The 123,905-nt window shown below is 52.0% G+C and overlaps 1 protein-coding gene across 1 annotated transcript; it reads left to right on the top strand.

The window, feature by feature from the left end:
- Nucleotides 1–3,525: 3,525 nt before the first annotated feature.
- DYNC1H1 (dynein cytoplasmic 1 heavy chain 1) lies at nucleotides 3,526–118,267 on the top strand. Its single transcript, XM_075330754.1, has 77 exons — nucleotides 3,526–3,839; nucleotides 4,941–5,028; nucleotides 5,120–5,293; nucleotides 5,447–5,702; nucleotides 5,807–5,993; nucleotides 6,085–6,356; nucleotides 6,676–6,903; nucleotides 7,834–8,910; nucleotides 9,029–9,208; nucleotides 9,897–10,046; nucleotides 10,128–10,274; nucleotides 10,363–10,503; nucleotides 10,804–11,091; nucleotides 11,188–11,307; nucleotides 11,398–11,637; nucleotides 45,124–45,279; nucleotides 45,390–45,503; nucleotides 45,577–45,687; nucleotides 45,768–45,977; nucleotides 46,146–46,292; nucleotides 46,448–46,614; nucleotides 46,925–47,098; nucleotides 47,303–47,468; nucleotides 47,565–47,753; nucleotides 48,201–48,398; nucleotides 48,480–48,762; nucleotides 48,845–48,945; nucleotides 49,027–49,186; nucleotides 49,275–49,515; nucleotides 98,262–98,445; nucleotides 98,535–98,747; nucleotides 98,824–99,062; nucleotides 99,164–99,320; nucleotides 99,470–99,694; nucleotides 99,995–100,225; nucleotides 100,309–100,449; nucleotides 100,535–100,768; nucleotides 100,870–101,076; nucleotides 101,170–101,291; nucleotides 101,400–101,565; nucleotides 101,645–101,808; nucleotides 101,900–102,029; nucleotides 102,123–102,256; nucleotides 102,753–102,867; nucleotides 103,273–103,434; nucleotides 103,518–103,732; nucleotides 103,822–104,026; nucleotides 104,393–104,566; nucleotides 104,710–104,829; nucleotides 104,938–105,058; nucleotides 106,311–106,506; nucleotides 109,137–109,254; nucleotides 109,361–109,576; nucleotides 109,653–109,865; nucleotides 109,943–110,070; nucleotides 110,139–110,292; nucleotides 110,378–110,524; nucleotides 110,969–111,119; nucleotides 111,202–111,455; nucleotides 111,540–111,674; nucleotides 112,347–112,441; nucleotides 112,610–112,784; nucleotides 112,869–112,944; nucleotides 113,486–113,646; nucleotides 113,738–113,849; nucleotides 113,940–114,000; nucleotides 114,265–114,388; nucleotides 114,478–114,591; nucleotides 114,672–114,842; nucleotides 115,229–115,446; nucleotides 115,650–115,753; nucleotides 116,449–116,660; nucleotides 116,734–116,887; nucleotides 117,080–117,222; nucleotides 117,302–117,470; nucleotides 117,645–117,772; nucleotides 117,878–118,267. Exons 1-77 carry the CDS (start codon nucleotides 3,587–3,589, stop codon nucleotides 118,004–118,006), a joined length of 13,935 nt encoding a protein of 4,644 aa, XP_075186869.1. The 5' UTR covers nucleotides 3,526–3,586; the 3' UTR covers nucleotides 118,007–118,267.
- The last annotated feature ends 5,638 nt before the right edge of the window (nucleotides 118,268–123,905 follow it).

Below are 123,905 nucleotides of genomic sequence, written 5' to 3'. Positions count from 1 at the left end.
GAACACTAAACTCTGTACATAATTTGCAAAAAAAAAGGGATGACAAAGCAACTACCAGCCCAGCTATAGACATTGCAAATTCCCTGTCGCAAATGCCAGAACATTACACATTTCTGAAAAGCTACCTGGAAAAAAAAAATTCAGAAAAATGAGCACGCTGCAGAAAAGCACCAGAATTTATTATTTTATGCATCTTTTTTTTCTGCTATCTTACTATAATTTGTAAAATTGGAACAATATTCTGTCACTGTGACAAATACAATGTAACAATGGACGGTGAGCCGTGATGCACACTCCAGGAATATGAGCATGCATCGGCAGAAGGAATATTGTGCAGAGGGCTCCACCTAGTGTTAGTACATGGTAATGACATTCTCATCAGGGGTCTGCATCACAATGATAAACCCAATGCCAATCTGCTGATGGAGTTGGGTAAAGTGGATTTTGTACTAATCTATGAGCGAGCAGCATGTGAATGCGTCTGACATAGACATAACGAAGAAGAGGGGCCGCAATGACCAGAGTCTGTACGGCCATGAGTGTGGAGCTGGAGCAAAGTGGCTGAATTAGGCGAGAGGCTAGGTGCTTACATGAGGCTGCACATAGGCGGATCAGTGAGTGTGGGGCTGGGTGGTTTAGTAAGGCTACTTTCACATATCAGGTTTTTTTTTTCCATCAGGCACAATCCGGAAAAAACGGATCCGGCGCTGGATCAGTTTTATCCCCATTGATTTGTATTCGCGCCGGATTGTGCTGCATGGTATTGCGTTGCATACAGCTTTTGCCGGATCTGGCGTAATTGGCTAATGCGACGGCCGGGTGGAACGTCTCTTGTAACAGTTTTTGACTCGGACGGCGTGATTTACAATGGAAGCCTATGGACGCTGGATCCGGCATAATGCGGCAAAAAACGGATGCGGCCACCGGAACCGTTTTTTTTAAACTGAGCATGCTCCAATTTATTATAAAAAAAAACAGATCCGGCAAAAAAAACGGATGCTCCGGATCTGTTTTTTGACGGATCCGGTAAAAAAAACGGATGCTCCGGATCTGTTTTTTGACAGATCCGGTAAAAAAAACGGATGCTCCGGATCTGTTTTTTGACGGATCCGGCAAAAAAAACGGATGCGCTGGATCTGTTTTTTGACGGATCCGGTAAAAAAAACGGATGCTCCGGATCTGTTTTTTGACGGATCCGGCAAAAAAAAACGGATGCTCCGGATCTGTTTTTTGACGGATCCGGTAAAAAAAAAAAGGATTTGGCGCATCCGTTTTTGCATATTCTGCGCCGGATTGTGCCTGATGCCAAAAAACCGATGTGTGAAAGTAGCATAAGCGGGAGGTTGGGGATAGGACCATCAGTGGTTGTGGGGACTGGTGGGTCAGGTCACTGAATGTGAGGTGGGGATGGATGTGTAGATCAGGTATGTAGTTGATGGATCAGTGGATATGAAGGTAGGTATGGATGGATCAGAGAGGATGAGACTGGGGATAGGACCATCAGTGCGTGTGGGAACTGGTGGGGTGGGTCACTGAATGTGAGGCTGGGGATGGATGGATGGGTATGGGTGGATCAGTGAGAATGAGGCTGGAGAGATCAGTATGTGGATGGGTGGATCAGTGAGGGTGAGGCTGGGGGTGGATGCATCAGTATCTAGATACATTGATTAATATAGATGGATCACTAAGGACGAATGAATCAATATGTGCAGGGCAGTCCGAGATGGTTGACCTCCACCTGGTGTTTTGTCACCGCACATCAGGTGGGGTTCAATGATCTTTGACTCTGCCCCCCTCCTAGTAATTGCACCTAGGCTTCCATTAGAGGACTTGTAACTGAGGGATGGACACCATCAGCTTTGCTCCGCGTGACATCAGTGTGACACGTACTGGAGAAAACCACATGTCTGTGAGATAAAATGAATTTCTACACTCACCCTCTGCAGCGCTGCGGTCTCTGCTGTCACTTGCTTCTGATCCCCGCTCATTATGCTCATCACATATTCATTGCACCGAGGACCGGAAGCAGCAGCGTGGGAGATAACAGCACCACGGACAGCAACGCCAGGGACAGGTGAGCAGAAATTTCCTGTTCTCTGTGTGTTATCATGGATAGCACACGGAGAACATTCGTGTACCGAAATCACGGCACACGGAGGGCCATACGCACCTTTTACACGTCCGTACAAAACGTACGTGGTTTTCACGGATGTGTGAAAGAGGCCTAAGGAAGGTGAAACATGAAGTGTTATGTTTTTTAGAATGTCAATGTATATAGTTATGTGAACAGATGGGTGGATCTGTGAGGATGGATGGATCAGTATGTGGATGGATGGGTCTGTGAGGATGGATGGATCAGTATGTGGATGGGTGGGTCTGTGAGGATGGATGGATCAGTATGTGGATGGGTGGGTCTGTGAGGATGGATGGATCAGTATGTGGATGGGTGGATCTGTGAGGATGGATGGATCAGTATGTGGATGGGTGGGTCTGTGAGGATGGATGGATCAGTATGTGGATGGGTGGATCAGTTAATATGGAGCAGTATGTGGATGGGTCAATCAGTGAGGATGGATCATTAGGTGGACCAGTTAATATCGAACAGTATGTGGATGGTTGGATCAGTGAGGATGGATCAGTATGTGAATTGGTGGATCAGTGAGGATGGATCAGTATGTGAATGGATGGATCAGTTAATATGGAGCAGTATGTGAATGGGCCAATCAGTGAGGATGGATCAGTAGGTGGATGGGTGGATCAGTGAGGATGGATATCTGGATGGGTGGATCAGTGAGGATGGATGAGTATCTGGATGGATAGATTAGATATAATGGATGGATCATTTTGTAGATGGATGGATCAGTGAGGATGGGTGGAACACAAAGGATGAGGTTGGATATGGATGGGTGGAGCAATGAGAATGAATGGATCAGTATGTAGATGGATGGACCAGTGAGTATGGATGAAAGTTTCTTGTTAGATCAGTATGTGGATGGGTGGATTGAATTGATGGATCTGTGAGGGAGGCTAGATCAGTATTTGGATGGATCAGTGAAGATAGATCAGTATATGGATGGATTAATGAATGAGGATAGATCAGTATATGGATGGCTCAGTGAGGATAGATCAGTATATGGATGGATCAGTGAAGATTGATCAGTATATGGATGGATGGCTCAGTGAGGATAGATCAGTATATAGATGGGTGGATCAGTGAGGATTGATCAGTATATGGATGGGTGGATCAGTGAGGATTGATCAGTATATGGATGGATCAGTGAGGATTGATCAGTATATGGATGGGTGGATCAGTGAGAGCATCTTCTTCAGACACAAAAAGCGCTATGTAATGCTGCGGTACCCGCCCTGTCTCCTGTCTGTCCGCCGCTGCCGCGCTGCTTCCTGGGAATGTTAGTTCTATTAATTACCAGACCGTGAGCAGTAACTCACAATTGGACTTCAGTTCCCATAACCCCCCGCGTGTCTCCCCGCCCTCAGGAGGCGGCACTTCTCCCTGTTGTGTGGCAGAAAGCAGCCTCACCCTGTCATTCGGTTCCTGGCCTTGGCGCAGAGCGGAGCTGCAGACATGACGGACACGAGCGGCGGAGATGACGGTACCGGTAACCTGGAGGTATCGGCGGCGGTGCAGAACGTGGCTGACACCTCGGTGCTGCAGAAACACATCCGGAAGCTGGTGCCGCTGCTGCTGGAAGATGGCGGTGACGCCCCGGCCGCACTGGAGGCTGCGCTGGAGGAGAAGAGCGCCCTGGAGCAGATGAGGAAATTCCTGTCAGACCCGCAGGTTCACACAGTCCTGGTGGAGAGAACGACGCTGAAAGGTGAGGCCGCTGTCACCGGGAGTGGAGGCTCTGCACGGCGCCCCCTGCCGGATCGCTGGCCGCACTGCGCCCGCCCGACCCGGCGCCCCCTGCCGGATCGCTGGCCGCACTGCGCCCGCCCGACCCGGCGCCCCCTGCCGGATCGCTGGCCGCACTGCGCCCGCCCGACCCGGCGCCCCCTGCCGGATCGCTGGCCGCACTGCGCCCGCCCGACCCGGCGCCCCCTGCCGGATCGCTGGCCGCACTGCGCCCGCCCGACCCGGCGCCCCCTGCCGGATCGCTGGCCGCACTGCGCCCGCCCGACCCGGCGCCCCCTGCCGGATCGCTGGCCGCACTGCGCCCGCCCGACCCGGCGCCCCCTGCCGGATCGCTGGCCGCACTGCGCCCGCCCGACCCGGCGCCCCCTGCCGGATCGCTGGCCGCACTGCGCCCGCCCGACCCGGCGCCCCCTGCCGGATCGCTGGCCGCACTGCGCCCGCCCGACCCGGCGCCCCCTGCCGGATCGCTGGCCGCACTGCGCCCGCCCGACCCGGCGCCCCCTGCCGGATCGCTGGCCGCACTGCGCCCGCCCGACCCGGCGCCCCCTGCCGGATCGCTGGCCGCACTGCGCCCGCCCGACCCGGCGCCCCCTGCCGGATCGCTGGCCGCACTGCGCCCGCCCGACCCGGCGCCCCCTGCCGGATCGCTGGCCGCACTGCGCCCGCCCGACCCGGCGCCCCCTGCCGGATCGCTGGCCGCACTGCGCCCGCCCGACCCGGCGCCCCCTGCCGGATCGCTGGCCGCACTGCGCCGGCCCGACCCGGCGCCCCCTGCCGGATCGCTGGCCGCACTGCGCCGGCCCGACCCGGCGCCCCCTGCCGGATCGCTGGCCGCACTGCGCCGGCCCGACCCGGCGCCCCCTGCCGGATCGCTGGCCGCACTGCGCCGGCCCGACCCGGCGCCCCCTGCCGGATCGCTGGCCGCACTGCGCCGGCGCCCCCTGCCGGATGACTGCCTGGCCTATCACGTTCTGATTGTCAAGACTGGGGAGGTGGCGCTCATATCCTTGTCTCGGGGTGTCATCCTCACCGGTTTTTTTTTTTTTTTTTTCCTTTGTTACAGAGGACGTCGGTGACGAAGGAGAAGAGGAGCGAGAATTCACCTCCTACAAACTGAACATCGACATTCACTATGGACTGAAGTCCAACAGGTACGTGATGGGGTGCACAGCGCAGTCTGCTCGACCAGAGCACGGAGTCGCCGGATCGTGCGCACACCTCACAATATCTGTTCTCCTCCAGCCTGGCCTTCATTAAGAGGACGCCGGTCATCGACGCTGACAAACCCATCTCTAACCAGCTGCGGGTTCTGACGCTCAGCGAGGATTCCCCCTATGAAACGCTGCACTCCTTCATCAGCAACGCAGTCGCCCCCTTCTTCAAGTCCTACATTCGTGAATCTGGAAAAGCGGACAGGTGAGAGGTGGTGGAGTGCAGGCGTCACTGCGCGGTGATGCAGCACGTGGCTGCCGTATATCTGGCGGTATTTTGACGTAATTTTTATGGGTGAAGATTGGCGCCCAATTACTGGGCAGTCATAATGATCTAATTTGTGATCTTTGTCTTCAGAGATGGCGACAAGATGGCTCCTTCTGTGGAGAAAAAGATTGCGGAGCTGGAGATGGGACTTCTACATTTGCAGCAGAACATCGAGATCCCCGAGATCAGTCTGATGATCCACCCCAACATCACCAACGTGGCCAAGCAGTGCTACGAGAGGGGCGAGAAGCCGAAGGTCACAGACTTTGGAGATAAAGTGGAGGACCCTACGTTCCTCAACCAGCTGCAGTCCGGTGTCAACCGCTGGATACGGGAGATACAAAAGGTATATAGTAACCTGCAGAATAGTGAGTGCAGCTCTGGAGTATAATGCAGCAGCAGTGACTCCTGGTTTGTGGCTTTGTTCTAATTTACCTTTTTGTTTATCAGGTGACCAAACTTGATCGTGATCCGGCTTCTGGGACAGCTTTGCAAGAAATCAGTTTCTGGCTGAACCTGGAGAGGGCGCTGTATCGTATTCAGGAGAAACGCGAGAGCCCGGAGGTTCTCCTGACACTGGACATCCTGAAGCATGGAAAGCGTTTTCATGCCACCGTCAGCTTTGACACAGACACAGGTAGCGCTCGCTCTGCTCATCTGTGGTCCCAGAAGGAAGGACAATTCTCTTTTTAAATCCACAACCCTTTTTATTCCTCGTCTCTCCTCAGGCCTGAAGCAAGCCCTGGAAACAGTGAACGACTACAACCCTCTCATGAAGGACTTCCCTTTGAACGATCTGCTTTCCGCTACTGAGCTGGACAAAATCCGTCAGGCTTTGGTCGCCATTTTCACCCACCTCCGAAAAATCAGAAACACTAAATACCCGATTCAGAGGGCGCTGAGGCTGGTGGAGGCCATATCCAGGGACCTTGGCTCTCAGCTCCTGAAAGTCCTGGGGACAAGGAAGCTGATGCACGTGGCCTATGAAGAGTTTGAGAAGGTACAACGCCTTTTAAGTGTTGGGCGTATAGAGTAAAGAGAGCTTCTCTATAGTTCTCTGGTTTCAGCCATTAAGTTTCCTTTAATAGGCTATCCAATGGAAAGTCTGCAAAATGACGAAATGAGGCCAAAAAATACATGGTTTCTCTTTCTAAACCTGGCGTCCTTTATCCTCGGACTGCTTTTGATAACCACGTTTAATAGGTCTAAGGTGCAATACCAGGCGCGGCCTAGAGACAAGAGGCTGATTTAGTGCAGCCATGCTTTTTGTGACTTTAGGAGCACCTTCAAATTTTACACTTTACCTTTTCTCCCATTAGGTCATGGTCGCCTGTTTTGAGGTCTTTCAAACCTGGGATGACGAGTACGAGAAACTTCAGGTTCTTTTGCGAGACATTGTGAAGAGGAAACGCGAGGAGAACCTAAAAATGGTTTGGAGGATTAATCCGGCTCACAGGAAGCTGCAGGCGCGGTTGGACCAAATGCGGAAGTTCAGGCGCCAACACGAACAGCTGAGGGCCGTCATCGTCCGGGTGCTGAGACCACAGGTATGACCTTACCTGCGGTATAGAGGAGCAAAGCCGTAAGGGTCAGACCTCTGGGACCCCCAGCGATACTGAGAATGGAGATCTAAAATAACTGCTGCCCAATGAATGCGCACGCATATGCGACCACTGCTCTATTCCGATTGGGCACTTTAGAATCTGTTCTTGGGCTATGTGACCACGGGAGATTAAACCTGCGGCTTTATCTGCGTCAAATCTGCCGATTTTTATTTATTTTATTTTCTCCTGGATTTTGCAGATAAATCCACAGGTTTCAGCATGTACAGACACTCCCAGTGTTATCACATAAGGAGTGTCTGTGTCCATGCTGCGGATACGTGCGGCTCCGGAATATGCTGCGGATTTCCCGCAGCCGCACGTAATTGCATGTCATTTCTTTCTGCGGAATTACCTGTGGAAATCCCGGCTCTCCACTATGGAGATAGGGCCGGTACTTCCGCAGGTAAGCCGCAGGTTTACCGCAGATATTTCACTGTACTACCGCAGCTAAAAATAGCTGCGGATTCCGGCAATCAGCTGCAGGAAACCTGCGGCCGTACCTGCGTAAATAGCCGCAAGTACAAACTCCCATGGGCACATAGCCTTAAGGTTCCCGACAGCAAGTTACCACCAATCCTGGGGATATGTAGTAATTGGGGTCCTGAGTGAATGCGGTGCTGGGTGCATGCTCCACTAGAGCTCCGTTCACTTGTAGTCGATTGCTGGAATAGCTGTCAGTCAGTCCTATAGTGGTGGCTTCACTGATTGTTGTGATTGTACAATGTCGCACCGCTCGGGGTCAATGAGTGATAAATGTAATTAGTGGGACCCACCCTTTAGCAATATGGGTCAAGTTTGGCCCAGTCTGCATCTCCTGGGCTTCTAATGTTCCAATGTCTTCTGGTTTTTTTTTTTTTTTTTTTTATGCACTAGGTGACCGCTGTTGCTCAGCAGAACCAGGGAGAGATCCCAGAGCCTCAGGACATGAAGGTGGCAGAGGTCCTCTTTGATGCCGCAGATGCCAATGCAATTGAGGAAGTTAATCTCGCTTACGAAAATGTGAAGGAGGTGGATGGTTTGGATGTTTCGAAGGAAGGTACGGAAGCGTGGGAGGCTGCGCTGAAGAGATACGATGAAAGAATAGACAGGGTGGAGACCAGGATCACCGCCCGTCTACGGGATCAGCTCGGCACAGCAAAGAACGCCAACGAGATGTTCAGGATCTTCTCCAGATTCAACGCTCTGTTTGTTCGACCACACATCAGAGGAGCCATTCGAGAGTATCAGACTCAGCTCATCCAGCGGGTAAAAGACGACATCGAGTCCCTTCATGACAAATTCAAGGTCCAATACCCTCAAAGCCAAGCCTGCAAGATGAGTCATGTCCGGGACCTCCCTCCGGTGTCCGGCTCCGTTATCTGGGCCAAACAGATTGACCGGCAGCTGACCGCCTACATGAAGCGTGTTGAAGACGTCCTCGGCAAAGGGTGGGAAAACCATGTGGAAGGACAGAAGCTGAAGCAGGACGGAGACAGCTTCCGTATGAAGCTCAATACCCAAGAAATCTTTGATGACTGGGCAAGGAAAGTTCAGCAGCGCAATCTTGGGGTGGCAGGACGCATCCTCGCCATCGAAAGCACCCGTGCCAGGGGAAGAACTGGTAACATGCTCAAGCTGAAAGTCAACTTCCTGCCGGAAATCATAACCCTGTCCAAAGAGGTCCGCAATCTGAAGTGGCTCAGCTTCCGTGTCCCATTGGCTATAGTCAACAAGGCTCATCAGGCCAACCAGCTGTATCCGTTCGCCATCTCCCTCATTGAAAGCGTCCGAACATATGAGCGAACGTGTGAGAAGGTGGAAGAACGCAACAGTATCAGCTTGCTGGTTGCAGGTCTTAAGAAGGAAGTCCAAGCTCTGATCGCTGAGGGAATTGCTCTGGTGTGGGAGTCCTACAAGCTCGATCCCTATGTGCAACGTTTGGCAGAGACTGTCTTCAACTTCCAAGAAAAGGTAGGCCCTGGGCTGAGGGCGCAGCGTGTCATGTTCTCCCCACTCCTGGGCCAAATGCGGCGTACCATGTGCACCCTCAACTTTCTATGTTTTTAATTCGTGTAAATTCTCATCTCAGGTGGACGACCTCCTCATAATCGAAGAGAAAATCGACTTGGAAGTCCGATCTCTGGAGACCTGCATGTATGAGCACAAAACCTTCTCCGAGATCCTAAACAGAGTCCAGAAGGCTGTAGATGACCTGAATCTTCACTCTTATTCCAACCTTCCCATCTGGGTCAACAAGCTTGATATGGAGGTAACTGTTATGGATGAATTCTCCCCCACCCCCCACCCCCTTTCAACCTCTTAATTGTGACGTTTCATCAGAGGCTTTCTTCCAATGGTACTTTGGACTCTTCTTATGTAGAGGGCTTCTTAGGTGGGTCCTGCTGCAATCCACCTCCGCCCTGTCATCCTTACCTCATCCTCATCTAGGCATGTGATGCCTAGAAATGTATAGGACTAGAAGGCGACACGATATTTGGCAGCGAGTGCAGTATTCCCTGTAGCTCCTGGGTCTTCAGAGTTGCAGTAAAGGCTTCTCCTCCAGGAAGCCGCTCTTTATAATGGGGCAGTTCATGACTTGCCTATGGGTGGCACTACAGGGTTTTTTGTTCTCTCCCCCTATAGTACAAAGAATTTGCATAGTTCTGTCCCATGACTCATTTCCTTGTAAGAGTCTGTACAAGGAGGACCAGTAACTTACAGGGTGTTTTTATATCTGGAGATTCCCCCTTAAAGGGATTGTACAGCATAGGGAAAACATGGCTGCTTTCTTCCAAATACTGCAGCCTACAAATAATGGGTATCAGACAGCCTGTGGTCTGATGTGGTGCAGTATTTGGTCAGAAGCAGCCGTGTCTTTCTAGTTTGGATAATGAGCTTCTATATTGAAATTTTGGCCTTCAGCTTTCTTATTTAATGCTTCTTTCTTAATCTTGTAGATCGAGAGGATCTTGGGAGTCCGTCTACAAGCGGGTTTGAAGACGTGGACCCTTGTCCTCATGGGTCAGGCTGATGATAAAGCAGAAGTTGACATGGACACTGATGCCCCCCAGGTCAGCCACAAACCAGGCGGTGAACCCAAAATCAAGGTATGTGACATCCGAGCTTCCTCTAATCTTAGGCCCTTTCTTGATTTCCCACGTGAAGCTCCTTTTACCTTCTCCTTGCAGAATGTGGTCCACGAGCTGCGCATCACCAACCAGGTCATCTACCTGAATCCTCCCATTGAACACTGCAGATATAAACTTTTCCAGGAGTTGGTCTCCTGGGAAACTGTGATCCTGTCCCTGCCCCGAATCCAGAGTCAAAGATACCAGGTATGTTCACCTCTTTTAGCTCCCCCCCCCCCCCCTACCCGTTATGCTTTAATTAGACCTGACGAGTTGCCTCTTTGCGCTGTTATAGGTGGGCGTCCACTACGAGCTGTCAGAAGAGGAGAAGTATTATCGTAACGCGTTGACCCGGATGCCGGACGGATCTGCTGGTTTAGATGAAGCATGTGCCGCGGTTATGGAAATTGTCACTGAGGTGGAACAGTACGTCAAGGTGAGGGAAGGCCATGGGTTATATTGGGTGTCTGCAGCACTCAGTGACATTGCATTAATATGGGACTTTGTCTCATGCCAGATTAGCAGCGAAGCAGCCTGATTGTCTGGTACTTGAGATTGTCTGAAGATGTCAGAAACTGCTCCAGTACTAGACATCCATGTGCACGGTGGTCCTCATATATTTAGGAGCGTTTAACACTTTCTAGTATTCCAGGTTCTTAAAGATTGCAAATTATTAGTGCACTTTTTTATAAATTTAATTCAATAACGATTCTTTCTCCATCGCTCGCTGTTGCAGGTGTGGCTGCAGTACCAGTGTCTGTGGGACATGCAGGCGGAGAACATCTACAGTCGTCTGGAAGAAGATCTGACCAAATGGCAGGCGCTGCTGGTTCAGATCCGAAAGGCCCGAGGGACGTTTGACAACGCAGAGACCAGGAAGGAGTTTGGTCCAGTCATCATTGACTACGGGAAAGTGCAATCCAAAGTGAACCTGAAATACGATTCTTGGCACAAGGAGGTGCTCAGCAAATTCGGGCAGATGCTTGGTCAGAACATGACTGAATTTCACTCTCAGATTTCCAAGGTATAATGTCTGACTGCTCGGGGGTCTCGCTGATGTCTTTCCCATGTAAAGTGGACTAGAGTCGTCATTTCCTTCTAACATCACTTTCTTCCTCAGTCTCGCCAAGAGCTGGAGCAACATTCGGTGGACACGGCGAGCACCTCCGACGCCGTCACCTTCATCACTTATGTACAGTCTCTGAAGCGGAAGATCAAGCAGTTTGAGAAACAAGTTGATGTAAGTTTCCTCCACTTTGCGTCACCCTCCTTTTTTTATTTTTACCGTTCTTTCGTTGCTCAAAGGAACCTGTGCCTTTCCCTCCTTCAGCTCTACAGGAATGGACAGCGCTTGCTGGAGAAACAGCGCTTCCAGTTCCCCTCTTCCTGGCTCTACATTGACAACATCGAGGGCGAATGGGGCGCATTTAACGACATCATGAGGCGCAAAGATTCTGCCATACAGCAGCAAGTGGCAAATCTGCAGATGAAGATTGTCCAGGAGGACCGAGCTGTGGAGAGCCGCAGTATCGACCTGCTGACTGACTGGGAGAAGACAAAGCCTGTGGCGGTAAGATCATGGTCTATGGTGTCTGCCCTAGTTATACATTTGGGCTATGTGCGCACGTACTTGCTGAAACGTCTGCAGCGATTTGGCAGCACATGTGCGCTGCAAATCGCTGCAGAAACACTGCTTAATGGATGCAGATTGTTTGCCCCATAGATGCCGATTTCATGCACTTGGGATGATGCCTCTCCCATAGACAGTGGGAGCAGCATCCAAAGCCCATGAAAGGTGACATGCTGCATTTTTAAACACAGAGATTGTCATATTTTCTTTGTCGCTCCATTGGGAGACCCAGACAATTGGGGTGTATAGCTTCTGCCTCCGGAGGCCACACAAAGTATTACACTTTAAAAAGTGTAACCCCTCCCCTCTGCTATACACCCTCCCGTGCATCACGGGCTCATCAGTTTTTATGCTTTGTGTGAAGGAGGCACACATGCACGCATAGCTCCACAATTTAGTCAGCAGCAGCTGCTGACTATATCGGATGGAAGAAAAGAGGGCCCATAACAGGGCCCCCGGCATGCTCCCTTCTCACCCCACTCTGGTCGGCGGTGCTGTTAAGGTTGAGGTACCCATTGCGGGTACGACGGCCGGAGCCTCATGCTGTTTTCCTTCCCCATCCCTTAAGGGCTCTGGGTGAAGTGGGATCCTAATCGGTCTCCAGGCACTGGGACCGTGCTCCCTCCGCAGCCCCCTGGGGAATCTGCTGGACAGGAGCCGGGTATCGTCAGGGACAAGGCCCTGCTACTGTGAGGTACTCTGTGTCCCCTTGGGGACCGCGCATGGAGCGCTTGTGTCATACACGCTGCAGCACTGCTGGGTGTGTTAGTGCGCCGGGGACTACCGCACTGACCGCGCTTATTTGCCGGCCGCGCTTATAACTTTAGTCCCCGGCTTTTGCGGCCTAGTACCGCATATTCCCGCCCCCGGGCCTGCCAGTCAGGGGAAGGGCGGAACGCTGCACAGGACGTCAGCGCTGAGGGCTGGAGCATACTTTGTATCCTCCTCCCCCCTCACTGAGCACCGTGGGGCACCAGATTCCCGCACTTTCTAGGGCACGCCCACGGCCCCCTCCTCCTCACAGAACGCCGGCAGCCATTCCTGTCAGCACTTCTGAAGCTGGAGAGGAGAGACAACACGGCTCTGGGAGGCCCAGGCAGGGAATCTGGTGATCACACAACCGCTTTGGGCGGTCGGTAAGCAGCACCTGTTTCTAGGTGCTGGCCCCACTGAGTGCCGAAGTGTGTGTGTGTGTGTGTGTGTGTGTGTGTGTGTGTATATGTGTGTATATATATATATATATAATATACACTGGACGGTCGCACTGTTGATTTTTGGCTATATACCCTCCTGAATTGTACTCAGAGGAGACAACAGCATTTCTTCAGCGCTCTATTGGGAGACCCAGACAATTGGGTGTATAGCTACTGCCTCCGGAGGTCACACAAAGTATTACACTAAAAAGTGTAAGGCCCCTCCCCTTCTGGCTATACACCCCCCGTGGGATCACGGGCTTACTCAGTTTTAGCTTTGTGTGCGAAGGAGGTCATACATCCACGCATAGCTCCACATTGTATAGTCAGCAGTAGCTGCTGACTATCTCGGATGGAAGAAAAGAGGACACATATAGTGTCCCCAGCATGCTCCCTTCTCACCAGATGGTGTTGCAAGGTTGAGGTACCTATTGCTGGTACAGAGGCCGGAGCCCCACATGCTGTTTTCCTTCCACATCCCCTTGGAGGGCCCTGTGGAAGTGGGATCTGTCGGCCTCCAAGCCCTGAGGCCGGGCTCCATCCACAGACCCAGAAGAACCTGATGGATGTGGAGCACGAGTACTATCAGGGACAAGGCCCTGCATCGGTCAGGTACTCGGTGTCTCCGGCAAGCACAGCACGCTCCGGGCTTGCTGGGCGTTATAGTGCGCCGGGGACATTAGTGATGGGCTTATGTTGCTGCAGCCATGGCTGAGCGACGGGTCATGTTTAGGAACTTGCGCCGACCGCTCATACGGCGGCGGCGCTGATGTGACTTGTAGTGCGCCGGGGACTTGGCGCCGACCGCGCTTTTACGGCGGGGGCGCCTGTAACTTTAGTCCCCGGCTTCTGAGGCCTGGCACCGCTTCGTTCCCGCCCCCAGCCCTGCCAGTCAGAGGAGGGGCGGGACGCTGTACAGATCTCAGCGCAGGGAGCTGGAGTCTGCTTTGCATTCTCCAGCCCCCTCTCACTGAACACAGTGAGATGCCGGGTTCCCGCTCTTGGCTGGGGCTCGCCCACGGCCCGCCCCTCTGCACAGGACGTGGAAGAGAAGCCGGCAGCCATTATGGTTTCCACTCTGGGAGAACGGAACCAGGCACAGGTTTTTGAGCGACCTCATACTCGCGCTGGGCGGGCGATAGGCAGTACTGGTCCCACTAATACTGAAGTGGGCTTTTGAACTGTGTGCGGATATGCGATGCAGCACTGTACTGTCGCTATTCTGGGCATACTCTCCTAGATGGCTAGACAAGTGTTCAATGATTAGTCTGCAGTGTTTGTTGGCAGATTTGGCAACAGCAAAGTGCCAAGGCACAAGCTTTCATTGCCACTTCGTTTGCAGGTGCTGCAATTGGGTTTATTGTCATGCTATACATGCACTATATGTCGTTTTTCTTGGCTAATGCACCTAGTTAAACAGACAATAGCAGCAGTAAGGCAAGGCTGCCAAGGCACAGGCTCTCAATGCTGCTTGATTTGCTTGTACTGCAGTGTTTTTCTGTCATGCTTGTCTGCTATACATTTCCTGTATGTCGCTATCCTTGCCTCATGCTCCTAGTTAACTAGACAACAGCAGCAGTAGAGCAGTGGTGCCAAGGCACCAGCTTGCAAGGCTGCTGCATTTGCATGTGCTGGCAGTGTTTACTGTCATGTTTGTATGCGATACATTCACTGTATGTCGCTATCCTTGTCTCATACTCCTAGATATATAGACAATAGCAGCAGAAGGCCTAATGTGCTAAGCCACAAGTTTCAATGCTGCGTGTACTACATGTGCTGAAGTGTTTACTTGTACTTCAGGCTTGTATGCTATACATTCACTGTATGTCGCTATCCTTGTCTCATACTCCTAGATATATAGACAATAGCAGCAGAAGAGCTAATGTGCCAAGCCACAAGTTTTCAATGCTGCGGGTACCACAGGTGCTGAAGTGTTTACTTGTACTTCGTGCTTGAATGCTATACATTCACTGTATGTCGCTATCCTTGTCTCAAGCTCCTGGATAAATAGACAACAGCAGCAGAAGAGCTAATGTGCCAAGCCACAAGTTTTCAATGCTGCGTGTACTACATGAGCTGAAGTGTTTATTTGTACTTCATGCTTGTATGATTATTTACTGTACGGTCGCTATCCTAGGCTATGCACTTAGATAGCTAGACAACAACAGCAGAAAAAGAAAAGGCCAATGAGGACTTTATATGTTGCTTGTACTGCATGTAATACGAGTCTAGGACCCCAGTGCGGGCAATTGCTTGACCGGGGTTTTCGGCTATATGTGGTTAAAAGAACCACCTGTGCTTCCTGTCCAGAGACAGGGACGAAATTGCAGTTTCTTTCCGCTGTTATATTGGCTGTGACTATGGCTGACATCTTACAGTCTGGCAGCCCACGCAGACCTTGGGCAATATAGTTGCAATGCCCCTGGCCACCATGATTTGAGGAGCAGCTCAAGGCTCCAGGGTGGTTTTCACGCGTCCCAGGGGGCAGGCTCCGACACGGACGTCAGTTCAAGAGGGCCTAAGCAGGCTCGCTGGGAATAGCCCTCGACTCCATCAGTGAAAGAGTCAGCTTCACAGCAGGGGAGATCTCTTTTCTAATATCGCAAGCAATTGCGTACTCGTCTGGCCCTCTGATCCTAGAGATGCAGTCCAGAAACGCAACGCTTTTCACGATAAGCGTTCTCCGACCGTATTAATGAGACACTCTCCTCCCTGATTGGACAAGCGCTAGCCCAGGTCCAAATGTGGATCTCCCGATCTCCAGGCTTGCAGCTGGATCTATAGTTGTAGTGGTGGATGGGGCTTCACGTCAAAATGCCATTGACAGATAGATAGGTTCTGGCCGCAATCTGTCTATGAAGCTATCGGCAGGTCGGTTGCTCCGGCAGTCGCAGCCGTGAAGGCACTCCAAGCTATTTCAGATAGTGTTGCGCAGAGGGACGCTGTCACCGGTACATCTCGGTCTCAGCAGCGTCTGTAATCTCGCAATCGCCGCATGGCGAACCATGCTGTTAAGGCTGTCCGAGACTCTACGAGCCGGACGGCGGTGGCATCGGCCATCTCCGTATTTTTTACGCAGAGCCTAGTGGTTAACAGATTGGATCAGATGCTTCTTCCAACAAAGTGCTTAACCAGGTTGCCTTTATCTAGTGATAGTCTGTTGGTAAGGGTTGAATGAATTCATTCAACTGTCCAAAACGACTCAAAAGGCCCAGAAGGGCATAGATTCCTAGCAGGCTCAAGTACGCCCGGGGAAGGCAGCCGGAGGAATCGCTACCAAAGCGTTTTTTTCTCATAATTTTCAGCCTTCTCACTCCGCAACCGCGGGGAGCAGACTCCCCCGCTTTAGCGACATTTACCTACCACAGGTCAAAGGCCGGTGAGAGAGAGTCAGTTTGTCTCAAACTACCTCTCCGACCGAGCCGAGGCTCTTCTGCAGGCAGGACGAGTGGTAATCCCTGTTCCTCTTCAGGAACCAGTTACGCCTTTTGCTTCGACCTGGTCGTGGTGCCAAGATAGGACGGCTCCTTCCGTCCCGTTCTGGAATTTAAACTGCTTAACAAGCACGTGACAACCAGGCGGTTCCGGAGGGAATCACTCCGCTCCGTCATTGCCTCACTGTCTCAAAGAGTTTTTCCTAACATCCATAGACATTAGGATGCTTATCTCCACGTGCCGATTGCTCCAAGGCACCGGCGTTGGCTACGGGCATAGTTCGTTTTGTAGCCCTACCCTTCGGCTGGCGACAGCCCCACGGGTTTTTCACCAAGTTCATGGCAGCAGTGGGAGCAGTCCCGCGCTCTTACGGTCACTCTGTGATCCCTTTCTTGGACAATCTACTTGTCAAGGCACTCTCTTTTAGAAGCATGCCAACACAACCTGAACATGGCGCTGGACCCTTCCCAGAGTTTCGGGGAGGTCTTTGACTTCTTCTAAGTTGAACCCAATCGCTGGCATATCTTGGCATAGAGTTTTCACACTCTCTCAGTGATAGTGAATTCCGCTGGACAAACAGCGTTCACTACAGACGAGGGTGCAGTCTCTCCTTCAAGGAGGCGCCTCATCCAGAGGCGAGCCTTTTCACGCAGTTTCATCTGCGTCCGCATCATTAGAAGATTCTTCGCTAAGGGGAAGGAAGTCGATGTTCCTACACAGTAACGTCCCCCTTTCACAGACGGTCAAAGACCGTCTTCAGAGGAGTCCACTCTTCAACTCAGTGGTCTAGAGCTCTGGGCAGTGTATCTTGCACTGCAAGCTTTCCTGCAGTGGCTGGAATGCAATCAGAACCGAATTCAGTCGGACTATCCACAGCGGTGGCGTACACATTCCGGACGTACAACACTAGGAAGCAAGTCTTCCTCAGTCGCGAGGACGTGGACGCAGGGGAATGGGACCTGCTCCCGTTTGGCTTCAAGAAATCGGTAGCCGCGGGATGAGGACGGACGTCGACATCATGGCGTCTCGGCAACTACAAGGTCTCGATTTTCATGGCGGGAGCTCTGGCGACAGGCGCCTTGGCTCAAGATTGGTCGCAGTTCCAGCTTCCGATTGCTGCCGCACTATTCTCGTCGCCCCAGACTGGCCGAGGAGGTTGTGGTACCGAGATCTGTGGCATCTCACCGTCAGTCGACTGTGAGCATTACGTCAGGGTCACAATGAGACGGGCTCGCCAGCCGCGGTTTGCCAAGATATTCCACAACTCGTGGAAGATATTCTTATCTTGGTGTTTTGCTCAGGGAGTGTATCCCTGGCCATCGGCTTTGCCTACTTTGCCTGCCCTCCTGCACTCTGGTCGGGAAAACGGTTGGTCGCTCGGCTCCCTTTAAGGGCAAGTCTCGGCACTATCCGTGTTGTTTCAGAAGCGTCTAGCACGTCTTCCTAAGGTGCGCACGTTGCTACAGGGAGTGTCATATTGTGCCCCCGTACGAGCGGCCGTTAGATCCATGGGATCTGAACGAGGTACTCGTTGCTCTCCAGAAGCCGCCTTTCGAGCCTCTGATGGGAGTTTCCCCTTTCTCGCCTGTCACAGAAAGTGGCTTTTCTAGGGCGATCACGTTTCTTCGGCGAGTGTATGAGCTGGCAGCTCTGTCATATCAGGCTCCCTTCCTGGTGTTTCACCAGGACTAGGTAGTGTTGCGCTCCATTCAGGAGTTTCTCCCTAAGGTAGTATCCGCGTTTCAGCTTAATCAGGATATATCATTACCTTCATTTTGTCCTCATCCGACTCACCGGTTTGAAACGGGTTTACATTTGTTAGATCTGGTCAGAGGACTCAGGATCTACTTTTCCCGCACGGCGCCTATGCGCCGATCTGATGCACTGTTTGTCCTTGTCGCTGGTACGCGCAAGGGATTGCAGGCTTCTAAAGCCAACATGGCTCGATGGCTCAAAGAACCAATTCTTGAAGCCTACCGTTCTGCTGAGCTTCCGGTTCCATCAGGGCTGAAGGCCCATTCAACCAGAGCCGTGGGTGTGTCCTGGGCATTACGCCACCAGGCTACGGCTCAACAGGTGTGCCAGGCAGCTACCTGGTCGAGTCTGCACATTTTCACCAAACATTATCAGGTGCATACCTATGCTTCGGCGGATGCCGGCCTAGGTAGAAGAGTACTGCAGGCGGCAGGGGCCTCCCCGTAGGGGAGCGCTGTCTTGCAGCCCTATCAAGAGGTATTTATTTACCCACCCAGGGACAGCTTTTGAACGTCCCAATTGTCTGGGTCTCCCAATAGAGCGCTGAAGAAGAAGGGAATTTTGTACTTACCGTAAATTCCTTTTCTTCTAGCTCTTATTGGGAGACCCAGCACCCGCCCTGTTGTCCTTCGGGATTCTTGGTTTGTTGCGGGTACACATGTTATTCATGTTGAACGGTTTGCAGTTCTCCGATGTTATTCGGAGTGAATTTGTTTAAACCAGTTATTGGCTTTCCTCCTTCTTGCTTTGGCACTAAAACTGAGTAAGCCCGTGATCCCACGGGGGGTGTATAGCCAGAAGGGGAGGGGCCTTACACTTTTTAGTGTAATACTTTGTGTGACCTCCGGAGGCAGTAGCTATACACCCAATTGTCTGGGTCTCCCAATAAGAGCTAGAAGAAAAGGAATTTACGGTAAGTACAAAATTCCCTTCGTCGTCCGCAAAAAGCAAGGGTGCCAAAGAACAGGCTTACTTTGCAACCTGTACCTCATGTGCGGCTATACTACCGGCAGGTTCCACCGATCCTCATTGTGTGCAATGCTCGGCCCCTGTGGCACTTACTCAGCCGGAGCCTCTGCTACTGGTGGCCCAAGTGGAACCACCTGCTACCACTGTCCAGGTGACAGGGATGGAGTTTGCAGTATTTGCTGACAAACTGTCTGAGAGTATGGATAAATGGTCTGCTAAGATACTAGAAGCCTTGCAGTCCAGGCCGGTAACACAGGCCCCGGGCACTGTTGAATCATTGACCCCAGGCCCCCCTCGGTTGGAGCAGCAAAGTGCTCCTGGGGTGACCCATAGGTCCCAGGGTGAGGTCTCTGACACGGACCGCAGTCCCAGACCGCCTAAGCGGGCTCGCTGGGAGCTTCCCTCGACTTCATCACACTGTTCAGGGTCTCAGCAGGAGGACTCTCTGGATGATGAAGCGGAGGTAGCAGATCAGGATTCTGATCCTGAGGCCGCTCTTAACCTAGATACACCTGAAGGAGACGCCATAGTGAATGACCTTATAGCGTCCATCAATCAGGTGTTGGATCTTTCTCCCCCAGCTCCTCCAATTGAGGAGTCAGCTTCTCAGCAGGAGAAATTCCGTTTCAGATTTCCCAAGCGTACGATGAGTACGTTTCTGGATCACTCAGACTTCAGAGAGGCAGTCCAGAAACACCGAGCTTGTCCAGATAAGCGCTTTTCTAAGCGCCTTAAGGACACGCGTTATCCCTTTCCCCCTGACGTTGTCAAGGGTTGGGCTCAGTGTCCCAAGGTGGATCCTCCAGTCTCCAGACTGGCGGCTAGATCCATAGTTGCAGTTGAAGATGGGGCTTCACTCAAAGATGCCACTGACAGGCAGATGGAGCTCTGGTTGAAATCCATCTATGAAGCTATCGGCGCGTCCTTTGCTCCGGCATTCGCAGCCGTATGGGCACTCCAAGCTATCTCAGCGGGTCACTCGCAGATTAATGCAGTCACACGTGCCTCTGCTCCGCAGGTGGTGTCCTTAACATCTCAGGCGTCGGCGTTTGCGTCCTACGCCATTAATGCTGTCCTGGACTCTGCGAGCCGTACGGCGGTAGCTTCTGCCAATTCGGTGGCAGTCCGCAGGGCCATGTGGCTACGTGAATGGAAGGCAGACTCTGCTTCCAAAAAGTTCTTAACCGGTTTGCCATTTTCTGGCGACCGCTTGTTTGGGGAGCGATTGGATGAAATCATTAAACAATCCAAGGGAAAGGACTCATCCTTACCCCAGTCCAAACCAAACAGACCCCAACAACGGAAGGTACAATCGAGGTTTCGGTCCTTTCGACCCGCGGGCAGGTCTCAATTCTCCTCGTCCAACAGGCCACAGAAGGGTCAGAGGGACTCCGATTCATGGCGGTCTAAGTCACGTCCTAAAAAGACCGCCGGAGGAACCGCTCCCAAAGCGGCCTCCTCATGACTTTCGGCCTCTTCACACCGCATCCTCGGTCGGTGGCAGGCTCTCCCGCTTTTGCGACGCCTGGCTGCCACAGGTACAAGACCGTTGGGTGAGAGACATTCTGTCTCACGGTTACAGGATAGAGTTCAGCTCTCGTCCTCCGACTCGATTCTTCAGAACATCTCCGCCCCCCGAGCGAGCCGATGCTCTTCTTCAGGCGGTGTGCACTCTGAAGGCAGAAGGAGTGGTGATCCCTGTTCCTCTTCAGCAACAGGGTCACGGTTTTTACTCCAACTTGTTCGTGGTGCCAAAAAAGGACGGATCTTTCCGTCCTGTTCTGGACCTAAAACTGCTCAACAAACACGTAAAAACCAGGCGGTTCCGGATGGAATCTCTCCGCTCCGTCATCGCCTCAATGTCCCAAGGAGATTTCCTAGCATCAATCGACATCAAAGATGCTTATCTCCACGTACCGATTGCACCAGAGCATCAGCGCTTCCTGCGTTTCGCCATAGGGGACGAACACCTTCAGTTCGTGGCACTGCCGTTCGGCCTGGCGACAGCCCCACGGGTCTTCACCAAGGTCATGGCAACAGTAGTAGCAGTCCTACACTCTCAGGGACACTCGGTGATCCCTTACTTAGACGATCTGCTTGTCAAGGCACCCTCTCAAGTGGCATGCCAACACAGCCTGAACATTGCTCTGGAGACTCTCCAGAGATTCGGGTGGATCATCAATTTCCCAAAGTCAAATCTGACACCGGCCCAATCACTGACATATCTTGGCATGGAGTTTCATACTCTCTCAGCGATAGTGAAGCTTCCGCTGGACAAACAGCGTTCACTACAGACAGGGGTGCAATCTCTCCTTCAAGGCCAGTCACACCCCTTGAAGCGCCTCATGCACTTCCTAGGGAAGATGGTAGCAGCAATGGAGGCAGTTCCTTTTGCGCAGTTTCATCTGCGTCCACTTCAATGGGACATTCTCCGCAAATGGGACAGGAAGTCGGCGTCCCTCGACAGGAACGTCTCCCTTTCTCAGGCAGCCAAGGCCTCCCTTCGGTGGTGGCTTCTTCCCACTTCATTGTCGAAGGGGAAATCCTTCCTACCCCCATCCTGGGCGGTGGTCACGACGGACGCGAGCCTGTCAGGGTGGGGAGCGGTCTTTCTCCACCACAGGGCTCAGGGTACCTGGACTCAGCCAGAGTCCTCCCTTCAGATCAATGTTCTGGAGATAAGGGCAGTGTATCTTGCCCTAAAGGCGTTCCAGCCGTGGCTGGAAGGCAAGCAGATCCGAATTCAGTCGGACAACTCCACCGCGGTGGCATACATCAACCACCAAGGCGGAACACGCAGTCGGCAAGCCTTCCAGGAAGTCCGGCGGATTCTGCTGTGGGTGGAAGCCACAGCCTCCACCATATCCGCAGTTCACATCCCGGGCGTAGAAAACTGGGAAGCAGACTTTCTTCAGCGCTCTATTGGGAGACCCAGACGATTGGGGTATAGCTACTGCCCTCCGGAGGCCACACAAAGCACTACACTAAAAAGTGCAAGGCCCCTCCCCTTCTGGCTATACCCCCCCGTGGTATCACGGGTTCTCCAGTTTTCAAGCTTTGTGCGAAGGAGGTCAGACATCCACGCATAGCTCCACAGATTTTAGTCAGCAGCAGCTGCTGACTATTTCGGATGGAAGAAAAGAGGGCCCATATAGGGCCCCCAGCATGCTCCCTTCTCACCCGTGGATGGTGTTGTAAGGTTGAGGTACCTATTGCGGGTACAGGGGCTGGAGCCCCACGTGCTGTTTTCCTTCCACATCCCCTTGTAGGGCTCTGTGGAAGTGGGATCCTGCCGGCCTCTAAGCTCTGACGCCGGGCTCCATCCACAGACCCAGTTGAACCTGATGGATATGGAGCAGGAGTACAATCAGGGACATGGCCCTGCATCATACAGGTACTCTGTGTCCCCGGCAGGCACAGACACACTCCGGGCTGGCTGGGTGTTGTAGTGCGCCGGGGACCGTAACGATTGAGTTGGTGTTCCTGCAGTTTACTGGGGGACCTTTGTGTTGTGGGAACGCAGCGCCGACCCCCACTGGACCGGCGGCGCTGCTGTGACTTGTAGTGCGCCGGGGACACGCCGACCGCGCTTTTACGGCGGCGGCGTTTATAAATCCAGTCCCCGGCTTTTGCGGCCTAGCTCCGCTTCGTTCCCGCCCCCATCCTGTCAATCAGGGTAGGGGAGAGACGCTGTTTCGCAGCAGCGACGAGGGCTGGAGCCTGATTTACATGCTCCAGCCCTCTCACTAGGCACAGAGGGAAGCAGGCTTCCCGCTCTTAGCCAGGAACGCCCAGGGCCCGCCCCCCCTCCTCTCCCAGGACGCCGGCAGCCATTACATGCAGTCTGGCTAGAGGAAGGACGCAAGGCTCTGGGAGACCTGGACTAGGGGGCTTTTGGCGACCACACACCCGCTCTTAAGCGGGCGGTAAGCGGCATTTCAGCTGGCCCCTCTAGTGCCTCAGTGTGCATTGGTGTACTGTGTCACCAGATATATATATTTATTTATTTCTTGCACTGTGAGGTCGCTTCCTGGCTGGATACCCCAGATCGCTCTGAGGAGGCAGCAACATGTCATCCACAAAACGCAAGGCTGCCAAGGCTAGGGCTGTGTACACTGCGTGTGCTGCATGTGGGGCTGCTCTACCAGCAGGTTCCAAAGACCCCCATTGTGTGCAATGCTCAGATCCGGTGCTGCTTCGCCAGCCGGAGTCCGGAGGGGTAGTGACCCAGGCTGAGACGCCTGTAAGTCCTGCCCCGGTGTCAGGGACAGACTTTGCAGTTTTTGCTGATGGAATGTCTGTGACTATGGCAAAAATCCTTGAAACTTTGCAATCCATGACTGGGGCTCAGTCTATGGACACGGCGAGGTCTCTGTCCGCTAATCCCCCTCAGTTGGAATTAATCCAGACTGCAAGGGGGTCCCCGGCTTCCCAGGCTGAGTATTATGACTCAGATGATAGCCCCAGCCACCCTAAGCGAGCTCGCTGGGAAAGACCCTCAACGTCATCACACTGCTCAGGGTCTCAGCGCAATCAGTCGCCCTGTGATGCGTCTGAAGAGAGTGATCAGGAGTCTTATCCTGGAACCCCTCTCAATCTGGATACCCCGGATGGGGACGCCATGGTAAACGAGCTTATCTCAGCCATCAATAGACTGTTGGATATTTCTCCCCCAGCTCCTTCTGCAGAGGAGGCAGCTGCAGAGCAGGAGAAGTTTCGTTTCCTCTATCCCAAGCGTAAATTGAGTGCTTTCTTGGATCACTCTGACTTCAGAGAGTCAATCCAGAAACACGACGCTCATCCAGAAAGGCGTTTCTCTAAACGTTCTAAGGATACACGTTTTCCTTTCCCCCCTGATGTGGTCAAGCGCTGGACCCAGTGTCCAAAAGTAGACCCCCCGATTTCCAAACTTGCAGCTAGATCCATAGTTGCAGTGGAGGATGGCGCTTCACTTAAGGATGCCAATGACAGACAGATGGACCTTTGGTTAAAATCTGTCTATGAAGCTATCGGCGCGTCGTTTGCTCCAGCATTCGCAGCCGTATGGGCACTCCAAGCTATTTCAGCTGGTTTAGCAAAAGTGGATGCTGTCATACATCCAGCGGTGCCGCAAGTGGCGTCCCTTACCTCGCAGATGTCTGCGTTTGCGTCTTACGCTATCAATGCGGTCCTAGAATCTACCAGCCGCACCTCAATGGCGTCCGCCAATTCGGTAGTTTTGCGCAGAGCCTTGTGGTTAAAGGACTGGAAAGCAGATGCTGGTTCCAAAAAATGTTTAACCAGCTTGCCTTTATCTAGAGAGAGACTGTTTGGCGAGCCATTGGCTGACATCATTAAACAGTCCAAGGGTAAAGACTCTTCCTTACCCCAGCCCAGATCAAGCAAACCTCAGCAGAAAAAATGGCAGCAGAGGTTTCAGTCCTTTCGAGGTTCGGGCAAGACACAATTCTCCTCGTCCAAAGGGACTCAGAGGACGCAAAGAGTCTCAGATTCCTGGCGGGCTCACGCACGCCCCAAGAAAGCAAATGGAGGAACCGCTTCCAAAGCAGCTACCTCATGACTTCCAGCCCCCCCCCTCCGCATCTCCGGTCGGGGGCAGGCTCTCCCGCTTTTCCGACATTTGGATGTCACAGGTCAAAGACCGGTGGGTGACAGACATTTTGTCTCGCGGGTACAGAATCGAGTTCAGTTCTCGTCCTCCAGCTCGGTTCTTCAGAACCTCCCCACATCCAGACCGAGCAGATGCCCTGCTGCAGGCGGTGGACTCCCTAAGAGCGGAAGGAGTAGTGGTTCCTGTACCGCCTCAGGAACAAGGGCGAGGGTTTTACTCCAATCTCTTTGTGGTTCCAAAAAAGGACGGCTCGTTCCGTCCTGTTCTGGATCTAAAGCTGCTCAACAAACATGTGCACGCCAGACGGTTCCGGATGGAAACCCTCCGCTCTGTCGTTGCCTCAATGTCTCAAGGAGACTTCCTTGCCTCAATAGACATCAAAGATGCTTATCTCCACGTGCCAATTGCTACAGAACATCGTTTTCTACGTTTTGTGATAGGAAACGACCATCTTCAGTTCGTAGCTCTGCCATTCGGTCTGGCGACAGCCCCCCGGGTCTTCACCAAGGTCATGGCGGCGGTGGTAGCAGTCTTGCACTCTCAGGGACACTCGGTGATCCCTTACCTAGACGATCTACTTGTCAAGGCACCCTCTCAAGAGGCATGCCAACTCAGTCTACATGCTACGCTGGAGACTCTACAGACGTTCGGATGGATCATCAACTTTCCAAAGTCGAATCTGTCACCGTCACAGTCGCTAACGTATCTTGGCATGGAGTTTCATACTCGAGCAGCGAGAGTGAAGCTTCCGCTGAACAAGCAGCGGTCCCTACAGACAGGGGTGCAATCCCTCCTTCAAGGCCAGTCGCACCCCTTACGGCGCCTCATGCACTTCCTCGGGAAGATGGTGGCAGCCATGGAAGCAGTTCCCTTTGCGCAGTTTCATCTGCGCCCACTTCAATGGGACATTCTCCGCCAATGGGACGGGAAGTCAACGTCCCTGGACAGGAAAGTCTCTCTTTCCCAGACGGCCAAGGACTCTCTACAATGGTGGCTCCTTCCCACCTCATTGTCTCAGGGAAGATCCTTCCTGCCCCCATCCTGGGCAGTGGTCACGACAGATGCGAGTCTGTCAGGGTGGGGAGCAGTGTTTCTCCACCACAGGGCCCAGGGGACGTGGACTCCGCAGGAGTCCACCCTTCAGATCAATGTTCTGGAAATCAGGGCAGTGTATCTTGCCCTACTGGCCTTCCAACAGTGGCTGGAAGGAAAGCAGATCCGAATCCAGTCGGACAACTCCACAGCGGTGGCATACATCAACCACCAAGGAGGGACGCGCAGTCGGCAAGCATTCCAAGAAGTCCGGCGCATTCTAATGTGGGTGGAGGACACAGCATCCACCATATCCGCGGTTCACATCCCAGGCGTAGAAAATTGGGAAGCAGACTTCCTCAGTCGCCAGGGCATGGACGCAGGGGAGTGGTCCCTTCACCCGGACGTGTTTCAGGAAATCTGTCGCCGATGGGGAGTGCCGGACGTCGACCTAATGGCGTCCCGGCACAACAACAAGGTCCCGGCATTCATGGCGAGGTCGCGCGATCAAAGAGCTCTGGCGGCAGACGCATTAGTTCAAGATTGGTCGCAGTTCCGGCTCCCATACGTCTTCCCACCTCTGGCACTCTTGCCCAGAGTGTTACGCAAGATCAGATCCGATTGCAGCCGCGTCATACTCGTCGCCCCAGACTGGCCGAGGAGATCGTGGTATCCGGATCTGTGGCATCTCACGGTCGGTCGACCGTGGTCACTGCCAGACCGACCAGACTTACTGTCCCAAGGGCCGTTTTTCCATCAGAATTCTGCGGCCCTGAACCTGACTGTGTGGCCATTGAGTCCTGGATCCTAGCGTCTTCAGGGTTATCTCAAGAGGTCATCGCCACTATGAGACAGGCTAGGAAACCAACGTCCGCCAAGATCTACCACAGGACGTGGAGGATATTCTTATCCTGGTGCTCTGATCAGGGTTTTACTCCCTGGCCATTTGCCTTGCCCACTTTTCTTTCCTTCCTTCAATCCGGATTGGAAAACGGTTTTTCTTCAGCGCTCTATTGGGAGACCCAGACGATTGGGGTATAGCTACTGCCCTCCGGAGGCCACACAAAGCACTACACTAAAAAGTGCAAGGCCCCTCCCCTTCTGGCTATACCCCCCCGTGATATCACGGGTTCTCCAGTTTTAGCTTTGTGTGCGAAGGAGGTCAGACTTCCATGCATAGCTCCACAGATTTTAGTCAGCAGCAGCTGCTGACTATGTCGGATGGAAGAAAAGAGGGCCCATGTAGGGCCCCCAGCATGCTCCCTTCTCACCCGTGGATGGTGTTGTAAGGTTGAGGTACTTATTGCTAGTACAGAGGCCGGAGCCCACATGCTGCTTTCCTTCCCCATCCCCATGAGGGGCTCTGGGTGAAGTGGGATCTTACCGGTCTCCAGGCACAGAGACCGAGCTCCATCCACAGACCCAAAAGAACCTGCTGGATATGGAGCTGAGTATCGTCAGGGACAGGCCCTGCTACATCAAGGTACTCTGTGTTCCCATGCACATCGCGCCCACACACACACCAGCATTGCTGGGAGTGTTAGTGCGCCGGGGACAACAGCGCGGAGCGCTGGTGCTATTATTCACTGCAGCTTTGCTGAGTGAATTTATGTATTGAAAACGGCCGCGCTGGCCGCTGCTGGTTGTTTTTTACATTGTGGCGCGGCTGGGACTTGTGGTGCGCCGGGGGACTTCGGCGTCGGCCGTGCACATGGGACGGCCGCGCTTATTACTAGAGTCCCCGGCTTTGCGGCCTAGTTTTCGTTTCGTTCCCGCCCCAGCCCTGCCAGTCAGAGGAGGGGCGGGACGCTGTACAGTAGCTCAGCGCAGGGAGCTGGAGTCTGCTTTGCATTCTCCAGCCCCCTCTCACTGAACACAGTGAGACGCCGGGTTCCCGCTCTTGGCTGGGGCTCGCCCACGGCCCGCCCCTCTGCACAGGACGGGGAAGAGAAGCCGGCAGCCATTATGGTTTCCACTCTGGGAGAACGGAACCAGTCACAGGTTTTTGGGCGACCTCGCACCCGCTCTTGTGCGGGCGGTAAGCAACTGACACCACTAATGCTGAAGTGGGTTTTTGGGCTGTGTGCTGATATGCTATGCACTGTACTGTACTGTCGCTATTCTGGGCAACAGCAGCAAATAAGCAATGCTGCTGAGGCACAAGCTTTCAATGCTTCTTCGTTTGCATGTGCTGCAGTGTTTACTGTCAGATTGGGCAACAGCAGCAGTAGAGCAATTTGTGCTAAGGCACAAGCTTTCAATGCTGCTTCGCTTGCATGTGCTGCACGGTTTATTGTTATGATATACATTCACTGTATGTCGCTATTCTTGGCTAATGCGCCCAGATAAACAGACAAAAGCAGCAGTAGAGCAATGGTGCTACGGCACAAGTTTTCAATGCTGCTTGACTTGCATTGGCTGCAGTGTTTACTGTCATGCTTGTATGCTATACATTCAAATAGCGGTTGTCCTAGGACAATAGTAAGCGCTTAACCCAATGATTACTTATAGTTCTGCAGCTGGTTACACAGGCAAACACCCCAAAAGTTGCCCAGATTGAATTTATAGGAAATACATTAGAGGTTTTACCATACTGGAAAAATCTCACGAACCAGCGCTGAAATATAAGACAACAATAATAATAATAAGATTATTATTTTAATGCAAAAACCTAATACATACTGATAACAAAAAATAAAAAATGATAAATGATGATAATAATCCCTCAGTGCAATATAGGACTACACTATCGTGAGGCCCCGGCCGGTGGCTGTCACGATATATAGCAAAAAATGTCCTATAAGGACTTGATCTGATAAAATACTCAAGATTAAATTACCACATATATAATTTATAAAAGGATTATAAGAGCTGAGAAACCGGTAGATGGATAGCCGGTAGGTGGAAAGCAATCCTAATATGTCAAGATGCCTGCATCAAGGCAAGGACAATGTTCTGTGTTTAGTTGAATTCCCACACGCTGCACACTGCACTCACGATCCCTGATTTAGAGCTGAGTAAACCACGCTTCTAGTATGGAATATAGCGGTAAATGTGCCAGCGCACTGGGGGCCCGTTACAGCTCCCCAGTGCGTGTTACCTGACGCTGATACCGATCAGGAGGGTGCCGTGGTATGTGGTCTTTGCGTGGGACAAAGTCTTCCTCCTAGCTGATGATAGCAGCTGATGCCGGGTCCCGAGACACAATGCCAGATGGAAGGCTGCTAGGTTTACACAGAGTTAAACTGTCCAGGACTGAAGACTTGGCTGGAAGCTTGTTTTGGGCGTTCGCCCGCCGAGAAGGTAGATCTCGTGGTGGATAGAAAGAAGAGACAGTTACGTCCGCTTCATAGTCAAGAACTGAGCAAGATCCGACGCGCGTTTCGGGGGCGTTACCGGTCCCCTTCCTCAAGGATAGCCCAGTTACTCCTTTAGGAGCTACTTATAGTTACAAGGTTAACTGCTAAAGCGCAGAAACCAAGGCAGGAATAAAAATAAATATATATGTAAATAAAACAACATACAGAATTCATATATATGTAAATAAAACAGCATACAAAATTCATATAAAATTCATATAAAAAACACAGTTAAAAACTTGCAACATATATTAGTGCAGAGATTTTTTAGGGAATTGACTTCAAGAGAATCTCTCAGTAAGATATACTTATATAAAGTGTACTCATATAAAATGTAATATATAAAATATATAAAATATATATAAAATTTTTTTGGTGGCTCAGTGTGCTCCCTATATATAACAGAGAAGCTTTTTCTATTGATGTTCCTCACTTTATGTAATTAAATCATGGCTAATGTTTCTCATATTTCTATTGTGTCTCATGTTTATATATACGCACATACATAAAAAATTTATCAGGGCTCATAGGAACTGTAGTCAAATGAAGGACTTTGAATTGGAAGCTACTTTACTAACTAACAAATTTGTGGAAAAGGGGTATGAGGGGAAATTTTTAGAGGATATATACCAACAAACTAAATTAATTGAGAGAAAAACCCTTCTCCAGAATAAACCTATGGTCTGTATGCCTCACGAAGAAACAAATGAATTAAATGTACCGATCATACTACAATATACAGCACAAACAAAGTCCTTAAAAAATATTGTAAGAAAGTATTGGAACCTCCTTAAGGAAGATAAAATTATTGGGGACCTGTTGCCCCCCTTTCCGAAGTTCGTCTACAGAAAGGCTAATAACCTGGGTAATTTGGTGGCTCCTACTGTACAAAAGAAAAAGAAAAAAACCCCCAATTTAGAAGGTATTTGTAACTTGAAAGGTTACTATCCTTGTAAGAAATGTATTATATGCAAGAATATTCAAAATATCACACGAAAATTTTTTCTGAAGGGACAAGAAGAAATCCCCATCAGAGATTTGATTACTTGCCATACCAAAGGTGTTATTTATTGTATCCAATGCCCCTGCCAGAAAAGATATGTAGGCAGAACAATTAGACCCCTATGTAGAAGAGTGGGGGAACATATTAGAAATATAAAAAATAAATGTACCAAACACCCATTATCAAAACACTATCTGCTGAAACATGGGGGTTCTTTTAAGGGTTCCCAAGTTTGGGGCATACAAAGGGTACTGAGAGATTGGAGGGGGGGGGATTTTATCAGAAAAATGTCGAGGGCTGAGAGCCACTGGATTTTTGAGTTAAATACTTTGAGACCTAGTGGACTCAACAATGATATTGAACTCTTCGCCTTCGACTAAGTTTTTGATTCTATGGATGGAAAAAAGTTATACATCTAATAAAAACTAAAAAACAAAAGGTAAACAGTAAAAAATGGAAAACAGAACATTTTTTAAAAAAAAATATATAAAAAAACATAAAAATAAATTAATAACCACAAATTAAAATTAGTTGGAGGATAGTGGGGAGGTAGTTCATCCCTAGAAGAGTCTAAAGTGCTATTTCAGGTTTTTTATGTATGTGCGTATATATAAACATGAGACACAATAGAAATATGAGAAACATTAGCCATGATTTAATTACATAAAGTGAGGAACATCAATAGAAAAAGCTTCTCTGTTATATATAGGGAGCACACTGAGCCACCAAAAAAATTTTATATATATTTTATATATTTTATATATTACATTTTATATGAGTACACTTTATATAAGTATATCTTACTGAGAGATTCTCTTGAAGTCAATTCCCTAAAAAATCTCTGCACTAATATATGTTGCAAGTTTTTAACTGTTTTTTATATGAATTTTATATGAATTTTGTATGCTGTTTTATTTACATATATATGAATTCTGTATGTTGTTTTATTTACATATATATTTATTTTTATTCCTGCCTTGGTTTCTGCGCTTTAGCAGTTAACCTTGTAACTATAAGTAGCTCCTAAAGGAGTAACTGGGCTATCCTTGAGGAAGGGGACCGGTAACGCCCCCGAAACGCGCGTCGGATCTTGCTCAGTTCTTGACTATGAAGCGGACGTAACTGTCTCTTCTTTCTATCCACCACGAGATCTACCTTCTCGGCGGGCGAACGCCCAAAACAAGCTTCCAGCCAAGTCTTCAGTCCTGGACAGTTTAACTCTGTGTAAACCTAGCAGCCTTCCATCTGGCATTGTGTCTCGGGACCCGGCATCAGCTGCTATCATCAGCTAGGAGGAAGACTTTGTCCCACGCAAAGACCACATACCACGGCACCCTCCTGATCGGTATCAGCGTCAGGTAACACGCACTGGGGAGCTGTAACGGGCCCCCAGTGCGCTGGCACATTTACCGCTATATTCCATACTAGAAGCGTGGTTTACTCAGCTCTAAATCAGGGATCGTGAGTGCAGTGTGCAGCGTGCGGGAATTCAACTAAACACAGAACATTGTCCTTGCCTTGATGCAGGCATCTTGACATATTAGGATTGCTTTCCACCTACCGGCTATCCATCTACCGGTTTCTCAGCTCTTATAATCCTTTTATAAATTATATATGTGGTAATTTAATCTTGAGTATTTTATCAGATCAAGTCCTTATAGGACATTTTTTGCTATATATCGTGACAGCCACCGGCCGGGGCCTCACGATAGTGTAGTCCTATATTGCACTGAGGGATTATTATCATCATTTATCATTTTTTATTTTTTGTTATCAGTATGTATTAGGTTTTTGCATTAAAATAATAATCTTATTATTATTATTGTTGTCTTATATTTCAGCGCTGGTTCGTGAGATTTTTCCAGTATGGTAAAACCTCTAATGTATTTCCTATGCTATACATTCACTGTATGTCGCTATCCTTGGCTAATGTTCCTGGATAAATAGACAACAGCAGCAGAAAGGCTAGGGTGCTAACGCGCAAGCTTTCAATGCTGCTTGGATTGCATGGGCTGCAGTGTTTACTGTCATGCTGTATGCTATACATTCACTGTATGTCGCTATCCTTGTCTCATGCTCCTAGATAAATAGACAACAGCAGCAGAAGAGCAAATGTGCCAAGCCACAAGTTTTCAATGCTGCGTGTACTACATGTGCTGAAGTGTTTATTTGTACTTCATGCTTGTATGACTATTCACTGTACGGTCGCTATCCTCGGCTAGGCTCTTAGATAGCTAGACAACAACAGCAGAAAAAGACAAGTTGCCAATGCACGGGCTTTCTATGCTGCTTGTACTGCATGTCATACGGTTTCAGGACCCCCAGTGCGTGCAATTGCTCAACCGGGGTCTCTGCTATATGTGGCCAAAGGAACCACCTGTGATCTCTGTCCAGAGACAGGGACGAAGTTGCAGTTTTCTTTTTCGCTCCTAATTGGGAGACCCAGACAGTGGGTGTATAGCTACTGCCTCTGGAGGCCGCACAAAGAACTACACTTAAAAGTGTAAGGCCCCTCCCCTTCTGGCTATACACCCTCCCGTAGGAGTACGGATTCCTCAGTTTTAGCTTTGTGCGCAGGAGGTCAGACACGCACGCATAGCTCCATTGTTTTTAGTCAGCAGCAGCTGCTGACTATGTCGGATGGAAGAAAAGAGGGCCCATACAGGGCTCCCAGCATGCTCCCTTCTCACCCCACTGTATGTCGGAGGTGTTTGTAAGGTTGAGGTACCCATTGCGGGTACGGCGGCAGGAGCCCACATGCTGATTCCTTCCCCATCCCTTTTTACAGGGCTCTGGGTGAAGTGGGATTTACTGGTCTCCAGGCACTGAGACTGTGCTCCATCTACAGCCCCTGGAGAAGATGCTGGATGGAGCGGAGTACATCAGGGACATGGCCCTGCTTCCTCAAGGTACTCTGTGTCCCCGTGCATTTGGCGCTCACACCGCAGCATGCTGGGTGTTGTAGTGCGCCGGGGGACATCAGCGCTACGGCGCTTGTGCCATGGCCTCATTCAGCTTCGCTGAAGCAGGCACACTTATGGGAATCGGTCGCGCCGGCCGCTGGGACTGCGGCGCGGCTGGCACTTGTGGTGCGCCGGGGACTTCAGCGCGGCCCGCGCTTTTACGGCGGCCGCGCTGATAACTCGAGTCCCCGGCTTTTGCGGCCTGCTTCCGTTCGTTCCCGCCCCCAGACCTGCCAGTCAGGAGAGGGGCGGGACGCTGGCCAGTGCATCAGCGCCGAGGGCTGGAGTCGTTTTTACATACTCCAGCCCTCACAATCGGCACAGAGGGGACACTGTTTCCCGCACTTCTGTTTGGGAACTCCCACGGACCGCCCCTCTCCACAGACGCCGGCAGCCATTCCTGCTGACACGCTGAGCTGCAGAGGGGAGCCGGGGAGACCCAGACAAGGAATTCTGCGCCTCTTACCCGCTATTCAGCGGGCGGTAAGCAGCCCTCAGGGCTCACCCCCTCTTGTGCCAGTAGTATTCTTAGTATTTTGTTTCTACAAATACTTGGTATTACATAGCGCTGGTCGCCCTTTGGCTATAGACTCTCTCACATTGCAGAGAGCCAGCAGCATGTCGTCCGTAAAACGCAAGGGTGCCAAGGCACAGACATTATATGCTTCCTGCACCGCATGTGGGACTTTTCTACCAGCAGGCTCCACGGACCCCCATTGTGTGCAGTGCTCGGCCCCTGCGGCGCTTGCACAGTCGGGACCTCTGCTGGACGTGACCCAGGGTGTACCACCTGTGAATGCTGTCCAGGTGACAGGAACTGAGTTTGCAGCTTTTGCTGACAGAATGTCTCTCACTATGTCACAAATTCTTGACACATTGCGAGCTAGGCCTGTACTTCAGGCCACGGACACTGTGCAATCATTGCCCCCTGGTCCCCCTCAGCTCCAAGCTCCGGGACGGGCATATACACCTCAGGGTGAAGACTCTGACTCGGACGATGGCCCCGGGCAGCCTAAGCGAGCTCGCTATGACGGGCCTTCACATTCATCTCAATGGTCAGGATCCCAGCGAGATGAATCTATGGGTGATGAGGCGGACGTAACTGATCAGGATTCTGATCCTGGGACCGCTCTCAATCTAGATACACCAGATGGTGACGCCATAGTTAATGATCTTATATTTAACATCAATAAGATGTTAAATTTTTCCCCACCAGCTCCTCTTGTAGAGGAGTCAGCTTCGCAGCACGAGAGAATCCATTTCAGATACCCTAAGCGTACATTAAGCACTTTTCTGGACCACGCTGACTTTAGAGACGCAATCCAGAAACCCCACGCTTATCCTGAAAGGCGTTTTCCTAAACGGCTTAAAGATGCACGCTACCCTTTTCCCCCTGAGGTGGTCAAGGGTTGGACCCAGTGTCCAAAAGTGGATCCTCCAATTTCCAGGCTTGCAGCTAGATCCTTGGTTGCAGTTGAAGATGGAGCGGCACTTAAAGATGCCACTGACAGGCAGATGGAGCTCTGGCTGAAATCCATCTATGAAGCGATTGGAGCGTCATTAGCGCCTTCTTTTGCGGCCGTATGGGCACTCCAAGCTATCTCAGCCGGGCTTGCGCGAGTCGACTCAGTCACACGTGCATTTGCCCCGCAGGTAGCACCATTGACCTCGCAAATGGCGGCATTCGCGTCGTACGCGATTAATGCTGTTCTTGACGCTACAAGCCGCACGGCAGTGGCGTCAGCCAACTCCGTTGTTTTGCGTAGGGCCCTGTGGTTGAGACATTGGAAAGCAGATTCTCATTCCAAGAAGTGCTTAACCAATTTGCCTTTTTCTCGTGACCGATTGTTTGGAGAGCGTTTGAATGAAATCATCAAACACTCCAAGGGTAAGGACTCATCCTTACCGCAACACAGACAAAACAAACCCCAACAGAGGAAGGGTCAGTCTGGTTATCGGTCCTTTCGAGGACCGGGCAGGTCCCAATTCGCCTCGTCAAAAAAGACTCAAAAAGACCAGAGACGCTCAGATTCTTGGAGGTCTCAGTCACGCCCAAAAAGGACAGCCAGAGGAACCGTTGCCAAGACGGCGTCCTCCTGACTTGCGGTCTCCGATTCCCACACCCGCGGTCGGTGGGAGGCTTTCCCACTTTGGCGACATTTGGCTGTCACGCGTCAAAGACCGTTGGGTGAGGGATATTCTGTCTCACGGGTACAGGATAGAGTTCAGTTCTCGTCCGCCAACTCGTTTCTTCAGAACTTCTCCACCACCAGACCGAGCCGATGCTCTGTTGCAGGCGGTGGCCGCTCTAAAGGCGGAAGGAGTGGTGACCTCCGTCCCTCTTCAGGAACAAGGTCACGGTTTTTACGCCAATCTGTTTGTGGTCCCAAAAAAGGACGGATCGTATCGACCCGTCCTGGATCTAAAGTTGCTCAACAGACACGTAAAAGTCAGGAGGTTCCGGATGGAATCCCTACGCTCCGTCATAGCCTCAATGTCTCAAGGAGATTTTCTAGCATCAATAGACATCAAAGATGCGTATCTCCACGTGCCGATTGCACCAGAGCATCAGCGTTTCCTACGCTTCGTCATACACGACGAACACCTACAGTTCGTAGCGTTACCTTTCGGTCTGGCAACAGCCCCCCGGGTCTTCACCAAAGTCATGGCAGCAGTAGTAGCTGTTCTGCACTCGCAGGGTCACTCGGTCATCCCGTATCTAGACGACCTGCTTATAAAGGCACCCTCTCAAGAGGCATGCCAACACAGTCTGAAGGTGGCACTAGACACTCTCCAGAGTTTCGGGTGGATTATCAACTTTCCAAAGTCTCATCTAACCCCGACCCAATCTCTGACTTATCTTGGCATGGAGTTTCATACTCTCTCAGCGATAGTGAGGCTTCCACTGGACAAGCAGTGCTCGCTACGGACTGGAGTGCAATCTCTCCTTCAGAGCCAGTCGCACTCACTGAGGCGCCTCATGCATTTCCTAGGAAAGATGGTAGCAGCAATGGAGGCAGTCCCGTTCGCGCAGTTTCATCTGCGCCCTCTACAATGGGACATTCTACGCCAATGGGATGGGAAATCGACGTCCCTCGACAGGACTGTCTCCCTCTCTCAAACTGCCAAGGACTCTCTGCGTTGGTGGCTTCTCCCCACCTCATTGTCACAGGGAAAGTCGTTCCTTCCCCCGTCCTGGGCAGTGGTCACGACGGATGCGAGCCTATCAGGGTGGGGAGCGGTGTTTCTCCACCACAGGGCTCAGGGGACGTGGACTCAGGAAGAGTCCACCCTGCAGATCAATGTTCTGGAAATCAGAGCAATCTATCTTGCCCTGCGAGCCTTCCAACAATGGCTGGAAGGCAAGCAGATTCGGATTCAGTCGGACAATTCCACGGCGGTGGCGTACATCAACCACCAAGGGGGAACACGCAGTCGCCAAGCTTTTCAAGAAGTCCAGCGGATTTTGACGTGGGTGGAAAGCAGAGCGTCCACCATATCCGCAGTTCACATCCCAGGCGTGGAAAACTGGGAAGCAGACTTTCTCAGTCGCCAGGGCATGGACGCAGGAGAATGGTCCCTTCACCCGGACGTGTTTCAACAGATCTGTTGCCGCTGGGGGACGCCGGACGTCGATCTGATGGCGTCACGGCACAACAACAAGGTCCCAGTTTTCATGGCACGGTCTCACGATCACCGAGCGCTGGCGGCAGACGCCTTGGTTCAGGATTGGTCGCAATTCCGACTCCCCTATGTGTTCCCACCTCTAGCATTGTTACCCAGAGTTCTCCGGAAAATCAAGTCCGACTGCCATCGAGCCATACTCGTCGCTCCAGATTGGCCAAGAAGGTCGTGGTACCCGGATCTGTGGCATCTCACGGTAGGCCAACCGTGGACACTACCAAACCGTCCAGATTTGCTGTCTCAAGGGCCGTTTTTCCATCTGAATTCTGCGGCCCTGAACCTGACTGTGTGGCCATTGAGTCCTGGATCCTAGCGGCCTCAGGTTTATCTCATGAAGTTGTTGCCACAATGAGACAGGCTAGAAAACCATCCTCAGCTAAGATCTATCACAGGACGTGGAAGATATTCTTAGCGTGGTGCTTGGCTCAAGGGTTTTCTCCCTGGCCATTTGCATTGCCAATTTTTCTTTCCTTCCTGCAGTCTGGGTTGGAAAAAGGTTTGTCGCTTAGCTCGCTTAAGGGTCAAGTCTCCGCGCTATCCATATTCTTTCAGAAGCGCTTGGCACGGCTTTCTAAAGTACGCACTTTTCTCCAAGGAGTTTGTCATATCGTTCCTCCTTACAAACGGCCATTGGAACCCTGGGATCTGAACAAGGTTCTCATTGCTCTCCAGAAGCCGCCTTTCGAGCCGTTGAAAGAGGTTTCCCTTTCTCGGCTTTCACAAAAAGTAGTTTTTCTTGTGGCGGTCACGTCTCTTCGAAGAGTGTCCGAGCTAGCGGCGTTATCTTGCAAATCTCCCTTCCTGGTGTTTCACCAAGACAAGGTAGTACTGCGTCCAATTCCGGAGTTTTCTCCCAAGGTGGTTTCTTCCTTTCATCTCAATCAGGATATCACTTTGCCATCTTTGTGTCCGCATCCAGTTCACCAATTTGAAAAGGGTTTACATTTGTTGGACCTGGTGAGAGCACTCAGGATTTACATTTCTCGCACGGCGCCTCTACGCCGTTCTGATGCGCTCTTTGTCCTAGTCGCTGGTCAGCATAAGGGATCGCAAGCTTCCAAATCCACCCTTGCGCGGTGGATCAAGGAACCAATTCTTCACACATACCGTTCTGCTGGGCTTCCGATTCCATCTGGACTGAAGGCCCATTCTACCAGAGCCGTGGGTGCGTCCTGGGCATTGCGGCATCAGGCTACGGCTCAGCAAGTGTGCCAGGCGGCTACCTGGTCGAGTCTGCACACGTTTACCAAACACTATCAAGTGCATACCTACGCTTCGGCAGATGCCAGCCTAGGTAGACAGGTCCTTCAGGCGGCGGTGGCCCACCTGTAGGAAGAGGCTGTCTGACAGCCCGTTCATGTGGTATCTTTTTACCCACCCAGGGACTGCTTTTGGACGTCCCACTGTCTGGGTCTCCCAATTAGGAGCGAAAAAGAAGGGAATTTTGTTTACTTACCGTAAATTCCTTTTCTTCTAGCTCCAATTGGGAGACCCAGCACCCGCCCTATTTGTTCTTAGGGTTTCGTTTTTCGGGTGCACATGTTGTTCATGTTGTTTCTTAAGTTCTCCGATCTTGTTATCGGATTGAATTTGTTTTTCTTCAGCGCTCTATTGGGAGACCCAGACGATTGGGGTATAGCTACTGCCCTCTGGAGGCCACACAAAGCACTACATTAAAAGTGCAAGGCCCCTCCCCCTCTGGCTATACCCCCCCGTGGTATCACGGGTACTCCAGTTTTAGCTTTGTGTGCGAAGGAGGTCAGACATTCCATGCATAGCTCCACAGATTTTAGTCAGCAGTGCTGACTATTTCGGATGGAAGAAAAGAGGACACATATAGTGTCCCCAGCATGCTCCCTTCTCACCCCTGGATGGTGTTGTAAGGTTGAGGTACCTATTGCTGGTACAGGGCTGGAGCCTGACATGCTGTTTTCCTTCCACATCCCCTTGGGGGCTCTGTGGAAGTGGGATCCTGCCGGCCTCAAAGCTCTGACGCCGGGCTCCATCCACAGACCCATTAGAACCTGATGGATGCCGAGCAGGAGTACCATCAGGGACAGGGCCCTGCATCATACAGGTACTCTGTGTCCCCGGCAGGCACAGACGCACTCCGGGCTGGCTGGGCGTTGTAGTGCGCCGGGGACCGTACACTGAGCTGGTGTTCCTACAGTTATCTGGGGGACTTTGTGTTCTGGGAACGCAGCGCCGACCCCCTCTGGACCGGGCGGCGCTGCTGTGACTTGTGGTGCGCCGGGGATCCGCCGTCCGCGCTTTTACGGCGGCGGCGGTTATAAATTGAGTCCCCGGCTTTTGGGCCTAGGACGCCGGCAGCTCCGATCGTTCCCGCCCCCACCCTGTCAATCAGGGTAGGGGAGAGACGCTGTTTCACGGCAGCGAGGAGGGCTGGAGCCTGATTTACATGCTCCAGCCCTCACACTAGGCACAGAGGGAAGCAGGCTTCCCGCTCTTGGTCAGGAACGCCCAGGGCCCGCCCCCCTTCTTCTCTCAGGACGCCGGCAGCCATTACATGCATGTCTGGCTGGAGGAAGGACGCAAGGCTCTGGGAGACCTAGACTGAGGGGCTGTTATTGGCTTTCCTCCTCCTTGCTTTGGTACTAAAACTGAGGAATCCGTACTCCTACGGGAGGGTGTATAGCCAGAAGGGGAGGGGCCTTACACTTTTAAGTGTAGTTCTTTGTGCGGCCTCCAGAGGCAGTAGCTATACACCCACTGTCTGGGTCTCCCAATTGGAGCTAGAAGAAAAGGAATTTACGGTAAGTAAACAAAATTCCCTTCTTTTCCGCTGATATATTGTCTGTGACTATGACTGACATCTTACAGACTTTGCACCCCAAGCAGACCGTGGGCAATATGGTTGCAATGACCCTGGCCGCCCTGATCTGGAGCATCTCAAGGCGCCAGAGTGATTCCAGGCATCCCAGAGAGCAGGCATCCGACACGGTCGACAGTCCCAGATGGCCTAAGCGGGCTCGCTGGCATTAGCCCTCGACTACATCACTGGGCAAGGTCCCAGCTGGAGTACTCTCTGTACGATGAGGCAGACGTAGCTGTTCAGGACTCTGTTCCTGAGACCGCTCTCAATCCGGATACACCGGATGGTGACGCTATAGTGAATAATCTTATTGCGTCCATCAACGAAAGGTTGGGTATTTCTCCCTCAACTCCTCCAGTGGAGGGGTCAGCTTCACAGCAAGAGAAATCTCTATATATTGAGTACTTGTTTAGCACTCTAACTCCAGAGACGCAGTCCAGAAACGACACGCTTATCACGATAAGCGTTTCTCCGACCGTATTAATGAGACACGTGTCGCTCCCCCTGACGTGGTCAGGCGCTAGACCCAGTATCCAAATGTGGATCCCCCAATCTCCATGCTTGCAGCTAGATCTATAGTTGTAGTGGTGGATAGGACTTCACTTCAAAATGCCATTGACAGGCAGATTGGCCTCTGGTTGCAATCTGTCTATGAAGCTATCGGCAGGTCGGCTGCTCCGGCAGTCGCAGCCGTGAAGGCACTCCAAGCTATTTCAGCTAGTATTGCGCAGAGGGTCGCTGTCACAGGTACTCTCGGTCCCAGCAGCGTCTTTAACTCGCAATGTCGGCATGGCGAATCATGCTGTTATTGCTGTCCGAGACTCTACGAGCCGGACGTCAGTGGCATCCGCCAACTCCGTGTTTTTACGCAGAGGCTAGTAGTTGAGAGATTGGAACAGAGGCTGCTTCCAACGAAGTGCTTAACCAGGTTGCCTTTATCTAGTGATAATCTGTTGGTAAGGGTTGAATGAAATCATTCAACTATCAAAGACGACTCAAAAAGCCCAGAAGGGCATAGATTCCTAGCGGGCTCAATTCACGCCCGGGGAAGGCAGCCGGAGGATCCGCTACCAAAGCGTTTTTCCTCATAATTTTCAGCCCTCTCACTCCGCAACCGCGGGGGGGCAGACTCCCCCGCTTTAGCGGCATTTACCTACCGCAGGTTGAGGGCCTGTGAGTGAGAGTCAGTTTGTTTTCAAACTACCGCACCGACCGAGCCGAGGCTCTTCTGCAGGCGGAAAGAGCGGTAATCCCTGTTCCTCTTCAGGAACCAGATACGCATTTTGCCCCGACCTGGTCGTGGTGCCAAAATAGGACGGCTCCTTCCGTCCCGTTCTGGACTTTATACTGCTTAACGAGCACGTGAAAACCAGGCGGTTCCGGATGGCATCACTCCGCTCCGTCATTGCCTCTCTGTCTCAAGGAGTTTTCCTAGCTTCAATAGACATCAGGATGCTTATCTACACGTGCCGATTGCTCCGAGGCACCGGCGTTGTCTACGATTCGTTATTAAAGACGAGAATATTTCGTTTCGTAGCCATACCCTTTGGCTGGCAACAGCCCCACGGGTGTTCACCAAGTTCGTGGCAGCAGAGGGAGCAGTCCCGCGCTCTCACGGTCACTCTGTGATCCTTTACTTGGGCAATCTACTGGTCAAGGCACTCTCCTTTACAAGCATGCCAACACAACCTGAACATGGCGCTGGACCCTTCCCAGAGTTTCGGGTGGGTCTTCAACTTTTCAAGGTTGAACCCAATCGCTGGCATCTCCTGGAGAGTTTTCACACTCTCTCAGCGATAGTGAAGCTTCCGCTGGACAAACAGCGTTCACTACAGACGAGGGGACAGTCTCTCCTTCAAGGAGGCGCCTCATCCAGAGGCGAGTTTTAGCTTTTCCAGACGGTCAAAGACCATCTTCAGAGGAGTCCACTCTTCAACTCAGTGGTCTGGAGCTCTGGGCAGTGTATCTTGCACTGCAAGCCTTCCTGCAGTGGCTGGAATGCAAATAGATCCGAATTCAGTCGGACTATCCACAGCGGTGGCATACACCAACCACCAAGGCGGACTACGCAGTCGACAAGACTCCCAAGAGGTCCGGCGGATTCTGCTATGGGTAGAAGACAGAGCATACACCATATCAGCTGTTCACATCCCGGGCGTACGACACTAGGAAGCAGACTTCCTCAGTCGCCAGGGCGTGGACGCAGGGGAATGGGCTCTGCACCCGTTTGTTTGCAAGAATTCTGTAGACGCAGGATGAAGACGGACGTCGACGTCATGGCTTCTCGGCAACAACAAGGTCCCGATTTTCATGACGCGGTCTTACGATCAAAGAGCTCTGGCGACAGGCGCCTTGGCTCAGGATTGGTCACAGTTCCAGCTACCGATTGCTGCCACACCATCCTCGTCGCCCCAGACTGGCCGGGGAGGTCGTGGTACCGTGATCTGTGGCATCTCACCGTCGGTCGACCGTGAGCACGACGTCATTGCCACCATGAGACGGGCTAGCCAGCCGCGGTCTGCCAAGATCTACCACAACTCGTGGAAGATATTCTTATCTTAGTGTTCTGCTCAGGGAGGGTCTCCCTGGCCATCGGCATTGCCTACTTTGCCTTCCCTCCTGCAATCTGGTTGGGAAAGAGGTTGGTCGCTCGGCTCCCTTTAAGGGCAAGTCTCGGCACTATCCGTGTTCTTTTCGGAAGCGTCTAGCACGTCTTCCTAAGGTGCGCACGTTACTACAGGGGGTTTGTCATATTGTGCCCCCGTACAAGCGGCCGTTAGATCCATGGGATCTGAACAGGGTACTAGTTGCTCTCCAGAAGCCGCATTTCGAGCCTCTGAGGGAAGTTTCCCTTTCGCGCCTGTCACAGAAAGTGGCCTTTCTGGTTGCGATCACGTCGCTTCGGCGAGTGTCTAAGCTGGCGGCTCTGTCATTCAAGGCTCCCTTCCTAGTGTTCCACCAGGACAAGGTAGTGCTGCGCCCTATTCAGGAGTTTCTTCCTAAGGTTGTATCCGCGTTTCTTCTTAATCGGGATATACCCTTTCCTTCCTTTTGTTCTCATCCGGTTCTCCGGTATGAAAAGGATTTACAGTTGTTAGTTCTGGTGAGAGCACTCAGAATCTACATTTCCCGCACGGCGCCCATGCGCCGCTCTGATGCATTTTTTTGTCCTTGTCGCTGGTACGCGCAAGGGGTTGCGGGTTTCTAAAGCCACCATGGCTCGATGGATCAAAGAACCAATTCTTGAAGACTACCGTTCTGCGGGGCTTCCGGTTCCTTCAGGGCTGAAGGTCCATTCTACCAGAGCCGTAGGTGCGTTTTGGGCATTACGACACCAGGCTACGGCTCAACAGGTGTGCCAGGCAGCTACCTGGTCGAGCCTGCACATTTTTCACCAAACATTATCAGGTGCATACCTATGCTTCGGCGGACGCCAGCCTAGGTAGAAGAGCCCTGCAGGTGGCAGTGGCTTCCCCATAGGGGAGGGCTGTCTTGCAGCTCTAACATGAGGTATTTCTTTACCCACCCAGGGACAGCTTTTGGACGTCCCAATCGTCTGGGTCTCCCAATAGAGCGCTGAAGAAGGGAATTTTGTTACTTACCGTAAATTCCTTTTCTTCTAGCTCTTATTGGGAGACCCAGCACCCGCCCTGTTGTCCTTCGGGATTTTTTTGTTGTTTGCGGGTACACATGTTGTTCATGTTGAACGGTTTTTCAGTTCTCCGATGTTACTCGGAGTTAATTTGTTTAAACCAGTTATTGGCTTTCCTCCTTCTTGCTTTGGCACTAAAACTGGAGAACCCGTGATATCACGGGGGGGTATAGCCAGAAGGGGAGGGGCCTTGCACTTTTTAGTGTAGTGCTTTGTGTGGCCTCCGGAGGGCAGTAGCTATACCCCAATCGTCTGGGTCTCCCAATAAGAGCTAGAAGAAAAGGAATTTACGGTAAGTAACAAAATTCCCTTCGTCGCTCGGCTCCCTTAAGGGACAAGTCTCAGCGCTCTGTGTTTTTTCAGAAGCGCCTAGCCAGACTTCCACAGGTACGCACGTTCCTGCAGGGGGTTTGTCACATAGTCCCTCCTTACAAGCGTCCGTTAGAACCCTGGGATCTGAACAGGGTGCTGATGGTTCTTCAGAAACCACCTTTCGAGCCAATGAAGGATATTTCTCTTTCACGCCTTTCGCAGAAAGTTGTCTTCCTAGTAGCAGTCACATCACTTCGGAGAGTGTCTGAGCTAGCAGCGCTGTCATGCAAAGCCCCTTTCCTGGTGTTTCACCAGGACAAGGTGGTTCTGCGTCCGGTTCCGGAATTTCTCCCTAAGGTGGTATCCCCCTTTCATCTCAATCAGGATATCTCCTTACCCTCTTTTTTGTCCTCATCCAGTTCACCAATGTGAAAAGGATTTGCACTGGTTAGATCTGGTGAGAGCACTCAGACTCTACATTTCTCGTACGGCGCCCCTGCGCCGCTCGGATGCACTCTTTGTCCTTGTCGCTGGCCAGCGTAAAGGGTCACAGGCTTCCAGATCAACCCTGGCTCGGTGGATCAAGGAACCAATTCTCGAAGCTTACCGTTCTTCTGGGCTTCCGGTTCCCTCAGGGCTGAAGGCCCATTCTACCAGAGCCGTGGGTGCGTCCTGGGCTTTGCGGCACCAGGCTACGGCTCAGCAGGTGTGTAAGGTGGCTACCTGGTCGAGCCTGCACACTTTCACGAAACACTATCAGGTGCATACCTATGCTTCGGCAGATGCCAGCCTAGGTAGGCGAATCCTTCAGGTGGCGGTTGCCCACCTGTAGGAAGGAGCCGTTTTACGGCTCTATTACGAGGTATTATTTTACCCACCCAGGGACTGCTTTTGGACGTCCCAATTGTCTGGGTCTCCCAATGGAGCGACAAAGAAGGGAATTTTGTTTACTTACCGTAAATTCCTTTTCTTCTAGCTCCAATTGGGAGACCCAGCACCCGCCCCTGTTCCCTTCGGGCTGTTGTTCTTTGTGTACACATGTTGTTCATGTTGAATGGTTTTCAGTTTTCCGAACTTCCTTCGGATTGAATTTACTTTAGACCAATAAGTTTCCTCCTTCCTGCTTTTGCACCAAAACTGAGGAGCCCGTGATGCACGGGGGGGTGTATAGGCAGAAGGGGAGGGGCTTTACACTTTTAGTGTAATACTTTGTGTGGCCTCCGGAGGCAGTAGCTATACACCCAATTGTCTGGGTTTCCCAATTGGAGCTAGAAGAAAAGGAATTTACGGTAAGTAAACAAAATTCCCTTCTTTTAACTCTCAAATTGCTGCATTCAAAAAAGCATCGTGTGCACGGATTATGCACAATCTTCATTGTGCAGGGGACGCATGCGCTTAAGCTGCAGTGCTAGACGCAGTGTAAATGCATGAAATTACGCAACGTGCGCGCACAGCCTTAGACAGGTATTGCGGTGTCCTGTGACTTATAGTACGAGGTGGTGGCACAAAGTGCAGAACTGTAGTGCTCTGTTTGCCCGTATGGGGCTCACACTTATGTATTTAACACTTTTGTAAATATGGTAAAGAAACACTCCTCAACAAAAAAACTTGTTTAACCCTTTCAGGGAAGCCTGCGACCTGAGGAAGCCCTCCAAGCCCTTACTATATATGAAGGAAAGTTTGGCAGACTTAAAGATGACCGAGAAAAATGTGCTAAAGCCAAAGAGGCCTTGGAGCTGACGGACACTGGGTTGCTGAGCGGCAGTGAAGATCGGGTTCAGGTGACTCTGATTTTTTTTTTTTTTTTTTTTTTTTTGCTGCACTCCATATAAAAGCCAAGGGATAATTCATGATTTGGTTACAAGGCACTTAATGCTTTTCTGACATCTAGGTTGCTTTGGAAGAACTGCAAGATCTCAAAGGCGTCTGGTCAGAACTCTCCAAAGTGTGGGAACAGATTGATCAAATGAAGGAGCAGCCATGGGTGTCTGTCCAACCACGCAAGGTACGTATCCCCCTGGAAGAGGCATCTCCACTACACGCACGCTGGATTACTTGGGTGTCTATCCTTCTTGCAGCTCCGGCAGAGCCTGGATGGGCTGCTGAACCAGCTGAAGAACTTCCCAGCTCGCTTACGGCAGTATGCGTCCTATGAATACGTCCAGAGACTCCTGAAGGGTTACATGAAGGTGAGATGTCGTATTTGTGGGTGAAGTTACTGTTCAGTGGATGTCGCGAATACTAAGCTACCATCCACTGCCTTCCCCAGGTAAACATGCTAGTCATCGAGCTCAAGTCTGAAGCCCTGAAAGATCGGCACTGGAAGCAGCTCATGAAGAGACTTCACGTCAACTGGGTGGTGTCGGAGCTCACCCTGGGCCAAATCTGGGACGTCGACCTGCAGAGGAATGAGGCAATTGTCAAGGATGTTCTTCTGGTCGCTCAAGGAGAAATGGCCTTGGAGGAATTCTTGAAGCAGGTAATAAGACTGGTGGTGACTAATGTACAAAGTCCATGATTTGTGACATGGTGTCTGCACAGACGTGTGTGGTAATACGGTGTGCCCGCCTACAGGGAGCATGGCATTGTATGACTTTGCTAGTGGATAATGTATCCCTAATCCGTTTGTTTCCTCTGTCCCCCCCAGATCCGTGAAGTGTGGAACGCCTACGAACTAGATCTGGTCAACTACCAGAACAAATGTCGTCTTATCCGCGGCTGGGACGACCTGTTCAATAAAGTCAAGGAGCACATCAACAGCGTGTCCGCCATGAAGCTTTCTCCTTACTACAAGGTAACTTCCCACACAAGGGTCGACGTCTCCAAGACTTTCACACTGTACCTGATAGTGGCCCCCGCTCCGGTACACCAACCCAACCATACAGGATCATGAATCATCACCTCCCTGGAGCTGTTCTTGCATTTACACATTGTCGTGTTCTTTGTAAGGTGTTTGAAGAAGACGCCTTAAGCTGGGAAGATAAACTGAACAGGATCATGTCCCTGTTCGACGTCTGGATCGATGTCCAGAGGCGCTGGGTTTACCTGGAGGGAATCTTTACTGGCAGCGCCGACATCAAACATCTGCTTCCTGTGGAGACGCAGCGTTTCCAGAGGTAGCTACGTAAATTTTTTTTTTTTTTTTTTTTTTTTTTTTTTTTTTTTTTTTTAAGCCTCATCTTTTATATGTGTACACACGCTCACTCAGTCACTCTCAAACACTTGCTCACACTCTGACACTATTTTACAAGAGGGTCCACTACCAACTGTGCATTATACTGTGGAGGAGCAGCTAATATCAGCAGAAACCCCCCCCCAATTCATATTAACTTGACCTAATCTACCAATTTTTTGCACAGGGTCTTTGCACCCAAATCCTGCTGAACATGTGAACAAGCCTCAATTTGTCTCTTGTCGTCCTTGCAGCATCAGTACAGAGTTTGTGTCTCTGATGAAGAAGGTCACAAAGTCTCCTCTGGTCATGGACGTTCTGAACATCCAAGGAGTGCAGAGATCTCTGGAGAGACTGGCAGACCTGCTGGGCAAGATCCAGAAAGCCCTTGGAGAATATTTGGAAAGGGAGCGTTCCTCATTTCCACGGTGAGTTCCGAATCTGTGGTTATAAATTATCGGCCGAAGTTAGAAATTACATCCCCTAAATTTGTAATTCTTCGATGTGAGCAGAAGAACACCCCTCTCCTCAAAGATCTACTGCTTAGTCTCCAAATTGCCATTGACGTTAAGTGACGTTCTGTAGTCCCGGCTCTGAACAGGATCGGTTTTTCTCTTTAACCAAAATTTTAGATTCTACTTTGTCGGTGACGAGGATCTTCTGGAAATCATTGGCAACAGTAAGAATGTGGCCAAACTACAGAAACACTTCAAGAAAATGTTTGCCGGCGTTTCCAGCATTATTTTGAACGAAGACAGCTCTGTCGTGCTGGGAATCTCTTCGCGGGAAGGAGAGGAGGTAAGAAATACACGGATACGCACCGAGGACAGCGACATCTACTCCGCACTGAGTATTACAGTAAATGCATCATCTGGATTATGTGCGTTCTCACAGGTGATCTTCAAGACTCCCGTGTCCATCATCGAGCACCCGAAGATCAATGAGTGGCTCACTCTTGTGGAGAAAGAAATGAGGGTCACGCTGGCCAAGCTGTTGGCGGAGTCTGTGACGGAAATTGAAATCTTTGGGAAATCCACAGCCATTGATCCGGCTACCTACATCTCCTGGATTGACAAGTACCAGGTAAGTGACAAGAGTTGTCGCTTCTTCCTAATACACTGGAGTCTGCGCGATAACAAGATTCTGCGTCTAAATGGCAGCACAGACCAGTTGTGGTCCATGCCGATCACTGCTCCTGTCTTTAAACTGGGAAGATGGTGCAACCTGTTGTCTCAAAGCTCCTGTGTTCAGTATATGAGCTGGTGCTGTAAGGTTTCATGTCAGTGCTGTCTGCCATATCTGATACAGAAGCTGAGGGGACACAGCAGGGACCCTCTGTCCTAGTTCATATAAATGCGCAACCGGCAGCATGGATCGTGGTTGCTCCATCCTAGGTCACATACATGTGCAACCCCCAGCGTGGATCGTGGTCACGCTGTGCTGCCATTGAGAAGCAAAATACTATAGAAGCCATTCTGGCGCACACTCCTGTTAAACACTTCCCATTATTTCTTTGTTCCTTACCTGTAGGCTCAGCTCGTGGTCCTCTCGGCTCAGATTGCCTGGTCTGAGAACGTGGAGTCTGCTCTCACCAGCATGTCCAATGGCGGCAGTGACTCCAGCCCCATGCAGGCCGTGCAGGTGAACGTGGAGGCCACATTGAATGTCCTGGCTGATTCGGTGTTGATGGAGCAGCCGCCTCTGCGGAGGAGGAAGCTGGAACACTTAGTAAGTTGTGTCTGTTATTATCGACTTGATCTGATGGCTACTTTTCTTCTGTGTTTGGCTAATGAATATTCTGCTCCACAGATCACAGAACTGGTGCACCAGCGGGATGTCACCAGATCACTCATGAAGATCCGAATTGACAACTCAAAGTCATTCGAGTGGCTGAGCCAGATGCGGTTCTACTTTGATCCCAAACAGACCGATGTTCTGCAGCAGCTTTCCATCCAGATGGCAAATGCAAAATTCAACTATGGCTTTGAATACCTGGGCGTCCAGGATAAACTTGTGCAAACCCCTCTAACTGACCGATGCTACCTGACCATGACCCAGGCTCTGGAGGCCAGGCTCGGAGGGTCACCCTTTGGTAAGTCTATCTCTTGTAACATCTGTATGATCGTTATTTACTGTAGGGTTTGACTTTTAATCGTGGATACTTTGTCAATCAGGCCCTGCGGGTACTGGAAAGACTGAATCCGTCAAAGCACTTGGACACCAACTTGGCCGATTTGTGCTGGTTTTCAATTGTGATGAAACCTTTGACTTCCAGGTAAGTAATAATGTGAAGCTGTTGTTGCTCTGATTCCATAACTTTGCTATGGTTTCCACTTGACCATCATCTTTCTTCCAGGCTATGGGTCGCATCTTTGTGGGTCTCTGCCAGGTCGGAGCTTGGGGATGTTTTGATGAGTTCAACAGATTGGAGGAGCGCATGTTGTCTGCGGTTTCGCAGCAAGTTCAATGCATTCAGGAGGCTCTGAGGGAACACTCCAATCCAAACCGGGACAAAAGTAAGTGATGGCAAACTTTTAATGTTGGGAGGTGAAGTAAGGAAAACTTTAGGTCACCAGTTACGTAATGTGATCGTTTATCCTCCAGCTCTCACAATCACCTGTGAACTGCTGAACAAGCAAGTGAAGGTCAGCCCTGACATGGCCATCTTCATCACCATGAACCCTGGTTATGCCGGAAGATCCAACTTGCCAGACAACTTGAAGAAACTTTTCCGCAGTTTGGCCATGACTAAACCCGACCGCCAGCTCATCGCGCAGGTCATGTTGTATTCCCAAGGTTTCCGGACCGCCGAAGTGCTGGCCAACAAAATTGTGCCATTCTTCAAGTAAGTGAACGTGAAGCTGCAACATATGGACGACCAAGTGTTTTGGTTAAAATCCCATCTCCTCTCCCCGCTACTAATTAAATTTCTTCGGCGCTCCATTGGGAGACCCAGACGATTGGGTGTATAGCACTGCCTCCGGAGGCCACACAAAGCAATTACACTAAAAAGTGTAAGGCCCCTCCCCTTCTGGCTATACACCCCCAGTGGGATCACTGGCTCACCAGTTTTCAAGCTTTGTGCGAAGGAGGCACACATCCATGCATAAGCTCCACTGTTCAGTCAGCAGTAGCTGCTGACTATATCGGATGGAAGAAAAGAGGGCCCATACTAGGGCCCCCAGCATGCTCCCTTCTCACCCCACTTGTGGTTTGTAAGGTTGAGGTACCTATTGCTGGTACGGAGGCTGGAGCCCACATGCTGTTTTCCTTCCCCATCCCCCTGAGGGGCTCTGAGGAAGTGGGATCGTTCCGGCCACCAAGCCCTGAGGCCGGGCTCCATCCACAGACCCATAGAACCTGCTGGATGTGGAGCGGGAGTGCCGTTCAGGGACAAGGCCCTGCAACTTTCAGGTACTCTGTGTCCCCGTATGGCAGGCCACGCACACTCCAGGCTTGCTGGGTGTGCTAGTGCGCCGGGGACTGTAGCGCTGTGCGCTGGGCTTATAGTCCCTGCAGATCACTGGGGGACTTTACGTGTGGGGACCGCCGCGCCGACCGCCCCTGGAGCGGCGGCGCAGCTGCGACTTGTAGTGCGCCGGGGACGCGCCGACCGCGCTTTTACGGCGGCGGCGCTTCTAACTTTAGTCCCCGGCTTTTTGCGGCCTAGCGCCGCTTCGTTCCCGCCCCCACCCTGTCACTCAGGGACAGGGAGAGACGCTGTTCTATAGCAGCGCCGAGGGCTGGAGCCTTATTTGCATTCTCCAGCCCCCTTTACTAGACACAGTGGGCGCCGGGTTCCCGCTCTTGTCTCGGGCACGCCCTCGGCCCGCCCCTCTCCTCTGGACGCCGGCAGCCATTCCGGCACGCAGAGCGGGAAAACGGAGACACTGAGCTACCAGCACAGGATTCCGGCGCCACACACCCGCTTTTGTGCGGGCGGTAAGCGGCAACTAAAGTGCTGACCCACTAATGCCGAAGTGTCCTGTTGTACTTTCTTCAGCGCTCTATTGGGAGACCCAGACGATTGGGGTATAGCTACTGCCCTCCGGAGGCCACACAAAGCACTACACTAAAAAGTGCAAGGCCCCTCCCCTTCTGGCTATACCCCCCCGTGGTATCACGGGTACTCCAGTTTTCAAGCTTTGTGCGAAGGAGGTCAGACATTCCATGCATAGCTCCACAGATTTTAGTCAGCAGTAGCTGCTGACTATTTCGGATGGAAGAAAAGAGGGCCCATATAGGGCCCCCAGCATGCTCCCTTCTCACCCGTAGATGGTGTTGTAAGGTTGAGGTACCTATTGCTGGTACAGGGGCTGGAGCCCCACATGCTGTTTTCCTTCCACATCCCCTTGTAGGGCTCTGTGGAAGTGGGATCCTGCCGGCCTCAAAGCTCTGACGCCGGGCTCCATCCACAGACCCATAGCACCTGGTGGATGCCGAGCAGGAGTACCATCAGGGACAAGGCCCTGCATCATACAGGTACTCTGTGTCCCCGGCAGGCACAGACACACTCCGGGCTGGCTGGGTGTTGTAGTGCGCCGGGGACCGTAACGCTAGAGCTAGTGTTCCTACAGTTTAACTGGGGGACTTTTTTCTGTGTTGTGGGAACGCAGCGCCGACCCCCGCTGGACCGGCGGCGCTGCTGTGACTTTTAGTTCGCCGGGGACACGCCGACCGCGCTTTTACGGCGGTGGCGTTTATAAATCTAGTCCCCGGCTTTTGCGGCCTAGGACGCCGGCAGCTCCGATTCGTTCCCGCCCCCACCCTGTCAATCAGGGTAGGGGAGAGACGCTGTTTCACGGCAGCGACGAGGGCTGGAGCCTGATTTACATGCTCCAGCCCTCTCACTAGGCACAGAGGGAAGCAGGCTTCCCGCTCTTAGTCAGGAACGCCCAGGGCCCGCCCCCCCTCCTCTCTCAGGACGCCGGCAGCCATTACATGCATGTCTGGCTGGAGGAGGGACGCAAGGCTCTGGGAGACCTGGACTAGGGGGCTTTGGAGATCACACACCCGCTCTTAAGCGGGCGGTAAGCGGCTTTTCAGCTGGCCCCTCTAGTGCCTCAGTGTGTATTAGTGTACTGTGTCACTGGACATATATATATTTCCTTATTGCTTGCACTGTGAGGTCGCTTCCTGGCTGTATACCCAGATCGCTCTGAGGAGGCAGCAACATGTCATCCACAAAACGCAAGGCTGCCAAGGCTAGGGCTGTGTACACTGCGTGTGCTGCATGTGGGGCTGCTCTACCAGCAGGCTCCAAGGACCCCCATTGTGTGCAATGCTCAGATCCGGTGCTGCTTCGCCAGCCGGAGTCAGGAGAGATAGTGACCCAGGCTGAGACGCCTGTAAGTCCTGCCCCGGTGTCAGGGACAGACTTTGCAGTTTTTGCTGATAATATGTCTGTGACTATGGCAAAAATCCTTGAAACTTTGCAATCCATGCCTGGGGCTCAGTCTATGGACACGGCGAGGTCTCTGTCCTCTAATCCCCCTCAGTTGGATTTAATCCAGACTGCAAGGGGGTCCCTGGCTTCACAGGCTGAGTATTATGACTCAGATGATAGCCCCAGCCACCCTAAGCGGGCTCGCTGGGAAAGACCCTCAACGTCATCACACTGCTCAGGGTCTCAGCGCAATCAGTCGCTCTGTGATGCGTCTGATGAGAGTGATCAGGAGTCTTATCCTGGAACCCCTCTCAATCTGGATACCCCGGATGGGGACGCCATGGTAAACGAGCTTATCTCAGCCATCAATAGACTGTTGGATATTTCTCCCCCAGCCCCTTCTGCAGAGGAGGCAGCTGCAGAGCAGGAGAAGTTTCGTTTTCTCTATCCCAAGCGTAAATTAAGTGCTTTCTTGGATCACTCTGATTTCAGAGAGTCAATCCAGAAACACGACGCTCATCCAGAAAGGCGTTTCTCTAAACGTTCTAAGGATACACGTTTTCCTTTCCCCCCTGATGTGGTCAAGCGCTGGACCCAGTGTCCTAAAGTTGACCCCCGATTTCCAAACTTGCAGCTAGATCCATAGTTGCAGTGGAGGATGGCGCTTCACTTAAGGATGCCAATGACAGACAGATGGACCTCTGGTTAAAATCTGTCTATGAAGCTATCGGCGCGTCGTTTGCTCCAGCATTCGCAGCCGTATGGGCACTCCAAGCTATTTCAGCAGGGTTAGCAAAAGTGGATGCTATCTTACATCCAGCGGTGCCGCAAGTGGCGTCCCTTACCTCGCAGATGTCCGCGTTTGCGTCTTACGCTATCAATGCGGTCCTAGAATCTACCAGCCGCACCTCAATGGCGTCCGCCAATTCGGTAGTTTTGCGCAGAGCCTTGTGGTTAAAGGACTGGAAAGCAGATGCTGGTTCCAAAAAATGTTTAACCAGCCTGCCTTTATCTAGAGATAGACTGTTTGGCGAACCATTGGCTGACATCATTAAACAGTCCAAGGGTAAAGACTCTTCTTTGCCCCAGCCCAGATCAACCAAACCTCAGCAGAAAAAATGGCAGCAGAGGTTTCAGTCCTTTCGAGGTTCGGGCAAGACACAATTCTCCTCGTCCAAAGGGACTCAGAGGACGCAAAGAAGCTCAGATTCCTGGCGGGCTCACGCGCGCCCCAAGAAAGCAAATGGAGGAACCGCTTCCAAGGCGGCTACCTCATGACTTCCAGCTCCCCCCCCTCCGCATCTCCGGTCGGGGGCAGGCTCTCCCGCTTTTCCGACATTTGGATGTCACAGGTCAAAGACCGGTGGGTGACAGACATTTTGTCTCGCGGGTACAGAATCGAGTTCAGTTCTCGTCCTCCAGCTCGGTTCTTCAGAACCTCCCCACATCCAGACCGAGCAGATGCCCTGCTGCAGGCGGTGGACTCCCTAAGAGCGGAAGAAGTAGTGGTTCCTGTACCGCCTCAGGAACAAGGGAGAGGGTTTTACTCCAATCTCTTTGTGGTTCCAAAAAAGGACGGCTCGTTCCGTCCTGTTCTGGATCTAAAGCTGCTCAACAAACATGTGCACGCCAGGCGGTTCCGGATGGAAACCCTCCGCTCTGTCGTGGCCTCAATGTCTCAAGGAGACTTCCTTGCCTCAATAGACATCAAGGATGCTTATCTCCACGTGCCAATTGCTACAGAACATCAACGTTTTCTACGTTTTGTGATAGGAAACGAACATCTTCAGTTCGTAGCTCTGCCATTCGGTCTGGCGACAGCCCCACGGGTTTTCACCAAGGTCATGGCGGCAGTGGTAGCGGTCTTGCACTCTCAGGGACACTCGGTGATCCCTTACCTAGACGATCTACTTGTCAAGGCACCCTCTCAAGAGGCATGCCAACACAGTCTACATGCTACACTGGAGACTCTACAGACGTTCGGATGGATCATCAACTTTCCAAAGTCGAATCTGTCTCCGACACAATCACTAACGTATCTTGGCATGGAGTTCCATACTCGAGCAGCGAGAGTGAAGCTTCCGCTGAACAAGCAGCGGTCACTACAGACAGGGGTGCAATCCCTCCTTCAGGGCCAGTCGCACCCCTTACGGCGCCTCATGCACTTCCTCGGGAAGATGGTGGCAGCCATGGAAGCAGTTCCCTTTGCGCAGTTTCATCTGCGCCCACTTCAATGGGACATTCTCCGCCAATGGGACGGGAAGTCAACGTCCCTGGACAGGAAAGTCTCTCTTTCCCAGACGGCCAAGGACTCTCTACAATGGTGGCTCCTTCCCACCTCATTGTCTCAGGGAAGATCCTTCCTGCCCCCATCCTGGGCAGTGGTCACGACAGATGCGAGTCTGTCAGGGTGGGGAGCAGTGTTTCTCCACCACAGGGCTCAGGGGACGTGGACTCCGCAGGAGTCCACCCTTCAGATCAATGTTCTGGAAATCAGAGCAGTGTATCTTGCCCTACTAGCCTTCCAGCAGTGGCTGGAAGGAAGGCAGATCTGAATTCAGTCGGACAACTCCACAGCGGTGGCATACATCAACCACCAAGGGGGGACACGCAGTCGGCAAGCCTTCCAGGAAGTCCGGCAGATTCTGATGTGGGTGGAAGCCACGGCCTCCACCATATCCGCAGTTCACATCCCCGGCGTAGAAAACTGGGAAGCAGACTTCCTCAGTCGCCAGGGCATGGACGCAGGGGAATGGTCCCTTCACCCGGACGTGTTTCAGGAAATCTGTCGCCGATGGGGAGTGCCGGACGTCGACCTAATGGCGTCCCGGCACAACAACAAGGTTCCGGCATTCATGGCGAGGTCGCGCGATCAAAGAGCTCTGGCGGCAGACGCATTGGTTCAAGATTGGTCGCAGTTCCGGCTCCCATACGTCTTCCCACCTCTGGCACTCTTGCCCAGAGTGTTACGCAAGATCAGATCCGATTGCAGCCGCGTCATACTCGTCGCCCCAGACTGGCCGAGGAGATCGTGGTATCCGGATCTGTGGCATCTCACGGTCGGTCGACCGTGGTCACTGCCAGACCGACCAGACTTACTGTCCCAAGGGCCGTTTTTCCATCAGAATTCTGCGGCCCTGAACCTGACTGTGTGGCCATTGAGTCCTGGATCCTAGCGTCTGCAGGATTATCTCAAGGAGTCGTAGCCACAATGAGACAAGCTAGGAAGTCAACGTCTGCTAAGATCTACCACAGAACGTGGAAGATTTTCTTATCTTGGTGCTCTGCACAGAGAGTATCCCCTTGGCCATTTGCATTGCCCACCTTTCTTTCCTTCCTGCAATCGGGGTTGGAAAAGGGCTTGTCGCTCAGCTCCCTTAAAGGGCAAGTCTCGGCACTGTCGGTGTTTTTTCAGAAGCGTCTAGCACGTCTTCCTAAGGTGCGCACGTTCCTACAGGGGGTCTGTCATATTGTGCCCCCGTACAAGCGGCCGTTAGATCCATGGGATCTGAACAGAGTACTTGTTGCTCTGCAAAAGCCGCCCTTCGAGCCTCTAAAGGTCGTTTCCTTTTCTCGCCTGTCACAGAAAGTGGCGTTTCTTGTCGCGATCACATCGCTTCGGCGAGTGTCTGAGCTGGCAGCTTTGTCATCCAAGGCTCCTTTCCTGGTGTTCCACCAGGACAAGGTAGTGCTGCGCCCCATTCCGGAGTTTCTCCCTAAGGTCGTATCCTCGTTTCATCTTAATCAGGATATATCCTTGCCTTCCTTTTACCCTCATCCGGTTCACCGGTATGAAAAGGACTTACGTTTGCTAGATCTGGTGAGAGCACTCAGAATCTACATTTCCCGAACGGCGCCCATGCGCCGTTCCGATGCTCTTTTTGTCCTTGTCGCTGGTCCGCGCAAGGGATTGCAGGCTTCTAAAGCCACCCTGGCTCGATGGATCAAAGAACCAATTCTAGAGGCCTACCGCTCTGCGGGGCTTCCGGTTCCTTCAGGGCTAAAAGCCCACTCAACCAGAGCCGTGGGTGCGTCCTGGGCATTACGACACCAGGCTTCGGCTCAACAGGTGTGCCAGGCAGCAACCTGGTCCAGTCTGCACACTTTCACCAAGCATTATCAGGTGCATACCTATGCTTCGGCGGATGCCAGCTTAGGTAGAAGAGTCCTGCAGGCGGCAGTGACATCCCCGTAGGGGAGGGCTGTTTTTTTTTGCAGCTCTAACATGAGGTATTTCTTTACCCACCCAGGGACAGCTTTTGGACGTCCCAATCGTCTGGGTCTCCCAATAGAGCGCTGAAGAAGGGAATTTTGTTACTTACCGTAAATTCCTTTTCTTCTAGCTCTTATTGGGAGACCCAGCACCCGCCCTGTTGTCCTTCGGGATTTTTTTGTGGTTTGCGGGTACACATGTTGTTCATGTTGAACGTTTTTTTCGGTTCTCCGATGTTTCTCGGAGTTAATTTGTTTAAACCAGTTATTGGCTTCCTCCTTCTTGCTTTGGCACTAAAACTGGAGTACCCGTGATACCACGGGGGGGTATAGCCAGAAGGGGAGGGGCCTTGCACTTTTTAGTGTAGTGCTTTGTGTGGCCTCCGGAGGGCAGTAGCTATACCCCAATCGTCTGGGTCTCCCAATAAGAGCTAGAAGAAAAGGAATTTACGGTAAGTAACAAAATTCCCTTCTTTGTACGGTCGCTATTCAGGATGCAGACCTAGAAACAGCAGCAAAAGATCAGGGGTGCTAAAGCACAGACTCTATATGCTGCTTGTCTTGCATGTGCTGCAGTGTCATGTGTCCTTTATGCTTGTATGCTTTACATTGCACTGTAAGGGCTATTCTTGGCTGTCTACCCGCCTAGATGGCTAGACAGCGGCGGCAAACAGCAATGGTGCTAAGGCACAAGCTTTCAATGCTGCTTGGATTGCATGTACTGCAGAGTTTATTTTCATGCTTGTACATTCACTGCATGTCGCTATTCTTGGCTAATGCTCCTTGATGACTAGACAACAGCAGCAGAAAAGCAAGGGTGCTAAGGCACAAGCTTTCAATGCTGCTTGGATTGCATGTGCTGCAGTGGTTATTTCTTCGTCGCTCTATTGGGAGACCCAGACGATTGGGTGTATAGCACTGCCTCCGGAGGCCACACAAAGCAATTACACTAAAAAGTGTAAGGCCCCTCCCCTTCTGGCTATACACCCCCAGTGGGATCACTGGCTCACCAGTTTTCTGCTTTGTGCGAAGGAGGTCAGACATCCACGCATAGCTCCACTGTTTGTAGTCAGCAGTAGCTGCTGGCTATATCGGATGGAAGAAAAGAGGGCCCATATGGGGCCCCCAGCATGCTCCCTTCTCACCCGCGGTGGTGCTTGTAAGGTTGAGGTACCTATTGCTGGTACAGAGGCTGGAGCCCACATGCTGTTTTCCTTCCACATCCCCTGGGGCTCTGTGGAAGTGGGATCTTGCCGGCCCCCAAGCCCTGGGGCCGGGCTCCATCCACAGACCCATAGAACCTGCTGGATTTGGAGCGGGAGTGCCGTTCAGGGACAAGGCCCTGCAACTTTCAGGTACTCTGTGTCCCCGGCAGGCACGGACACTCTCAGGCTTGCTGAGCGTTATAGTGCGCCGGGGACAGTAGCGCTGTGCGCCGGGGTTAGGTCACTGCAGTTTTGCTGAGTGACGTTTCATGTTGGGAACTACTGCGCCGACCGCTCCTGCAGCGGCGGCGCAGCTGCGACTTGTAGTGCGCCGGGGACTTTGCGCCGACCGCGCTTTTACGGCGGCGGCGCTTCTAACTTTAGCCCCCGGCTTCTGCGGCCTAGTGCCGCTTCGTTCCCGCCCCCACCCTGTCAATCAGGGTAGGGGAGAGACGCTGCTCAATTAACAGCGCCGAGGGCTGGAGCTTTATTTACATGCTCCAGCCCTCTCACTAGGCACAGGGGGAAGCAGACTTCCCGCTCTTCGTCGGTGTACGCCCAGGGCCCGCCCCCCCTCTCCACAAGGACGCCGGCAGCCATTACACATGCGGCTGGCTGGGGAAAGGCAGCAGGCTCTGGGAGACCCAGACTAGAGGGATTTCTGGCGTCCACACACCGCTCCTAAGCGGGTGGTAAGCAGCACAGTAGTGCTGGCCCCTCTAGTGCCTCAGTGTTATATTAGTGTACTTTTTTCTTGGTAATATATATATATATATATATATATATAATATAATATAATTTATATAGTGCACTGTAAGGTCGCTTCTTGGCTGGACACCCTGTACTGCTCTGAGGAGGCAGCAACATGTCATCCGCAAAACGCAAGGGTGCCAAGGCACAGGCTGTGTACACTGTTTGTACTGCATGTGGGGCTGATCTACCGGCAGGCTCCAAAGACTCACATTGTGTTCAATGTTCAATCCCAGTGGCACTTCGTCAGCCAGAGCCTAATGTGGTGGTAGCCCAGGCTGAGGCGCCTGTGAACCCTGCCCCGGTGACGGGGACAGACTTTGCAGTTTTTGCTGATAAAATGTCTGTGACTATGGCAAAAATCCTGGAGACCTTGCAGTCCAGGCCAGTTGCTCAGGCCATGGACACTGCTGTGTCTATGCTCCCCGGTCCCCCTCAGTTGGAACTAATCCGTACTTCAGGGGGGTCTCAAGCATCACAGGCTGAAGTCTCTGACTCAGATGACAGTCCCAGGCAGCCTAAGCGAGCTCGCTGGGAAAGACCCTCCACGTCCTCACACTGTTCAGGGTCTCAGCGACAAGAGTCTCTCTGTGATTTGACTGAGGAAGGTGACCAGGATTCTAATCCTGAGGCCCCTCTCAATCTGGATGCCCCTGATGGTGACGCCATGGTTAATGACCTTATATCGGCAATTAATAGGCTGTTGGATATTTCTCCCCCAGCCCCTTCTGCAGAGGAGGCAGCTGCACAGCAGGAGAAGTTCCATTTCCTATATCCCAAGCGTAAATTAAGTGCTTTTTTGGACCACTCTGATTTCAGAGAATCGATCCAGAAACACGACGCTCATCCAGACAAGCGTTTCTCTAAACGTTCTAAGGATATCCTTTTCCCTCTGAGGTAGCCAAACGCTGGACCCAGTGTCCAAAGGTGGATCCCCCAATTTCCAAGCTTGCGGCTAGATCCATAGTCGCAGTAGAGGATGGCGCTTCACTTAAAGATGCCAACGACAGACAGATGGACCTTTGGTTGAAATCTGTCTATGAAGCTATCGGCGCGTCGTTTGCTCCAGCATTCGCGGCCGTGTGGGCACTCCAAGCTATTTCAGCTGGTTTAGCACAGGTGGATGCTTTCATACATCCAGCAGTGCCGCAAGTGGCGTCCCTAACTTCGCAAATGTCTGCGTTTTGCGACCTATGCTATCAATGCTGTCCTAGAATCTACGAGCCGTACCGCTATGGCGTCCGCCAATTCGGTAGTTTTGCGCAGAGCCTTGTGGTTAAAGGACTGGAAAGCAGATGCTGGTTCCAAAAAATGCTTAACCAGCTTGCCATTATCTAGAGACAGACTGTTTGGTGAGCCATTGGCTGAAATCATAACAGTCCAAGGGTAAGGACTCTTCCTTACCACAGCCCAGAGCAAGTAAACCTCAACAGAAAAAGTGGCAGTCGAGGTTTCGGTCCTTTCGTGGCTCAGGCAAGGCCCAATTCTCCTCGTCCAAAAGGACTCAGAAAGAACAAGGGAGCTCAGATTCCTGGCGGGCTCACTCACGCCCCAGGAAAGCAAATGGAGGAACCGCTTCCAAAGCGGCTACCTCATGACTTTCGGCCTCCTCCCTCCGCATCCTCGGTCGGTGGCAGGCTCTCCCGCTTTTGCGACATTTGGCTGTCTCAGGTCAAAGACCGGTGGGTAACAGACATTCTGTCTCGCGGGTACAGAATCGAGTTCAGTCTCGGCCTCCACTTCGGTTCTTCAGAACCTCCCCACACCCCAACCGAGCAGATGCCCTGCTGCAGGCGGTGGACTCTCTAAGAGCAGAAGGAGTCGTGATCCCTGTCCCCCCCCCTCGAACGGGGGCGAGGATTTTACTCCAATCTCTTTGTGGTTCCAAAAAAGGACGGCTCCTTCCGTCCTGTTCTGGACCTAAAACTACTCAACAAGCATGTGAACGCCAGGCGGTTCCGGATGGAATCCCTCCGCTCAGTCATTGCCTCTATGTCTCAAGGAGATTTCCTAGCATCAATAGACATCAAGGATGCTTATCTCCACGTGCCGATTGCTACAGAGCACCAATGCTTCCTACGCTTCGTGATAGGAGACGACCATCTTCAGTTCGTAGCTCTGCCATTTGGTCTGGCGACAGCCCCTCGGGTGTTCACCAAGGTCATGGCGGCAGTGGTAGCAGTCTTGCACTCTCAGGGACACTCTGTGATCCCTTACTTGGACGATCTACTGGTCAAGGCACCCTCTCAAGAGGCATGCCGACTCAGCCTGAATGTTGCACTGGAGACTCTCCAGGCGTTCGGGTGGATCATCAACTTCCCAAAGTCAAATCTGTCACCGGCCCAATCACTAACGTATCTTGGCATGGAGTTTCATACTCTCTCAGCGATAGTGAAACTTCCGCTGGACAAGCAGCGGTCTCTACAGACTGGGGTGCAGGCTCTCCTTCAAAGTCAGCCGCACTCCTTAAGACGCCTCATGCACTTCCTCGGGAAGATGGTGGCGGCAATAGAGGCGGTTCCGTTTGCGCAGTTTCATCTGCGTCCACTTCAATGGGACATTCTCCGCCAATGGGACGGGAAGTCAACATCCCTGGACAGGAAGGTCTCCCTTTCCCAGACAGCCAAAGACTCTCTGCAGTGGTGGCTTCTTCCCACCTCATTATCACAGGGAAGATCCTTCCTACCACCGTCTTGGGCGGTGGTCACGACAGATGCGAGTCTGTCAGGGTGGGGAGCAGTCTTTCTCCACCACAGGGCTCAGGGTACGTGGTCTCAGCAGGAGTCCACCCTTCAGATCAATGTTCTGGAAATCAGAGCAGTGTATCTTGCCCTACTAGCCTTCCAGCAGTGGCTGGAAGGAAGGCAGATCCGAATTCAGTCGGACAACTCCACAGCGGTGGCATACATCAACCACCAAGGGGGGACACGCAGTCGGCAAGCCTTCCAGGAAGTCCGGAGGATTCTGATGTGGGTGGAAGCCACGGCCTCCACCATATCCGCGGTTCACATCCCCGGCGTAGAAAACTGGGAAGCAGACTTCCTCAGTCGCCAGGGCATGGACACAGGGGAATGGTCCCTTCACCCAGACGTGTTTCAGGAAATCTGTCGCCGCTGGGGGGTGCCGGACGTCGACCTAATGGCGTCACGGCACAACAACAAGGTCCCAACCTTCATGGCACGGTGTCGCGATCAAAGAGCGCTGGCGGCAGACGCCCTAGTGCAAGATTGGTCGCAGTTCCGGCTCCCTTATGTGTTTCCACCTCTGGCACTCCTGCCCAGAGTGCTACGCAAAATCAGATCCGATTGCAGCCGCGTCATACTTGTCGCCCCAGACTGGCCGAGGAGGGCATGGTATCCGGATCTGTGGCAGCTCACGGTCGGCCAACCGTGGGCACTCCCAGACCGACCAGACTTACTGTCCCAAGGGCCGTTTTTCCATCGGAATTCTGCGGCCCTGAACCTGACTGTGTGGCCATTGAGTCCTGGATCCTAACGTCTTCAGGATTGTCCCAAGGGGTCGTTGCCACCATGAGACAGGCTAGGAAGCCCACGTCTGCTAAGATCTACCACAGAACGTGGAGGATATTTTTATCCTGGTGCTCTGCTCAGGGAGTGTCTCCCTGGCCATTTGCATTGCCTACCTTTCTTTCTTTCCTGCAATCTGGGTTAGAAAAAGGTTTGTCGCTCGGCTCCCTTAAAGGTCAGGTCTCGGCGCTATCCGTCTTTTTTCAGAGGCGTTTGGCACGCCTTCCTAAGGTGCGCACGTTCCTACAGGGGGTTTGCCATATTGTACCCCCGTACAAGCGGCCGTTAGATCCATGGGATCTGAACAGGGTACTAGTTGCCCTCCAGAAGCCGCCTTTCGAGCCTCTGAGGGAGGTTTCACTTTCTAGACTATCACAGAAAGTGGCTTTTCTGGTAGCGATCACATCTCTTCGGAGAGTGTCTGAGCTGGCAGCACTATCATCCAAGGCTCCCTTCCTGGTCTTCCACCAGGACAAGGTTGTGCTGCGTCCTATTCAGGAGTTTCTCCCGAAGGTGGTATCCTCTTTTCATCTTAATCAGGATATCTCTTTGCCTTCGTTTTGTCCTCATGCAGTTCATCGGTATGAGAAGGATTTACATTTGTTAGATCTGGTGAGAGCACTCAGAATCTACATTTCCCGCATGGCGCCCTTGCGCCGTTCGGATGCACTCTTTGTCCTTGTCGCTGGTAAGCGCAAAGGGTCGCAGGCTTCTAAAGCCACCCTGGCTCGATGGATCAAAGAACCAATTCTTGAAGCCTACCGTTCTGCTGGGCTTCCGGTTCCATCAGGGCTGAAGGCCCATTCTACCAGAGCCGTGGGTGCATCCTGGGCATTACGACACCAGGCTACGGCTCAACAGGTGTGCCAGGCAGCTACCTGGTCGAGTCTGCACACTTTCACCAAACATTATCAGGTGCATACCTATGCTTCGGCGGACGCCAGCCTAGGTAGAAGAGTCCTGCAGGCGGCAGTTGCCTCCCCGTAGGGGAGGGCTGTCTTGCAGCTCTAACATGAGGTATTTCTTTACCCACCCAGGGACAGCTTTTGGACGTCCCAATCGTCTGGGTCTCCCAATAGAGCGACGAAGAAGAAGGGAATTTTGTTACTTACCGTAAATTCCTTTTCTTCTAGCTCTTATTGGGAGACCCAGCACCCGCCCTGTTGTCCTTCGGGATTTTTGGTTGTTTTCGGGTACACATGTTGTTCATGTTGAACGGTTTTCAGTTCTCCGATGTTACTCGGAGAGAATTTGTTTAAACCAGTTATTGGCTTTCCTCCTTCTTGCTTTTGCACTAAAACTGGTGAGCCAGTGATCCCACTGGGGGTGTATAGCCAGAAGGGGAGGGGCCTTACACTTTTTAGTGTAATTGCTTTGTGTGGCCTCCGGAGGCAGTGCTATACACCCAATCGTCTGGGTCTCCCAATAAGAGCTAGAAGAAAAGGAATTTACGGTAAGTAACAAAATTCCCTTCTTTCATGCTTGTATGCTATACATTCACTGTATGTCGCTTTTCCTGGCTAATGCTCCTGAATAACTAGACAACGGCAGCAGAAAAGCAAAGGTGCCAAGGCACAGGCTTTCTATGCTCCTTGTACTGCATGTGCTGAAGTGTTTATTGTACTTCATGCTTGTATGCTATACATTGCACTGTACGGTCGCTATTCTTGACTAATGCTCCTAGATGGCTAGACAGCAACAGCAAAAAAAAAAAAAAAGCATGGGTGCCAAGGCACAGGCTTTCTATGCTGCTTGTACTGCATGCGACTGTTCCAGGACCCCCAGTGTGTGCAATTACTCAACGGGGTCTCTGCTACAGGTGGCCAAAAGAACCACCTGTGATCCCTGTCCAGGGACAGGGACGGAGTTGCAGTTTCCGCTGCAGTCCAGACAGACCTTGGGCAATGTTGATTCAATGCCCCTGGCCACCCTGATTTCGAAACAAATCATGGCTCCAGGAGGGTCCCATGCATCCCAGGGTGCAGGCTCTGACACGGACGACAGTCCCAGACGGCCTAAGCGAGCTCACTAAGAACGGCCCTCGACTTCATCACAGTACTCTCTGTATGATGAGGCAGACGTAGCTGTTCAGGACTCCGATCCTGAGACCGCTCTCAATCCGGATACACCGGATGGTGACGCTATAGTGAATAATCTTATAGCGTCCATCAATGGAAGGTTGGGTATTTCTCCCTCAACTCCTCCAGTGGAGGGGTCAGCTTCACAGCAGAAGAAATCCCTATTTCTTCGGCGCTCCATTGGGAGACCCAGACGATTGGGTGTATAGCTACTGCCTCCGGAGGCCACACAAAGCATTACACTAAAAAGTGTAAGGCCCCTCCCCTTCTGGCTATACACCCCCAGTGGGATCACTGGCTCACCAGTTTTCTGCTTTGTGCGAAGGAGGTCAGACATCCACGCATAGCTCCACTGTTTAGTCAGCAGCAGCTGCTGACTATGTCGGATGGAAGAAAAGTGGGCCCATATGGGGTCCCCAGCATGCTCCCTTCTCTCCCCACTTGCGGTTTGTAAGGTTGAGGTACCCATTGCGGGGACGGAGGCTGGAGCCCACATGCTGTTTTCCTTCCCCATCCCCCTGAGGGGCTCTGAGGAAGTGGGATCTTACAGGTCTCCAGGCACTGAGACCGGGCTCCATCCACAGACCCAGAGAACCTGCTGGATATGGAGCTGAGTATCGTCAGGGACAGGCCCTGCTACATTAAGGTACTCTGTGTCCCCGGGCAAGCGCGCACACACACACCAGCATTGCTGGGAGTGTTAGTGCGCCGGGGGCAACAGCGCAGAGCGCTCGTGCTATTAGTCACTACAGCTTTGCTGAGTGACTTTATGTATTGGGAACTGCCGCGCCGGCCGTTGCTGGGTGTTTTTTACTCTGTGGCGCGGCTGGGACTTGTGGTGCGCCGGGGACTTCCGCGCTGGCCGTGCACATGGACGGCCGCGCTTATTACTCGAGTCCCCGGCTTTGCGGCCTAGTTTTCGTTTCGTTCCCGCCTCCAGCCCTGCCAGTCAGGGGAGAGGCGGGACGCTGTACAGACAGTCAGCGCCGAGGGCTGGAGTCTGCTTTGCATTCTCCAGCCCCCTTCACTGGACACAGTGGGACGCCAGTTTCCCGCTCTTGTCTGGGGCACGCCCACGGCCCGCCCCTCGTCACACGAGCTGGAGAAGGACGCCGGCAGCCATTCCTGCACGCCGTCCGAGCTGGGGAACGGAGACATGCTCTGGGCAACCAACACAGGGCTCTGGCGACCACACACCCGCGTTATAGGCGGGCGGTAAGCAGCACCTGAAGTGCTGACCCCACTAAATACCGAAGTGTCCATTTGTATTTTATGCTTGTATGCTATACACTGCACTGTAGGTCGCTATCTTTGGCTATATGCCCTTCTAGATGGCGAGATAACAGCAGCAAAAACGCAAGGGTGCTAAGGCACAGGTTTTCTAGGCTGCTTGTATTGCATGGCTGAAGTGTTCATTTGTACTTATGCTTGTATGCTATACATTGCACTGTACGGTCGCTACTCTTGGCTATATTCTCCTAGAGGGCTGGACAACTGCAGCAAAAAAGCATGGGTGCCAAGGCACAGGCTTTATAGGCTGCTTGTACTGCATGTGCTGAAGTGTTCATTTGTATATATGCTTGTATGCTATACATTGCACTGTACGGTCGCTACTCTGGGCTCCTAGATGGCTGGACAACAGCAGCAAAAAAGCAAGGGTGCCAAGGCACAGGCTTTCTATGCTGCTTGTATTGCATGTGCTGAAGTGTTTATGCTTGTATGTTGTACATTGCATAGATGACTAGAATACAGCAGCAAAAAAGCAACACAGGCTTTCTATGCTGCTTTTCCTGCAGATACTGTTCCACCGGCAGGTTTTCACTGACCCCCATTGTGGGCAATGCTCCCCTGTAGCACTTGGTCAACCGGGGTCTCTACTAGAAGTGGCCAAAGAAACCACCTGTGAACCCTGTCCAGGGACAGGGTTCGGAGATTGTCATGGGATGGAGACTTTGCACTCCAGACAGGCCATGGGCAATCTTGATTAATGCTCCCTGGCCACCCTCATTTGGAACGTACTCAGTACTCCGGGGGGGTCCCAGGCATTCCAGGGTGAAGGCTCTGACACTGACGGCAGTCCCAGACAGCCTAAGCTAGCTCGCTGGGTACGACACTCGGCTTCATCACTGGTCAAGGTCCCAGCAGGAGGACTCTCTGTATGATGAGGCAGACGTAGCTGATCAGGGCTTTGGTCCTGACACCGCTCTCAATCCGGATACACCGGATGGTGACGCCATAGTGAATGATCTTATAGCGTCCATCAATGGAATGTTGCATATTTCTCCCTCAGCTCCCCCAGTGGAGGAGTCAGCTTCACAGCAGGAGAAATCCTTTCTTCAGCGCTCTATTGGGAGACCCAGACGATTGGGGTATAGCTACTGCCCTCCGGAGGCCACACAAAGCACTACACTAAAAAGTGCAAGGCCCCTCCCCTTCTGGCTATACCCCCCCCGTGATATCACGGGTTCTCCAGTTTTAGCTTTGTGTGCGAAGGAGGTCAGACATCCATGCATAGCTCCACAGATTTTAGTCAGCAGCAGCTGCTGACTATGTCGGATGGAAGAAAAGAGGGCCCATGTAGGGCCCCCAGCATGCTCCCTTCTCACCCGTGGATGGTGTTGTAAGGTTGAGGTACTTATTGCTAGTACAGAGGCCGGAGCCCACATGCTGTTTTCCTTCCCCATCCCCATGAGGGGCTCTGGGTGAAGTGGGATCTTACCGGTCTCCAGGCACAGAGACCGAGCTCCATCCACAGACCCAAAAGAACCTGCTGGATATGGAGCTGAGTATCGTCAGGGACAGGGCCCTGCTACATCAAGGTACTCTGTGTTCCCATGCACATCGCGCCCACACACACCAGCATTGCTGGGAGTGTTAGTGCGCCGGGGACAACAGCGCGGAGCGCTGGTGCTATTATTCACTGCAGCTTTGCTGAGTGAATTTATGTATTGAAAACGGCCGCGCCGGCCGCTGCTGGTTGTTTTTTACATTGTGGCGCGGCTGGGACTTGTGGTGCGCCGGGGGACTTCGGCGTCGGCCGTGCACATGGGACGGCCGCGCTTATTACTAGAGTCCCCGGCTTTGCGGCCTAGTTTTCGTTTCGTTCCCGCCCCAGCCCTGCCAGTCAGAGGAGGGGCGGGACGCTGTACAGTAGCTCAGCGCAGGGAGCTGGAGTCTGCTTTGCATTCTCCAGCCCCCTCTCACTGAACACAGTGAGACGCCGGGTTCCCGCTCTTGGCTGGGGCTCGCCCACGGCCCGCCCCTCTGCACAGGACGGGGAAGAGAAGCCGGCAGCCATTATGGTTTCCACTCTGGGAGAACGGAACCAGTCACAGGTTTTTGGGCGACCTCGCACCCGCTCTTGTGCGGGCGGTAAGCAACTGACACCACTAATGCTGAAGTGGGCTTTTGGGCTGTGTGCTGATATGCTATGCACTGTACTGTACTGTCGCTATTCTGGGCAACAGCAGCAAATAAGCAATGCTGCTGAGGCACAAGCTTTCAATGCTTCTTCGTTTGCATGTGCTGCAGTGTTTACTGTCAGATTGGGCAACAGCAGCAGTAGAGCAATTTGTGCTAAGGCACAAGCTTTCAATGCTGCTTCGCTTGCATGTGCTGCACGGTTTATTGTTATGATATACATTCACTGTATGTCACTATTCTTGGCTAATGCGCCCAGATAAACAGACAAAAGCAGCAGTAGAGCAATGGTGCTACGGCACAAGTTTTCAATGCTGCTTGACTTGCATTGGCTGCAGTGTTTACTGTCATGCTTGTATGCTATACATTCACTGTATGTCGCTATCCTTGGCTAATGTTCCTGGATAAATAGACAACAGCAGCAGAAAGGCTAGGGTGCTAACGCGCAAGCTTTCAATGCTGCTTGGATTGCATGGGCTGCAGTGTTTACTGTCATGCTGTATGCTATACATTCACTGTATGTCGCTATCCTTGTCTCATGCTCCTAGATAAATAGACAACAGCAGCAGAAGAGCAAATGTGCCAAGCCACAAGTTTTCAATGCTGCGTGTACTACATGTGCTGAAGTGTTTATTTGTACTTCATGCTTGTATGACTATTCACTGTACGGTCGCTATCCTCGGCTAGGCTCTTAGATAGCTAGACAACAACAGCAGAAAAAGACAAGTTGCCAATGCACGGGCTTTCTATGCTGCTTGTACTGCATGTCATACGGTTTCAGGATCCCCAGTGCGTGCAATTGCTCAACCGGGGTCTCTGCTATATGTGGCCAAAGGAACCACCTGTGATCTCTGTCCAGAGACAGGGACGAAGTTGCAGTTTTTCCGCTGATATATTGTCTGTGACTATGACTGACATCTTACAGACTTTGCACCCCAAGCAGACCGTGGGCAATATGGTTGCAATGACCCTGGCCGCCCTGATCTGGAGCATCTCAAGGCGCCAGAGTGATTCCAGGCATCCCAGAGAGCAGGCATCCGACACGGTCGACAGTCCCAGATGGCCTAAGCGGGCTCGCTGGCATTAGCCCTCGACTACATCACTGGGCAAGGTCCCAGCTGGAGTACTCTCTGTACGATGAGGCAGACGTAGCTGTTCAGGACTCTGTTCCTGAGACCGCTCTCAATCCGGATACACCGGATGGTGACGCTATAGTGAATAATCTTATTGCGTCCATCAACGAAAGGTTGGGTATTTCTCCCTCAACTCCTCCAGTGGAGGGGTCAGCTTCACAGCAAGAGAAATCTCTATATATTGAGTACTTGTTTAGCACTCTAACTCCAGAGACGCAGTCCAGAAACGACACGCTTATCACGATAAGCGTTTCTCCGACCGTATTAATGAGACACGTGTCGCTCCCCCTGACGTGGTCAAGCGCTAGACCCAGTATCCAAATGTGGATCCCCCAATCTCCATGCTTGCAGCTAGATCTATAGTTGTAGTGGTGGATAGGACTTCACTTCAAAAGGCCATTGACAGGCAGATTGGCCTCTGGTTGCAATCTGTCTATGAAGCTATCGGCAGGTCGGCTGCTCCGGCAGTCGCAGCCGTGAAGGCACTCCAAGCTATTTCAGCTAGTATTGCGCAGAGGGTCGCTGTCACAGGTACTCTCGGTCCCAGCAGCGTCTTTAACTCGCAATGTCGGCATGGCGAATCATGCTGTTATTGCTGTCCGAGACTCTACGAGCCGGACGTCAGTGGCATCCGCCAACTCCGTGTTTTTACGCAGAGGCTAGTAGTTGAGAGATTGGAACAGAGGCTGCTTCCAACGAAGTGCTTAACCAGGTTGCCTTTATCTAGTGATAATCTGTTGGTAAGGGTTGAATGAAATCATTCAACTATCCAAGACGACTCAAAAAGCCCAGAAGGGCATAGATTCCTAGCGGGCTCAATTCACGCCCGGGGAAGGCAGCCGGAGGATCCGCTACCAAAGCGTTTTCCTCATAATTTTCAGCCCTCTCACTCCGCAACCGCGGGGGGGCAGACTCCCCCGCTTTAGCGGCATTTACCTACCGCAGGTTGAGGGCCTGTGAGTGAGAGTCAGTTTGTTTTCAAACTACCGCACCGACCGAGCCGAGGCTCTTCTGCAGGCGGAAAGAGCGGTAATCCCTGTTCCTCTTCAGGAACCAGATACGCATTTTGCCCCGACCTGGTCGTGGTGCCAAAATAGGACGGCTCCTTCCGTCCCGTTCTGGACTTTATACTGCTTAACGAGCACGTGAAAACCAGGCGGTTCCGGATGGCATCACTCCGCTCCGTCATTGCCTCTCTGTCTCAAGGAGTTTTCCTAGCTTCAATAGACATCAGGATGCTTATCTACACGTGCCGATTGCTCCGAGGCACCGGCGTTGGCTACGATTCGTTATTAAAGACGAGAATATTTCGTTTCGTAGCCATACCCTTTGGCTGGCGACAGCCCCACGGGTGTTCACCAAGTTCGTGGCAGCAGAGGGAGCAGTCCCGCGCTCTCACGGTCACTCTGTGATCCTTTACTTGGGCAATCTACTGGTCAAGGCACTCTCCTTTACAAGCATGCCAACACAACCTGAACATGGCGCTGGACCCTTCCCAGAGTTTCGGGTGGGTCTTCAACTTGTCAAGGTTGAACCCAATCGCTGGCATCTCCTGGAGAGTTTTCACACTCTCTCAGCGATAGTGAAGCTTCCGCTGGACAAACAGCGTTCACTACAGACGAGGGGACAGTCTCTCCTTCAAGGAGGCGCCTCATCCAGAGGCGAGTTTTAGCTTTTCCAGACGGTCAAAGACCATCTTCAGAGGAGTCCACTCTTCAACTCAGTGGTCTGGAGCTCTGGGCAGTGTATCTTGCACTGCAAGCCTTCCTGCAGTGGCTGGAATGCAAATGGATCCGAATTCAGTCGGACTATCCACAGCGGTGGCATACACCAACCACCAAGGCGGACTACGCAGTCGACAAGACTCCCAAGAGGTCCGGCGGATTCTGCTATGGGTAGAAGACAGAGCATACACCATATCAGCTGTTCACATCCCGGGCGTACGACACTAGGAAGCAGACTTCCTCAGTCGCCAGGGCGTGGACGCAGGGGAATGGGCTCTGCACCCGTTTGTTTGCAAGAATTCTGTAGACGCAGGATGAAGACGGACGTCGACGTCATGGCTTCTCGGCAACAACAAGGTCCCGATTTTCATGACGCGGTCTTACGATCAAAGAGCTCTGGCGACAGGCGCCTTGGCTCAGGATTGGTCACAGTTCCAGCTACCGATTGCTGCCACACCATCCTCGTCGCCCCAGACTGGCCGGGGAGGTCGTGGTACCGTGATCTGTGGCATCTCACCGTCGGTCGACCGTGAGCACGACGTCATTGCCACCATGAGACGGGCTAGCCAGCCGCGGTCTGCCAAGATCTACCACAACTCGTGGAAGATATTCTTATCTTAGTGTTCTGCTCAGGGAGGGTCTCCCTGGCCATCGGCATTGCCTACTTTGCCTTCCCTCCTGCAATCTGGTTGGGAAAGAGGTTGGTCGCTCGGCTCCCTTTAAGGGCAAGTCTCGGCACTATCCGTGTTCTTTTCAGAAGCGTCTAGCACGTCTTCCTAAGGTGCACACGTTACTACAGGGGGTTTGTCATATTGTGCCCCCGTACAAGCGGCCGTTAGATCCATGGGATCTGAACAGGGTACTAGTTGCTCTCCAGAAGCCGCATTTCGAGCCTCTGAGGGAAGTTTCCCTTTCGCGCCTGTCACAGAAAGTGGCCTTTCTGGTTGCGATCACGTCGCTTCGGCGAGTGTCTAAGCTGGCGGCTCTGTCATTCAAGGCTCCCTTCCTAGTGTTCCACCAGGACAAGGTAGTGCTGCGCCCTATTCAGGAGTTTCTTCCTAAGGTTGTATCCGCGTTTCTTCTTAATCGGGATATACCCTTTCCTTCCTTTTGTTCTCCTCCGGTTCTCCGGTATGAAAAGGATTTACAGTTGTTAGTTCTGGTGAGAGCACTCAGAATCTACATTTCCCGCACGGCGCCCATGCGCCGCTCTGATGCATTTTTTGTCCTTGTCGCTGGTACGCGCAAGGGGTTGCAGGTTTCTAAAGCCACCATGGCTCGATGGATCAAAGAACCAATTCTTGAAGACTACCGTTCTGCGGGGCTTCCGGTTCCTTCAGGGCTGAAGGTCCATTCTACCAGAGCCGTAGGTGCGTTTTGGGCATTACGACACCAGGCTACGGCTCAACAGGTGTGCCAGGCAGCTACCTGGTCGAGCCTGCACATTTTTTCACCAAACATTATCAGGTGCATACCTATGCTTCGGCGGACGCCAGCCTAGGTAGAAGAGCCCTGCAGGTGGCAGTGGCTTCCCCATAGGGGAGGGCTGTCTTGCAGCTCTAACATGAGGTATTTCTTTACCCACCCAGGGACAGCTTTTGGACGTCCCAATCGTCTGGGTCTCCCAATAGAGCGACGAAGAAGAAGGGAATTTTGTTACTTACCGTAAATTCCTTTTCTTCTAGCTCTTATTGGGAGACCCAGCACCCGCCCTGTTGTCCTTCGGGATTTTTTTGTTGTTTGCGGGTACACATGTTGTTCATGTTGAACGGTTTTTCAGTTCTCCGATGTTACTCGGAGTTAATTTGTTTAAACCAGTTATTGGCTTTCCTCCTTCTTGCTTTGGCACTAAAACTGGAGAACCCGTGATATCACGGGGGGGGTATAGCCAGAAGGGGAGGGGCCTTGCACTTTTTAGTGTAGTGCTTTGTGTGGCCTCCGGAGGGCAGTAGCTATACCCCAATCGTCTGGGTCTCCCAATAAGAGCTAGAAGAAAAGGAATTTACGGTAAGTAACAAAATTCCCTTCTTTTCAGTACTCATGCGTAGATTGAGTACTTTTTCTGACCACGCTGACTTCAGAGACGCAGTTCAGAAACACCACGCTTACCAGATAAACGTTTTCTCCAAACGTATTAAGGATGCACGTTATCCCTTTACCCTGATGTGGTACAGCCCTGGACCCAGGGTCCAAAGGTGGATCCCCCAATCTCCAGGCATGCGGCTAGATCCATAGTTGCAGTGGAGATGGGAATTCACTTAAAGATGCCATTGACAGACAGATAGACCTCTGGTTGAAATCTGTCTGTGAAGCTATCAGCGTGTCGGTTGCTCCGGCATTCGCAGCCGTATGGGCACCCTAACTTATTTCAGCTGGTCTTGCGCAGCTGGTCTTGAGCACATGTACATCTGTGCCGCAGGTGGTGTCATTAACCTCGCAATGTCTGCATTGCGACTTACCCTAGTAATGCTGTCCTGGGGGGACAGTCGAGGTTGGTCCTTCCCAGGCTCGGGCAAGTCCCAATTGTACTCGTCTAAAAGGGCTCAAAAGGCTCAGAGGGGCTCAGATTCCGGCCGGGCTCATTCACGCCCAAGGAAGGCAGCAGGAGGAACCGCTACCAAGGCGATCTCCTCATGTATTTCGGCTCTCTCTCCCCGCATCCGCGGTTGGTGGCAGAATCTCCCGCTTCTGGGTACATTTAGCTGCCACAGGTCACAGACCGGTGGGTGAGAGACATTGTGTCTCACGTGTACAGGATAGAGCTCTGTTCTCGTCCTCCAGCTCGATTCTTCAGAACTTCCCCCCCCCCCCCCCCACCGAGCCGATGCTCTTCTGCAGGCAGAAGGAGTGGTAATCCCTGTTCCTCTTCAGGAACAAGACACGGTTTTTTCCTCCAATCTTATTGGGGTGCCAAAAAAGGGTGGTTTTTTCCGTTCCGTTCTGGACCTAAAACTGCTCACCAAGCACGTGAAGGCCAGGCGGTTCCGGATGTAACCCTCCGCTCCGTCATTGCCTCAATGTCTCAAGGAGATTTTCCTAGCATCAATAGACATCAGGATGCTTATCTCCTCGTGCCGATTGCTCCAGAGCACCAGCGTTTGCTACGTTTCGTTATTGAAGACGAGCATCTTCAGTGCGTAGCCCTGCCCTTCGGTCTGGCGACAGCCCTACGGGTTTTCACCAAGTTCAGGGCAGCAGTGGGAGCAGTCCTGCACTCTCAGGGTCACTCTGTGATCCTTACTGGACGATCCACTTGTCAAGGCACCCTCTCAAGAGGCATGCCGACACAGCCTGAACGTGGCGCTGGAGACTCTCCAGAGTTTCGGGTGGATCATCAACTTTTCAAGGTTACATCGGGCACCGACCCAATCGCTGACATATCTGGGCATGGAGTTTCACACTCCCTCAGCGATAGTGAAGCTTCCGCTGGACAAGCAGCGTTCACTACAGACGGGGGTGCAGTCTCTCCTTCAAGGCCAGTCACACCCCTTAAGACGCCTCATGCAGAGGCAGTCACTTTCGCGCAGTTTCACTGCGTCCACTTCAATGGGACATGCTTTGCCAATGGGTTGGGGAGTCGACGTCCCTAGAAAGGAACGTTTCCCTTCTCAGACGGTCAAGGACTCTCTCCAGAGGAGTCCATCCTTCAGATCAATGTTCTGGAAATCTGGGCAGTGCATCTTGCCCTGCAAGCCTTCCAGCAGTGGCTGGAAGGAAAACAGATCCGAATTCAGTCGGACAATTCCACAGCGGTGGCAGACATCGCCCACCAAGGCGGAACACGCATCGCCAAGCCTACCAGGCAATCCGGCGGATTCTGATGTGGGTGGGGGACAGAGCATCCACCATATCCGCAGTTCACATCCCGGGCGTAGAAAATTGGGAAGCAGACTTCCTCAGTCGCCTGGGCATGGACGCAGGGGAATGGCCTCTGCACCCAGTATGGTGTCAGGAAATCTGTAGCCGCTGGAGGATGCCGGACGTCGACCTAATGGCGTCTCGGCACAACAACAAGGTCCCGATTTTCATGGCGCGGTCTCACGAGCAAAGAGCTCTGGCGGCAGGCGTCCTAGTTCAGGATTGGTCGCAGTTCCAGCTACCCTATGTGTTTCCTACTCTGGCACTGTTGCCCAGAGTGCTACGCAAGCTCAGCTCCGCTTGCCGCCGCGCCATCCTCGTCGTCCCAGACTGACCGAGGAGGTCGTGGTCCCGGATCTGTGGCATCTCACGGTCGGCCAACCGTGGGCACTCTCAGACCGGCCAGACTTACTGTCCCAAGGGCCGTTCTTTCCACTGAATTCTACGGCCCTGATCCGGACTGTGTGGCCATCGAGTCCGAGATCCTAGCGTCTTCAGGATTATCTCAAGACGTCATTGCCACCATGAGACGGGCTAGGAAGCCGACGTCTGCCAAAATCTCCCACAAGACGTGGAAGTTATTCTTATCTTGGTGCTCTGCTTAGGGAGTGTCTCCACAATCAGGATATCTCCTTACCTTCCTTTTATCCATTTCATCGATATGTAATGGCTTTGCATTGTTGGATCTGGTGTAGAGCACCCAGAATCTACATTCCCGCACGGCGCTCCTGCGCCGCTCGGATGCACTCTTTGTCCTTGTCACTGGTCAGCGCAAGGGATCGCAGGCTGCAACATACACCCTGGCTCAATGGATCAAGGAACCAATCCTTGAAGCCTACCGTTCTACTGGGCTTCCGGTTTCATCAGGGCTGAAGGCCCATTCTACCAGAGCCGTGGGTGCGTCCTGGGCATTACGGCACCAGGCTACGGCTCAACAGGTGTGCCAGGCAGCTACCTGCTCGAGTCTGCACACTTTCACCAAACATTATCAGGTGCATACCTATGCTTCGGCGGACGCCAGCCTAGGTAGAAGAGTCCTGCAGGCGGCAGTTGCCTCCCCGTAGGGGAAGGCTGTCTTGCAGCTCTAACATGAGGTATTTCTTTACCCACCCAGGGACAGCTTTTGGACGTCCCAATCGTCTGGGTCTCCCAATGGAGCGCCGAAGAAGAAGGGAATTTTGTTACTTACCTTAAATTCCTTTTCTTCTAGCTCCAATTGGGAGACCCAGCACCCGCCCTGTTGTCCTTCGGGATTTTTGGTTGTTTTCGGGTACACATGTTGTTCATGTTGAATGGTTTTCAGTTCTCCGATGTTACTTCGGAGTGAATTTGTTTAAACCAGTTATTGGCTTTCCTCCTTCTTGCTTTTGCACTAAAACTGGTGAGCCAGTGATCCCACTGGGGGTGTATAGCCAGAAGGGGAGGGGCCTTACACTTTTTAGTGTAATGCTTTGTGTGGCCTCCGGAGGCAGTAGCTATACACCCAATCGTCTGGGTCTCCCAATAGGAGCTAGAAGAAAAGGAATTTACGGTAAGTAACAAAATTCCCTTCTTCGGTATCTCAACCGTATATTGAGTACTTTTCTGGTCACTCTGACTCCAGAGAAGCAGTCCAGGAACACCACGCTTATCCCGATAAGCGTTTCTCCAACCGTATTGAAGATACGCGTTGTCTCTTCCCCCCTGACGTGCTCAAGCGCTCCAAGGGTGGATCCCCCAATCTCCAGGCTTGCGGCTAGATCTATAGTTGCAGTGGAAGATGGGACTTCACTTAAAGATGCCATTGACAGACAGATAGCCCTATCGGCGGGTCGGTTGCCCCGGCATTCGCAGCCATAGAGGCACTCCAAGCTATTTCAGCTAGTATTGCGCAGAGGGACGCGGTCACATGTACATCTTGGCCGCAGTAGCGTCCTTCACCTCGCAATGTCGGCATTGCGACTCAAGCTGTTTATGCTGTCCTGGACTCTACGAGCCGTACGTCAGTGGCGTCCGCCAACTCCGTGTTGTTACGCTCCTAGTGTTAAGGGATTGGAGCAGATGCTGCTTCCACAAAAGTGCTTAACCAGATTGCCTTTATCTGGTGACAGACTGTTTCGTGAGCGGTTGGATTAAATCATTCAACTGTCCAAGGGTACGGATTCTTCCTTACCCCAGCTATCAAACAAGACCCATCAGGAGAAGGGACAGTCGAGGTTTCGGTCCTTCCCAGGCTCGGGCACGTCCCAATTGCCCTCGTCCAACAGGACTCAAAAGGCTCAGAGGGGCCCAGGTTCCTGGCGGGCTCAATCACGCCCGGAGAAGGCAGCCGGAGGAACCGCTACCAAGGCGGTTTCCTCATGACTTTCAGCCCTCTCTCTCCGCGTCCGCGGTCGGTGGCAGACTCCCCCGCTTTAGCGACATTTAACTGCCACAGGTCAATGGCCGGTGGGTGAGAGACAGTTTGTCGCAAAAACTTCCTCACCGGCCGAGCCGAGGCTCTTCTGCAGGCAGTAGGAGTCGTAATCCCGGTTCCTCCTCAGGAACAAGAGACACTTTTTACTCCGATCTGGTCGGGGTGACAAAATAGGACGACTCCTTCCGTTCCGTTCTGGACCTTAAACTGCTCAACAAGCACGTGAAAACCAGGCGGTTCCGGATGGAATCCCTCCGCTCCGTCATTGCCTCAATGTCTCAAGGAGATTTCCTAGCATCAATAGACATCATGATGCTTATCTCCACGTGCCGATTGCTCCAGAGCACCGGCGTTTGCTACGATTCATTATTGAAGACGAGCATCTTCGGTTCGTAGCCCTACCCTTCGGTCTGGCGACAGCCCCACGGGTTTTCACCAAGTTCATGGCAGCAGTGGGACCACTCCCGCACTCTCAGGGTCACCCTGTGATCCCTTACTTAGACCATCTACTTGTCAAGGCACTCTTTTAAGAGGCATGCCAACACAGCCTGAACATGGCGCTGGAGACTTCCCAGAGTTTCGGGTGGGTCCTCAACTTTTCAAAGTTAAACCCAATCGCTGGCATATCTTAGCTTGGGGTTTCACACTCTCTCAGCGATGGTGAAGCTTCCACTGGACAAACAGCGGTCACTACAGACGGGGGTGCAGTCTCTCCTTCAAGGAGACACCTCATCCAGAGGCAGTCCCTTTCACGCAGTTTCATCTGCGTCCACTTCAATAGAACATTCTTCGCTAATGGGAGGGGAAGTCTATGTCCCTACACAGGAACGTCCCCCTTTCTCAGACGATCAAGGACTCTCTTCAGAGGAGTCCACTCTTCAGATCAATTGTCTGGAGCTCTGGGCAGTGCATATGGCCCTGCAAGACTTCCTGCAGTGGCTGGAAGGCAAACAGATCCGAATTCAGTCGGACAATCCACAGCGGTGGCATACATCAACCACCAAGGCGGACTACGCAGTCGGCGAGCCTCCCAGGAAGTCCGCCGGATTCTGCTAGGGGTGGAAGACAGAGCATACACCATATCCGCAGTTCACATCCCGGGCGTAGAAAACTGGGAAGCAGACTTCCTCAGTCACCAGGGCGTGGACGCAGGAGAATGGTCTCTGCACCCGGACGGGTTTCACGAATCGGCACAACAGCAAGGTCCCGGTTTTCATGACGATCAAAGAGCTCTGGCGACAGGCATCTCACGGTCGGTCAACCGTGGGCACTACCAGACCGGCCAGACTTACTGTCCCAAGGGCCGTTTTTCCATCTGAATTCTACGGCCCTGAACCTACTGTGTGGCCATTGCGTCCTAGATCCTAGTGTCCTCAGGATTATCCCACGGGGTCGTTGCCACCATGAGACAGGCTATGAAGCCCACGTCTGCTAAGATCTACCACGGAAGTGGAAGATTTTCTTTTACTGGTGCTCTGTACAAGGAGTGTCCCCCTGGCCATTGGCATGGCCTACTTTTCTTTCCTTCCTGCAATCTGGGTTAGAAAAGGGCTTGTCGCTCGGCTCCCTTAAAGGGCAAGTCTCGGCGCTATTGGTGTTTTTTTCAGAAGCGTCTAGCACGACGTCCGCAGGTACGCACGTTCCTGCAGGGGGTTTGGTCATATCGTCCCCCCGTACGAGCGGCCGTTAGATCCATGGGATCTGAACAGGGTACTAGTTGCTCTCCAGAAGCCGCCTTTCGAGTCTCTGACGGATGTTTCACTCTCGACTATCACGGAAAGTGGCCTTTCTGGTAGCGATCACGTCTCTTCGGAGAGTGTCTGAGCTAGCAGCGCTGTCATCCAAGGCTCCCTTCCTGGTGGTCCACCAGGACAAGGTAGTGCTGCGCCCCATTCAGGAGTTTCTCCCTAAGGTAGTATCCTCGTTTCATATTAATCAGGATATCTCCTTACCTTCTTTTTGTCCTCATCCGGTTCACCGGTATGAAAAGGATTTACATTTGTTAGATCTGGTGAGAGCACTCAGAATCTACATTTCCCGCACGGCGCCCCTGCGCCGCTCTGATGCACTCTTTGTCCTTGTCGCTGGCCAGCGCAAGGGGTCGCAGGCTTCCAAAGCCACCCTGGCTCGATGGATCAAAGAACCAATTCTTGAAGCCTACCGTTCTGCTGGGCTTCCGGTTCCATCAGGGCTGAAGGCCCATTCTACCAGAGCCGTGGGTGCGTCCTGGGCATTACGACACCAGGCTACGGCTCAACAGGTGTGCCAGGCAGCTACCTGGTCGAGTCTGCACACTTTCACCAAACATTATCAGGTGCATACCTATGCTTCGGCGGACGCCAGCCTAGGTAGAAGAGTCCTGCAGGCGGCAGTTGCCTCCCCGTAGGGGAGGGCTGTCTTTGCAGCTCTAACATGAGGTATTTCTTTACCCACCCAGGGACAGCTTTTGGACGTCCCAATCGTCTGGGTCTCCCAATGGAGCGCCGAAGAAGAAGGGAATTTTGTTACTTACCGTAAATTCCTTTTCTTCTAGCTCCTATTGGGAGACCCAGCACCCGCCCTGTTGTCCTTCGGGATTTTTGGTGGTTTTTCGGGTACACATGTTGTTCATGTTGAATGGTTTTTCAGTTCTCCGACGTTACTTCGGAGTGAATTTGTTTAAACCAGTTATTGGCTTTCCTCCTTCTTGCTTTTGCACTAAAACTGGTGAGCCAGTGATCCCACTGGGGGTGTATAGCCAGAAGGGGAGGGACCTTACACTTTTTAGTGTAATTGCTTTGTGTGGCCTCCGGAGGCAGTGCTATACACCCAATCGTCTGGGTCTCCCAATAGGAGCTAGAAGAAAAGGAATTTACGGTAAGTAACAAAATTCCCTTCTTTCATATGTTACTGAAAATGTTCCAAGTATCTGCACGTGTGGTTCTGGTTTGAGGGCTGCTGTTTTGGGTAATGCAGTAATTTGTGTTACTAAATATTGGAAAGAGTCACTTTCTTTGTCGCTCCATTGGGAGACCCAGACAATTGGGTGTATAGCTTCTGCCTCCGGAGGCCACACAAAGTATTACACTTTAAAAAGTGTAACCCCTCCCCTCTGCTATACACCCTCCCGTGCATCACGGGCCCATCAGTTTTTATGCTTTGTGTTGAAGGAGGCACACATGCACGCAAGCTCCACAAGTTAGTCGGCAGCAGCTGCTGACTATATCGGATGGAAGAAAAGAGGGCCCATTACAGGGCGCCCGGCATGCTCCCTTCTCACCCCACTCTGAGTCGGCGGTGCTGTTAAGGTTGAGGTACCCATTGCGGGTACACAGGCAGGAGCCACATGCCGTTTTCCTTCCCCATCCCTTACAGGGCTCTGGGTGAAGTGGGATCCTAAACGGTCTCCAGGCACTGGGACCGTGCTCCCTCCGCAGCCCCTGGGGGAATCTGCTGGACAGGAGCCCGGGTATCGTCAGGGACATGGCCCTGCTACTCTGAGGTACTCTGTGTCCCCTTGGGGACGGCGCATAGAGCGCCTGTTTGATACACGCTGCAGCAGCTGCTGGGTGTGTTGGTGCGCCGGGACTACCGCGCTTGTTTGCCGGCCGCGCTTATAACTCGAGTCCCCGGCTTTCTTTGTCGCTCTATTGGGAGACCCAGACAATTGGTGTATAGCTACTGCCTCCGGAGGCCACACAAAGTATTACACTTAAAAGTGTAAGGCCCCTCCCCTACTGCCTATACACCCCCCGTGGGATCACGGGCTCCTCAGTTTTCATGCTTTGTGCGAAGGAGGCTGACATCCACGCATAGCTCCACTGTTTAGTCAGCAGCAGCTGCTGACTTTGTCGGATGGAAGAAAAGAGGGCCCATACTAGGGCCCCCAGCATGCTCCCTTCTCACCCCACTTTTGTCGGCGGTGTTTGTTAAGGTTGAGGTACCCATTGCGGGTACGGAGGCTGGAGCCCACATGCTGCTTTCCTTCCCCATCCCCTTAGGGCTCTGGGTGAAGTGGGATCCTATCGGTCTCCAGGCACAGGAGACCGTGCTCCGTCCACAGCCCCTAGGAATCTGCTGGACATGGAGCTGAGTATCGTCAGGGACAGGGCCCTGCTACATTAAGGTACTCTGTGTCCCCGTACAAATCGCGCACACACACACCAGCATTGCTGGGTGTGTTAGTGCGCCGGGGGCAGCAGCGCGGCGCGCTTGTGCTATTACTCACTGCAGCTTTGCTGAGTGAGTTTATGTATTAGGAACTGCCGCGCCGGCCGCTGCTGGCGGTTTTTACACTGCGGCGCGGCTGGGACTTGTGGTGCGCCGGGGACTTCCGCGCTGGCCGTGCTTATACGGCGGCCGCGCTTATAAATCGAGTCCCCGGCTTTTGCGGCCTAGTTTCCTTTCGTTCCCGCCCCCAGGCCTGCCAGTCAGGGGAAGGGCGGGACGCTGTTCAGAACGTCATCGCCGAGGGCTGGAGTCTGCTTAGCATACTCCAACCCCCCTCACTGGGCACAGTGGGACGCCAGTTTCCCGCACTTTGTCTGGGGCACGCCCACGGCCCGCCCCTCTTCACAGGACGCCGGCAGCCATTCCTGTTTGCAGTCTCAGTGGAGAAGGGAGACAAGCTCTGGGAGACCCAGACACGGGATTCTGGCGACCACACACCCGCTTTGAGCGGGCGGTAAGCGGCACCTCGGGTGCTGACCCCACTAGTGCCGAAGTGTTCATTTGTACTTTATGCTTGTATGCTATACATTGCACTGTACGGTCGCTATTCTTGGCTATATACCCTCCTAGTTTGCTAGACAACAGCATGTCGTCCGCAAAAAGCAAGGGGGCCAAGGCACAGGCTTTCTATGCTACCTGTACCGCATGTGAGGCTGTTCTACCGGCTGGTGCCACTGACCCCCATTGTGTGCAATGTTCGGCCCCTGTGGCACTTACTCAGCCGGGGCCTCTGCTAGAGGTGGCCCAAGGAGAACCACCTGTGAACACTGTCCAGGTGACAGGGACGGAGTTTGCAGTTTTTGCTGATAGATTGTCGGTGACTGACTAAAATCCTTGAGACTTTGCAGTCCAGACCGGTAACTCAGACCATGGGCACTGTCGATTCAATGCTCCCTGGCCCCCCTCATTTGGAACAAATCCGTGCTCCGGGGGGGTCCCATGCATCCCGGGGTGAAGGCTCTGACACGGACGACAGTCCCAGACAGCCTAAGCGAGCTCGCTATGAGCGGCCCTCGACTTCATCACACTGGTCAGGGTCCCAGCAGGAGGACTCTCTGTATGATGAGGCGGAGGTAGCTGATCAGGATTCTGATCCTGAGACCGCTCTTAATCTAGATACACCTGATGGGGACGCAATAGTGAATGATCTCATAGCGTCCATCAATAAAATGTTGGATATTTCTCCCTCAGCTCCTCCAGTGGAGGAGTCAGCTTCACAGCAGGAGAAATTCCATTTCAGGTATCCCAAGCGTAAATTGAGTACTTTTCTGGACCACTCTGACTTTAGAGAGGCAGTCCAGAAACACCACGCTTATCCGGATAAGCGTTTCTCCAAACGTCTTAAGGATACACGTTATCCCTTTCCCCCTGACGTGGTCAAGAGCTGGACCCAGTGTCCAAAGGTGGATCCCCCAATCTCCAGGCTTGCGGCTAGATCCATAGTTGCAGTGGAAGATGGGGCTTCACTTAAAGATGCCACTGACAGACAGATGGAGCTCTGGTTGAAATCCATCTATGAAGCTATCGGCGCGTCGTTTGCTCCAGCATTCGCAGCTGTATGGGCACTCCAAGCTATTTCAGCTGGTCTTGCGCAGGTTGACACTGTCACACGTACATCTGTTCCGCAAGTAGCGTCCTTAACCTCTCAAATGTCTGCATTTGCGTCTTACGCTATTAATGCTGTCCTGGACTCTACGAGCCGTACGGCAGTGGCGTCCGCCAACTCCGTGGTTTTACGCAGAGCCTTGTGGTTAAGGGAATGGAAGGCAGACTCTGCTTCCAAGAAGTGCTTAACCAGTTTGCCATTTTCTGGTGACAGACTGTTTGGTGAGAGATTGGATGAAATCATTAAACAGTCCAAGGGTAAGGATTCATCCTTACCTCAGCCCAGACCAAATAAACACCAACAGAGGAGGGGACAGTCGAGGTTTCGGTCCTTTCGAGGCTCGGGCAGGTCCCAATTCTCCTCGTCCAAAAGGACTCAAAAGGATCAGAGGACCTCAGATTCTTGGCGGGCTCAGTCACGCCCAAAGAAAGCAGCCGGAGGAACCGCTACCAAGGCGGCTTCCTCATGACTTTCGGCCTCCTCTCTCCGCATCCTCGGTCGGTGGCAGGCTCTCCCGCTTTGGCGACATTTGGCTGCCACAGGTCAAAGACCGTTGGGTGAGAGACATTCTGTCTCACGGGTACAGGATAGAGTTCAGTTCTCGTCCTCCAACTCGATTCTTCAGAACTTCTCCGCCTCCCGACCGAGCCGATGCTCTTCTGCAGGCGGTGTGCTCTTTAAAGGCAGAAGGAGTGGTGATCCCTGTTCCTCTTCAGGAGCAAGGTCACGGTTTTTACTCCAATTTGTTTGTGGTGCCAAAAAAGGACGGGTCTTTCCGTCCTGTTCTGGACCTAAAACTGCTCAACAAGCATGTGAAAACCAGGCGGTTCCGGATGGAATCCCTCCGTTCCGTCATTGCCTCAATGTCTCAAGGAGATTTCCTAGCATCAATAGACATCAAAGATGCTTATCTCCACAAGCCGATTGCTACAGAGCACCAACGCTTTCTACGCTTCGTGATAGGAGACGACCATCTTCAGTTCGTAGCTCTGCCATTTGGTCTGGCGACAGCCCCAAGGTTCTTCACCAAGGTCATGGCAGCAGTAGTAGCAGTCCTGCACTCTCAGGGTCACTCTGTGATCCCTTACTTGGACGATCTACTTGTCAAGGCACCCTCTCAAGAGGCATGCCAACACAGCCTGAACGTTGCGCTGGAGACTCTCCAGAGTTTCGGGTGGATCATCAACTTTTCAAAGTCAAATCTGACCCCAACCCAATCGATAACATACCTTGGCATGGAGTTTCATACTCTCTCAGCGATAGTGATGCTTCCGCTGGACAAACAGCGTTCACTACAGACAGGGGTGCAATCTCTCCTTAAGGGCCAGTCGCACCCCTTGAGACGCCTCATGCACTTCTTGGGGAAGATGGTAGCAGCAATGGAGGCAGTCCCTTTCGCGCAGTTTCATCTGCGTCCACTACAATGGGACATTCTCCGCCAATGGGACGGGAAGTCGACGTCCCTAGACAGGAACGTCTCCCTTTCTCAGGCGGCCAAGGATTCTCTTCAGTGGTGGCTTCTTCCCACCTCATTTGTCGCCGCTGGGGGATGCCGGACGTCGACCTAATGGCGTTCCGGCACAACAACAAGGTCCCGGACTTCATGGCACGGTCTCACGATCTCAGAGCTCTGGCGACGGACGCCTTAGTTCAAGATTGGTCGCAGTTCCGGCTACCTTATGTGTTCCCACCTCTGGCGCTGTTGCCCAGAGTGCTACGCAAGATCAGGTCCGATTGCCGCCGCGTCCTGCTCGTCGCCCCAGACTGGCCGAGGAGGTCGTGGTATCCGGATCTGTGGCATCTCACGGTCGGCCAACCGTGGGCGCTACCAGACCGGCCAGACTTACTGTCACAAGGGCCGTTTTTCCATCTGAATTCTACGGCCCTGAACCTGACTGTGTGGCCATTGAGTCCTGGATACTAGCATCTTCAGGATTATCTCAAGGGGTCGTGGCCACCATGAGACAGGCTAGGAAGCCCACGTCTGCTAAGATCTACCACAGAACGTGGAAGATTTTCTTATCCTGGTGCTCGGCACAGGGAGTGTCTCCCTGGCCATTTGCATTGCCTACTTTTCTTTCCTTCCTGCAATCTGGTTTGGAAAAAGGCTTATCGCTCAGCTCCCTTAAAGGGCAAGTCTCAGCGCTATCGGTATTTTTTCAAAAGCGTCTAGCACGACTTCCTCAGGTACGCACGTTCCTGCAGGGGGTTTGTCACATCGTCCCTCCGTACAAACGGCCGTTAGATCCATGGGATCTGAACAGGGTACTAGTTGCTCTCCAGAAGCCGCCCTTCGAGCCTCTGAGGGATGTTTCACTTTCTCGACTCTCACAGAAAGTGGCCTTTCTGGTAGCGGTCACGTCTCTTCAGAGGGTATCCGAGCTGGCAGCGCTGTCATCCAAAGCTCCCTTCCTGGTTTTTCACCAGGACAAGGTAGTGCTGCGCCCGATTCAGGAGTTTCTCCCTAAGGTGGTATCCTCTTTTCATCTCAATCAGGATATCTCCTTACCTTCCTTTTGTCCTCATCCAGTTCATCGGTATGAAAAAGATTTGCATTTGTTGGATCTCGTGAGAGCACTCAGAATCTACATTTCCCGCACGGCGCCCCTGCGCCGCTCGGATGCACTCTTTGTCCTTGTCGCTGGTAAGCGCAAAGGATCGCAGGCTTCCAAATCCACCCTGGCTCGATGGATCAAGGAACCAATTCTTGAAGCCTACCGTTCTGCTGGGCTTCCGGTTCCATCAGGGCTGAAGGCCCATTCTACCAGAGCCGTGGGTGCGTCCTGGGCATTACGACACCAGGCTACGGCTCAACAGGTGTGCCAGGCAGCTACCTGGTCGAGTCTGCACACTTTCACCAAACATTATCAGGTGCATACCTACGCTTCGGCGGACGCCAGCCTAGGTAGAAGAGTCCTGCAGGCGGCGGTTGCCTCCTCGTAGGGGAGGGCTGTTTTGCAGCTCTAACTTGAGGTATTAATTTACCCACCCAGGGACTGCTTTTGGACGTCCCAATCGTCTGGGTCTCCCAATGGAGCGCCGAAGAAGGGAATTTTGTTACTTACCGTAAATTCCTTTTCTTCTAGCTCCAATTGGGAGACCCAGCACCCGCCCTGTTTCCTTCGGGATTTTTGTTTTTTTCGGGTACACATGTTGTTCATGTTGAACGGTTTCAGTTCTCCGATGTTACTTCGGATTGAATTTGTTTAAACCAGTTATTGGCTTTCCTCCTTCTTGCTTTAGCACTAAAACTGAGCAGCCCGTGATCCCACGGGGGGTGTATAGCCAGAAGGGGAGGGGCCTTACACTTTTAAGTGTAATGCTTTGTGTGGCCTCCGGAGGCAGTAGCTATACACCCAATCGTCTGGGTCTCCCAATTGGAGCTAGAAGAAAAGGAATTTACGGTAAGTAACAAAATTCCCTTCTTTGTTTACTTACCGTAAATTCCTTTTCTTCTAGCTCTAATTGGGAGACCCAGCACCCGCCCCTGTTTTTTTGTATACACATGTTGTTCAGGTTGAATGGTTTCAGTTCTCCGATATTCCTTCGGATTGAATTTGCTTAAACCAGTTTATTGGCTTTCCTCCTTCTTGCTTTTGCACTAAAACTGAGGAGCCCGTGATCCCACGGGGGGTGTATAGGCAGTAGGGGAGGGGCCTTACACTTTTAAGTGTAATACTTTGTGTGGCCTCCAGAGGCAGTAGCTATACACCCAATTGTCTGGGTCTCCCAATTAGAGCTAGAAGAAAAGGAATTTACGGTAAGTAAACAAAATTCCCTTCTTTGCGGCCTAGTGCCGCATATTCCCGCCCCCGGGCCTGCCAGTCAGGAGTAAGGGCGGGACGCTGCACGGAACGTCAGCGCTGAGGGCAGGAGCATACTTTGTATCCTCCTCCCCCCTCACTGTGCACAGTGGGGCACCAGATTCCCGCACTTTTTAGTGCACGCCCACGGCTCCCTCTTCCTCACAGAACGCTAGCAGCCATTACTAGCAGCACGGCTGACGCTGGGGATCTTCAGAGACGAGCTCCAACAGCGCTGGGAGCCCAGGCAGGGAATCTGGTGGTCACACAAACGCTGAGGGCGGTCGGTAAGCAGCACCTGTTACTAGGTGCTTGCTCCCCTGGGTGCAGAAGTGTATATTTATATCCATATTTCTTCGGCGCTCCATTGGGAGACCCAGACGATTGGGTGTATAGCACTGCCTCCGGAGGCCACACAAAGCAATTACACTAAAAAGTGTAAGGCCCCTCCCCTTCTGGCTATACACCCCCAGTGGGATCACTGGCTCACCAGTTTTCTGCTTTGTGCGAAGGAGGTCAGACATCCACGCATAGCTCCACTGTTTAGTCAGCAGCAGCTGCTGACTATGTCGGATGGAAGAAAAGAGGGCCCATACTAGGGCCCCCAGCATGCTCCCTTCTCACCCCACTTTATGTCGGCGATGTTTGTTAAGGTTGAGGTACCCATTGCGGGTATGGAGGCTGGAGCCCACATGCTGTTTTCCTTCCCCATCCCCCTGAGGGGCTCTGAGGAAGTGGGATCTTACCGGCCCCCAAGCCCTGAGGCCGGGCTCCATCCACAGACCCATGGAACCTGCTGGATACGGAGCTGGGTACCGTTCAGGGACAAAGCCCTGCGACATGAAGGTACTCTGTGTCCCCGCTTGTACAGGCCGCGCACACTCCAGGCTTGCTGGGTGTGCTAGTGCGCCGGGGACAGTAGCGCTGCGCACTGGGGTTCAGTCACTACAGTTTGTCTGAGTGCCTTTGTGTTGGGGACTGCCGCGCCGACCGCCCCTGGAGCGGCGGCGCGGCTGCGACTTGTAGTGCGCCGGGGACTTAGCGCCGACCGTGCTTTTACGACGGCGGCGCTTATAAATCTAGTCCCCGGCTTTTGCGGCCTAGCTCCGCTTCGTTCCCGCCCCCACCCTGTCACTCAGGGCAAGGGAGAGACGCTGTACGTTTATTCAGCGCCGAGGGCTGGAGCCTTATTTACATGCTCCAGCCTTCTCACTGAGCACAGTGGGACGCAGGTTTCCCGCTCGTTGTCTGCACACGCCCAGGGCCCGCCCCTCTCCACAGGACGCCGGCAGCCATTCCTACATGCAGTCTGGCTGGAGAACGGACACAGGCTCTGGGAGACCCAGACAAGGGATTTCTGGCGACCACACACCCGCGTTTAGCGGGCGGTAAGCAGCACTTAAGTGCTGGCCCCACTAGTGCCACAGTGTGATATTTGTGTACTTTTTTCTCTGTAATATATATATATATATATATATATATATATATATATATATATATATATATATATATATATATATATATATATATATATATATATATATATATATATAATTTTGCACTGTAAGGTCGCTTCTTGGCTGTGTACCCCTATTGCTCTGAGGAGACGACAACATGTCATCTGCAAAACGCAAGGGTGCCAAGACACAGGCTGTGAACGCTGCTTGTGCTGCTTGTGGGGCTAATCTACCGGCAGGTTACAATGACCCCCATTGTGTGCAATGTTCGGTCCCTGTGCCACTTCGTCAGCCGGAGCCTATGGTGGTAGTGGCCCAGGCAGAGTCGCCGGTGAACCCTGTCCCGGTGACGGGGACAGAGTTTGCGGTTTTTGCTGACAGGATGTCTGTCACTATGACAAAAATCCTAGAGACCTTGCAGGCCAGGCCAGTTACTCAGTCCATGGACACTGCTGCGGCAATGTTCCCCGGTCCCCCTCAGTTGGAGTTAATCCGTGCTTCAAGGGGGTCCCAGGCATCTCAGCCTGACGGCTCTGATTCAGATGACAGTCCCAGGCAGCCTAAGCGTGCTCGCTGGGAGAGACCCTCCACGTCATCACGCGGATCAGGGTCTCAACGAGAAGAGTCTCTACATGATGAGACAGAGGAGGGGGATCAGGAGTCTAATCCTGAAACCGCTCTCAATCTGGATACTCCTGATGGTGACGCCATGGTAAATGACCTTATAGGGGCCATCAATAGTCTATTGGAAATTTCTCCCCCTGCCCCTTCTGCAGAGGAGGCAGCTGCACAGCAGGAGAAGTTCCATTTCAGGTATCCCAAGCCTAAACTGAGTACTTTTCTGGACCACGCTGACTTCAGAGAAGCAGTCCAGAAACACCATGCCTACCCAGATAAGCGTTTCTCCAAACGTCTTAAGGATACACGTTATCCCTTTCCCCCTGACGTGGTCAAACGCTGGACCCAGTGTCCAAAGGTGGATCCCCCAATCTCCAGGCTTGCAGCTAGATCCATAGTTGCAGTGGAAGATGGGGCTTCACTTAAAGATGCCAATGACAGACAGATGGACCTTTGGTTAAAGTCTGTCTATGAAGCTATTGGCGCGTCGTTTGCTCCAGCATTCGCGGCCGTATGGGCACTCCAAGCTATTTCAGCTGGCCTGGCACAGGTGGACTCTATCATATGTCCAGCAGTGCCGCGAGTAGCGTCCCTAACCTCGCAAATGTCTGCGTTTGCGACTTACGCTATCAACGCTGTCCTGGACTCTACAAGCCGTACCTCAATTGCGTCTGCCAACTCTGTTGTCTTGCGCAGAGCCTTGTGGTTAAAGGAATGGAAAGCGGATTCTGCTTCCAAAAAATGTTTAACCAGCTTGCCGCTATCTGTAGATAGACTGTTTGGTGAACAATTGGCTGAAATCATTAAGCAATCCAAGGGTAAGGACTCCTCCTTACCCCAGCCCAGATCAAGCAAACCTCAACAGAGGAAGTGGCAGTCGAGGTTTCGGTCCTTTCGAGGCTCCAGCAAGACCCAATTCTCCTCGTCCAAAGGGACTCAGAAGGAGCAAAGGAGCTCAGATTCCTGGCGGGCTCAGTCACGCCCCAAGAAAGCAACCGGAGGAACCGCTTCCAAGGCGGCTGCCTCATGACTTTCGGCCTCAGCCCTCCGCATCCTCGGTCGGTGGCAGGCTCTCCCGCTTTTGCGACATTTGGCTGCCACAGGTCAAAGACCGGTGGGTAGCAGACATTTTGTCTCACGGGTACAGGATAGAATTCAGTTCTCGTCCTCCGCCTCGGTTCTTCAGAACCTCCCCACATCCCGACCGAGCAGATGCCCTTCTGCAGGCGGTGTGCTCACTAAAAGCAGAAGGAGTGGTGATCCCTGTTCCTCTGCAGGAACAAGGGCAAGGTTTTTACTCCAATCTCTTCGTGGTTCCAAAAAAGGACGGCTCGTTCCGTCCTGTTCTGGACCTAAAGCTGCTCAACAAGCATGTGAACGCCAGGCGGTTCCGGATGGAATCCCTCCGCTCTGTCATTGCCTCAATGTCTCAAGGAGATTTCCTTGCATCAATAGACATCAAAGATGCTTATCTCCACGTGCCGATTGCTACAGCGCACCAACGTTTTCTACGTTTCGTGATAGGAGACGACCATCTCCAGTTCGTAGCTCTGCCATTTGGTCTGGCGACAGCCCCACGGGTTTTCACCAAGGTCATGGCGGCAGTGGTAGCAGTCTTGCATTCTCAGGGACATTCGGTGATCCCTTACTTGGACGATCTACTTGTCAAAGCACCCTCTCAAGAGGCATGCCAACACAGCCTGAATGTTGCGCTGGAGACTCTCCAGACTTTCGGGTGGATCATCAACTTTTCAAAGTCAAACCTGGCACCGACTCAATCACTAACGTATCTTGGCATGGAGTTTCATACTCTCTCAGCGATAGTGAAGCTTCCGCTGGACAAGCAGCGGTCTCTACGGACAGGGGTGCAGTCTCTCCTTCAGGGTCAGTCGCACCCCTTAAGGCGCCTCATGCACTTCCTAGGGAAGATGGTGGCAGCAATGGAGGCAGTCCCGTTCGCGCAGTTTCATCTGCGTCCACTTCAATGGGACATTCTCCGCCAGTGGGACGGGAAGACAACTTCCCTAGACAGGAAAGTCTCCCTTTCTCAGACGGCCAAGGATTCTCTGCTATGGTGGCTCCTTCCCACCTCATTAACGCAGGGAAGATCATTCCTGCCCCCATCCTGGGCAGTGGTCACGACAGACGCGAGTCTGTCAGGGTGGGGAGCAGTTTTTCTCCACCACAGGGCTCAAGGGACGTGGACTCAGCAGGAGTCCACCCTTCAGATCAATGTTCTGGAAATCAGGGCAGTGTATCTTGCCCTATTAGCCTTCCAGCAGTGGCTGGAAGGAAAGCAGATCCGAATTCAGTCGGACAACTCCACAGCGGTGGCATACATCAACCACCAAGGAGGGACACGCAGTCGGCAAGCCTTCCAGGAAGTCAGGCGAATTCTCATGTGGGTAGAGGAAAGAGCTTCCACCATATCAGCAGTTCACATCCCGGGCGTAGAAAACTGGGAAGCAGACTTCCTCAGTCGCCAGGGCATGGACGCAGGGGAATGGTCCCTTCACCCGGACGTGTTTCAGGAAATCTGCCGCCGCTGGGGGATGCCGGACGTCGACCTAATGGCGTCTCGGCACAACAACAAGGTCCCGACCTTCATAGAGCGGTCTCGCGATCAAAGAGCTCTGGCGGCAGACGCCTTAGTGCAAGATTGGTCGCAGTTCCGGCTCCCTTATGTGTTTCCACCTCTGGCACTCTTGCCCAGAGTGTTACGCAAGATCAGATCCGATTGCGGCCGCGTCATACTCGTCGCCCCAGACTGGCCGAGGAGGTCGTGGTACCCGGATCTGTGGCATCTCACGGTCGGCCAACCGTGGGCACTACCAGACCGTCCAGACTTACTGTCCCAAGGGCCGTTTTTCCATCGGAATTCTGCGGCCCTGAACCTGACTGTGTGGCCATTGAGTCCTGGATCCTAGCGTCCTCAGGATTATCCCAAGGGGTCGTTGCCACCATGAGACAGGCTAGGAAGTCCACTTCTGCTAAGATCTACCACAGAACGTGGAAGATTTTCTTATCCTGGTGCTCTGCACAAGGAGTATCTCCCTGGCCATTCACGTTACCCGTCTTTCTTTCCTTCCTGCAATCTGGGTTGGAAAAGGGCTTGTCGCTCGGCTCCCTTAAAGGGCAAGTCTCGGCACTATCCGTGTTTTTTCAGAAGCGTCTAGCACGACTTTCTCAGGTGCGCACGTTCCTGCAGGGGGTTTGTCATATCGTACCTCCGTACAGGCGGCCGTTAGATCCGTGGGATCTAAACAAGGTCCTTGTTACTCTCCAGAAGCCGCCCTTCGAGCCTCTGAGGGATGTGTCACTTTCTCGACTCTCACAGAAAGTGGCCTTTCTGGTAGCGGTCACGTCTCTTCGGAGAGTGTCTGAACTAGCAGCGCTGTCATCCAAAGCTCCTTTCCTGGTGTTCCACCAGGACAAGGTAGTGCTGCGCCCCATTCAGGAGTTTCTCCCTAAGGTGGTATCCTCTTTTCATCTTAATCAGGATATCTCCTTGCCTTCCTTTTATCCGCATGCAGTTCATCGGTATGAAAAGGATTTACATTTGTTGGATCTGGTGAGAGCACTCAGAATCTACATTTCCCGCACGGCGCCCCTGCGCCGCTCGGATGCACTCTTTGTCCTTGTCGCTGGTAAGCGCAAAGGGTCGCAGGCTTCCAAAGCCACCCTGGCTCGATGGATCAAAGAACCAATTCTTGAAGCCTACCGTTCTGCTGGGCTTCCGGTTCCATCAGGGCTGAAGGCCCATTCTACCAGAGCCGTGGGTGCGTCCTGGGCATTACGACACCAGGCTACGGCTCAACAGGTGTGCCAGGCAGCCACCTGGTCGAGTCTGCACACTTTCACCAAACATTATCAGGTGCATACCTATGCTTCGGCGGACGCCAGCCTAGGTAGAAGAGTCCTGCAGGCGGCAGTTGCCTCCCCGTAGGGGAGGGCTGTCTTTGCAGCTCTAACATGAGGTATTTCTTTACCCACCCAGGGACAGCTTTTGGACGTCCCAATCGTCTGGGTCTCCCAATGGAGCGCCGAAGAAGGGAATTTTGTTACCGTAAATTCCTTTTCTTCTAGCTCCTATTGGGAGACCCAGCACCCGCCCTGTTGTCCTTCGGGATTTTTGGTTGTTTTCGGGTACACATGTTGTTCATGTTGAATGGTTTTCAGTTCTCCGATGTTACTTCGGAGTGAATTTGTTTAAACCAGTTCTTGGCTTTCCTCCTTCTTGCTTTTGCACTAAAACTGGTGAGCCAGTGATCCCACTGGGGGTGTATAGCCAGAAGGGGAGGGGCCTTACACTTTTTAGTGTAATGCTTTGTGTGGCCTCCGGAGGCAGTGCTATACACCCAATCGTCTGGGTCTCCCAATAGGAGCTAGAAGAAAAGGAATTTACGGTAAGTAACAAAATTCCCTTCTTTGTATACATTTACTCTGTACGGCCGCACTGTTGCCTTGGCTATATACCCTCTCTGATTGCTCTAAAAGGAGACAACAGCATGTCGTCCGAAAAAAGCAAGGGTGCCAGGGCACAGGTTTACTTTGCAACCTGTACCTCATGTGCGGCTATGCTACCTGCAGGTTCCATCTATCCTCATTGTGTGCAATGCTCGGCCCCTGTGACACTCACTCAGCCGGAGCCTTTGCCACTGGTGGGACCCTCGGCCCAGGTGGAACAGTCGGCTGCCACTGTCCAGGTGACAGGGACAGAGTTTGCAATATTTGCTGACAAACTTTCTGAGTCTATGGATAGATGGTCTGCTAAGATTCTAGAGGCTTTGCAGTCCAGACCTGTAACACAGATCCCGGGCACTGTTGAATCATTGTCCCCAGGCCCCCCTAGGTTGGAGCAGCAAAGTGCTCCTGGGGCGACTCATAGCTCCCACGGTGAGGACTATGACACGGACCGCAGTCCCAGGCCAGCTAAGCGGGCTCGCCGGGAGCTTCCCTCGACTTCATCACAGTGTTCAGGGTCTCAGCATGAGGAATCTCTGGAAGATGAAGCGGAGGTGGCAGATCAGGGCTCTGATTCTGACGCCGCTCTCAACCTTGATACACCTGAAGGGGACGCCATAGTAAATGACCTTATAGCGTCCATCAATCAGGTGTTAGATCTTTCTCCTCCAACTCCTCAGATTGAGGAGTCAGCTTCTCAGCAGGAGAAATTCCATTTTAGGTTTCCTAAACTAGCACAGAGTGCATTTCTTGATCACTCCGACTTCAGAGATACAGTCCAGAAACACCGAGCTTTTCCAGATAAGCGCTTTACTAAGCGCCTTAATGACACACGTTATCCCTTTCCCCCTGACGTAGTCAAGGGTTGGGCTCTGTCCCAAGGTGGATCCTCCAGTCTCCAGAGTTCCAGTGGCAGATGGTGCATCACTCAAGGATGCCACTGACAGGCAGATAGAGCTCCTGATGAAATCCATCTATGAGGCTATAGGCGCGTCTTTTGCTCCGGCATTTGCAGCCGTATGGGCACTCCAAGCTATCTCAGCTTGCCAGTCTGAGATTAATGCAGTTACACGTGCCTCTACTCCGCAGGTTGTGTCCTTAACCTCTCAGGCGTTGGCGTTTGCGTCCTACGCCATGAATGCTGTCCTGGACTCTGCGAGCCGTACGGCGGTAGCATCCGCCAATTCGGTGGCAGTCCGCAGGGCTATGTGGCTACGTGAATGGAAGGCAGACTCTGCTTCCAAGAAGTTCTTAACCGGTTTGCCATTTTCTGGCGACCGCCTGTTTGGCGAGCAATTGGATGAAATCATTAAACAATCCAAGGGAAAGGAATCGTCCTTGCCCCAGTCCAAACCCAACAGACCTCCACAAAGGAAGGTACAATCGAGATTTCGGTCCTTTCGGACCTCAGCCAAGTCCCAATTCTCCTCGTCCAACAGGCCACAGAAGGGTCAGAGGAACTCTGACTCATGGCGGTCTAAGTCACGTCCTAAAAAGACCGCCGGAGGAACCGCTCCCAAAGCGGCCTCCTCATGACTTTCGGCCTCCCCAAACCGCATCCTCGGTCGGTGGCAGGCTCTCCCGCTTTTGCGACGCCTGGTTGCCACATGTCCAAGACCGATGGGTGAGAGACATTCTGTCTCACGGTTACAGGATAGAATTCCGCTCTCGTCCTCCGACTCGTTTCTTCAGAACATCTCCGCCCCCCCGAGCGAGCCGATGCTCTTCTTCAGGCGGTGAGCACTCTGAAAACAGAAGGAGTGGTGATCCCGGTTCCCCTTCAGCAATGGGGTCACGGTTTCTACTCCAACTTGTTTGTAGTGCCAAAAAAGGACGGATCTTTCCGTCCCGTCCTGGACCTCAAGCTGCTCAACAAACATGTGAACGCCAGGCGGTTCCGGATGGAATCCCTCCGCTCCGTCATCGCCTCGATGTCCCAAGGAGACTTCCTAGCATCAATCGACATCAGAGATGCTTATCTCCACGTGCCGATTGCACCAGAGCATCAGCGCTTCCTGCGTTTCGCCATCAGTGACGAACACCTTCAGTTCGTGGCGCTGCCCTTTGGCCTGGCGACAGCCCCTCGGGTCTTCACCAAGGTCATGGCAACAGTGGTAGCGGTCCTGCACTCGCAGGGACACTCGGTGATCCCTTACTTAGACGATCTCCTGGTCAAGGCCCCCTCTCAGGTGGCATGCCAACACAGCCTGAACATTGCTCTGGAGACTCTCCAGAGATTCGGGTGGATCATGAATTTCCCAAAGTCAAAATTGACTCCGACCCAATCGCTGACATATCTCGGGATGGAGTTTCACACTCTCTCAGCGATAGTGAAACTTCCGCTAGACAAACAACGTTCACTACGGACAGGGGTGCAATCTCTCCTTTGAGCCCAGTCGCACCCCTTGAGACGCCTCATGCACTTCCTAGGGAAGATGGTGGCGGCAATGGAGGCAGTTCCATTTGCGCAGTTTCATCTGCGTCCACTTCAATGGGACATTCTCCGAAAATGGGACAGGAAGTCGACGTCTCTCGACAGGAACGTCTCCCTGTCTCGGACAGCCAAGGCCTCTCTTCAGTGGTGGCTTCTTCCCACGTCTTTGTCGAAGGGGAAATCATTTCTGCCCCCATCCTGGGCGGTGGTCACGACGGATGCGAGTCTGTCAGGGTGGGGAGCGGTCTTCCTCCACCACAGGGCTCAGGGTACCTGGACTCAGCCAGAGTCCTCCCTGCAGATCAATGTTCTGGAGATAAGGGCAGTGTATCTAGCCCTAAAGACGTTCCAGCCGTGGCTGGAGGGCAGGCAGATCCGAATTCAGTCGGACAACGCCACGGCAGTGGCATACATCAACCACCAAGGCGGCACACGCAGTCGGCAAGCCTTCCAGGAAGTTCGGCGGATTCTGCTGTGGGTGGAAGCCACAGCCTCCACCATCTCCGCAGTTCACATCCCGGGCGTAGAAAACTGGGAAGCAGACTTTCTCAGTCGCCAGGGCATGGATGCAGGGGAATGGTCTCTTCACCCAGAAGTGTTTCAAGAGATCTGTTGCTGCTGGGGGAAGCCGGACGTCGACCTAATGGCGTCCCGGCACAACAACAAGGTCCCGGCATTCATGGCACGGTCTCAAGATCACAAAGCTCTGGCCGCAGACGCCTTAGTTCAGGATTGGTCGCAGTTTCGACTGCCTTATGTATTTCCTCCTCTGGCCCTACTGCCCAGAGTATTACGCAAGATCAGGTCCGACTGCAGCCGCGCCATCCTCATCGCCCCAGACTGGCCGAGGAGGTCGTGGTACCCAGATCTGTGGCATCTCACGGTGGGTCAACCGTGGGCACTGCCAGACCGTCCAGACTTGCTGTCTCAAGGGCCATTTTTCCATCTGAATTCTGCGGCCCTCAACCTGACTGTGTGGCCATTGAGTCCTGGATCCTAGCGTCTTCAGGGTTATCTCAAGAGGTCATTGCCACTATGAGACAGGCCAGGAAACCAACGTCCGCCAAGATCTACCACAGGACGTGGAGAATCTTCTTATCCTGGTGCTCTGATCAGGGTTTTTCTCCCTGGCCATTTGCATTGCCCACTTTTCTGTCCTTCCTTCAATCCGGACTGGAAAAGGGTTTGTCTCTCGGCTCCCTTAAGGGACAAGTATCGGCGCTATCTGTGTTTTTTCAAAAGCGTCTAGCCAGGCTTCCGCAGGTCCGCACGTTCCTGCAGGGAGTTTGTCACATAGTCCCTCCCTTACAAGCGTCCGCTAGAACCTTGGGATCTGAACAGGGTGCTAACGGCTCTTCAGAAACCACCTTTCGAGCCAATGAGAGAGATTTCTCTTTCACGCCTTTCACAAAAGGTGGTCTTCCTAGTGGCAGTCACATCACTTCAGAGAGTGTCGGAGCTGGCTGCGCTGTCATGCAAAGCCCCCTTCCTGGTGTTCCACCAGGACAAGGTGGTTCTGCGTCCGGTTGCGGAATTTCTCCCTAAGGTGGTATCCCCTTTTCATCTTAATCAGGATATCTCCTTACCTTCTTTTTGCCCTCATCCAGTTCACCAATGTGAAAAGGATTTGTACTTGTTAGATCTCGTGAGAGCACTCAGGCTCTACATTTCACGCACGGCGCCCCTGCGCCGTTCTGATGCACTCTTTGTCCTTGTCGCTGGCCAGCGTAAGGGGTCGCAGGCTTCCAAGTCAACCTTGGCTAGATGGATCAAGGAACCGATTCTTGAAGCCTACCGTTCCTCTGGGCTTCCGATTCCTTCAGGGCTGAAAGCCCATTCTACCAGAGCCGTAGGTGCATCCTGGGCATTGCGGCACCAGGCTACGGCTCAGCAGGTGTGTCAGGCGGCTACCTGGTCGAGTCTGCACACTTTTTCAAAACACTATCAGGTGCATGCATATGCTTCGGCAGATGCCGCCCTAGGTAGGAGAGTCCTTCAGGCGGCAGTTGCACACCTGTAAGAAGAGGCCGTTTTTTCGGCTCTTTTTATCGAGGTATTCTTTTACCCACCCAGGGATTGCTTTTGGACATCCCAATTGTCTGGGTCTCCCAATGGAGTGACAAAGAAGAAGGGAATTTTGTTTACTTACCGTAAATTCCTTTTCTTCTAGCTCCTATTGGGAGACCCAGCACCCGCCCCTGTTCCCTTCGGGCTGTTCTTTTGTGTACACATGTTGTTCATGTTCATTGTTCTTTGGTTCATGGTTCAGTTCTCCGAACATCCTTCGGATTGAATTTACCTTAGACCAATTTATAAGTTTTCTCCTTCCTGCTTTGGCACCAAAACTGATGGGCCCGTGATGCACGGGAGGGTGTATAGCAGAGGGGAGGGGTTACACTTTTTAAAGTGTAATACTTTGTGTGGCCTCCGGAGGCAGAAGCTATACACCCAATTGTCTGGGTCTCCCAATTGTCTGGGTCTCCCAATAGGAGCTAGAAGAAAAGGAATTTACGGTAAGTAAACAAAATTCCCTTCTTCTTTGTTCCTTATGACCTATGCCTTGGTGCTGGCTTGGCACAGTGAAGCCACTGGTTTTCCTAGGACTCTCCACACATGTACTGTACATGACCTCTCAGAGAAGAACGCTCGCAAAATGTCCGCTCAGATTTTTATGAACCTACGTACGTCCCAATCCACCTTGTGACCTCAGACAGGGTTGGACATGGGATTTGTCTTTTTAGTTTCCATAAAGTTATGATTTGGCAGTTTTCCCCATATCCCTGCCTCTGAGATGGAACCATCTTTCTAGTTATGATTTGATCTTTCCATGGTTATGAAACATGATAGGTCTGTGAGCTTCCCTCAGTTATTAATTTTGGGCTCATTCGCACCTAACACTATTAATAGAAAATGTGTGACGTGCATCTCACCGTTGTGAGGCTAGAAATAAATCACCCTATATGTGGGAGCAAAGTGCTCCCTAATATTGTAGCCTGTCTTTTTTTTTTTTTTTTTTTTTTTTTTTTTTTGGAAGCTTCTTGCAAAAATTGTAGTTGCCCGCCCATCTCCCTGGCTGAATACCCTTCACAGTAGGGAGCGTGGATATACTCAGGAACTCTTCCTTTGCCTTGATTGGATTTTGTCACCTTGCCATTTGGCTCCCAGTTCTTAGTGTTGGATTGTTGCTGCAGGGCAGGGGGTGTGTAAATGAACAGTGACAGCTGACGGACATGTATGAATGTCATATTCCTCATCATAATCCTCACAAAAAACATTATGGAAAGTCCTATTGGTGCTTTTTCTTGCCTGCAGACTGTGTGATGAACAGCTGTCATCTCAGAGCCACTATGACTTTGGCCTTCGAGCTCTGAAAAGCGTCTTGGTGAGCGCCGGCAATGTGAAGCGAGAGCGCATTCAGAAGATCAAGAAGGAAAAGGAAGAACGAGGAGAAGCTACAGACGAAGGAGAAGTGGCAGAAAACCTGCCCGAGCAAGAAGTACGATCATTCATCCAACGATTATTGGACATCGGTGCCGATCCTGTGCAGTGATGTAGGATTCGACTCACACTCTTGTCTTTTGGCAGATCCTGATCCAAAGTGTCTGTGAGACCATGGTGCCAAAGCTGGTTGCAGAAGACATCCCTCTGCTGTTCTCTCTGTTGTCTGACGTGTTCCCTGGAGTTCAGTACCACCGTGGTGAAATGACCGCACTTCGAGAGGAGCTGAAGAAGGTGTGCCAGGAGATGTACCTGACATACGGAGACGGAGAAGAAGTTGGTGGAATGTGGGTGGAGAAGGTACGAGGTCTCCATATGACTCAGTTAGCCTGTGGTGTGGCTGAACCTTTCTAGTAACCCATGTCTCTTTACATAGGTCCTCCAGCTTTACCAGATCACCCAAATCAACCATGGCCTGATGATGGTTGGACCCTCTGGCAGTGGCAAGACCATGGCATGGAGAGTGCTGTTGAAGGCTTTGGAGAGACTGGAGGGAGTGGAAGGAGTCGCTCACATAATCGATCCTAAAGCCATTAGCAAAGACCATCTGTACGGTACCCTGGATCCCAACACCCGAGAATGGACCGATGGGTTGTTCACCCACGTCCTCAGAAAGTGAGTTTACACCCAAGTGCCACATAAGCTCTTCATACCCATGGCTGTAGCGTCTCTCAAGCAAAGCAAACCTGTTCCTTAAAAACGTCTTCTCATTGCAGAATCATTGACAATGTCCGAGGGGAGCTGCAGAAGCGCCAGTGGATCATTTTCGATGGTGATGTGGATCCTGAGTGGGTTGAGAATCTGAACTCCGTCCTGGATGACAACAAACTCCTCACACTTCCGAATGGAGAGCGTCTCAGCCTGCCCCCAAATGTAACGTCTGATTATTGCATAGAATCTTGGTCTCCCATTTACTTTACTGGTAACATCGCCCCTGCACCCCTTGTATCGCAGGGTTTTCCCTTAACTATTTAAGATCCATATTGTGCAGATCTAACCAGGCCTGACTTCTCTCACCACAGGTCCGCATCATGTTCGAAGTCCAGGACCTGAAGTATGCCACGCTGGCCACTGTGTCTCGATGCGGCATGGTCTGGTTCAGTGAGGATGTTCTGAGCACGGACATGATCTTCAACAACTTCCTGGCCAGGATGCGCAATATCCCACTGGATGAAGGCGAAGATGAAGCTCAGCGGATGAGAAAAAGTAATGAGGATGAAGATGAGTCCTCGTCTCCCATGCTGCAGGTACGTGCTCAGCACAGCAGTCATTGGCTTGATGGTCACCAGATGACCGGTGTTGGTCACCACTTTATAAGCTTATTTAAAGCGCATTCCTGTAGAAATAAAGGTGGTTCAGCACCAGACATTTATACATCCAATAACTCGGCCAAAAATCATCCTAACTAATATGATGGGAGCACAATATCCTGCTGGTGTCTGTAGGCACAGAGTGATCATCAGCAATGTGGAAGTGACGCCCCTTGTTTTATGATAGTGCGGTGTGATCCCATTCACTAGAAAGTTTGACAAATTTTGTGTCTTCAGATCCAGCGGGATGCAGCGACCGTTCTTCAGCCGTACTTCACATCCAGCGGACTGGTGATCAAAGCCCTGGAGCATGCCTTCAAATTGGAGCACATCATGGACCTGACCCGCCTGCGATGCCTAGGCTCCCTCTTCTCCATGCTTCACCAGGCGTGCCGTAACGTCGCCCAGTACAACGCCAATCACCCGGACTTCCCCATGCCAATCGAGCAGTTAGAACACTACATACAGGTAAGAGGTTGGAGCAACGCTTTTACCCCATTCACTCATCGTTTAGCTGATATTCACCTGATATCTGTGTGCGATTTCCGCAGCGGTATCTGATTTACGCCATACTGTGGTCGTTCTCTGGCGATGGCCGACTGAAAATGCGGGCGGAACTTGGCGAGTACATTAGGAGGATCACCACAATTCCGCTGCCAACTACCCCCAACATCCCGATCATTGACTATGAGGTACGTGACTGCTTCTACTCATGGGTAATAATTCTCCTCATTTCTTCTTGGCCACCAATTTTAACATTTTAATGCCAAATTCCAGGTGTCAATCAGTGGCGAGTGGCTTCCTTGGCAATCCAAAGTGCCTCAGATCGAAGTTGAAACTCACAAAGTTGCTGCACCTGATGTGGTTGTGCCCACGTTGGACACGGTGCGTCACGAGGCCCTCCTCTATACGTGGCTGGCCGAGCACAAACCTCTGGTCCTGTGCGGTCCTCCTGGTTCAGGAAAGACCATGACTCTCTTCAGTGCTTTAAGAGCTCTGCCAGACATGGAGGTAAAGCTAATGTTTGAGGCTTGGATTTTTTTTTAATTTTTTTTTTTGTTTCATTTTTCGTGGGCATCACTTTACCGGTTGTGCGTTTGCTTTTTTTGCAGGTCGTTGGCTTGAACTTCTCCAGTGCCACCACCCCAGAGCTGCTTCTCAAAACATTCGACCACTACTGCGAGTACCGACGGACGCCTAATGGTGTTGTCCTGGCTCCTGTGCAGCTTGGGAAATGGCTGGTTCTGTTCTGTGATGAAATCAACTTGCCGGATATGGACAAATACGGCACCCAAAGGGTCATCTCCTTCATCCGTCAGGTGCGTATATTTTGGTGTGCTGCATAGTGTTTGCACTGTCTGGCCATAATACAAGCGCCCGGTCTGACATCACTTAACATCTTGTTGGCACAGATGGTGGAACATGGAGGTTTCTACAGAACATCGGATCAAACCTGGGTCAAACTGGAAAGAATTCAGTTTGTAGGAGCTTGCAATCCTCCTACTGATCCTGGAAGAAAGCCGCTGTCTCACAGGTAGGGGGCAGTATTGCCGTTCTCTGTTCTTTGCTGTATTAGTCCAGTATGGGGGTCATTTTAATGCCTGCTCCTACATTGGCATCACCTGAGTTACATTCTGTCTAGGTTCTTGCGCCATGTCCCTGTGGTGTACGTGGACTATCCAGGACCTGCGTCATTGACCCAGATCTATGGCACCTTCAATCGCGCAATGCTGAGGCTCATTCCATCTCTGCGCACATACGCAGAACCCTTGACCGCTGCCATGGTTGAGTTTTACACCATGTCCCAGGTAGGTGAGGTATAATAATTGGGGTCTTCTCATCATATATTTACACGTAGCCATACGTCATCATTACTTGTGATTGCAGGAGCGATTTACTCAGGACACGCAGCCCCACTACATCTACTCTCCCCGTGAAATGACGCGGTGGGTGAGGGGCATTTTTGAAGCCTTGCGGCCACTTGAGACTCTGGCTGTGGAAGGGTTGATCAGAATTTGGGCCCATGAAGCTCTTCGGCTCTTCCAGGACAGGTGAGCTTGCACTTCATGGCTCCCGGCAGTGTGAGATTGCTCTGCATTCAGTGCAGGTTTATAGCCATCTTTGCCTCTCTTTTTATGTCAGGCTTGTGGAGGATGATGAGAGACGCTGGACTGATGAGAACATCGACATGGTCGCCCTGAAACACTTCCCCAATGTGGAGAAAGAAAAGGCATTAAACCGGCCCATCCTGTACAGCAACTGGTTGTCCAAGGTATTCCCTGAAGACGCACTGGACAGCGCTCGTTATGTGGCTTCAATCTGTAGATGTCGTCAGCCACACACTAAATCTCGGTCATTCTTGCAGGATTACATCCCGGTGGATCAGGAGGAGCTGAGGGACTACGTGAAAGCTCGCCTCAAAGTCTTCTACGAGGAAGAACTGGATGTTCCTCTTGTGCTGTTTAATGAAGTCCTGGACCATGTCCTCAGGATCGACAGGTAACTCCACCATCGGACAGTTACTGGCATGGTGTCCGTCAGACATTTGTCAGGTCTTGTGCACCTGTCCTATCAACTAATATAGGATGGGTGCACATTAACTGGCGGACAAATGCCACCTAAGCATTGCCTCTGACCAACCTCCCTAATAACCCTACAATTATACAACTGGACAATTAGCGATGCCGACATACCGCCTGTCAGTCACGATTTCAGATCTCGAGCACACCCATCGGGATTAAGCCACCTCGGACTTCAGCATTTAGAAATTGGAGGCACGGATGTTGCGTTTGTCAGCTGATTGGCAAGCCTATCATAACTAATATGAATGGTGCATGAGGCTGAATAACCGACTGTCTGACACCATGGCCGTAGCAGCACCAGTAACTTCCCTGTGCCGTAACGAGATGCTTTATACCAGTCTGTTAATTGTCCAATGTTGCATTTTTGTGAGAGCCTATGTAGTACAGATCGGACATCTTTTCTTACTTTTCAGAATTTTCCGGCAGCCGCAGGGTCACTTGCTTCTTATCGGAGTGAGTGGTGCAGGGAAGACCACGCTGTCACGTTTTGTTGCCTGGATGAACGGTCTGAGCGTTTACCAGATTAAGGTAGGTGCTGGTCCTCTCCTCAGTCGGCCGTGTGCCGCTGGCTCTCACCCTGTACTTTCTATTCACTGTTCTCCTTCCGTCTTTATTTATTTTTATTTTTTTTTTAAATCAGATACATTTTTGTGTGTGTGTGTTATACAACTGTGTAACAAGCCAGTATTCGTACAGATTTGTCATCAGTTACCCCTTCTCTCGCCCTGTCCCTTCCCTCCCCTCCCAGACAGCATTTCTACTCCCAGGATACTGCATCACATTTGGTGTACATATAAATAATCCTCCATCCTTAAATGAAATACCGGAACACTCAGTTATAAAATAGTTACTTGTAATACAAAGAACTCAAAACATATTTAGAGATCCACCATAGATTCACAGTGACAAGATGGCCTCCTTCCGTCTTTATAGGTGCACAGGAAATACACCGGGGAGGACTTTGATGAAGATCTTCGGACTGTGCTGAGACGCTCTGGCTGCAAAAATGAGAAGATCGCCTTCATCATGGATGAGTCAAACGTCCTGGATTCTGGATTCCTGGAGAGAATGAACACCTTGTTGGCCAATGGAGAGGTAAAGTCCATGTGTGAGGTTGTGTGGGGCTGGGATGTTTGGGGCTCCTGCGTGCTCACCGCTTGCGGTTCTCATTTCTGTAGGTTCCAGGCTTGTTTGAAGGTGACGAATATTCCACACTGATGACACAATGCAAGGAGGGAGCCCAGAAGGAAGGACTCATGCTGGACTCCCATGAGGAGCTGTACAAGTGGTTCACCAGCCAGGTCATCCGCAACCTCCACGTTGTCTTCACCATGAACCCGTCCTCAGAAGGTCTGAAGGACCGAGCAGCCACATCCCCCGCTCTGTTTAACAGGTCTGTTAGTTACGAACGGTGATCCTAAAAATGTCAGGACAGGAACCAGTTTTCGGGCAAATATTGATCCAGCACAACCTCCTTTCTAGGTGCGTGCTGAACTGGTTTGGCGATTGGTCGACTGAGGCGCTCTACCAGGTCGGAAAGGAGTTCACAAGTAAAATGGATCTGGAGAAACCAAACTACATTGTACCAGACTATATGCCTGTGGTCTACGACAAGCTTCCCCAGCCTCCAACTCACAGGGAAGCCATCGTCAACGGCTGCGTCTTCGTTCACCAGACCCTTCACCAGGTAATTTTACACTACAATGTTAGCTACTCTGATATTAGGAGGACACAAGGTTGTAACCTTACTCTCACCTGATTGCTCTAACATGTGCAGCTAGTGTCCATTTGCACCCACTACGAAGGTCACCCTGCCCTTTTGGCTTGCGTGCCCCCTAGTAGTGGGGTCACCCTGCTTCTTACGGCTCACGTGGCCCCCAGCTACTGTGGTTGCCCTACTTTTACGGGTTGCGTGCCCTTATGGCTCTTCCTTTGAGTCCCAGACTAGTCACTCCTTACCTACGTTACATCCTTGGCCCGTATCCACCAATGGGGCCACCGATCATTTCTGACTGTGGGAGGTTCTGTGCACTGACGAAGGCTGTACCCACAGGCCAACACCCGCCTTGCCAAGAGAGGAGGCAGAACCATGGCGATCACCCCCCGACATTATCTGGATTTCATTAACCACTATGCCGATCTGTTCAACGAGAAGCGCAGCGAACTGGAGGAGCAGCAGATGCACCTGAACGTCGGTCTGCGAAAGATCAAAGAAACCGTCGATCAGGTGAGTTAAAGACAAAACTCTCCTCCTGATGAGGAAGGGGCGGCCATGGAGGGTTGTAACATAGGGGGAATGAGATTTCTCATAAAACTTGCATAGTAAAGCCAGTACTGCCTTCGTCCAGTAAATACTCTTGTCATCCTCAGGTGGAAGAATTGCGTCGTGACCTGAGGATTAAAAGTCAGGAGCTAGAAGTGAAAAACGCAGCCGCTAATGACAAGCTGAAGAAAATGGTGAAGGATCAGCAAGAGGCAGAAAAGAAAAAGGTGAGGGGATTATTAATACTACATAATGCATAGTACGTCAGTGTAGTTTTGGGGTTCCTGCATGGACCTGTTATGAGCTCAGAATATAATGAGCCGGTGTCTCTTCAGGTGATGAGTCAGGAAATCCAGGAGCAGCTTCATAAGCAACAAGCAGTCATTGCCGACAAGCAGATGAGCGTGAAGGAGGATCTGGATCAGGTAGAGCCGGCCGTCATCGAGGCTCAGAACGGTACGTGCCCTTTATAGGTGATCACATTCATCCTGTGCATGTACTAGACAAGAACTGTGAAACCAACGCAGCAGCAGGTCCACGTACCCAGACCCTGAAGAGCAGGCAGCAACGTGCCGAAGCCAAGGTTTAGCAACTGGTGATGAGCCAACTGCTGCGTATAGGGTGTAATGGAAGTCAGTGGGGATCATGAGCATTTTTCCGGAAGATCTCCCTTAAAAATTCTCGAGTAGCCCATTGATTTCCATTACATTCTGTAACCAAGCACCTGAGCATCAAAATGCTCATTACGCTAACCAAGCAGATGGCTCAATACAATTAGTAACATGATTACACCCCTACCACTATCGACTGCTCCAGCATCACAGGAGTCCTCTAGTGCTGCCTTTCAGGAGGGGATTGGCGCTGATGACATGCCAAGAGCATGCATGGTTAAGCTGAACGAACTGATCAGCAGCTACACCCATGGGCGCTGGCTGGGGAGCCTTGTGTCCCATGGGCGCTGGCTGGGGAGCCTTGTGTCCCATGGGCGCTGGCTGGGGAGCCTTGTGTCCCATGGGCGCTGGCTGGGGAGCCTTGTGTCCCATGGGCGCTGGCTGGGGAGCCTATTGGAAGGACGAGGATGGTGGTGGGGGCTCCTGGCAAAGTTTTGTGCATCAATTCGTTCACCTCTAGGATGCATGGATGAGACCTTGCATGTGATTTGGCAGACCTCTGCCCGTGCAACATCATTGAAATTTGCCTCCCGATACCAGGGATAGCAGGGACACCTTTAATTTAACGCACTATTCTGCATTGGATGAGCCCCTTATTATACTGTGTCTGCTGTTGCCTGACTTCCATGTAAATAATCTACCGCAGGTGGCTACTGAAGCTGCTATTCAGTGGTCTTCCTGACCCCACAGCAATGCCTTCCTACACCCCCATATTGGTGACATTTTTGGGGGTGCTCAGCTGCTTTATACTGAAGTGTGACCATCGCTGCTGGCTTTAATGATCCGTTGTGGTCCCATGAAGCCGAGCTGGGGCCGTACAAGTCCATGAACGCTGAATTCCTCGGGGTTTGGGGACGGCATCGCTGGGGCGTTACCTGAACTCTAAGAAACGCCAAGAAATTTGTTTTATGATGTAACCCAAATGACTTTTCTAATCAGATTTCCTCGCTTTGTTTCCCCCGCTGTGTGTTTTGTCTCCACTTTTCTTCTTTCCTCCTCTTTTCTGTCCATTTTGATCGTCTTTGATCCGGGCGTAGCTGTAAAATCTATAAAGAAGCAGCATCTGGTGGAAGTCCGTTCTATGGCTAATCCTCCAGCAGCAGTGAAGCTGGCCCTAGAGTCCATCTGTCTGCTGCTGGGCGAGAGTACAACGGACTGGAAGCAGATCCGCTCCATCATAATGAGGGAAAACTTCATTCCAACTATTGTGAACTTTTCTGCTGAAGAGATCAGGTGAATAGATAAGTTCCGAGCCGCCGCTGCTGAGGACGCAGAAAGAAATCGGTCACAGAATATGCCACCTCCACTAGGGGGGCGACAAATGTGGAAAATGACGAGTGGTGTGACTACAACTCTCAGCATGCACATAGCATGGTAAACACCCCCCACTCCGAGTCTCCTAGCCTTCCATAGGAATAGTAGTCCATCTTGTCCCTGACCGGTCAGTCTTCCCAGGACACGGATTTCTTCCGGTCCTCCTCAGCGGCCGCTCTCCATACTAACCCTGCACGAGCGTTAACCCTGTTTTCACCCTCCTAATAGCGGTGAGCTCTATAAAGAGGCAGCACCTTGTTGAAGTAAAGGCAATGGGCAACCCTCCCGCCGCAGTAAAACTGGCCCTAGAGTCGATCTGTCTCCTTCTGGGAGAGGAGACGACTGACTGGAGAAAGATCAGAACAGTTTTTCTCAGGGATAATTTCATCGGCAACATTATCAACCTAAACCCCGGAGATCTCAGGTATTTCTCCTGCGCGCTCTGTCCTGGACAGCGGGATCCCGCTCGCTCTCTACAGCTCCAGCTTGTCTGTCTGCGCCTGTCATCTGCTGCAGCAAGAGCAGACACCTCTGTCCTCCATCCCTTTATTTTTTGTGCTGTCTCTCTTTTTTTTTAAATCCCCATTATATTCCTGCTGTATTAAAGGACTATCCCCAAAGTCTTCCTGACAGACATGGCTGCTCCGTGCCATCATGTGTGGTCCGATTGTCTGCAGACTTCGCTGATTAGATCTTCATAGAATTAGACCATGGCTGATGGAGGTCTGTCTGTGTACGCCACTTTACATAGAGAACAGAATGTGGCATTTTCATGGAGACTCAACTCCCTAATTACGCCACGTGGTCTGTCGGTAACATTTTAGTCTTGGCCCCCATAACAATGATCTGGGTCTGCCTCACCCTAAGGCCTAAGCCACACGGCGACAAAATCGGTGCGAGTGGAGTGCGATAAAACATCACATTCCACTCGGACCAATTCTAGCCTGTGTCAGCGCACATGAGCGATCCTTTGCTCTGCCATAATCGGTCCGAGAAAACAATCGCAGCATGCTACGATTGTAATGTGAGACTTTTTTTTTTTTTTTTTTTCCTCGCACCCATTCAAGTGAATGGGGCGAGAGAAAAATCGCACTGCACTCGCAGTACATCGGTGTATCACGCGTGCAGAGTGAGAATGGCAATAGCCGGCTACAGAGGAGAGAGGGAGATAAATCCCTCCCTCCCCTCCGCAGCAAAGGGTCATTCCCTGGTCCATATGTTGAAGAAACTTTTTTTTTTTTTTTTTTTTGCCACATTAAATGTGTTGTCCGATTGGTACCTGCGGGTCACCACTACGGCTACTAGCCAGGAGCTGTACATAAAATCACCTCATGCATTGTCTGCAGCCACCACTAGGGGGAGCTCCCTGTATGGTAATACAGATTAGTCCCACTCCTTGGTGGTCAGAAGCACAGGGTCTCGCTGCTGCTCAGCACTGCACACTGAAGGAGGTAAGTGATCCAACGTCCACGCTTCTTGAAATGAAATCCAGCTTTTAATGAAAGTTTTAAAAGCAACAGTTTATCACAGTACACTTTTGTAAGTGTCCTTGGTGAATTGCACGACTGACGCCAGACTCGTTTCGAGTGCAACGGTCTTAAACTTGGTGAGTACATTACACTCAATGCGTCTGGTGTCGGTCGTGCAATTCACAGAGTACCTGCTATATAATTTACAAAGTGTACTGTGATGAACTGTTGATTTTAAAATCCAGCTTTTAATGAAAGAGATTTATTTCAAGAAATGTGAAAGCTGGTTCACTTACCTCCTTCGCCTGGAGCGATCTCTATACAGAGATACAAAAGATCCTGTCTGCAGCCACCACTAGGGGAGCCCCCTGTATACAGATACATGATGAGATCCTGTCTGTAGCCACCACTAGGGGAGCTCCCTGTATACAGATACATGATGAGATCCTGTCTGTAGCCACCACTAGGGGGAGCTCCCTGTATACAGATACATGATGAGATCCTGTCTGTAGCCACCACTAGGGGGAGCTCCCTGTATAGAGATACATGAGATCCTGTCTGTAGCCACCACTAGGGGGAGCTCCCTGTATAGAGATACAGGAGATCCTGTCTGTAGCCACCACTAGGGGGAGCTCCCTGTATACAGATACATGATGAGATCCTGTCTGCAGCCACCACTAGGGGGAGCTCCTTGTAGACTTAGTCTGATGCATCCAATGCCATTCTGCAGTAGGCTCCCCTTGTGGTGGCTACAGGTAGTCTAAATTTTATATATATATATATATATATATATATATATATATATATATATATATATATATATATATATATATATATATATATATATATATATATATATATATATATATATATATATAATATATAATATATATATAATATATATATATATATAATATATAATATATATATATATATATAATATATAATATATATATATATATAATATATAATATATATATATATATATATATATGCAAAGGTGTTGGTACCTCCGCTCTCTATGATGACATGAATCTGTGCAGCATTTCTTCCCTCTGATCCATTCTTCTGTTTTCCCAGTGACGCCATCCGTGAGAAGATGAAGAAGAATTATCTGTCAAATCCAAGTTATAATTATGAGATTGTGAACCGCGCTTCTCTGGCATGTGGGCCTATGGTGAAATGGGCAATCGCTCAGGTAACTTGCATGGCCTTGTGCGCCCCCCTGGGTCATGTCCCGGTACTGTTGCCGGTGGCACCTCCGTCCTGTCTCTGCATCCCTGAATCCCTTTTTGATTTACCAGCTGAACTATGCCGACATGCTGAAACGCGTAGAGCCTCTGCGAAACGAGCTGCAGAAACTGGAGGACGATGCCAAAGACAACCAGCAAAAAGCCAACGAAGTGGAGCAAATGATCCGAGACCTCGAGGCCAGCATCGCCCGCTACAAGGAGGAGTACGCCGTGCTCATCTCAGAGGCTCAGGCCATAAAGGCCGACTTGGCAGCAGTGGAAGCAAAGGTAAAAAAAAAATACATAAATCAAGACTGCTTGGGTATGTTGGGAGTTGTAGTCCCTGACCATAATGTCATTGCAGGTGAACCGCAGCACCGCTCTTCTGAAGAGTTTATCAGCAGAGAGAGATCGATGGGAGAAGACCAGCGAAACCTTCAAAAACCAGATGTCCACCATCGCCGGCGACTGCTTGCTGTCTGCGGCTTTCATTGCTTACGCCGGGTACTTCGATCAGCAGATGCGGCAGAACCTCTTCACCACGTGGTCCCATCACTTGCAGCAAGCCAATGTGCAGGTAGACTGTTTCCTTCTCTCTGTACCCCAAGAGCAGATCCTCTACAGTCTCTACTAACACAATTGTCGTCTGTCCAGTTCCGCACAGACATCGCCAGGACTGAGTACCTGTCTAATGCCGATGAGCGGCTCCGTTGGCAGGCCAGCTCCTTGCCTGCAGACGACCTGTGCACGGAGAACGCAATCATGCTGAAACGATTCAATAGGTGAGTGCACGTGTGTGAGGCACCGGTCAGCGGTGGAGCGGAGACGTGACCTCTGCTCGTGTCTATAGGTATCCCCTGATCATTGATCCCTCCGGCCAAGCCACAGAGTTCATCATGAACGAGTACAAGGATCGGAAGATCACCCGCACCAGCTTCTTGGATGATGCCTTCAGGAAGAACCTGGAAAGTGCTCTCCGCTTTGGTAATCCTCTGCTCGTCCAGGTGAGTGGGGGGTGCACTGTACCGGAGATTCGGGTCCTTTTTGGGTCACAAACTGTAGTTAAAAGCCTTTGTGGTCTCTTTTCAGGACGTGGAAAGCTACGATCCCATCCTGAACCCTGTGCTGAATCGTGAGGTCCGCAGAACCGGAGGAAGAGTTCTCATTACACTCGGAGATCAGGATATTGATTTGTCGCCATCATTTGTCATCTTCCTTTCCACCAGAGACCCCACGGTAGGTGCCGTCATTTCTATGCTGTCGGGGTCACTTGCGAATACATTTGACAAATTTTAATTGTAAACTGTGCCGCAATTCTGGTAAACGATATCTGTGCCAGTTTATAATCAGTATTCGTGGCTCTGGTGTGACATGGAGTCTCTGGAAAGTGGGATTATGTGCCAACGGGACCATAGACTTTAATGATGCAGACGAGTCGGTGTGCTCTGGCGGAGATTATTTTCAGCTGTATTTGCCCATTTGAGGCTGGCACTAAGACAGTCGACTATGTCTTGATGGCCACCTCAAATAAGCAGATATGGCAGAAAATGATGTCCGACATCCATAGACAAGACTAATGTGACTCGTGCTGGTTCGGTGCGTTTTGAATAGCTTTGCACAAGACTTAGTGGTAAATCTTCGTCTTTCCTTGCCTGGCGCTGACTTTTTCATTCTCCTTAGGTCGAGTTCCCGCCAGATCTGTGCTCACGAGTGACATTCGTCAACTTCACTGTGACTCGCAGCAGCCTGCAGAGCCAGTGTCTGAATGAAGTCCTGAAGGCGGAGAGGCCCGATGTGGACGAGAAACGATCCGACCTCCTCAAACTACAGGGTACGTGTCCACGGAGCCCGTGTCCAACTCGCTGTAATGTGCAAGTCGTTCCTTAGAATCTGACATTTTCTACGTCTCGTAGGAGAATTCCAGCTCCGCTTGCGTCAGCTGGAGAAGTCCCTTCTTCAGGCCCTCAACGAAGTGAAAGGTCGCATCCTGGACGACGACACAATCATTACAACATTGGAGAACCTGAAAAAGGAGGCTGCGGAGGTCACCCGGAAAGTGGAGGAAACTGATATCGTCATGCAGGAGGTGGAGACTGTCTCTCAGCAGTACCTGCCCCTGTCCACGGCTTGTAGCAGCATCTACTTCACCATGGAGTCCCTGAAACAAGTAATAGAACAATGGCCGCCCTGGGGTAGAACGGTATCTTGTGGACCGACAGCCTCCATAATTTGTGTATTTGCTCCTGTTCAGATCCACTTCCTGTACCAGTACTCGTTACAGTTCTTCCTTGATATCTACCATACGGTACTGTATGAGAACGGCAACCTGAAGAACGCCACAGACCACACTCAGCGCCTCTCCGTCATCACCAAGGACCTATTCCAGGTATGGTACACCAAGCGTTGACAGCGTAAATACTGCACAACCGCCCCCGTGGATTCTCTGACATCTGGCCATCTTTGGCGAGTTTTTCACATTGTGTGACAGAACAGAATCCATTTTGTATATAAAGTTGTCTTGTCTTATAACTGATGTCATAGGGCTCAGCTAACACTGATTGGTGAGAAAGTTTCACATTTCCGCTCACTGCCCTACTGCTCTTATTGGTGCATAGTTCAGCGCAGTTATTTCTTTGTTTGAGGTACTATATAAACTGGTCACATGTTATTGTTTCTTTAATATCATGATGGAGATGGATATATCTCTGAAATGCGTTGACCTGTATAAACAAAGGAATTATATTAATATTGGATTCGGTGATTTAGCGCTGCACAAGACCCAATTTCTTCTACTTTGCATATCCTAATTTCTTTTTTTGAGGTACTATATAAACGGGTCACATGATATAATAAAGCAGAATCTTTCAGTACACCACAAGACAGGTGTGTGCTGCAATGATTTCCCGAGCGCTTGTAAAACAAATCTTATTAATTTGGAGTACAAGAGGCATAAAGTGTGTTTAGCTCACTTTCCCCCCCCTTTTTTTTTTTTTTCCTTGACCACATTGGTCCTTGTGCCTTTTACACTGTAGCTTACGACCTAATGCTTTCTCTGTAGGTGGCTTTCAACCGTGTGGCTCGAGGAATGCTCCATCAGGACCACATAACCTTTGCCATGCTGCTGGCGAGGATCAAACTGAAGGGGACTATTGGGTAACTATCACTTCAGTAGGGAACCGCTGTGCCCCTTATTCCAGGAGTCACACTATGGCGCTGTATACAATGTACAGTCATATGTATTACGGGGTCAGTGAACGGCTCCCAGATCTCTCCACCACCCCACTAATTGCGCTGGTTCATGGTCTCTTCTCCCATCTCCAGGGAGCCGACCTACGATCACGAGTTCCAGCATTTCCTCAGAGGCAAAGAGATCGTCCTCGGCTCTTCCTCCGTGCCCAAGATAAACGGTCTGACCGAGGAGCAGGTGGAGGCCATGATACGGCTCGCCAACCTGAACGCCTTCAGGGATGTCATGTCCAAGGTGGAAGCCGATGATGTAAGTGGTCTTCGGTAGTGAGAGACGGTGCTCTGTTCCCGTCCGAGGATGAATCCGATCTCAATGGACTTTGTCTCTTTACAGCAATTCTGCATTTGGCTGGAGAGCAGTTCTCCCGAACAGACCGTCCCGTATATTTGGAGTGAAGAGAAACCTGCAAGTACGTTTTGTGGGGGGGGGGGGCATGCCAGCAATTTAAGGGGGGCGCGCATGCAAGGCCTGGTCTTTATAGTGAATGCAGCCGACTATTTTTCCAATTATCGAAAAGTTGCCTTGAGTTTGTCCAGGACATTAAAGTTTCACAGCTGAAGATTTGCTACAGTTTTCAATCTAAACCAGTGTTTCAGTGCCCCATATGTGGTTACACATCTCACAGCCTGAAAACATGGGGTAGGGGTCATCAATCTATCATGGCACTATAATTCCCAGCATTCCCAGATAAAGACATGTTTAGAGCTGTAGCCCTGAAGGTGACAGATCCCTAGCCGGGCCGGAGTTACTGTGTGACCTACACACTGATGCCTTTTTCTGCACTGACACATTGGAGCAAACAGGATGGAGTTTTGTGCTCATTAGCTACAATGAAACTTCACCTCTGAAACTTACTAGTTTGTTTTTTTTTTCACGGATTGGTAATGATTTTTCTAGCGTTTGTCAATGTGCAGAGATTTACACTTCCATTTTCTGGTGCTTCCCTTTAGCGCCCATCGGCCAAGCTGTCCACCGCCTGCTCCTGATCCAGGCCTTCCGTCCGGACCGCCTGCTGGCCATGGCTCACATCTTTGTCTCCACCATCCTCGGGGACAGCTTCATGTCAGTTATCGATCAGCCCTTGGACCTGGCGAATATTGTGGACACTGAGGTAACTCTGTGCAGCGAACACTCCCGAGTGTTACAGGGTATTGCAGGGTTTACAGATTGTTTGATCCTTTTTGGGTTTCTCTTCCCTGCAGGTTAAACCAAACACCCCCGTGCTGATGTGCTCCGTCCCCGGCTACGATGCTAGCGGCCGCGTGGAGGATCTCGCAGCCGAACAGAACACGCAAATCACGTCCATAGCGATTGGTTGGTGTCACTTCTAGCTGATCTTTTGCTCTTTGTTGGGGAATTTGGGAGCTAAATCTTGAGCTAATTCCAGAACTTTTACACTTTCAGGTTCTGCTGAAGGCTTCAGCCAAGCTGAGAAGGCCATTAATACAGCGGTGAAGTCTGGAAGGTGAGGACACTAGAGGCGAAGCGAATACCAAATTTCAAGGGTTATTCCCACATACAAATTCATGGGCCATCACTTCGCTCAGTGGTTTCACTTCCCTGGCTAATCTTGGGAATAGTGGGGTTGCCGTGGCCCTGCACATCGGGGAAGGGGGGTGGAGAGGAGGAGGAGGAGGAGGAGAGTCACTGTGGCCCTGCACATCGGGAGGGGTTGCCATGGCCCTGCACTTCGGGGGGGGTCACGTCTGACTGTCTCTTGTCCTTGCAGGTGGGTGATGCTGAAGAACGTGCACTTGGCTCCGGCCTGGCTCATGCAGTTGGAGAAGAAGCTTCACTCCCTGCAGCCGCACTCGTCCTTCCGCCTCTTCCTGACCATGGAGATAAATCCGAAGGTGCGGTGACGAGATGCTTCCTGCTCTGCATGGCTTCACTGATTGGTTCTCAAGGATTTGGAGTAACCATACATTGTCTTCTGATCCAGGTGCCGGTGAATCTTCTCCGAGCCGGACGTATCTTTGTGTTTGAACCCCCACCTGGTGTGAAGGCCAACATGCTGCGGACCTTCAGTAGCATCCCTGTGGCCAGGATCTGTAAGGTGGGTGGGCACGGGGGGCTGTGACTGGTACCCGCCTATGCAGATCAGACCCTAACCCTCCTCTGTGCCTGTCTCTGCAGTCTCCGAATGAGCGCGCTCGCCTGTATTTCCTGCTGGCTTGGTTCCACGCAATCATCCAGGAACGTCTGCGTTATGCTCCTCTGGGCTGGTCCAAAAAATACGAATTTGGGGAATCAGATCTGCGGTCGGCGTGCGACACTGTAGACACCTGGCTGGATGACACCGCAAAGGTACAAAAGTCTAAGACTGGTTAGTGCAGTTTCCCCTGTCCAGGGTTCCTCATCTCCCCTAACTGGGACAGCCGAAAAGTCACTGAGCTCCTTTCTACAGGAGCGGATTGAGCAAGATTGCCAAGCTCGCTTGCCATTGCAGTCAGTGAATGGAAACCTATTAATCCTGAACTGGCGCAGCGGGTTTGTTAGGACAACAGCCTACACTGACACTAAGGCTTAGGACAGGAGTGACATTTGTGCTGCTGCACTTGGGTCATACAAGATAAGCCCAAGAGTTTCCTTTCACTGACAGCAAGCTGGGATCTGGAGAATGTGAGAATTAGTAAATGAAAGGTTATCGCTAAGTTACAGAACTTGACGCTGATTGTTTTGGGGTCTTTCAGGGGCGTCAGAACATTTCCCCAGATAAGATCCCGTGGTCCGCGCTGAAGACCCTCATGGCGCAGTCCATCTATGGAGGCCGAATCGACAACGACTTTGATCAGCGACTGCTCAACACCTTCCTGGAGAGGCTCTTCACCACGTCCAGTTTTGACGGGGACTTTAAACTTGCCTGTAAGGTGGACGGACACAAGGACATCCAAATGCCAGATGGCATCAGGTACAGGAGCGTGATGGCGGTGTGTCCTTGTGAATGTACAGTTTAATGTAAACTTCCAAATGCTGCAGCAGCAACACCGCCCCCACAGGTCGTATCTGGTATTGCACTTTAGTGACCTGGCTGCAATACCAGATACAACCAGAGGACGGAAGTGGCGCTCTTTTCTTTAAGAGAAATTAAATGTTTTCTTCTTATTTCTGTAGGCGAGACGAGTTTGTACAGTGGGTTGAGCTGCTACCGGACACTCAGACGCCATCTTGGCTGGGACTGCCGAACAACGCCGAGCGCGTCCTGCTGACAACACAGGGTAACGTGGCCGCACAATTCTCTCCAGCTAATCTCTACACTTGTCTGTCATCTGCAGCATTAACCCTTGTCATGTCCTCCATGCTCCTCACCTGCCCCGGGACGTGTGTGATTGATGAGGAGATTCTCCCGTCTCCTCCCGACCGCACATTTCCCGGCCGTTCTCATCCTGCAACAGTCTTGTATTTTCCTCGTGTTTCTCTGAGCCATCAGCAGCCGGACGTCTCCATCCTTCATTGCTTCATTTACAATTTATTTTTTATTTGATCTTCACTCAAATGCATCATCCATTCATGGGGGGGGGGGGGAGTAAAATATAATATTCTCCCTAGACCATTATTAATGATGCCTGGGACCTCACCGTCTCCATGCTTCATTTTTCAGGCTGGATGGGCAATGTGGCCTCTGCAGCCAGTTACTAGACATGGCAGTGACACGCGTACCACTGCAGGTAGTGATTGGCTGCAGTGGTAACATGACCATAGAGCCAGAACTGCCAGCAGAAGGACCCCAACTCTTTGATTTTTAGATGTCCTTCATGGTGACCTGGCCGGTGGGTTTCGCCATCTGCACGGCTCCCTCCTAGATCACACCATAGTCTGGTTTTACTATTTCGCCTTTTGTTGCGTTTCTTCCCTCCTTTTTTGTTGCTTTACGTTGCCCTTCGTTTTTGTTTTCTCCCCCTCCGTGGTTCAGGCATTGATATGATCAGTAAAATGCTGAAAATGCAAATGCTGGAGGATGAGGATGACTTAGCTTATGCAGAGACTGAGAAGAAGCAGAGGACTGATTCCACCTCTGACGGTCGCCCTTCCTGGATGAGGACGCTGCACTCCACCGCCTGCAACTGGCTGAGCGTCATCCCCCAAGCCCTGAACCACCTGAAACGTACGGTGGACAACATAAAGGTAAGAACCAGAGCCGCTGACGTCACCGTCCCGAGAACTGTATCCACCCCCTAAACATAAACTCTCCTTCCAGGACCCTCTGTTCAGGTTCTTTGAACGTGAAGTAAAAATGGGCGCCAAGTTACTGCAGGACGTGCGCCAGGATCTTACCGATGTCGTCCACGTGTGCGAAGGAAAGAAGAAGCAGACCAACTACCTGCGCACCCTGATCAATGAGCTGGTGAAAGGTACGACTGTTGGCTTGTAGACAGTGTAGACTTGGGGTCCGGATATAGTGGGATGCTTAGTGAGGAGACGCTGAAGGACTCTACTTGGCCATGATCGCCCCTTTAATTTATTGTTGCTCTGGTGCCCTGATTTAATCAGTGGCTTTACCCCTGTTGGATCTTTCTCAGTGCAATGTCGTCTTTCTCCTCTAGGGATCCTGCCTCGGAGCTGGTCTCGATTCACGGTCCCGGCAGGGATGACCGTCATCCAATGGGTGGCAGATTTCAGTGATCGCATTAAGCAGCTGCAAAACATCTCTCAAGCCGCGGCCGCCAGTGGAGCCAAAGAGCTGAAGGTTAGTGAGATCCACGATGTACAACAGGAGGCCGCCATGTTTGTGGCAGATGCTGATCTCTTCCTATTCTCCTCTGCAGAACATCCACGTGTGGCTGGGCGGCTTGTTCGTCCCCGAGGCGTACATTACTGCCACCCGACAGTACGTGGCCCAGGCTAATAGCTGGTCCCTGGAGGAGCTGTGTCTGGAAGTGAGCGTAACCACTACCCTGAATGCCGTCCTGGACGCCTACAGTTTTGGGATAACAGGTAATTTCTGTCCTTTCAGCTCATCACTGCTATGGGGAATAGAATTCCCAGCTGGCAGGTATCGGGGCAATGCTGTGAACTGTCATCTCCAACATGAAAGCCATGAATCTAGTGCAAAACTACGACTCCCAGCCCTAAAACATCCGTATTATAACAATGATTGGGGTTTTTTAGGTTTAAAGCTTCAAGGAGCGGTGTGTACAAATAACAAGCTGTCCCTGTCTAATGCCATCTCCACGGTGCTGCCCCTGACACAGCTGCGCTGGACCAAGCAGACCAACGCCGAGAAGAAGGCCAATGTGGTGAGTGGTCTGCGGAGGGGCCGGCTGCCTCCATCTGCCGCTGAGCAGACTGTGTACAGGGAAGGGTCAGTCTCCAAAGAATTTTCACCACTTTCTTGTCTTCAGGTCACGCTGCCCGTCTACCTGAACTTCACCCGCGCCGACTTGATCTTCACTGTTGACTTTGAAATTGCCACCAAAGAAGACCCTCACAGCTTCTACGAGCGGGGGGTGGCGATCCTGAGCACCGAGTAACCGCTCCATCCACTCATTACTGGTTTTGTTAGTTTTGTTCTGTGGGTACAGGAAGGATCTTGGTGATGTGATAAGATGGGGGCATCATGGGTGCCAAGGAGGGGATTCAAAAAGATGGAGACAAGGAATGTTATTACTGGAAGAGGAAGGTGTTTGTGGTGTCGGAGGGAGGTTTACAGGCAGGAGATTTGCACGTGAAACTTTTAGATTTGTCTGTGTAACCCTGAGTTTTAACCTAATAATAAATCTGCATTACATGAATCATGGCGTCTTCTGTGAACCGGGTGCTGATGGGGGACTATCACTCCTGACCTAGAAAACCTGTTGGGTTTTTTGTTTGAGACTTTAGTTGGAGTTTTTGATTCTTGAAGTTTTTAGGTTCCAGACCTGAAAGACTGTATAAGATTGTCACTAGTAAAGATAAGGCCGGCGCAGCTCCTTGTAAAGTCTGATCACACCGAAAACCAAGAGGATTACGGAGGGTACTGCCTAAAAAGCAAACTAAAGATTCCGGATCCTGGTCGTCTGAGGGCAGCCTGCAAAAGGATCAGCACGGAGCAGCTAAATCCAGCGCTCCACACATCTGAGGAGAGGAAGCCATGTGGCCGCTTTACAAATCGGTGCTACAGGAATCTATGCCCAAGAAGGTGTAAGAAAGCGGAACTGTACTGTATAACTGGATGAGGTTAACGTTCCTTAAAGGGGTATTCCGATCTCAAATACTATCCCACTATGTAGTAGGTATAATAGCTAATCAAGAGAAATATACTAAATTTCTTTATCGTTCCTATGGGAGACCCAGACCATGGGTGTTTAGCTTCTACCTCTGGAGGACACACAAAGTACTACACTAAAAAGTGTAGCTCTTCCCCCTGAGCTTATACACCCCCTGGTGAGCAGACCCAGCCAGTTTATCGCTTTGTGTTCAGGAGGCATACATCCACACATGCATTCTCATATGATTTTTCTTTGTCGCTCCATTGGGAGACCCAGACAATTGGGTGTATAGCTACTGCCTCCGGAGGCCACACAAAGTATTACACTTAAAAGTGTAAACCCCTCCCCTCTGCTATACACCCTCCCGTGCATCACGGGCTCCTCAGTTTTTATGCTTTGTGCGAAGGAGGCTGACATCCACGCATAGCTCCACATCTTAGTCAGCAGCAGCTGCTGACTAGGTCGGATGGAAGAAAAGAGGGCCCATATCAGGGCCCCCAGCATGCTCCCTTCTCACCCCACTCTGGTCGGCGGTGTTGTTAAGGTTGAGGTACCCATTGCGGGTACATAGGCAGGAGCCACATGCTGTTTTCCTTCCCCATCCCTTTAGGGCTCTGGGTGAAGTGGGATCCTAATCGGTCTCCAGGCACTGGGACCGTGCTCCCTCCGCAGCCCCTGGGGAATCTGCCGGATAGGAGCAGAGTATCGTCAGGGACAAGGCCCTGCTACTGTGAGGTACTCTGTGTCCCCGTGGGGACCGCGCATGGAGCGCTTGTGCCATACACACTGCAGCACTGCTGGGTGTGTTAGTGCGCCGGGGACTACCGCGCCGGCCGTGCTTATTTGCCGGCCGCGCTTATAACTTTAGTCCCCGGCTTTTGCGGCCTAGTTTCGCTTATTCCCGCCCCCGGGCCTGCCAGTCAGGGGAAGGGCGGGACGCTGCACAGGACGGCAGCACTGAGGGCTGGAGCATACTCTGTATCCTCCTCCCCCCTCACTCAGCACAGTGGGGCACTAGATTCCCGCACTTTCTAGGGCACGCCCACGGCCCCCTCCTCCCCACAGAATGCCGGGAGCCATTCCTGTCAGCACTTCTGACGCTGGAGAGGAGACGGTGCAGAGAGCAGCTTCGCCCCAGACTTGGCGACTACCGCGCCTGCTTGCCGGCCGCGGTCTGTAACTTTAGCTCCCGGCTTTTGCGGCCTAGCGCCTTAAACTCCCGCCCCTGGCCCTGCCAGTCAGGGGGAAGGGCGGGACGGTCAGTCGGAGGCTAGCAGTGACGGCTGGAGCACACTTGGCTGTCCTCCGCCTCCGTCACGTTTCACTCAGGGCACCAGATTCCCGCACTTTTGGGGTTACGCCCACGGCTCCCCCCTCCACTGTACACGCCGACAGCCATGTTTTCAGCAGCACATACTGCTTCAGGGTCGGTACACCAGGGGGCTTCTTCTCGATGCTGGGCCCCCTAGAGTGATGAACTGTATATGTGATACACTATATATGGCTATATAATGTTTGAATGCAGTTTCACAGTTCGGCTGTACATATGTATCCTCAGTGATCACTGTGAACATATTCGCTCAGCCGGTGACGGGGGCACTGGTTGAGCTTCGCCGGCGTTCCCTGTCCAGGCGGCAGGGACAGAGTTACAGCTTTGCTGAGAAACTCTCTGGGTCATTTTCACTATCCATGTCTCAGGCTATGGACAAATGGTCGGCTAAGAGACTAGGAGTTTGCAGTCCAGACCGGCCCCTTACACAGGCCCCGGGCACTGCGGGATCGCCCCAGGCCTCTTTCGGTCTGCGACGAAGCGTCTTCCTGGGGTGGCCTCTAGTTATTAAGTGGTAAACTCCAGCACGAACCGCAGTCCCAGTCCGGCTAAGCAGCCTTGCTTGGAATCTTCCCCGACTTCTTCAAGGGTCTCAGCTTGAGGACCCTCTAGAGGATGGGGCGGAGGTCGCAACCCAGGACTCTGTCCGGACGTGGCTCTAACGGCTTCACAGATACTGTACAGAAGCACACCTTCCCGGACAAGCGTTTTACTGAACGCCTTATAACACACGTTGTCCCTTCCCCTCTGACGTTGTTAAGGTTTCAGCTCAGTGTCATAAGGTCCCCTCCAGTCTCGGACTGGCGGCTAGATCAGTAGTAGCAGTGGCTGGCGGGTCCACGCTCAAGAATGCCACGGACAGACAGATAGAACTCCTAATGGGATCCATCTATGAAGCCATAGGCGCGTCCGTTGCCCCAGCCTTTGCAGGGGTGGACACTCCAGGCTATCTCAGCTGCTCTGTCTCATATCAATGCGGTCATCCTGTGCTCCGCAATTAGCGTCTTTGACGTCTCAGGCGGTGGTATTTTCATCCTCCGCCGTGCACAGAGAACCTTTCTTCGGCGCTCCATTGGGAGACCCAGACGATTGGGTGTATAGCTACTGCCTCCGGAGGCCACACAAAGCATTACACTAAAAAGTGTAAGGCCCCTCCCCTTCTGGCTATACACCCCCCGTGGGATCACGGGCTGCTCAGTTTTCAAGCTTTGTGCGAAGGAGGTCAGACATCCACGCATAGCTCCACTGTTTAGTCAGCAGTAGCTGCTGACTATATCGGATGGAAGAAAAGAGGGCCCATGCAAAGGGCCCCCAGCATGCTCCCTTCTCACCCCACTCTTGTTGGCGGTGTTTGTTAAGGTTGAGGTACCCATTGCGGGTACGGAGACTGGAGCCCACATGCTGTTTTTCCTTCCCCATCCCCCTGAGGGCTCTGGTGAAGTGGGATCTTACCGGCCTCCAGACTCTGAGGCCGGGCTCCATCCACAGACCCGGAGATCCTGCTGGATACGGAGCTGGGTACCGTCAGGGACAAAGCCCTGCAACATTCAGGTACTCTGTGTCCCCGTACAGACAGGCACAGACACTCCAGCGTTGCTGGGTGTTCTAGTGCGCCGGGGACAGTAGCGCTGCGCGCTTGGGTTATACTCACTGCAGCTTAGCTGAGTGAGTTTGTGTGGGGAACTACCGCGCCGGCCGCCATGGAGACTGCGGCGCGGCTGCGACTTGTGGTGCGCCGGGGACTTCGCGCCGACCGTGCTTTTACGACGGCAGCGCTTATAAATCTAGTCCACGGCTACTGCGGCCTAGTTAAGTTTCGTTCCCGCCCCCAGCCCTGTCAGTCAGGGAAGGGGAGAGACGCTGTACAATAGTCAGCGCCGAGGGCTGGAGTCTTATTTACATACTCCAGCCCTCTCACTGGGCACAGTGGGACGCCAGTTTCCCGCTCTTTGTCTGCAGCACGCCCACGGCCCGCCCCTCTTCACAGGACGCCGGCAGCCATTCCTGCACGCAGTCTGAGCTGGAGAACGGGCATAGCCCTGGGAGACCCAGACAGGGGATTCTGGCGACCACACACCCGCTGTTAAGCGGGCGGTAAGCAGCACCTAGGTGCTGACCCCACTAGTGCCACAGTGTTTGTTTTGTGTACTTTTGTCTGTACCTATATATTGCACTGTACGGTCGCTTCTTGGCTTATACCCCTATATTGCTCTGAGGAGACAACAGCATGTCATCCGCAAAAAGCAAGGGTGCCAAGGCACAGGCTTTCTATGCTGCTTGTACCGCATGTGAGGCTACTCTACCGGCAGGTTCCACTGACCCCCATTGTGTGCAATGTTCGGTCCCTGTGCCACTTCGTCAGCCGGAGTCTATGCTAGTAGTGGCCCAGGCAGAGACGCCTGTGAACCCTGCCCCGGTGACGGGGACAGAGTTTGCAGTTTTTGCTGATAAGATGTCTGTGACTATGACAAAAATTCTAGAAACTTTGCAGTCCAGGCCGGTCACTCAGACCATGGGCACTGCTGATTCAATGTTCCCCGGTCCCCCTCAGTTGGAACTAATCCGTGCTCCAAGGGGGTCCCAGGCATCACAGGCTGAAGGCTCTGACTCGGACGACAGTCCCAGGCAGCCTAAGCGAGCTCGCTGGGAGAGACCCTCGGCGTCATCACGCTGGTCAGGGTCTCAGCGAGAGGATTCTCTGTATGATGAGACAGAACTAGGTGATCAGGAGTCTAATCCTGAGACTGCTCTCAACCTGGATACCCCTGATGGTGACGCCATGGTGAATGATCTTATAGCGGCCATCAATAGACTGCTGGATATTTCTCCTCCAGCGGAGGAGGCAGCAGCACAGCAGGAGAAATTCCATTTCAGGTATCCCAAACGTAAATTGAGTACTTTCTTCAGCGCTCTATTGGGAGACCCAGACGATTGGGGTATAGCTACTGCCCTCCGGAGGCCACACAAAGCACTACACTAAAAAGTGCAAGGCCCCTCCCCTTCTGGCTATACCCCCCCGTGGTATCACGGGTACTCCAGTTTTCAAGCTTTGTGCGAAGGAGGTCAGACATTCCATGCATAGCTCCACAGATTTTAGTCAGCAGTAGCTGCTGACTATTTCGGATGGAAGAAAAGAGGGCCCATATAGGGCCCCCAGCATGCTCCCTTCTCACCCGTTGATGGTGTTGTAAGGTTGAGGTACCTATTGCTGGTACAGAGGCTGGAGCCCCACATGCTGTTTTCCTTCCACATCCCCTTGTAGGGCTCTGTGGAAGTGGGATCCTGCCGGCCTCAAAGCTCTGACGCCGGGCTCCATCCACAGACCCATAGAACCTGGTGGATGCCGAGCAGGAGTACCATCAGGGACATGGCCCTGCATCATACAGGTACTCTGTGTCCCCGGCAGGCACAGACACACTCCGGGCTGGCTGGGTGTTGTAGTGCGCCGGGGACCGTAACGCTAGAGCTAGTGTTCCTACAGTTTAACTGGGGGATTTTTTTCTGTGTTGTGGGAACGCAGCGCCGACCCCCACTGGACCGGCGGCGCTGCTGTGACTTTTAGTTCGCCGGGGACACGCCGACCGCGCTTTTACGGCGGTGGCGTTTATAAATCTAGTCCCCGGCTTTTGCGGCCTAGGACGCCGGCAGCTCCGATTCGTTCCCGCCCCCACCCTGTCAATCAGGGTAGGGGAGAGACGCTGTTTCACGGCAGCGACGAGGGCTGGAGCCTGATTTACATGCTCCAGCCCTCTCACTAGGCACAGAGGGAAGCAGGCTTCCCGCTCTTAGTCAGGAACGCCCAGGGCCCGCCCCCCCTCCTCTCTCAGGACGCCGGCAGCCATTACATGCATG

This window comes from Anomaloglossus baeobatrachus, chromosome 12 (genome assembly GCF_048569485.1).
Source record: "Anomaloglossus baeobatrachus isolate aAnoBae1 chromosome 12, aAnoBae1.hap1, whole genome shotgun sequence".
Classification (NCBI taxonomy): Eukaryota; Metazoa; Chordata; class Amphibia; order Anura; family Aromobatidae; genus Anomaloglossus; species Anomaloglossus baeobatrachus.
This window is presented reverse-complemented; position numbering and strand designations above follow the sequence as displayed.

Excerpts from the sequence above, each read along its gene's own strand:
- DYNC1H1 (XM_075330754.1), top strand. The coding sequence starts at position 3,587 with ATGACGGACACGAGCGGCGGAGATGACGGTACCGGTAACCTGGAGGTA. Across the intron at positions 5,703-5,806 it reads GGATACGGGAGATACAAAAG|GTGACCAAACTTGATCGTGA; the intron begins GTATATAGTAAC and ends TTTGTTTATCAG. Across the intron at positions 47,754-48,200 it reads CCTGGATTGACAAGTACCAG|GCTCAGCTCGTGGTCCTCTC; the intron begins GTAAGTGACAAG and ends CCTTACCTGTAG.